General features: G+C 45.6%; 7 protein-coding genes, 1 long non-coding RNA gene and 1 other non-coding gene across 10 annotated transcripts; 5 read left to right on the top strand and 4 right to left on the bottom strand.

The window, feature by feature from the left end:
• Nucleotides 1-15,190: 15,190 nt before the first annotated feature.
• On the top strand, nt 15,191-18,606 carry LOC118076285 (uncharacterized). The gene is made up of 3 exons (XR_009556896.1): nt 15,191-15,758; nt 15,999-17,010; nt 17,971-18,606. It is a non-coding gene; the product is annotated as an uncharacterized LOC118076285 (long non-coding RNA).
• A 1,842-nt stretch (nt 18,607-20,448) lies between these two features.
• On the bottom strand, nt 20,449-25,416 carry POLR2G (RNA polymerase II subunit G). The gene is made up of 8 exons (XM_035098957.2): nt 25,366-25,416; nt 23,723-23,832; nt 22,596-22,755; nt 22,103-22,153; nt 21,865-21,930; nt 21,566-21,637; nt 21,079-21,112; nt 20,449-20,624 (listed from the first exon to the last, which is right to left on the bottom strand). The coding sequence occupies exons 1-8, from the start codon at nt 25,375-25,377 to the stop codon at nt 20,611-20,613; spliced, it is 519 nt and encodes a 172-aa protein (XP_034954848.1). The 5' UTR covers nt 25,378-25,416; the 3' UTR covers nt 20,449-20,610.
• Nucleotides 25,417-27,555: 2,139 nt separating this feature from the next.
• On the bottom strand, nt 27,556-57,458 carry LOC118076301 (5'-3' exonuclease PLD3). Its single transcript, XM_035098955.2, has 13 exons — nt 57,200-57,458; nt 51,979-52,173; nt 51,072-51,149; nt 49,988-50,254; nt 47,055-47,239; nt 46,281-46,464; nt 39,041-39,155; nt 36,678-36,805; nt 35,307-35,507; nt 34,018-34,157; nt 33,110-33,275; nt 32,147-32,246; nt 27,556-30,236 (listed from the first exon to the last, which is right to left on the bottom strand). The coding sequence occupies exons 1-13, from the start codon at nt 57,287-57,289 to the stop codon at nt 30,043-30,045; spliced, it is 2,043 nt and encodes a 680-aa protein (XP_034954846.1). The 5' UTR covers nt 57,290-57,458; the 3' UTR covers nt 27,556-30,042.
• Nucleotides 45,131-45,321, top strand: LOC118076609 (U2 spliceosomal RNA). Its single transcript, XR_004691517.1, has one exon. It is a non-coding gene; the product is annotated as a U2 spliceosomal RNA (small nuclear RNA).
• Nucleotides 57,459-59,980: 2,522 nt separating the features above from the next.
• ZBTB3 (zinc finger and BTB domain containing 3) lies at nt 59,981-64,971 on the top strand. The gene is made up of 2 exons (XM_035099429.2): nt 59,981-60,014; nt 61,628-64,971. The coding sequence occupies exon 2, from the start codon at nt 61,681-61,683 to the stop codon at nt 63,052-63,054; it is 1,374 nt and encodes a 457-aa protein (XP_034955320.1). The 5' UTR covers nt 59,981-60,014; nt 61,628-61,680; the 3' UTR covers nt 63,055-64,971.
• A 218-nt stretch (nt 64,972-65,189) lies between these two features.
• On the bottom strand, nt 65,190-69,623 carry LOC118075911 (microtubule-associated proteins 1A/1B light chain 3C-like). 2 transcript variants are annotated; one of them, XR_004691452.2, is made up of 5 exons: nt 69,304-69,623; nt 68,969-69,024; nt 66,799-66,905; nt 65,884-66,327; nt 65,190-65,775 (listed from the first exon to the last, which is right to left on the bottom strand). XR_004691452.2 is itself a non-coding variant. In XM_035098305.2 (4 exons), exons 1-4 carry the CDS (start codon nt 69,341-69,343, stop codon nt 66,165-66,167), a joined length of 366 nt encoding a protein of 121 aa, XP_034954196.1. In that variant the 5' UTR covers nt 69,344-69,623; the 3' UTR covers nt 65,190-66,164. The 2 variants fall into 2 exon arrangements, 1 of the variants encoding a protein (XP_034954196.1); XM_035098305.2 differs by having other exon boundaries at nt 65,190-66,327.
• Nucleotides 69,624-75,719: 6,096 nt separating this feature from the next.
• Nucleotides 75,720-101,014, top strand: LOC118076072 (dapper 1-A). Its single transcript, XM_035098598.2, has 4 exons — nt 75,720-76,563; nt 92,328-92,613; nt 93,998-94,240; nt 95,816-101,014. Exons 1-4 carry the CDS (start codon nt 76,384-76,386, stop codon nt 97,261-97,263), a joined length of 2,157 nt encoding a protein of 718 aa, XP_034954489.2. The 5' UTR covers nt 75,720-76,383; the 3' UTR covers nt 97,264-101,014.
• A 5,468-nt stretch (nt 101,015-106,482) lies between these two features.
• TTC9C (tetratricopeptide repeat domain 9C) lies at nt 106,483-109,872 on the bottom strand. Its single transcript, XM_035099241.2, has 4 exons — nt 109,759-109,872; nt 108,449-108,704; nt 107,935-108,117; nt 106,483-106,922 (listed from the first exon to the last, which is right to left on the bottom strand). The coding sequence occupies exons 1-4, from the start codon at nt 109,777-109,779 to the stop codon at nt 106,828-106,830; spliced, it is 555 nt and encodes a 184-aa protein (XP_034955132.1). The 5' UTR covers nt 109,780-109,872; the 3' UTR covers nt 106,483-106,827.
• A 3,001-nt stretch (nt 109,873-112,873) lies between these two features.
• Nucleotides 112,874-135,887, top strand: HNRNPUL2 (heterogeneous nuclear ribonucleoprotein U like 2). Its single transcript, XM_035097939.2, has 14 exons — nt 112,874-113,489; nt 117,368-117,500; nt 117,991-118,064; nt 118,876-119,015; nt 124,663-124,753; nt 124,869-124,981; nt 125,382-125,645; nt 126,335-126,457; nt 126,868-126,999; nt 128,015-128,183; nt 128,325-128,525; nt 131,201-131,295; nt 131,836-131,943; nt 132,898-135,887. Exons 1-14 carry the CDS (start codon nt 112,973-112,975, stop codon nt 132,967-132,969), a joined length of 2,232 nt encoding a protein of 743 aa, XP_034953830.2. The 5' UTR covers nt 112,874-112,972; the 3' UTR covers nt 132,970-135,887.
• The last annotated feature ends 826 nt before the right edge of the window (nt 135,888-136,713 follow it).

The following is a 136,713-nucleotide window of genomic DNA, read 5'->3' as shown; positions in this document are numbered from 1 at the left end:
TTATTATGTAATAACTGGATAATAATTTATTATTATGTAATAACTGGATAATAATAATTATTATTATGTAATACAAGGGACCCAGGTGGCGCTGTGAGTTAAACCACTGAGCCTAGGGTTTGCTGATCAGAAGGTCGGCGGTTCGAATCCCTGCAACGGGGTGAGCTCCCGTTGCTCGGTCCCAGCTCCTGCCAACCTAGCAGTTCGAAAGCACATCAAAGTGCAAGTAGATAAATAGGTACCACTACAGCGGGAAGGTAAACGTTGTTTCCGTGTGCTGCTCTGGTTCGCCAGAAGTGGCTTTGTCATGCCGGCCACATGACCTGGAAGCTATACGCCGGCTCTCTCGGCCAATAATGCGAGATGAGCGCGCAACCCCAGAGTCGGTCACGACTGGACCTAATGGTCCAGGACTGGACCTAATAACTGGAAACATCAACAAATGAATTGATTTGCAACAGCGTTTATTTGATAAATTGAATAAAGATCATGTTAAAAAAAAGAGAGAAATTGGGAAGGTGGGCAGCACCCACAATTCTGGAGAATAAACTGTGCATCAAAAGGCTGGTTAGCTGGACAACAAAAGCAGAAACGGTACCAGAGTGCATTTTGAAGGATTTGAAACGGTGCTCATTCCAAAGGGGCCGTGAACATTTTGCAGCATCCATGTGCTCTCCAACAGCTCAAACTTTATCCAAATTCTGCGCGGGGAGAAGCAGATGTGCAAAGATTTTTATTTTTTTCCCTGAAGCGGCGCAGCAGAGACCCTCGGTTGCCGCTTGGGGTTATTCCACACACGTACCATTTACAAGAACAGTGACGTTTGATTTGAAAACCGAAAACTCAGAAACGAAAGTCACACCGCAGGCAGTACTAAATATAAAAGCCAAGTTTACAGCGAAAACCGAAGGATTTCGTCGAGGGAGACGCAGAGAGTACCACTGTATTGTGCCTCCGTCGTTTTGGTAAGCAGCTGTTTTACTTGTCTCTGATACATCCTCTTTTCCCTGCAATGTTAGTATTTTATGTTGCTCTGATGTTCTCTATTATTGTAATATCTGGTTCACCACATAATGGGATGCCAGCAGAACCTTGCAATGGGAGGTCGGAGGGTGCCTAGCTGCTACGAACAAGGGGAGGCAAGGTCTCCCTCCCGGATGCCAGCACCCTAACCCTAACCCTTACCCCCTATCCGTAAACATAAACCTTAATCTAACTCTAACCCACTGGAGGAGGAAGGTGGTGGTGGGAGCCACACCGCTCCGGGTGTCATCCCTGAGCGAGCGGCGGTGACATTCGGTGCGCCGCCCACCCGCGACTCGGACTCCCACGCCTACCGCGAGCCGTCGGGGGAAGGGGGGAGCTGCTGCGCTGCTTTGCCGGTTCGGTTCCTTCCTCTCGCCTCGCCTCCCTCCTTCCCGTAGGGTGCATTGGTTGCCAGATGTGAAATACCTTGGCATAATTTTCAGCACTCTTTATTTGTGTCTGGTTATTTCAGAGAAGAAGCCAGGCCAAAAAGGTTTGCTTAACAGAGAAGTATATTTATTGCAAAAGAACAGTCGAGAACAGCAGCTTGAGTCACTTCCTCAGTTGGGCACAGGGCCATCGATAGTGGAAACATATCATTACTACTTAAAATTTTCTTTTCCTTAGTTATTTGTACATCATTTTCATGTAATTGTCTTTCAACAAAGTACGTGCTGTAAATTTCAGATGTGTCTCTCAAAGTCTTTCCGAGACTATCATTTATTATGAGGCTTCCGAGGTGGTTGCAGGAGGAAGATTTTTGTTGTGTGCCTCCGCTTTCAGCTGAGCTCCAGAGCGCGCGCTGGCAGGCTGAATGAGTCTTCCGAGGTGGTTGCAGGAGAGAAATACGGTATCTTTTGTGCCTCCGCTTTCTCCAACTTCTTCAAACTCTTTTAATTTTTATGATATTTTGCTGTTAGGCCACCGGGTACTGATGAATTTCCCATCTTTGTTTAATTGCGTCCGAAACTTGCAGAGCTTATCTTCTTGGCTTCCTTTTGGGCTGTTTTTCTGTGGTCAAAGAAAATACTGAAGTCTGCCATTAGGATTTCCTTATGTTGAGAATGCGTGTAGGTTTAAGTTGTTAGGTTTAGAGTTAGAGTTAGATTAAAGTTTAAGTTTAAAGTTAGGATTATAGCTAGGTCTAGGTTGGGGGTGAGGGTGAGGGTTAGGTTGCCGGTTAGGGGGAGGGTTAGGTTGGGGGTTAGCGGGAGGAGGAGGGTTAGGATGCTGGCAACCAGCTAGGAGACCTTGCCTCCCCAAGTTCGTAGCAGCAATGCCCACTCCGACGTCCCCTCGCAAGGTTCTGCTGGCATCCCATTCCGTGGTGCATCGGATACTACAAAAATAGAGAACAGCAGCGCAACATAAAAAAGCAACATTGCCGGTAAAAGAGGGTGTATCGGAGACAAGTAGAACAGCTGCAAAATGAGGGAGGCACAATACAGTGGAAGTGTCTGCGTCTCCGTCCGTCGACGAAATGCTTGGGTTTTTCATTGTAAACGCTTTTATATTGAGTGGTGTGACTCACCGGTGTGTGGTGTGACTCACCGGAAACGCGGCTTTCATTTTCAGTTTTCTGCTTTCGGACCTCACTGTTCTTGTAAATGGTAGGCAAGGGTTGGCGGTAGGCAAGGGAGGCACGGGCGGTGCGCAGTTGCCCCGTGCTCCCGGCTGGAGGAGGCAGGCAGGCATGCAGGGGAGAGGACGGGAAGGAGGCAGGCGAGTGGGGAGAGGAAGGAAGCGGGATCGGTGGGTACGCGCGCGGCTGAGGTGGTGGTGGGAGCCACACCGCTCCGCGTGTCATCCCTGAGCGGCGGTGACATTCGGTGCGCCGCCCACCCGCGACTCGGACTCCCACGCCTACCGCGAGCCGTCGGGGGAAGGGGGGAGCTGCTGCGCTGCTTTGCCGGTTCGGTTCCTTCCTTCCTCTCGCCTCGCTCGCCTGCCTCCTTCCCGTCCTCCTCCAGCCGGGAGCGCAGCGCATCAGCTCCCCGCTTCTCCTGGCGACTGGCGGTAAGCGAGGGAGTCACGGGCGGTGCGCAGTTGCCCCGTGCTCCCGGCTGGAGCAGGCAGGCAGGCAGGCAGGCAGGCAGGCAGGCAGGCAGGCAGGCAGGCAGGGGAGATGACGGGAAGGAGGCAGGCGAGCGGGGAGAGGAAGGAAGCGGGATCGGTGGGTACGCGCGCGGCTATCCCGCGGCTGGGACGGCACCTTCAGCGCCGCTCGGGAACTCGCGCCCGTGCCCCTCGGGAACGCGCCCGCATTGGGCAGCGCATGCTCCGCCACTGCTCTAACCCTAACCTTTACCCTAAACTTAGCCCCAGCCCTAACTTAACACCAACCTTAATCTAACTCTCAGCATTCTTCCTCTTCTTCTTCTTCTTCTTCTTCTTCTTGGCGATCACTCGTAGCTGATTGTGGGGAGTTTCCCTTCGACAAAGTGTAGGATCATGGCAATGAAAATAATGAATAGAATTGGGGCAATAACACAACCCTGTTTAACACCTGATCCCGCTGTGAATGGTTCACTTTGAGAGCCATTGTTATCTGCGATTGTTGCTGTCATATTATCATGGAGGAGCCAAATGATGTTCACAAATTTATCTGGGCAGTCAATTTTCAGAAGGACAGTCCATAGGGCATTATGATTTACAGTGTCGAAAGCCTTAGTCAGGTCAATAAATGCCATAAACAGGGGTTGGTCTTGCTCTCTGCATTTTTCTCTGCACTGCTGTTGAGCAGGGGAAATCATGTCCACTGTCTCCCTAGAAGGCTGAAAACCATTTTGGGATTCAGGAAGGGACACCTTGGATATTGTTAAGAGACAGTTTGCTAAGATCCTTGCAATAATTTTGCCTGCAGCAGCTAATAGAGAGGTGCCTTGATAGTTTCCGCAATCAGTTCTGTCACCTTTTTTAAAAAAAAATTAATAATTTTGGCATCCCTAAAGTTTGCTGGGATCTCTTCTCTCTCTCAGATTTTTTGATGAGCTTGTGAAGTTGTTGTGTAAGTTCAATTCCACCCACTTTGAAGACTTCGGCAGGTATCCCATCAGGTCTGCTGGCTTTGTTGTTTTTCGTTTGATTAATAGCTGTAGACAACTCTCCCATATCTAGAGATACTGCAAGCTCATCTCTAACTTGTTTTTGTGGAATTTGTGAGAGGACCTCAGTAACTATGGGGGAGTTGCAGTTAAGGAGATGTTGGTAATGTTCTTTCCAGTGCAGTGCAATAGCTTCTATTGAGGTTGAATTCTGACAAGACAGAAATACTGTTTTCGGTGGGACAGGAGGTGGGCAGGTGTGGAGGACTCCCTGGTCCTGAATGGGGTAACTGTGCCCCTGAAGGACCAGGTGCGCAGCCTGGGGGTCATGTTGAACTCGCAGCTGTCTATGGAGGCGCAGGTCAATTCTGTGTCCAGGGCAGCTGTTTATTAGCTCCATCTGGTACGCAGGCTGAGACCCTCCCTCCCCGCAGATTGTCTTGCTTGGACTACTGCAATGCACTCTACGTGGGGCTACCTTTGAAGGTGACCCGGAAACTTTAACTAATCCAGGATGTGGCAGCTAGACTGGTGACTGGGAGCGGCCACCGAGACCACATAACACCAGTCTTTAAAGATCTACATTGGCTCCCAGTACGTTTCTGAGCAAAATTCAAAGTGTTGGTGCTGACCTTTAAAGGCCTAAATGGCCTCGGTCCAGTATACCAGAAGGAGCGTCTCCACCCCCATCATTCTGCCTGAGATCCAGCACCAAGGGCCTTCTGGTGGTTCCCTCCCTGCGAGAAACCAAGTTACAGGGAACCAGGCAGAGGGCCTTCTTGGCAGTGGTGCCTGCCCTGTGGAACGCCCTCCCATCAGATGTCAAAGAGAACAACAACTACCAGACTTTTAGAAGACATCTGAAGGCAGCCCTGTTTAGGGAAGCTTTTAATGCTTGATGGACTACTGTATTTTAATATTTTGTTGGAAGCCGCCCAGAGTGGCTGGTATAAATAATAAATACAGTCATACCTTGGGTTACAGACGCTTCAGGTTGCGTCTTTTCGGGTTGCGCACCGCATGAACCCGGAAGTACCCGAATGGGTTACTTATTTGAAGGGCTGAGAGTCGCTCATTAATGCCAATAGGGACTTCTGACAGGAGCTTCACAAGATTGTTTTTTATAGTGAAGCTTACCCCATGTATTTGATGTTATTCTTCAGATAGACCTTTCCAGGAGAATGTGTAGTCTCCTTTTTCTTCCTTCAGTTGTCCCTTGCCTGCTCTTTGAGTCTCTTGAAGGGCTGCAATATCAATATTAAAACGACGCAGGTCCCTTACAATGATGGCAATTTTGCGCTCAGGACGCTCATTATCTGTGTTATCCAACAAAGTCGGTATATCTCACATTCCAAAGTTCAAGTGTCTTTTACGACCGCTAGGTGGTGACCCTACTGGGCAGGGGAAAAGGGAGGCATACTATGTTTAGGGCACCTTTTCTAGCCCCTCCCTATTTTGGGGGTGAGTCGAGGGGAACTTAAAAAGGGCTGTTGTGCTCAGGCAAGGATACAGCTGCCAAGCTGCTCAACTGCCTTGTTCCTAGAACCAAAACAGAACAGAATAGAAATTAAATAGAATAGAATAGATTAAAATAAAATAGTACAATAAGAGAGAACAAAAGAGAATAGAATAGAATAATTGAATAAAGTGGAATAGAATAGTATAAAATAAAATAACTGAATAAACTAAACTAAAATAGAATAGAATAGATTAAACTAAAATAGAATAGAATAGAACAGAACAGAACAAAATAGTACAATAAGAAAGAATAAAAGAACAAAAGAGAATAGAATAGAATAATTGAATAAACTAAAATAGAGTAGAATAGAATAATTGAATAAACTAGAATAGAATAAGATAAAATAGGATAAAATAAATTAAAAATTAAATAAAATAGTATAGAATAGAATTAAATAGAAGAATAGAATAGAATAGATTAAAGTTAAATAGTATAGAATAAAAGATAAAACATAGGATAGAATAGAATAGAATAGAATAGAAAAATTGAATAAACTAAAATAAAATAGAATAGCACATAATTAAATATATTAAAATAAAATAGATAAGGACAAAATAGGACAAAATAGAGAAAATAGGATAGAACAGAACAGAACAGAACAACAAAAATAAAATAAAATAGAATTAAATGAAATGAATTTATACAATAGAATAGAAAAAAGAGAATAGGATAGAATAGGATATATAAAGAACAGAAAGCGAAATTAATTATTAAAAATGAAATTTCAGAAGCTTTCACTATCTTATTCCTTTCTTTTTTTTCATGAAAATTGATGCATGACTATTTTGAATAGTTTTGACTATTTTGTTTACCGGTATGATATAATTTACCAGCATGTTTTTTCTTTTCTTTATTTGATTATGTATGTTTCAATTGAACATACGGTATGTATATTTTTATTTGAATTTATTAATAAAGGATTTTTAACTTTAAAAAAGAAGAAGAATAGGATAGAATAGGATAGAATAGATTAAAATTAAGTAGAATAGAATAGAACAAAAGAGAATAGAATAGTATAGAATAGAATAGATCAAAATTATAACAGGAAAAAAGAGAATAAAATTAAAAGAATAAAATAGAACAGAACAGAATAGAATATATTAAAATTAAATAGAATTAAAAAAGAGAACAAAATAGAATGAAAAGGAACTGAATGAAAAGAATAGAATAGCTTAAAATTACAATAGAATAAAAGAGAACAAAATAGAAAATCGAATAAAATAGATAAGGAATAGGATAAAATAGAATAGAATAAAAGAACAGAATAGATTTAAATTATAAGGAGAAAAGAGAATAGAGTAGATTAAAATTAAATAGAATTGAATAAAAGAGAATAGATAAAATTATAGAATAGAATAGAATAGAATAGAAGAAAAAACAGAAAGAAAATGAATAAAATAGAATTAAATTAAATTAAATTAACTAATAGAATAGAATAAATTTAAGTAGAATAGAATAAAAGAGAATAAACTAGATAGAATATAATACAATTAAATTAAATTAAATGAAGAGAACAGAACAGAATAAAAGAGGGGAAAAGAGGGAAAAAAGAAAGAATAGAATAGATTAAAATGAAATACAATTGAATAAAAGAGAATAAAACAAAATAGATTAAAATTAAATATGGAATAGAATAGAAGATAAAATAGAAGGAAAATGAATAAAATAGAATTAATTTAAATTAAATAATAGGATAGAAAAAAATTAAGTAGAATAGAATAAAAAATAAACTAGAATTGAATAGAATTTATATCAATTCAAATCAAATCAATAATAGAATTGATTAAAATTCGATAGAATAGAATAACAGAGAATAAAAGAGAACCAAATAAAATAGAAAAAAAGAATAGAATAAGATAAAATAGAATATAATTGATTAAAATTAAATAGAATATAACAGATAAAATTAAATAGAATAGAATAGAATAAAAGAGAATGGAATAGGCCAAAACAGAATAGAAAAGAAAAGAAAAGAAAAGAATTCAATCCAATCAATTCAATTCAATTATTAAATTAAATAATATAATAGACTAGATTAAAATTAAATAGAATAAACAGGGAAAAAGAGAACAGAATAGAATAGTAGGAATAGGATGAAATAGATTAAAATAGAAAATTAAATAGAATAAAAAAGTATAAACTACAAAAAACTAGGATATAATAGGATAAAATAGAATAGATTAAAATTAAATTGAATAATTAGATAAAGAGAAGAGAATAAACATGCAAAGAATAGAACAGAATAGAGTATAATAGAATGGAATGGAATGGAATAAAAGAAAAGAATAGATTTAAATTATAAGGATAAAAGAGAATAGAATAGAATAGATTAAAATTAAATTTGTTTAGTCGTTTAGTCGTGTCCGACTCTTCGTGACCCCATGGACCATAGCACGCCAGGCACTCCTGTCTTGCACTGCCTCCCGCAATTTGGTCAAACTCATGTTCGTAGCTTCGAGAACACTGTCCAACCATCTTGTCCTCTGTCGTCCCCTTCTCCTAGTGCCCTCAATCTTTCCCAACATCAGGGTCTTTTCCAAGGATTCTTCTCTTCTCATGAGGTGGCCAAAGTATTGGAGCCTGAGCTTCACGATCTGTCCTTCCAGGGAGCACTCAGGGCTGATTTCCTTAAGAATGGATAGGTTTGATCTTCTTGCAGTCCATGGGACTCTCAAGAGTCTCCTCCAGCACCATAATTCAAAAGCATCAATTCTTCGGCGATCAGCCTTCTTTATGGTCCAGCTCTCACTTCCATACATCACTACTGGGAAAACCATAGCTTTAACTATACGGACCTTTGTCGGCAAGGTGATGTCTCTGCTTTTTAAGATGCTGTCTAGGTTTGTCATTGCTTTTCTCCCAAGAAGCAGGCGTCTTTTAATTTCGTGACTGCTGTCACCATCTGCAGTGATCAAGGAGCCCAAGAAAGTAAAATCTCTCACTGCCTCCATTTCTTCCCCTTCTATTTGCCAGGAGGTGATGGGACCGGTGGCCATGATCTTGGTTTTTTTGATGTTGAGCTTCAGACCATATTTTGCGCTCTCCTCTTTCACCCTCATTAAAAGGTTCTTTAATTCCTCCTCGCTTTCTGCCATCAAGGTTGTGTCATCTGCATATCTGAGGTTGTTGATATTTCTTCCGGCAATCTTAATTCCGGCTTGGGATTCATCTAGTCCAGCCTTTCGCATGATGAATTCTGCATATAAGTTAAATAAGCAGGGAGACAATATACAACCTTGTCGTACTCCTTTCCCAATTTTGAACCAATCAGTTATTCCATATCCAGTTCTAACTGTAGCTTCTTGTCCCACATAGAGATTTCTCAGGAGACAGATGAGGTGATCAGGCACTCCCATTTCTTTAAGAACTTGCCATAGTTTGCTGTGGTCGACACAGTCAAAGGCTTTTGCATAGTCAATGAAGCAGAAGTAGACGTTTTTCTGGAACTCTCTAGCTTTCTCCATAATCCAGCGCATGTTTGCTATTTGGTCTCTGGTTCCTCTGCCCTTTCGAAATCCAGCTTGCACTTCTGGGAGTTCTCGGTCCACATACTGCCTAAGCCTGCCTTGTAGAATTTTAAGCATAACCTTGCTAGCGTGTGAAATGAGCGCAATTGTGCGGTAGTTGGAGCATTCTTTGGCACTGCCCTTCTTTGGGATTGGGATGTAGACTGATCTTCTCCAATCCTCTGGCCATTGCTGAGTTTTCCAAACTTGCTGGCATATTGGGTGTAGCACCTTAACAGCATCATCTTTTAAAATTTTAAATAGTTCAGCTGGAATATCATCACTTCCACTGGCCTTGTTATTAGCAGTGCTTTCTAAGGCCCATTTAAAATTAAATAGAATAGAATAAAAGAGAATAGATTAAATTTATAAAATAGAATAGAACTGAAGAAGATATAATAGAAAGAAAATGAATAAAATAGAATTAATTTAAATTAATTTAAATAATAGAATAGAATAAATGTAAGTAGAATAGAATAAAAGAGAATAAACTAGAATAGAACAGAATTTAATAGAATAGAATATAAAATTGAATTGAATTAAATTGAATGAAGAGAAGAGGAAAAAACAGAAAAAACAGAATAGATTAAAATGAAATAGAAATGAATTAAAGAGAATAAAATAGAATAGATTAAAATTATAGAATAGAATAAAAGAAGATAAAATAAAAATAAAATGAATAAAATAGAATTAATTTAATTTAATTTAAATACAGTGGTACCTCGGTTTATGAACACAATTGGTTCCGGAAGTCTGTTCATAAACTGAAGCGTTCATAAACTGAAGTGAACTTTTCCATTGAAAGTAATGGAAAGTGAATTAATCCGTTCCAGACGGTCCGCGGAGTAAGCGTTCATAAACTGAAGCAAACTTTCCCATTGAAAGTAATGGAAAGTGGATTAATCCGTTCCAGACGGGTCCGCAGAGTACTTAAACTGAAGCGTTCATAAACTGAAGCATGGGTGTAATTGGTTCCGGAAGTCTGTTCATAAACTGAAGCGTTCATAAACTGAAGCAAACTTTCCCATTGAAAGTAATGGAAAATGAATTAATCCGTTCCAGATGGGTCCATGGCGTTCATAAACCGAAAATTCATAAACCGAGGTGTTCATAAACCGAGGTTCCACTGTAATAGAATAGATTAAATAGGGTAAAACAGAATAGAATAGAATAGGAGTAGTAGGATAAAATAGAATAGATTAAAATTAAATAGAATAGAATAGAAGAAAATAGAATAGAATAAAAAGAGAATAAACATGGATAAAATTGAACAGAATAGAATTGGAGAGGATAAAATAGATTAATTAAATTGAAATAGAATAGAATAAAGGATAATAAAATAGGATAGAATAGAATAATTGTATAAGCTAGAATAAAATAGAATAAAATAAAATAACTGAATAAACTAAAATAGAATAGAAAAGAATAGAATAGAATAAACTTAAATAGAATAAAATAAAATAGAACAAAATGGTACAATAAGTGAGAATAAAATAGAACAAAACAGAAGAGAAGAGAATAAACTAGAATAAACTAGGATACAATAGAATAGATTAAAATTAACTTCAATAATTAGATAAGGAGAAGAGAATAAACATGGAAAAAATAGAACAGAATAGAGTAGAATAGAAAAAATAGAATGAAATTTAATAAAAGAACAGAATATATTTAAATTATAAGGATAAAAGATAATAGAATGGAATAGATTAAAATTAAATAGAATAGAATAAAAGAGAATAAATTAAAATTAAAGAATAGAATAGAACTGAAGAAGATATAATAGAAAGAAAATGAATAAAATAGAATTAATTTAATTTCAATTAAATAATAGAATAGAATAAATGTAAGTAGAATAGAATAAAAGAGAATAAACTAGAATAGAATTAAGAGAAGATAAAAAATAGAAAGAATAGAATAGATTAAAATGAAATAGAAATGAATTAAAGAGAATAAAATAGAATAGATAAAATTATAGAATAGAGTAGAATAGAAGAAGATAAAATAAAAAGAAAATGAATAAAATAGAATTCATTTAAATTAAATTAAATAATAGAATAGATTAAAGAGGGTAAAACAGAATAAAATAGAATAGTAGGAATAGGCTAAAATAGAATATATTAAATAGGGTAAAAGAATAGAATAGAAGAAAATAGAATAGAATAAAAAGAGAATAAACATAGATAAAATAGAACAGAATAGAATTGGATAGGATAAAATAGAATAATTAAGTTTAAATAGAATAGAATAAAAGGGATTAAAGTAGGATAGAATAGAATAGAATAATTGTATAAACTAGAATATAATAAAATAAAATAAAATAAATGAATAAACTATAATAGAATAGAATAGAATAAACTTAAATAGAATAAAATAAAATAGAACAAAATAGTACAATAAGAGAGAATAAAATAGGACAAAACAGAAGAGAAGAGAAGAGAATAAACTAGAATAAACTAGGATACAACAGAATAGATTAAAATTAAATTCAATAATTAGATAAGGAGAAGAGAATAAACATGGAAAAAAATAAAACAGAATAGAGTAGAATAGAAAAAATAGAATGAAATGGAATAAAAGAACAGAATATATTTAAATTATAAGGATAAAAGATAATAGAATAGAATAGATTAAAATTAAATAGAATAGAATAGATGAAAATAAAATAAAAGAGAACAAAATAGAATAGAATAGATGAAAATTAAATAGAATATAATAAAAGAGAATAGATTAAAATTATAGAATAGAATAGAACTGAAGAAGATATAATAGAAAGAAAATGAATGAAATAGAATAAAAGAAAATAAACTAGAACAGAATTGAATTGAATTAAATTAAATTAAGAGAAGAGAAAAAATAGAGAAAAAATAGAAAGAATAGAATAGATTAAAATGAAATAGAAATGAATAAAATAGAATAGATTAAAATTATAGAGTAGAATAGAAGAAGATAAAATGAAAAGAAAATGAATAAAATAGAATTAATTTAAATTAAATTAAATAATAGAATAGATTAAATAGGGTAAAACAGAATAGGAGTAGGAATAGGATAAAATAGAATAGATTAAAATTAAATAGAATAGAATAGAAGAAAATAGAATAGAATAAAAAGAGAATAATTAGATGAGGAGAAGAGAATAAACAGGGAATAAATAGAACAGAATAGAGTAGAATAGAAAAAATAGAATAAAATTGAACAGAATGGAATAAAATAACAGAATAGATTTAAATTATATGGGAAAAATAGAACAGAATAGAGTAGAATAGAAAAAATAGAATAAAACTGAACAGAATGGAATAAAAGAACAGAATAGATTTAAATTATATGGGAAAAATAGAACAGAATAGAGTAGAATATAATAAAATATTGGGGTTACCATTTACAAGAACGCGTACCATTTACAAAAACAGTGAGGTCTGAAAGCAGAAACCGCAAAACGAAAGCCGTGTTTCCGGTGAGTCACACCACAGGCGGTACTCAATATAAAGCCGCGTTTACAATGAAAAACCCAAGCATTTCGTTGAGGGACGGAGACTCAGACAGTTCCACTGTATTGTGCCTTCCTCATTTTGCAGCTGTTCTACTTGTCTCTGATACATCCTCTTTTACCGGCAATGTTGCTTTTTTATGTTGCGCTGATGTTCTCTATTTTTGTAATATCCGATGCACCACCTAATGAGATGCCAGCAGAACCTTGCGATGGGACGTCGGAGTGGGCATTGCTGCTACGAACATGGGGAGGCAAGGTCTCCCAGCTGATTGCCAGCATCCTAACCCTCCTCCTCCCCCTAACCCCCAACCTAACCCTCACCCTCACCCTCACCCCCAACCTAGACCTAGCTATAATCCTAACTTTAAAGTTAAACTTTAATCTAACTCTAAACCTAATTCTAAACCTAAACCTAAACCTACACGTATTCTTAACATACGGAAATCCTAATGGCAGACTTCAGTATTTTCTTTGACAACAGAAAAACAGCCCAAAAGGAAGCCAAGAAGATAAGCTCTGCAAGTTTCGGACGCAATTAAACAAACAAAGATAGGAAATTCATCAGGACCCGGTGGCCTAACTGCAAAATGTTATAAAAATTAAAAGACAAGAAGTTGCAGAAAGCGGAGGCACAAAAGATACCGTATTTCTCTCGTGCAACCACCTCGGAAGCTCCGTTTAGCCTGCCAGCCCACGATCTGGAGCTCAGCTGAAAACACAGAAGATACGGTATTTCTCTCCTGCAACCACCTCGGAAGCCTCGTTCAGCCTGCCAGCCCACGATCTGGAGCTCAGCTGAAAGCGGAGGCACAACAAATCTCTCCCTCCTGCAACCGCCTCGGAAGCCCCATTATAAATGATAGGCTGGGAAAGGCTTTGAGAGACAGATCTGAAATTTACAGCACTACTTTGTTGAAAGATAATTACATGAAAATGATGTACCAGTGGTACTTGACTGTGGTTTAATTAGCAAAAATGTACAGAACAAGAACAAATATGTGTTGAAAATGTAAAGAAACTTTTTGTCATATGTGGTGGTTATGTGAGGTGGTAACAAAACTTCTGGGAAATGATTTAAAAGGAAATAAAAAAATGTTTAAAGCAACTTTTACTAAAAGAAACACCAGAGGCTTTTTTACTAGGAATTTTAGGTACAGAGATATCGAAATATCAGAGTAATTTGTTTATGTATGCTATGACGGCCGCCCGGATATTGTTAGCCCAAAAATGGAAAGAAGAAAGAGTCCCAACCAAAGAAGAATGGCAGACCAAGTGAATGGACTATCCTGAAATGGTGCAATCAACTGGGAAGCTCAGAAGTCAAGATGACAAGATATTTAAAAAAGAATGAAAAATGTTCATTATGTACTTAGAAAAGTATTGTAAGCAGATTGAAACACTGGCAGCATTTTAAGAACACTTGTAATTTTTGAGATTGTACAAATAACTAAGGAAAAGAAATTTTTGAGTAGTAATGATATGTTTCCGCTACTGTTCTCGACTGTTCTTTTGCAATAAAGCTACTTCTCTGTTAAGCAACCTTTTTTGAGTGGCTTCTTTTCTGAAATAACCGGACACTAATAAAGAGTGCTGAAAATAATGCCAAGGTATCTCACATCTGGCAACCAATGCACCCCTTGGGTTTCAGATAGTACATGGGTAGGTAAAAGGTAAAGGGACCCCTGACCATTAGGTCCAGTCGTGACCGACTCTGGGGTTGCGCGCTCATCTCGCATTATTGGCCGAGGGAGCCGGCGTATAGCTTCCAGGTCATGTGGCCAGCATGACAAAGCCGCTTCTGGCAAACCAGAGCAGCACATGGAAACGCCATTTACCTTCCCGCTGTAGCGGTTCCTATTTATCTACTTGCATTTTGACATGCTTTTGAACTGCTAGGTTGGCAGGAGCTGGGACCAAGCAACGGGAGCTCACCCCCTCACAGGGATTCGAACCGCAGACCTTCTGATCAGCAAGCCCTAGGCTCAGTGGTTTAACCACAGCGCCACCTGGGTCCCATGGGTACATGGGTAGGCGAGTCTAAAAAGCCTGGGGCACCCATTTTCACAGCCCTCTAGCGACTACGGTGGCTCCTTTACCAGAAGTAACGCATTTCACATAAACTCTGGAAGTGTGGACTCAATTGTGACCAAACTTACTAAAGTAAAAAGTGTGTATCAGGCTGAGTTTGGTCAGAATCAAGCATACAGGTCCAGAGTTAATGCTAAATACATTACTTCTGGTAAACGATCTGCCATAGCTGCTAGAGGGTCGTGGAAATTGTGCCCCTGGCTTTTTAGACAAATATACCCGTGTACTATCTGAAAACAAATAGGTGCATTAGTTGCCAGATGTTCGTCGTCGTCGTCCCAGCTCTCCTGCCCCACTAGGGAGCTTGTGGTGTGTGCAAATCGTAGACCAAACCACACCACACATCGGCCTGGGGGTGCAGTGTCTCCAGGGATGGTGCTGCTTTTTCCTCTTGGGGAAAATATTGCTGGGACCAAAAGACAGATGAAAGCGAGGCAGTGGTGTTGGGAAGCCCCAGAAATTGTCCCTCCCCAACCACATCCCGCGTAACCAAAATGCGATGTTTTCTCTCCACTGGCTTTCATGTAAATACAAGAACAACAACATATAACTACAGGAGGAATACTGCATTTTGGAGAGAGCTTGCAATCCAATCCTCTGGCGACTTTCCAGCTTTCCTGGGCCAAAGGGAAGGGCGCTGAGTTCCTGCAGAGAGAACGGAGGAAAGAGATCTGCGCGGGGAGAGGCTGATGGGCAAGGCTTGGTTTCTGAAGCAGCGCTACCCTGACCCCCGGTGGCCACTTGGGGTTACCATTTACAGTACAAGAACAGTGACATTGGAAAACTAGAAAACGCCAAAGGAAAGCTGTGTTTCCGATGAGTCAACGGAGACCGTGTATTCGTACTACAACTGCATTTTAAAAGTACAAACTGAATGACGTCTTCAAAGGAGACAGTGTATTCGTACGACAACTGCATTTTAAAAGTACGACGTCTTCAAAGGAGACCGTGTAGGCTACTCGTTCAGAAACCGCATTTTAAAAGTAAAAACTGAACGATGACTTCAAAGGAGACCGTACTCGATGTAAAAGCCGAAGGATTTCGTCCAGAGGCAGACAGTATCACTGTATTGTGCCTCCGTCGTTTTGGTAAGCAGCTGTTGTACTCTCTGATAGTGATACATCCTCTTTTACCAGCAGCAATGTTATTGTTTTATGTTGCTCTGATGTTCTGATTTACAATGTTGCTCTGATGTTCTGATTTACAATGAAATGAAAAAAAAATGTTTAAAGCAACTTATACTAAAAATCAGAAGCTTTTTTTATTGGGAATTGTAGGTAAAGAGATATTGAAAGATCTAATTAATTTGTTTGTGTATGTTTCAACAGCCACCCGGATATTGTTAGCCCAAAGGTGGAAAGAATAAAGAAGGATGGCAGACCAAGTGCATGGACTATCCTGAAATGGTGTAATTAACTGGGAAGCTCAGAAGTCAAGATGAAAAATGTTTTAAAAAGAATGGGGAATGTTCATTATCTATTATAAAAGTATTGTAAGGAGATTGAAACATTGGCAGGGTTTTAAGAACACTTGTCATTTTAGAGATTGTACAAATAACTTAGGAAAAGAAATTTTGGAGTAGTAATGATATGCAGCTGAAAAGAAAATGAATGGAACCCAGGGAGGCTGCGGAAGGAAGTCCAGGCATTCTGAGAATCCCATTTTAAGGATTTTATAATGGTGTGTGTGTGTGTGTGTGTGTGTGTGTGTGTTGCGTATTGTGTGTATTGCTTTTATTTTTGTTACGTTTGTTGAAAATCAAAGAAAAATATATCATAAGAAAGAAAAGAAAACAGAAGACCAGCTCTGCAAAAGTCTTTTACCAGGAGATGCACTCAGGGAAAGGAGGCTGGGACCCCAACTGTGAGTTCCACATTGCCGATATGCTGCCGTTTCCACTATAGATGGCCTTGTGCCCAGCTTACGAAGTGACTCAGGCTGCTGTTCTCAACTGTTCTTTTACAATAAAGCTACTTCTCTGTTAAGCAATCCTTTTTGGCCTGGCCTCTTCTCTGAAATAACCACATCCTGTGTAACCAAATTGTGATGTTTTCTCTCTACTTTAAACATTGCATGTAACCTTGCGCTGTTCCCCTTTGCCTTGCAGTTTTAAAAATAAAAACTGAACGACGTCTTCAAAGGAGACAGTGTATTCGTACGACAACTGCATTTTAAAAGTACAATGTCTTCAAAGGAGACCGTGTTGGCTACTTGTTCAGAAACCACATTTTAAAAGTAAAAACTGAACGATGACTTCAAAGGAGACCGTACTCGATGTAAAAGCCGAAGGATTTCGTCGAGAGGCAGACAGTATCACTGTATTGTGCCTCTGTCGTTTTGGTAAGCAGCTGTTGTACTTCTCTCTGATAGTGATACATCCTCTTTTACTCTTTTACCAGTAGCAACGTTATTGTTTTATGTTGCTCTGATGTTCTCTGCTTTTATAATATCTGATACGCCAGCCCAAGGAAGCCAAGAAGATAAGGTCTGCAGGTTTCGGACGCAATTAAAGAAGCAAAGACAGGAAAATCACCAGGAGCAGGTGGCCTAACAGCAGAATATTATAAAAATTAAAGGAGCTTGAATAAATTAGAGAAAAGGTTACAGATTGGTTGCAATATTTTCAGCTAAAGGAAACTTTTAAAAATGGCAAAAGAAAGGATTTAGTCATGAAGTATCAAGATTTCAGAGAGAGATATTAGAAGATAATACTAAATTATTGTAAAAAATGTATTATCTGCTCCTGGAATGGGACACCAAAGAGGGACAGGTCAAATCTGTTATGATAAAATGGGCAAAAGATGTGGGACACAATATCAGACATGTCCACCTGGCAAGCTCCGTTCAGCCTGCCAGGGTCCGCTCTAAAACTCAGGTGAAACCGAGGGCACAAAAAAAATCTCTCCCTTACACAACCACATGGCAAGCCCCATTACAAATGATAGACTGGGAAAGGCTTTTGAAAGCAGATCTGACATTTACAGCATGTACTGTACTTTATTGAAATAAAATTACATGAAAATGATGTACAGTACAGTGGTACTTAACCCCAGTTAAATTAGCAAAAATGTACAGAACAACAACAATTATGTGTTGGAAATGTAAAGAAACAGAAGGTACTTTTTATCCGATGTGGTGGAAATGTAAGGTGGTAAAAAAGATATGGGAAATGATTTACAATGAAATGAAAAAAAAATGTTTAAAGCAACTTTTACTAAAAATCAGAAGCTTTTTTATTGGGAATTGTAGGTAAAGAGATATTGAAAGATCTAATTAATTTGTTCGTGTATGCTTCAACAGTCGCCCGGATATTGTTAGCCCAAAGATGGAAAGAAGAAAGAAGAATGGCAGACCAAGTGAATGGACTATCCTGAAATGGTGTAATCAACTGGGAAGCTCAGAAGTCAAGATGACAAGATATTTAAAAAAGAATGGGGAATGTTCATTATGTACTTATAAAGGTATTTTAAGCAGATTGAAACACTGGCAGCATTTTAAGAACACTTGTAGTTTTAGAGATTGTACAAATAACTAAGGAAAATAGATTTTGTAGTACTGTAGTAATGATATACAGCTGAAAAAAAATGGATGGAACCCACGGAGGCTGTGGAGGGAACAGGCATTCAGAGAATCCCATTTTACGGATTTGATATTGTGGGGTTTTTTTGTGTGTGTGTGTATATATATTTATTGCTTTTATTAGTTTTGTTACGTTTGTTGAAAATCAAATAAAAAATATATTATAAAGAAAAGAAAAAAGACCAGCTCTGCAAAAGTCATTTGCTGGCAGATGGACTCAGGGAAAGGAGGCTGGGGCCCCGACTGCGAGTTCCACATTGCCGATATGCTGCCGTTTCCACTATAGATGGCCCTGTGGCCAACTGAGGCAGTGACTCGGGCTACTGTTCTCGACTGTTCTTTTGCAATAAAGCTACTTCTCTGTTAAGCAACCCTTTTTGGCCTGGCTTCTTCTCTGAAATAACCAGACACTAATAAAGAGTGCTGAAAATATGGCAAGATATTTCATGTCTGGCAAGCAATGCACCCCTTGGGTTTCAGATAGTACATGGCTAGGCAAATCACTCTAAAAATCCCGGGACACCAATGTTCACAGCCCTCTAGCAACTACGGTGGCTCTTTTACCAGAAGTAATGTATTTCACATTAACTCTGTAAGTGTAGACTCAATTGTGACCAAACTAAGCCTCCTAGAGCAAGATGTGAACATCAGGCCGAGTTTGGTCAGAATCAAGCATACAGGTCCAGAGTTAATGCTAAATACATTACTTCTGATAAATGATCTGCAATAGCTGCTAGAACAGGGGTCAGCAAACTTTTTCTTTAGTGGGCTGGTCCACCGTCCCTCAGACCATGTGGTGGGCCAGACTATATTTTGGAAAAATATATATGAACGAATTCCTATGCCCTACAAATAACCCAGAGATGCAATTTAAATAAAAGGAGACATTCTACTCATTTAATAACACTCCGAATCCCGGACCGTCCGCAGGCAGGATTTAGAAGGTGATTGGGCCGGATCCGTCCCCCAGACCTTAGTCTGCCTAGCCATGTTCTAGAGGGTTTTGGAAATTGTTTCCCTGGCTTTTTAGACAAATATACCCGTGTACTATCTGAAAGCAAAGAGGTGGATTAGTTGCCAGATGTTCATCCCCCCCCCAGCTCTCCCACCCCACTAGGGAGCTTGTGCTGTGGGCAAATTGTATGCCAAACTCATGACCTTTCCACACCACACATCGGCCTGGGGTTGTCGTGTCTCCAGGGATAGTTCTGCTTTTCCCCCTTGGGGGAAATATTGCTGGTATCAAAAGACAGATGAAAGCGACTGAACCCTGCCACCAGGTGATGTTTAGAGGCATTTCGAAACACAGCCGCTCTTAAATATTCTCACTGGTTCAAAATGTGCCATGCAGATTCTCCAACCAGCCAATGTTTGTGCATTTGAGGCGAAAATGTGTGTGGAAATTAACATAGTAGTGAAAATGACAAACAAAAAGTGCATTGTGTTAGGACAAAATTCTTGCCAATGTGCATACAAAGACGGGTTCCTTACCAGCGGCTGGCAAAGTGCTGGTGAATGTTCTTCCTAAAGTATAAATTCTAATCACAGGCTGCGGCAGAAATGCAGAGAACCAAATTTAATACCAGAAAAATGGGAAAGAGACTGAAAATGGACGGCTCCTTCCATTCCTACTCACAAATGAAGGGGCCAGGTAGGTAAAAGCAACTGGCTTGGCTCCGATCTCCCTTTCTAGACATCCCATAGCCTTGGCTTGCCACTCATCTGTCCCCAAAAGGCCTTGCTTCACCTACTCCAAGCCACAATGGTGCCTGTCCACTGCTGGATATCCTGGAGCACCACTGCCGGTCAGGGAAGACAAATTTGGACCCACATTTCTGATCAGGATAAGGAGGCAGCTGCCTGTTGAAACCAGCCCTTCCCTGAGATCCATGAGGACAGAAATATCTATTTTTAGAGGATTTTTAGCAGCTAGAAGACCATCTGCTTCACATGCAGAAAGTCCCTGGTTCAATGACAGTCAGGGCTGAGAAAAACTTCCTGTCTGAAACCCTAGAGACCGGCTGCCGGTCAGTGTAGGCAATATGGAGCTAGGTGGCCCCAATGGTCTGGCTCAGTGTGAAGCAGTTTCCTGTGTTCCTAATTCTGCCCCACCCCATGTGTAAAGGATGGGAGCAAAAGGAGGCTGGATATGGGGGCAGGGAAGAGGGAGGGGGAAAACACGGAGGAGGCAGACTTGAACACAGAACAAGAAACCCTTTAATGAAGGGAGGGGGTCATATCCGTTCAGCTTCATCACCCAGCTGCTGACTGTCCAGGATAAAAGGGGTTCGTGGGTTATAAATACAACTTCTAGAAGCCACAGGTCAGGATCTTCCACACAAAGCCAAGGGACGGGTTACTTCAGCTGACAAGGCCTGTGGGGAAAAGCAGGAAGGGAGACGTCAGCCCACCGACCCCAAAGAGGCAACTGCAATGAACTCCCATTGTGGTTTGAAACTGCATCATGTCCAAAAAAGGCACAAGTCACCCGAGGTTGCGGATGGGCATGCGTTCAGAAACTAGCCTACCATAAAGTAAAATTCAAACCCATTGCTCCACCCACTTTCGCCTCCCACCCCACCCACTGCTGGCAATGCAGCCCCCAGAAAATTACGCAGAGGGAATGTGGCCCCTCCCCCAAGCTGAAATAGGCCCCACCCACTTCTGTAGTGGGAAGATAATCCCATCACACGGCCTGGCTATACTTTAACCCTTAGTGATCTTTCAAGCTCCCCCTTCCCCTTTTAAAGTCCCCCCCTTCAATAATTCAATTATTTTAAAAACGGGATCTTTTGGAATCCGATATGCTGGGAAAAGATGGAAGCTTACCAAGGTAATCATCCATGAGGGACCCAATAGCAAACTGCGAAAGAGAGAGAATGTTTTTTTAAAAAATTAGTCTTCATTTACTTATAGCTCACACTTTCATCAAAATATACCAAGGTGGTATAGAACATATAAGAATAAAATGAACAAAAAGCATCCATTAAAAATATCAATTGATGTGGAGTACACTCTTTCCCTCCCCTTCATGTTCTCCTCACAACAGCCCTGAGATGTAGGCAAGGCTAGGGTGAGAGACGGTGACTGGCCCAAGGGGAGCTCCATGGCCCAGTGAGGATTTGAACCCTGGTCCCCCAGGTCCCAGTCCAGCACTCTAACCGCTACTCCACACTGCCTCTGAGCCAGGAGGGTGGTGGGTGTCTGTGTGTGAACTGCTGTTGCTGTTTTGTATCATTATGACCTGCTGCTTGTAAGCTGCCTTCAAAAATCATTTGGTTGAAAAAGTCAGGGTGCAAATACTCTTACAACTCACAATATCGTTCTTGTCCACGCGGGTCCCCACAATCTTCAGCCTGATCTCATCATCTTGCTGGATGACAATGTCCTGTGTTGGGGGGAAAGCAGACAGCGAAGGGCTGTGCTCAACGACTGGCTGGTGCCCACTGGGGAATGCTAGGGCAGAGGGCAGGGAGCCAGTCACTAGGTGGCGCCAGAGCCAACAACAGAGCCAATAAATTCTAGTTTTGTCCCCATCCTCAACACAGAGACTGTGGAAGAGGAAGATGGTAGGCAAAGCCACTCTGAACTGGTTCTAAGGAGAGGATCACTTACCTCATCTACTGTTTTGTAGCATGGAGGATTCGAGTTGGGGTCAAATTCCATTTCAGAGGGAATGGACTGCAAAGAGAATTAAGAGGGGATATGAGCAGCTGAAGGGGAGGCAAAAGGGAAGATGGGCTGATAGTTCTGTGGTAGAGGACATACAGCATTCTCTGACACCCTCTGGAAGCCCTTCTGGAAGCCGCTGAGACATTGCCCCTCATCCTCCTGCCAAGCCTAGCGCACTTACATGTCGCGAAATGAAGCAAGACATGGGCCCAATTTCAGTGAAGAGTCCGACCTAGTGAGAGAACAAAAAACATCACTCTCAGGCAACCCCCATCTTGAAAGTATGTCGACATTCGCACAAGGAACGGCAGGCCAGGACTTTGGGGTAGACGTCGGCAAAGTGAGTCAGAGGGGCCCTCCAGTGCAACAGGACTTCCTCTTAACAGGGCCTTAACCGGCATGGCTTCCCCCCCCAAAGAATCCTGGGAGTTGTGGTTGTTAGACGGCCATTTTCCCCTCGCAGAGATACAGTTCCCAGAATTCTCTGGGAAGGAGAATTGATTGTTAAACTACTCTGGAATCTCTGGGAGGGAAATAAAGGCCTCCTAGAAACTCTCAGCACCTTTAACAAATTCCCGTTCCGGGTTTGTGTGGGGAAAGCCACGACTTTATAAAGCGAGGTTGTAGCACTTTAAATGTATGGTGCGGATATGGCCCAAGACGTTTCACCTCACCTTGTTCACCTGAGTCACAACAGCATCCACCACTTCGCCCTTGAAAGGCCGGAAGACGATGGCCTTGTATTTGACCGGGTAAAGGACGAAGCCGCGCCCAGGCTGGATCACACCTGCACCAATGTTGTCAATGGTAGTGACAGCGATTACAAAACCGTATCTGGGAAGGAGGAGAAATAATTCACAATCTTCACAATCATTTTATTATTTATATGCCACCCACCTGACTGGGTTGCCCCAGCCACTCTAGGCAGCTTCCAGCTCAATATAAAAAACACCATAAAATATCAAACATTAGGAACTTGCCAATACAGGGCTAACTTCAGATGTCTTCTAAAAGTCAGATAGTTGTTTATCTCCTTGACATTGGATGGGAGGGCGTTCCACAGGGTGGGTGCCACTACTGAGAAGGCCCCAAGGCCGGCCCTACAGCAAGGCTGGGTGGCGCAGGGTGCCGGGCCGCCAGATAGCCGCGCTGAGAAACGGGACGGGGGGGGGCCACCGGAGGGATTTTCGCACCACGGCGCCAGGGCGCCAGATAAGCTTAAGGCGGCCCTGGAAGGCCCTCTGCCTGGTACCCTCTAACTTCCCCTTCCCGCAAACTGCCAGAGGGCCCTCGGAGCAGGACTTCAGTGACTAAGTGATGGGAGTGGAGTAAGTAAGTTAACTTTTTCCATCCCTTTGCTTTTAGGCATCTGGCTTGGTTTTTTTTTTAAGCTGTTGGTCACAGTTTCACAAGTTAATCCTGGCTCAGGCTGCTATAATAAACAAACAAACAAACAATATAATAATAATAAATTATTATTTATACCCCACCCAGACACTCTGGGTGCCTCCCAACAGAATATTAAAAACACGATAAAAGGTCAAACATTAAAAACTTCCCTAAACAGGGTTTCCTTCAGATGTTCTCTAAAAGTCAGATAGTTGTTTATTTCCTTGACATCTGATGTTGTTCCACATAAAGATCTGATTTAAACTACAGTTTCCAGGATTCATTGGAGGGAAAATCAGGGATGACACTGGTTTAAATGTGCAGTGCTTTATTGGCTTTCATCCAGGCCATTGCTGATCTACACTGCCAAACATAACAGAGACAGAGGATCCCGATCTGTTCTTCCACTTACTTGCCCGTGCAGGTCCCCTCCACCTCGGTAAAGAGCTTCTGCTTAACAGTGTTGAGAAGGTTGGGCCCAAAGTAACGAGGGTGCAACAGGATTTCGTGTTCCAATGAGATCTGGAGGCAAAACCAGTGAGGAGCAGCAGAGACATTAGTTCAACAGCCACTAAGCAAATAGCAACATTAGATCTGATTCCCACTGCACTGTGACAGCTGGTCTACACAGCCAAAGGAAGGCAATTTAATATTCACAACAGCCCTGCTGCAAAGTAGGCAGAGAAACACTGGCTGGCCCAAGGTCACACGGTGAGTGTCATGGCTGAGTGGGGAGATTCAAACCCAGGTCTCCCAGGTCCAACAATTAACCACTGCACTACACTGGCTCCTAAAGGAAGCTCCATCACCTGGGATGCTAGGGTTTGAGCCTGGGAGCTTCTGCATGCAATGCTCTTAGCTGTGACCCTTCCCCAGTCTTTTCAATGAGGTCTACTCCCAGGTAAGCAGGTTTAGGATTGCAGTAGAGAACTGCTGGGCCACCCAAAGATCTGAATCTAGCCCAGCCTCCAGATGTCAACAGGGAGCCAGTCAGATGCAGCTGCCACCTGATGTGTGTCCACAGCAACTACTTCAGAGGTATAATGTCTGTGGACAAGGGAGGCTCCACTTGCTATCACAGTCAATAGCGTGACAGAGCCTTTTCTGATTATTCAGGCTGATTTGAGAGCTAGAGTGGTGTCGTGGTTAGACTGTCGGGTCACACTACCTGGGAGACCAGGGGTTAAATCCCCACTTGGGCAGTGACTCCATTGCTTCTCAGCTTAAGGGAATTAAATGAGATGGGGGAGAGCCATGTATGCCACCTTGTTCTGGAGGGGATAACAACAACAACAACAACAACAACCTCACCCATCTAGCTGGGTTTCCCCAGCCCCTCTGGGCAGCTCCCAACAGAATATTAATTTTAATATTAGTAATAATAAAACATCAAAACATCAAACATTAAAAACTTCTCTAAACAGGACTTCCTACAGATAAAACATCAAACATTAAAAACTTCTCTAAACAGGACTGCCTTCAGATGTCTTCTAAAAGTTGTTTATTTTCTGCAGTAAGACAACCACTAAAAAGCCCTTGGAGCTGGACCTCAGTGTCCGGGCAGAACGATGGGAATGGAATATAACTGCAATAAATAAATAAAATCCTATACATTCCCCTCCCAATCCTCGGCTGCATACAACCTGATGAGGGCGGCAAGTAGCAGCGCTGCGTCTGATCTCCCTTGTCCGAGACGCCACTCCTCTTCCACCAACACTTGAGAGAACTCCCCAGAATGGCAATAGAAACACAAAATGCTAGAACTGTAAAGTTGGAAGGGACCACGGGGGTCATCTAGTCCAACCCCCTGCGATGCAGGAATCTTTTGCCCAAGTGGGGCTCACACCTACAGCCCTGAGATTAAGAGTCTCATGCTCTGAGTTATTCCAAGACTACATAAGGACGGAAGGGCCAGAATGTCTCCTTGGCGTTACACGTCATTCAATTGCCCCCGCGACCACATCTTTCACGTCCCACGTGGGGTGCCTGAATAGCACTCAGGCAGGAAAGGAGCTAAAACCTAAGACTCCCCAGTAATAATAACAAAATACTCACATGGTAAAACATCTTGCCGCCCGCCTGCGCGCACGCGCGCGTACGCACCTCTCTTTTCTTTTCGAGACCGGAAGGAACGCAAATGTTGCAAGGCAGCTTCGTCCTGATTGGCTGAGCAGCGATAGGGTTCCATTGCCGCCTACAAAGCAAACAGGAAGCAGCCGGGACAGGGGAGGGGAACGTTGCTAGCCTGCGCGTGCGCCTCGGAGGTCGATGCCAGTGCCTATAGTGTCATGGCGGGTGCACAGGGCTCTCCTGTTAGGGATGTGTATAGGTGTACAGGGAGCGGGGCGGCTCTTTCCATAGACGTTTGCTAGACATCAGAACGAGGGGTGGCGGGCTATGGCTCAGCGACAGAGCACCTGCTTTTCATGCAGAGGGTCCTAGGTTCAAATCCTGGCATCTCTAGGCAGGGCTGGGATAGATTCCTTGTCTGAAACCCTGGAAGGCTGCTGCCAAACAGTGCTGACAATACTGAGCAGTTAGGTGGACTAATCATCTGACTCAGCAGCGTCCTATGGGAGCTACCTGCAATTTCCCTGTGCTTTGAGGGAGGCGCTTTCCGCACGTTACCAGAAGCTGTGTATTCAAGGGTTTTTATTTACTTTTTAAATGGATTGTTTTTAGCTTGCTGGAAACAATGAGCAACGAATTGATTTTAGCAGCTGCTTTTACTCACTTTTTGTGTGCGTGCTTTTATTAGTCATAGAATTGTAGAGCTGGAAAGGATTACGAGGGTCATCTAATCCAACCCCTTGTAATGAAAAAATCTTTTGCCCAACATGGGACTCAAACCCACAACCCTGAGATTTATAGTCTCTTGCTCTACTAGGGTAAGGTAAAGGTAAAGGGACCATTAGATCCTGTCGTGACCGACTCGGGGGTTGCGGTGCTCATCTCGCTCTATTTGTGTGAGGAGCAACAATTTGATAACTTGGAGACTGATTTGGACAAAAAAAATATGTGTTGGATGAGGAAAAACAAAGATTTGAACAAGGAGACGAGGCCGACAAGGAGAAGCAAAGTGAAGAGAAGATTGATGGAAATGAAAATCCTGGAGGGACTGAAATGTGGAGTGGAGTTAGTGAGGGGGGGGGATAGGCAGGAAGAGGGGGGAGCAAAGGACTGGAAGTGGAAGTGGGAAAGAACTGGTGTGGGGTGAAAACTTTAGTTTGTTACTTTTTTGGTTGATGAATGACGGTTTCTGAATCTTGGCCTGTTAAAGGATATGCTGATCCAATTGGGGGAAGGGACATTGGGAGGGGGGAAGGAGAGAGTTTTAAAAGTTTAGGGTTAAGAGTTTTCTGGAGGGAGCAGAAGAATGGCTGAGGAAATATGTTAGAGTTTATTTTTAATATTTTTAGTGATCAGACAGGTGTTTGGGTAGAGAACTGCCTGTCTCCCTCTCTTTACTCTTTGCATCCAGTGGCATCCACATTTGTGAAAAAGGCAGAAGCATTTCTACTTGGTATTGTAGCTACAGAAACAGACAGGATAAAAAATTATTTTTATATGCAAGAAGAAGAAGAAGAAGAAGAAGAAGAAGAAGAGGAGGAGGAGTTTGGATTTGATATCCCGCTTTATCACTACCCAAAGGAGTCTCAAAGCAGCTAACATTCTCCTTTCCCTTCCTCTCCCACAACAAACACTCTATGAGGTGAGTGGGGCTGAGAGACTTCAGAGAAGTGTGACTAGCCCAAGGTCACCCAGCAGCTGCATGTGGAGGAGCGGAGACGCAAACCCAGTTCCCCAGTCTACCGCTCTTAACCACTACACCACACTGGCTCTCTGTTACAACTGCTGCTAGAGTACTATTAGCACAACGATGGAAACAAGAAGAATTACCAACGAAAGAAGAGTGGCAAATGAAGTTGATGGCCTACGCAGAGCTGGCTAAGATGACAGGGAGAATTCAAAACCAGCAGGAGCAGAGCTTCCTGGAAGATTGGAAGAAATTTATGAGCTATTTGAAAGACAATTGTAAACAACCGATTACATATGTAGGACTACAAGAAGTTTTGTAAGGAGAACTGTAAGAAATATTGCAGAAAAGACTAATGAGAGTATTTAGGATAATAATGTTTAAAAGCAATAGTTATAAATGCATGTTTAGATAGGATGTTGGAAAATCATTAGATGTGGTTGATGGAAGTCTCAGGCTAAAATAACCAAAAAGATGTAGAAGATGAGATGAGATGTTTTGTTTGGAAATTTTATGCAGAAACTAATAAATATTAATTTTTTAAAAAGGATAAATGCTCAATAAACAGGTCACTGCATATTATTTATTACATTTATGTCCTGCCCTTCCTCCCAAAAGCAGTCCAGGGCAGCAGGTATTCAGAAACCCTGGCCCTCCAGATGTTGCTAGACTACAACTCCTATCATCCTGGCCATTGGCCATGCTTGTTGGGGCTGATGGGAGCTGTACTTCAGCAATGCCTGGAGGGCCAAATGTTCTCCACACCCAGCATACTGCTTCCCTATTTTTTCCTGCCTCACTTCCGTCTCTTACCTCTGCCTCACCTTTTATACTGTAAGCTCCTCAGGGCAGAGACCTGTCTTCTTGTACTCAATAAAGAACCAGAAGCATGGCTTGCACTCTTTAGATTATATTGAGAATTTAAAAACTGGTTGGGTGTGCAGTCAATGAAAAGACACAAACAAAATTTGGCTTCTTTATTAAAAACACTTGTAATATCAAAAATAAATTCTGCTAAGAATGCAACTCCAGCCCCAACCCAATCCAGACCCAAGCATTTCCCAATCCCCAAAGAGGGTGAACTGTCTCACTCACTGCTTAAAGCTCATATACATTTAGGCTGCAATTCCACAGCTATTTTCATGGGAGTTCTATTGAACTCAGTGGGACTTACTTCTGAGTAGACATACACAGGATTGCAGCATACGGCACATAACTCCCCAACTCAAACATGCTCCCTGAGTTAATTTCCCCCCCAAAAAACCTACCTAAAGACCCTTTCCCTGTCATACTGATTTTTAATTTCCAGCTGATTTCCCTGCCTCATCATTTATTTCCAGCTGATACCTGATCTCCAGCTGATATCTGACTGATTTACCCATTTTCTGATTTTCAGTTGATTTCCCTGCATCATTGATTCCCTGCTGATCCTCTTCCCTTACAGGGGATATACAATGTAAAAAAAAAAGCAACATCACCATCCCTTTAGCAAACCTGTACAGATAGCTGCACTGCTAAGATATATCTTTAAAAGATGCACACACACACAGCGCCATGCCCCTAAAAACACCTGCAGGAAGGCAGCTACGCTTTTCCACTGAAGCACCACCTGCAGAAAAGGCACCTCATCTTACTGGAGTTCCACCAGCTCCCTCCCTTCAGAGCTTATCCACACCCATTTCAAATACTCCAGTACATTTCCAGGGTACTCTCATACTGTTTTAACAGGCATGCCTCCCGCAAAGAATCTTGGGAAGTGTAGTTCGTCAAGTGTTCTAAGATAAGTGAAACCTAATAAACCACAGTTCCCAGGATTCTGTGGGGGCAGCCACAACTAAGAGAATGCTTTAGACCAGGCATAGGCAAACTCGGTCCTCCAGATGTTTTGAGACTACAACTCCCATCATCCCTAGCTAACAGGACCAGTGGTCGGGGATGATGGGAATTGTAGTCCCAAAACATCTGGAGGGCTGAGTTTACCTATGCCTGCTTTAGACATAGGTGTGACCTTGTTCAGGTCAAGCAGCCAGGGGAGAGCGAGGCAGAAGGCAGCGCCATTCTCTTGCCAACTGGGCAGCTGAAAAACTTTGGCAAGCTAGCAAGCAAATGAAAAGAAATATTGGAATGTAAACACCCGTCTCTGTAAAGCAAGGCTGGTGGGGCAGCATTTACACACTGCCTTCTGGGGGCCACAGGCCGGTGGTAAACGGGGGAGGGGCTGTAAAAAATGTGGTGGGAGCGACAGATGTGGCTCTTAGCTTTGTCCACAGCTGTGGCTGGTGCCCATTGGGACGGTGGAGGTGGAAGGCAAAGGAGCCTAACAGTGAAGCCAGAACCAATGTCACAGTTTGAACCCACCATTCTAGTTTAGTCACATCCTCATCTTCCTCCCTGCTGAGTTCTACAAGGGGCAACACTGAGGCTACACAGGAGGAAGGTGATAGGCAGGGCCGTTCCCTGGACTGGCTGTAAGGAAGACGGCAGGCAGGTAGGTGAGGGCAAGCTGAGGTTGGCCCATTTGCCCTAATGGGCCAGCCTCTGATATTCGTAGCTAGGCTGTGATCCAGGCACAAGCCTCTCCATCCTCCACCCAGGACGGCAAGACGCATTATCACCGTGGAGCCACAATCCCTGGGGGAAAGGGCCGAGAGCAGGGCCAAGGAGGGATGCCACGTGGGGAGCAGGTGGGCCCAACAGAGATGTCCAGAGGGTCGCATTTGGCCCCCAGGACAAAGGTCCACCCCCCACTCTGGGTCGGACTGATGACCCAAAGAGTCCAACATCCTTTCCCCCCACCCCCAACAATGCCTGCTGGCCAGATTCCTCCGGGATGCAAGCGCAGGAGCAGGGGCACCAAGGCAAGAGCTTCTAAACTGCAGGATGCTGAAAGGAGTGCTTCCAGGTCCAGGGGTCAGAGCGAGGCTGAGCCCTGAACCTGTTTCCAGGCAGGGAGTGGAGTGGGCCACCCTCCGCCCTCACTTCCTCTTCGAACATTCCCAGTGTTTGCTGAGCGGTTGAACGTAGGGAGAGTCCCAGTCCCGGATAAACACTTTCTCCAGCTGCTGGCGCAGGGTTTGTCCCGGGGTTCCTGCTGAGGCCTCGCTCTGGTTGACGACCAGACCCACACCTGCAGTGCGGGTGAAGTAATCTTCAGACCAGTTAGAGGTACCTGGCGAAGAGGGAAACACACACACAAATGCACAGCAGATTAGGGACTTCCTGGGTGCTTGGGTGGCTGAAAAATCCAAAGGGGAGGAAGCAGGCTAGGAGGTGGCTTTGGGGACATTCATGGGCTGGGTCAAGTTGCCTCTGGCTGATTGACATCTAATGTCCTTTTAAAAAGGGGGGATTATTGGGTTGTTTGTAACAAAATAAAAAAAATTCCTTCATTAGCACCATAAAGACCAACTAAGTTTTTATTTTGGTATTTTGGTATTTATTTTGGTATTTTGGTATTTATTTGGGTTGTTTGTGTTAGTGTTTTTGCTTTTGTTTTTGTTATTGTTATGTATTTTGTGATTTTATATTGCGATTTTATGTTGTAACCACCCTGAGACCTGCGGTGGTAGCAGTCCTCCAAGGAGCAGGTTAACAGGGAAAACCACAGTAATGTACGCAGGAACAGCAGCGAGAATTTTAATTGGTTCAAATTGGAAAAGCAATAAGATACCGACCAAAGAGGATTGGCAAAATAAATTGTTTATATATTATAACTCAGCAACAAAAAATGCTGAAGTTAAAGGAATAAATGAGGAAGTTAGAAATAAAGATTGGGGGAAATACAGAAACTATCTAAGAACAATGGTGGAAAATCCCTCGTTAGCAGAAGCCATATGAGGGCTCAGATACAAAAAGGTTCAGTAACAGTACCACAATAAGTAATCAGGTATACAATTGCACGCAAGAACATGAAAGGCGCAGAACAGAATAAGGCTGGAAGTATCTAATCACGCACGGTGGGTGGCGGGTAGGGTGGAGGGATATAGGAAACAGGAGTATAAGAAAATATGTACAACTTGGAAAAAATGTATTATTTTTGTTTTGTTTCTGTTCGATGTTTCATATTTTGTTATTTATCAATGTCTGTTTTGTCCATTTCTATTCTCCTTGTTTGTACAAATAATGTATTTTAATAAATACTTAAAAAAAAACAGGGAAAACCACAGATTCTACATATATATATATATACAGTATATACATATACAATCAGTCTATGTAGCCAACTGCTGCCTTTTTTATATATATTTCAAGGCTATTTTATGTGATTTTCTCTTTTATGGTTTTATTTGTAAAGTGCCTAATAAAGGTTTGATAAGTAGTGGTATACAAATGTAATAAACAATAATAATAGTAATGATTGGAGACTCTTGGGAAGAACAAATAAATCTAATGCATAATAACAGTGGACATTGGGGCCCACAGGTCTCAGCTTCCACAGCCTTGAAGTACAGCAACAGTTTGCCACCAAAGGCACCTTTAAACTCTCGGACATGGAAGGGGACCTTCTAAAACTGCCCCTTTGACTTCCTCCTACTCAGGGAAGCAGAGAAGGGCAAAAGACAGGCAAGGATGGGGGTCCAGAGAGGCAGAACAGCAGAGCAACCCAGTCTGTGCCACAGAAGGAGGATCAAACTTCACATTATGCCAAATGCATCTTTGCATTTTGTGGCGCTAAGGTGAGAGTCTCCATCCCATCCCTGTCCTGCCCCCAGAGCAAAATAGATACAGTGGTACCTTGGTTCTCGAACGTAATCCGTTCTGGAACGTTCGAGCTCTGAAACGTTCGAAAACCGAGGCGCAAAGGGCAGTCTGCAAATTTCATGGAGAAATTTGAGAAATACGCAGTGGAAGCCGTTTGATTTCCGAGGCGCGTTCAAGAACGGAAGCATTTACTTCCGGGTTTTCGCCGTTCCGAAACGTTCATCAATGGAGACATTCGAAAACCGAGGTACCACTGTACTAGCTTAGAATCATCACAGTCGGAAGGGACTTCAAAGGACATCTAAGCGGAAGCCCTGGCTAACCCCATCACGGAACTGTTAGGGACAGAGCCATAAAACGCAGACAAGGTCTACATACCAATGTAGGCGATTCTGTCGGTCACCATGTACTTGTTGTGATTGACATGCGCATAAGGGATCGGTGGCTGCTCTCCCTCCGAGGGAACGACAAAGAGTTTCTGAAAGGAGAAAAATGTTGCCTACTACTACTACTAGTGGGAGATGCCTCCTCTGATTCTGCACCCTCCCTAGAGCCAAAGGTAAGGCCTGTTAGCTTCTTTGCAAACTGGCCTAATTGGGTAGGTACTGTTTGGTGCAGGGCAAGTGCAGGGAGCCTTTTGAGCCTTTAGATGCTGCTGAACTACAATGCCCATCAGTTCCAGCAAACAAGGCCAATTTGCCAGGAATGATGGGAGTTGTAGTTCAGCAGCATCTGGAGGGCTAAAGGTTCCTACGCCTAGTGTAGAGGTTAGAACATTGGGCTAAGCCCAAGAGACTTGAGTTCAAACCTTCACTTCCCAAGTTCTACATTCCTATAATTCTGACACTCCAGATTCTGAATTGGAAACCTGCAGCTTTCTGATCCTGATTAACACCATTAACAGAGTGGAGCCCATTGCGGTGTAGCGGTTAGAACAGAATTTCAACAAACTTGGGGCTCCTGCTGTTGCTAGACTACAACTCCCATCATCTCTAGCTAGCAGGACCAGTGGTCAGGGATGATGGGAACTGTAGTCCAAAAACAGCTGGAAACCCAGCTGTTTGGGAAACTCTGGGTTAGAGCTTTGGACTAGGACCTTCCCCAGGGCTCCTCCAGGCAACCTTTTTATTGCACGCTAGTTCTCACAGCGGCTGACCAGATGCCTGTAGGAAGCTCACAAGCAAGAGCTGAGTCCAACATCAACTCTCCGCTCTTGCATTCCCAGCCACTGTCATTTGCAAGCTTGCCAGCTCTGACAGTGGAGGGAGCACCTTAGGGTGCCAAACAGCATGCCTCCAAGCAGGCATGTCTGCTTGTTCTCTCTCTGGTTCCGAGACTCACCACTTCAATGGGGCAATGCAGAGGTTCGTAGCTGAGGACTCTCAGTGATTCCAGGAAGATGAACATGGCGGGATGCGAGTGTTTCCAGCAGCTGATGAGGAGACGCACCTTCACCCGTCTTTCGCAGGCCGCAGTGCGCAGAGCGTCATCAATCACCGGCCAGAACCTGGGAGTGCCGGGCCAAGCACAACAGCGTTATTATATAGGGAACGGGGAGTCCTTTAGTCCCCGTAAACTCAAAGCTGGTGGTGTCCCTACAAAGTGGCTAAGGCTGCATACGCACCATACATTGAAAGCCCATGATCCCCCCCCCCAAAGAATACCTTGTAAACTGTAGTTTACTCCATAGAGAGCTACAATTTCCAGAACCTTTAACAATCTACAGTTCCCAGGATTTTTGGAGGACAGAGAATGGGCTTTAGATGAATGATGTGTGAACACAGTCCTGACAATTCACCATTGACATCTGAATTCCAGAGCAGATATACGCCACTCTAAAGCTTGTGTCCAGTGCAAGTTCCACTCGGAGTAGATCCATTGAAGTGAATGGGCACGGCCAACTTTAGCTTTAGGAAAACAGGAAGATGCCTTATAAGGGGTCAGACCAAACTGGTCCATCTAGCTCAGTATTGTCTACACTGACTGGTAGCAGCTCTGCAGGTTTTCAGGCAGGGGGGTGCTCCCAGCCTCCCTGGAGATATTATCAACTGGATAGCTCATTTCATCACAGAAATATGGGACAGCTGCGTATTCCTGCATTGCAGGGGGTTGGACTAGATGATCCTCAGGGTCCCTTCCATCTCTACAGTTCTATGAATCTGTGGCATTCTGCATTAAAAGCAGATGCTCCGCCACTGAGCTATGGCCCCTTCCCCTTTTATCACTTGTTTGGTCCCTCTTTGTCCTACCTCTTTGGTTTGCAGAATGTGCACTCGGGCTCATAGTCCATCACAGCAATGTAGACAAAGTCTTCTGCATCCTCGATGGTGCTCAAAATGGCGGTGAGATCAGAGGTTCTGCCTGAGGAGCAGAGGGCCGGTGGAGAACTCTGGAACCACAAAATCAGAGAGCTCGGAAGGGGGCAAAAGAGGAGGAGAGGGCAAATCAAGGGGGTTGAGCAACATACAGCACTTGAGGCTATTTAGTTCAGGGAAAATCAAGTAAGGGACAGCAGAACATGGCAGAAGTGTTAAAATGATACGTGGTGTGGAGAAAATGGACAGGGAGTTGTTATTCTCGTAATACTCTCACCTGGTGGTGTGGTGTAATGGTTAGAGTTGTCCAAATAAGACCCGGGAGACATGGGTTCAAATCCAACCCTCAGCCATGAAATTCACTGGAATAACTTGAGCCAGTCAGTGCCTCTCGGCCTAACCTTACCTCTCAGAGGGAAATTGTGAGGATAAAACCATGCACGCTGCCTCCGGCTCCTTGGTGGAGAGGTGGAGTGTAAATGCAATAATGTAAGTAATTCTAACCTCTGACTGACTTTTAACTGTAAAAAGAGGCAGTTGGAAAGGGGAGGTGTGGAAGTAATTGGCTGGCGTGGAGGATCAGGAAATTTTGCTTGAGGGGAAAAGCTTCCTGGAGGTTTGTGTTAGAAGCAGAGGCTTCCAACTGAATAAACCCAGTTCAGGTTCATCCTGTCTCTGACAGCCAATGGCGAAGTTGCATGCTCCGGGACCGGGGGCAGACAGCAGGCGGGGGAATGGCTGGCGCGCATTCTGGGGGGTGTGGCACACCGCCCCACAGGGGCATGGTGCCTGGCGTGGTGGGGGGCTGCGCGCCGCATGTCCGGGGGAAGGCAGTGGCGATGGTACCCCCCTCCCCGATGGTGCCGGGGGCGGTACGCTCCCCCTGCCCCCCTTCCTCTGCCAGTGCTAACAGTTCCAAGGCTAACTTACTAGGAGTAAGTAAGCAAGTAAGTAAGTAAGTAAACTTTAATACGGTCAAAGACCAGCAAATAACTTACTAGGAAGTTTCCAAGCATTTGGGGATAATTGGTAGCAGAAAAAGAAGAAAGAAACAGAGACACAGCTACTTTGTGGGTGTATGCCAGTAAGACTGAGGGACCTGGCATCCCCGATAGGCCGGAATGTAGCCTACTGTGCAAAGGGAAGCGTCACACCTGTCATCCAACCAGTGTGGAAATGCCGCCCGTGGGCCAAAAAATATTCCCCACCCCGGCCCAACTTACGGACAGATACAGCTGACCGCTGGTGCCATTCAACTGCAGCTTCAGGGGATCAGTCAGGCCAGACTCGGCAGCCAGGTCCGCTGGCCACTTGGGCGGGATGGAGGCCCCGTCTTTCCCCAGAATGCGGTATATGGCAAAGATTCGGTGTAGGTCCCTAGCTAGGCAGCTGCAGTTGTACAGCACGGCACCCAGCTCTTTAACCTGTAAGATAGAAGGAACAAGGTGAGCAGGGCCTTGGGAGATTTGACTGACTGTCTCAGCCCTGAGGTATGGGGAGACTTGGGCTTAAGGACAAAACATGGCCCCTCTGTCTGGCCCTCAGGGTACACCCCTCACCAGCCCCGCGTCGCACCTTGAACATTTCTGATTTTCTCAAGTTGTATCGACCTGCACCTGTTTGGCAAAAATGCTCTATGAACTGCTGAGCCAGCATCAGCACTAGAAATCAGGCGGGGCTCTTCACAGACAGCTGCCTCTTTAAATTGCCCCTCCGTGGACTGATGCTCTGTGAAGTACCACGCAGCTGATTCCAGTGGCCATTTTAATTACCCACAATGCCCCTGGCACAGTATTGCTCTGGGGCATTGTATCAATTTAAAATGTTGTATCATTATAATCATGGTTGTTATATTTCAATGATTGATGTACTATATGACACCGCAGTCTCTCAAATTAATTAACAAACCATACAACAAAGAATCAGTTAAACCTAACTATAAGGCAGACACCTTCACTGTCCCCTTTTCGGCACTTGCTAAAATATATTTTGGTTTAGGCAAGTCTATCCAGACATTTAGAAAGTTAATTTTCATTTTCTAAATGTTTTTTAATTGTTGTTATTAGCTGTTTTGTACTGATGATTTTATTCTTTTCTTATTTTTGTTAACGGCTTTGAGGTTTTATGACAATCGAGTGGTACAGTATATAAATTTGTGAAACTGATACAATAAAAAATGAAATCAGAATATGTATTTCTAATGCCTGCGGAGAGTTGTTTTTTGTTTTGTTTTTGTTTAAAAAGTCTTTTCACCAAGCGCCTGAAGTTCAACAGGGAGAAAGGACCTGCCTGATCTCAGCTAGGAGAGAGTTGCACAGAACTGGGTCCATATCTCCTGGGGGTCTTGAAGCACCCCCAGCGTTGCCAGGAACTGCTGATGGCTGCCACTGCTACCAAGAAAGCCCTCCCCCCCCAGGTCCGACGGACAAAAGCGTGGGCCCAACAGAGTGCTTGACTCTGACAACTGTTTTGTGGGTTGTGAGAGTCTCCACCCCGTTGACAATCCCCAGAGCACATCCTCAGATGTTTCTAATGCGCAGCCGTCCCCTTGCCCATGCTCTTGAACCTGTTCCACCCATGACGCCCAGAGGTACCTGAGTGAGGGAGCGCCAGTCCATGTTGGCACTGCCCACAAAGATGTGCTTCCGATCCACCACCCATATCTTGGTGTGCAGTATGCCTCCGGTCAGGTTCTTCATGTCCACGTACCGCACATCTGCACCTGCGGGAGGAAGGGGCAAGAATTTAATGCTGACCCACCTTCTATTTCCTCATTGGAATGATCCTAATGATGTTAAGAGGCCTTTGTGTTGTCATCGCTTATATGGTGTGTAACGTGCATTCAGCTTTTTGTAATCCTTATGACAGCCCTACAAGGTTGCATTAGAAGAAGAAGAAGAAGAAGAAGAAGAAGAAGAAGAAGAAGAAGAAGAAGAAGAAGAAGAAGAAGAAGAGGAGGAGGAGGAGGAGGAGGAGGAGGAGGAGGAGGAGGAGGAGTTGGGACTTGATATCCCACCTTTCACTCCCCTTAAGGAGTATCAAAGTGGCTAACAATCTCCTTTCCCTTCTTCCCCCACAACAAACACTGTGAGGTGAGTGAGGCTGAGAGACTTCAGAGAAGTGTGACTAGCCCAAGGTCACCCAGCAGCTGCATGTGGAGGAGCGGGGAAGCGAACCCGGTTCACCAGATTACGAGTCCACCGCTCTTAACCACTACACTAAGGAGCGTCTCCACCTCCATCGTTCTGCCCGGACACTAAGGTCCAGTACCGAGAGCCTTCTGGTGGTTCCCTCGTTGCGAGAAGTCAAGTTATAGGGAACCAGGCAGAGGGCCTTCTCGGTAGTGGTGCCAGCCCTGTGGAACGCCCTCCCATCAGATGTCAAAGAGAAAAACAGCTACCAGAATTTTAGAAGACATCTGAAGGCAGCCCTGTTTAGGGATGCTTTTAATGTCTAATTGATTATTTTATTTATTTTTCTGTTGGAAGCTGCCCAGAGTGGCTGGGGAAACCCAGCCAGATGAGCAGGGTATAAATAATACATTATTATTATTATTATTATTATTATTATTATTATTATTATTATTATTATTACACCACACTGGTGTATAGGAATGGTGCATTATACCATATCATGACACTGGTCCACCTAACTCAGCAGTGTGTACACTAACCAGCAGCAGCTTACTGGGATTTTAGGCAAGGTGACTCTCCCAGGCATCTCGATACCTGGAGACGCTGGGGATTGAACCTAGGACCTTCTGCATGCAAAGCAGATGCTCTACCACTGAGCCTTTGGAATTATCTCGCCCTGGATTTGCCTCTGCCCCCTTCATTGCAACCCCATATTACTCCCATACTGAAGATACAAGGCTGAAGACGAGGGAGACAGGTGCAGAGGTGAGATTCGAACAATGGACTATTTCATGTGTAGCTCAGTCCCTATGTTACTCCAGTTCCCAAAAGCAAACCCACTGAGCCAATGCCATTACAGACCACATGGATCCTAAGTCTATGTATATTCTGCCACCAAGGGCAGAACTGAGTGTTCAGAATTCAGCAAGCTTCTAGTCTTCACGCTTGTGAATCTAGCTTCTCTCCCTTTCAGATTTAGCAAAGCATTAAAATACAGGCCCCACCAGCTTCCCGTGTTCAGGAAATCACCTGGGAGATCAGCCATTAACCAAAGACAAAGGGAAGTCAGCGCTTTTTTCTGTGGGTACTCAAGGGTATGAAGTACCGGCACCTTCCCCCCCAGAAGAAAAGCACTGGGGAAGCTAATGGGCTATCAGGAAGGCCAGAGAGAGAGGGGACTCTGCCAGATGGCCCTTGGGAGGGACCCTTCTTCCAGGTCTGTATATATACACTATATGCACACGTACACCCCAAACTGCAACATAAAACATATTCAAAGTACAGTAAGCCCACAATTTACATGGGGGCTCTGGGGATCGCGCCGAAAGCCAAAATCGCATATAGTAAAAAGACACTTGGTTCAATGGTGGGTGGGATTGCCAAAGTCCTTTCTCCTGGATGCCTGTCCCCTTTCTGCCTTCTGATCTAAGGTACACAAATAATAACAGCTTAAGGGTCCCATGTCCTAAAGAAGCCAGATTATCCTCCACAAGTGCCAGGGCCTTTTCGGTGATGGCACCGACCTGGTAGAATGCTCTCTCCCATGAGACTAGGGCCCTGCGGTACCTGATCTCCTTCCACAGGGCCTGTAAGACAGAGTTATTCCGCCTGGCCTTCAATTTAGTCTGATTCCCCATTCCTTTTTCCCTTCCTTTTTTTATGAATAAACCCTTCATAAAACCCTTAACAACTTGCCCAGAATTCTTTAAGGGAAAGAATGTGCTTTATTGGTATAACACATACAACAGCCTTAGTTGGCTAACAGTTGGATGTTGAAAGGCTTCCAGGTAGTACAAAAAACCCTGCTCTACATGACACCTTACCGTGGTGGGCCAATTCATCCGTGTCATATGTGGAAAGCTGGGGGCTGTTCACAGCGATGCTGAGCTTCACCCCGCGAGAAGGCAAGGCCCGCAGCGACTCAAACACCGCCTTGCCCTGCAAGAAAGACAAGCACAACCAGACGCTTACTATTGCTATGCATGGAACCTAGAGATGCTCACATCTCCATCTCAAATAGATTTGCGGGTTCATTTCTATGTGCGTGAAGCAAAGGGAGTTAATTTGGGGACCAGAGATACCTGCAAATTAATTACCAGTAATTAAGGAAAGACAGTAAAAGGATGGTATTAAACACTCATGACAAAGTTGTACGTACATTTCATGCTCAAATCAAAGCTGAAAGGGCAGAAGCAAGTAAATCTTCAGGTAAACTTAAAAGGATCTGGCTCTGCTAGGAAATAGCTTCAAAGGGTCTGCAGAACCAGATAGATGTTCTGCAGTTATTACATGCCAAGAATTCCTTTTACAGCATTTCAATATTTTAAGGGGGAAATTTATTCTGCAGCACTGCTTTGCTCAGCTTGCACAGTTGTTTTTGCAGGATGCTCTCTCGAATGAACAGCAAGCTATCAAAGGGAAACCTTTGCAACCTCTGCTGGTGTGCAGCGAGTTAACAGTTACGCAGCACCTAACAGGTAAATGGGCAGGTTTATGTAGATTGCACACCAATGGCCATCTAGCAAACGGGCAGACGGCTGAGAAATTAGCAAGGTCAACAGAATTCACTGTTGTTGTTTAGTCGTGTCCGACTCTTCGTGACCCCATGGACCATAGCACACCAGGCACTCCTGTCTTCCACTGCCTCCCGCAGTTTGGTCAAACTCATGTTCGTAGCTTCGAGAACACTGTCCAACCATCTCGTCCTCTGTCGTCCCCTTCTCCTAGTGCCCTCAATCTTTCCCAACATCAAGGTCTTTTCCAAGGATTCTTCTCTTCTCATGAGGTGGCCAAAGTATTGGAGCCTCAGCTTCACGATCTGTCCTTCCAGTGAGCACTCAGGGCTGATTTCCTTCAGAATGGATAGGTTTGATCTTCTTGCAGTCCATGGGACTCTCAAGAGTCTCCTCCAGCACCATAATTCAAAAGCATCAATTCTTCGGCGATCAGCCTTCTTTATGGACCAGCTCTCACTTCCATACATCACTACTGGGAAAACCATAGCTTTAACTATACGCACCTTGTAGGCAAGGTGATGTCTCTGCTTTTTAAGATGCTGTCTAGGTTTGTCATTGCTTTTCTCCCAAGAAGCAGGCGTCTTTTAATTTCGTGACTGCTGTCACCATCTGCAGTGATCAAGGAGCCCAAGAAAGTAAAATCTCTCACTGCCTCCATTTCTTCCCCTTCTATTTGCCAGGAGGTGATGGGACCAGTGGCCATGATCTTGGTTTTTTTGATGTTGAGCTTCAGACCATATTTTGTGCTCTCCTCTTTCACCCTCATTAAAAGGTTCTTTAATTCCTCCTCACTTTCTGCCATCAAGGTTGTGTCATCTGCATATCTGAGGTTGTTGATATTTCTTCCGGCAATCTTAATTCCGGCTTGGGATTCATCTAGTCCAGCCTTTCGCATGATGAATTCTGCATATAAGTTAAATAAGCAGGGAGACAATATACAACCTTGCCGTACTCCTTTCCCAATTTTGAACCAATCAGTTGTTCCATATCCAGTTCTAACTGTAGCTTCTTGTCCCACATAGAGATTTCTCAGGAGACAGATGAGGTGATCAGGCACTCCCATTTCTTTAAGAACTTGCCATAGTTTGCTGTGGTCGACACAGTCAAAGGCTTTTGCATAGTCAATGAAGCAGAAGTAGACGTTTTTCTGGAACTCTCTAGCTTTCTCCATAATCCAGCGCATGTTTGCTATTTGGTCTCTGGTTCCTATGCCCCTTTGAAATCCAGCTTCACTTCTGGGAGTTCTCGGTCCACATACTGCCTAAGCCTGCCTTGTAGAATTTTAAGCATAACCTTGCTAGCGTGTGAAATGAGCGCAATTGTGCGGTAAGGTAAAGGTAAAGGGACCCCTGACCATTAGGTCCAGTCGTGACCGACTCTGGGGTTGCGCGCTCATCTCGCATTATTGGCCGAGGGAGCCGGTGTATAGCTTCCAGGTCATGTGGCCAGCATGACAAAGCCGCTTCTGGCGAACCAGAGCAGCGCATGGAAACACCGTTTACCTTCCCGCTGTAGCGGTTCCTATTTATCTACTTGCATTTTGACGTGCTTTCGAACTGCTAGGTTGGCAGGAGCTGGGACCGAGCAACGGGAGCTCACCCCCTCACAGGGATTCGAACCGCCGACCTTCTGATCAGCAAGCCCTAGGCTCAGTGGTTTAACCACAGTGCCACCTGGGTCCCTTGCTAGCGTGTGAAATGAGCGCAATTGTGCGGTAGTTGGAGCATTCTTTGGCACTGCCCTTCTTTGGAATTGGGATGTAGACTGATCTTCTCCAATCCTCTGGCCATTGCTGAGTTTTCCAAACTTGCTGGCATATTGGGTGTAGCACCTTAACAGCATCATCTTTTAAAATTTTAAATAGTTCAGCTGGAATATCATCACTTCCACTGGCCTTGTTATTAGCAATGCTTTCTAAGGCCCATTTGACTTCACTCTCCAAGATGTCTGGCTCAAGGTCAGCAACCACACTACCTGAGGTGTACGAGACCTCCATATCTTTCTGGTATAATTCCTCTGTGTATTCCTGCCACCTCTTCTTGATGTCTTCTGCTTCTGTTAAGTCCTTACCACTTTTGTCCTTGATTATGGTAATCTTTGTACGAAATGTTCCTTTCATATCTCCAATTTTCTGGAACAGATCTCTGGTTTTCCCCATTCTATTGTTTTCCTCTATTTCTTTGCATTGCTCATTTAAGAAGACCCTCTTGTCTCTCCTTGCTATTTTTTGGAAATCTGCATTCAGTTTCCTGTATCTTTCCCTATCTCCCTTGCATTTTGCTTGCCTCCTCTCCTCCGCTATTTGTAAGGCCTCGTTGGACAGCCATTTTGCTTTCTTGCATTTCCTTTTCCTTGGGATGGTTTTCGTTGCTGCCTCCTGTATAATGTTACGAGCCTCCATCCATAGTTCTTCAGGCATTCTGTCCACCAAATCTAAATCCTTAAACCTGTTCCTCACTTCCACTGTGTATTCATAAGGGATTTGATTTAGATTGTATCTTACTGGCCCAGTGGTTTTTCCTACTTTCTTCAGTTTAAGCTGGAATTTTGCTATAAGAAGCTGATGATCTGAGTTACAGTCAGCTCCAGGTCTTGTTTTTGCTGACTGTATAGAGCTTCTCCATCTTTGGCTGCAGAGAATATAATCAATCTGATTTCGATGCTGCCCATTTGGTGATATCCATGTGTAGAGTCGTCTCTTGTGTTGTTGGAAAAGAGTGTTTGTGATGACCAGCTTGTTCTCTTGACAGAACTCTATTAGCCTTTGCCCTGCTTCATTTTGAACTCCAAGGCCAAACTTGCCAGTTGTTCCTTTTATCTCTTGATTCCCTACTTTAGCATTCCAATCCCCTGTAATGAGAAGAACATCCTTCTTTGGTGTCATTTCTAGAAGGTGTTGTAAGTCTTCATAGAACTGGTCAATTTCACTTTCTTCAGCACCGGTAGTTGGCGCATAAACTTGGATTACTGTGATGTTAAAAGGTCTGCCTTGGATTCGTATCGAGATCATTCTGTCATTTTTGAGATTGCATCCCATTACAGCTTTTGCCACTCTTTTTTTGACTATGAGGGCCACTCCATTTCTTCTACAGCACGGGTGTCAAACACAAGGCCCGGGGGTCTAATCCGGCCCGCCAGACCTCGTCATGTGGCCCGCGTAGCCGCCGCCGACAATAACCGCTGACAGTAGTTCTGGAGCCTGCGATTGGCCGAGGGTCAAAACCGGGGGCAGGGCTGCAGGCGGAGGCCGGGGCGCTGGAGCCGCACTGACGGCCAGGCGGGGAAGTGAGATGCAGGAGGAGGAGGAAGCCCGCTGAGGAGGTAGGAAAGCCCTACAGGCGCCGCCGGCAAAGTTGGTGCCGGGACGGAGCAGCGCTGGATTTTTTTTTGGCGGGCTTTGCTGTTGTCTCCGAGAGCGAGTGAGGCGGCACTGGGGAGCCACCGCCCGCCGCTTCCCTTCCTCTCCTCGGCTGCATCCGGGAGGTGGGCGAGCGAGCGGGCGAAAGGGACGCGGAGTGAGCCTGAGGCGGAAGTAGGCGAAGCGCAATAGTCGCTCTCTTGATGGAGCCGGGTTTCTCTTTCCTCTTCCCCCGTTTTCTCCTCATAGACACTCGGGAGGGTGCCTGGCTTTTGCTCTGCCCCCCACCCCCGAGCCACCCTTTGGCTTCTCAGTTCCGGCGGAGCTGCTCCCCGGGGGGCGGCCGGGGGTGAGGAGGCGACGATGGCACGGGTTCCTGCTCTTCCCGCTCTGCCACCGCCTCCTCTCAGCCCCTCGCGATGTAGGGCTCTAGATGGAGTCGCCTCACGATTTGAGTAGGTGGGAGGGGAAATTTTTTTGGGGGGCGGGGAGGTTTTCAAGCCTCCTCTGCCTGCAGTCCCGGTAGGGAGAGGTGGCGGCGAAGACGACAACAGCACGGGTGGGGGGAAGAGCAGCTCAGAGGCGAAGATGCACGTCCGCTGGGGCTGCCGCCGCCTTCCTCCTCGGGAAATCCGCTGCCCTCCCTCAGCGCGAGGGGAAGGGACTCTGGCGCTGAGGAGGGAGGATGCAAAAGCAAAGCAGGGAGTTGGCGCTGCACCGCATGTTCCTGCCCCTCTCCAAAGCATGGGGTGGGTTGCAGCGTGTGGCATCCTGCCTAGCGGGGTTTGGGTGTGCGCAGGGCGGGAGAGGGAAGCCCTCTTTCCATCTGCAGGTTTTTAATCCCAGCAGTGGCTTTCTCCTTCCTGCCGAAGGTTTAGTTGAGCCCCCCCCCCCCCGGAAGCCGTCGATCCCCTCCTTTTGTTCAAATTTCCCTCGTTTACATCCCCTCCCACACACGCGCCACGACGCAGGAATGTGATCCGCATGGGGGCGGGAATGAGCTTACATTATTACAAAAAACAGTAATAATTGAATGCAGTGACAATAATTTATGATAATAAAGAGTGGACACATAGTCCTACAGACACAACCGGCCCTTTGAGGGTGACCAAACTGCTGATGCGGCCCCCGATGAATTTGAGTTTGACACCCCTGTTCTACGGGATTCTTGCCCACAGTAGTAGATATGATAGTCACCCGAACTGAATTCACCCATTCCCTTCCATTTTAGTTCACTGATGCCCAGGATGTCAATATTTATTCTTGCCATCTCATTTTTCACCACATCCAGCTTACCATTATTCATGGTTCTTACATTCCAGGTTCCTATGCAATATTTTTCTTTACAGCATCGGACTTTCCTTTCGCTTCCAGGCATATCCGCAACTGAGCGACCTTTCGGCTTTGGCCCAGCCGCTTCATCAGCTCTGAATCTACTTGTACTTGTCCTCCGCTCTTCCTCAGTAGCATGTTGGACGCCTTCCGACCTGAGGGGCTCATCTTCCAGCGTCATAACTTTTATATGCCTGTTGTCTTTGTCCATAGAGTTTTCTTGGCAGGGATACTGGAGTGGCTTGCCAATTCCTTCTCCAGGTGGATCACGTTTGGTCAAAACATAACTTCTCTAAGTTATTTAAGCCCCTTCGCCACGACAAGGCTGTTCACTCGAATGAACAGCAAGCTATCAAAGGGAAACCTTTGCGACCTCTGCTGGTGTGCAGCGAGTTAACAGTTACGCAGCACCTAACAGGTAAATGGGCGGGTTTATGTAGATTGCACACCAATGGCCATCTAGCAAACGGGCAGACAGCTGAGAAATTAGCAAGGTCAACAGAATTCACTATTTTTGAGATTAAACTGCCCATCAAGAGGCTGCTTAGCTGGACAACAGAAGCAGAAACATTATCAGAGCATATTTTGTGGAATTGGAAACGGTGCTGATTCTGATGGGGTGGTGAGAGCTTTGCAGCGCCAAGTACCCACCGACACTTCAAAAGGTATTGGGAAAGGAGACCCATGCAATTTTTGTCCAGGTTGGTATCGCTTCTCGGCCTTTTGGCTAAGATCAAGTGTAGTATCTGTTCTTATCAGTTTAATATCTGATATGTCCTCTATTTGAGGACTATATATTAAATGGATTTTTGGAGCTGGGAGATGGAATAGGGGCTTGCTCCATCCACTCCATGCATCGACCTGGTATTGCAGTACCTCCAGGAACGGTGCACCTCCCTTTGGGGGGAATATTACTGGTACAAAAAATAGATTAAAACTTCAACCTCTCTGTAAGGTTATGTGTTGAGACAATACTTTTCAATTACGGAACCCCAGGAGTGCCTGTGTCTGCCTCCCAAAGGTTTGCACAGCTGTCTATTGCAGCAGTCCTGCCTATAAGCTCTGCAGGTCAATGGTGTCAAGGGAACTGTGGACTCAAAAAAAGGTTGAAAATCTCTGCCCTACCTAATTTAGTAAAGATGCATAATTTTCTCTCTAAAGATTGCATGCATCCTTTGCACAGTTCTACCTCTCAAGCACTAGCTCCAAAGACTAACAATATGAGGGATAAATTGGATTCACCTTGCTTTTAAAGGCATATCTAGCTATATCACACAACAACGCCCTGTGGAACGCCCTCCCAACAGATGTCAAAGAGGAAAACAACTACCGGACTTTTAGAAGACATCTGAAGGCAGCCCTGTTCAGGGAGGCTTTTAATGTTTAATAGATTACTGTGTTTTATTTTTCTGTTGGAAGCCGCCCAGGGTGGCTGGGGAAGCCCAGCCAGATGGGCGGGGTATAAATAATTTATTATTATTATTATTATTATTATTATTATTATTATTATTATTATTATTACGACACAAACTGCATTACAAAAACACATAGTTCTCCAAATTTTGCCATGCAGTTTTCAAATCAAGTAATATGTGCAAAAAATACTGTATGTGTTCTGGGGTAAAGGGTGCATAACAATGGATCTATAAGAGAAAATAACATACAAAATGCATTCTGTTGGGAGAAACTGTTTGCAAAAATGTGTGCATTAGGCAAAATCTCACACAGTAAAATGCTGATTGATTTTCACGTGGCTTAAAAAAAAAGCAAACAGATGTGGAAATGTACAGAACTGAAGCTTGGGAAAATGAGAAACAGAAAAACTGGAACCGAGATTGTCCCATCCTAGCGACTGACCTGCTTCGAAGAGGGATCCTCCACGTGAACATCGGAGTCTCGTAGGGTGAAGTAGAAAGCTGCTATCTCCACACTGCTGTTGGCGCCATCCAGGAGGTCCACCCAAGACTGGTAGATGCTTGGATGGTGAGGAGTCAGCGTTTCATAATCCAAAGTGGACGGGATGCTCTCCACCAACACCAGGCTAAAGCCAAGAAGAAGAGAGTGGAGCAGGTGAAGGCTAAATAACTGCTCTTCCATCCCACATGCCATGCTATGGTGAGAGGGGTGCGGCCTGGGAAAAGTGCCAAGGGCCAGACCGAGAGGCTTGGAGGGCAAGGCTCTGCCCTGGTTCCCTCCCCCCCGGACTATAACCTCCCCAGCTGAAAGCCCTTTCCCCCTTTTTTCAATGTTTCCTTTTTAAATATAGTTTTATTGATTTCTAATACATAACAGTTACAAAAGAGAAAGAGAGAAGGATACAAAAAAACCCCTGCCCCTCTCCTCCCTTCAGGACAGATCAATCTAGTTAAGTTTGCCAAAGTCCAGCCTGTTATTTCGGTAGTTGTCGTTCTTCAGGATTATCAGTAAAGTGTTTCATAAAAGGCTGCCATATGTCAACAAAATTGTCTACAACATTTGTGTTATGAAATGCGTGTAATCTCCTTGTTAATTGTTCTGCTTTTAATGCTGTACACCGCACCCTGGGATCTTCGGATTAAAGGTGGTACCTAAATTGAATTAATAATAAAAAGAATAGCTGGTAGCCCTTACATGCGCATGCCCCTTACTTGCCTGCACTGACTACTGCACTCTTCCACTGCATTCCACAGTTTCGGGAAGCTGCTCCATCTCCATGCTTTGTACCCCACCAGCCCCAGGAAGGAGCCAGGGTTTCCGTGTTCCCATGCGAACCAGCAAGCAAAGCCCAGGAGAAGCAAGAGGAGAAGGAAACAGAGAACAGACCGATACGGGAGACGCTGAGAAGACAAAAGGGGTTGAGAGGAAGAAGGACATTATTTAGTGCCTTCTCCAAACTAAGCCCAATGTACATTTTGCTCTAGGAGGCTTAGTTTGGTCAGAATCGAGTATACACTTTTAGAGTTAACGCTAAATAAATTACTTTTGGTAAATGAGATGCTAAAGCTGCTGGAGGACCATGGAAATTTGTGTCCTGGGCTTTTTAGACCCCGTCTCCCTATGCACTATCTGAAACCGAAGGGCGCATGGGTTGCCAGATGTGAAATAAATATATTGGCATTTTTTCCAGCTCTCCTACCCCACTATCAGTGTTTCAGACAGGTAATGTCTCCCAGCTCTACATGGATCTACTGGGGACTGAAAATAATAATAATAATAATAATAATAATAATAATAATAATAATAATTTATTTATACCCTGCCCATCTGGATGAGTTTCCCCAGCCACTCTGGGCGGCTCCCTACAGAATTATTATTATTATTATTATTATTATTATTATTATTATTATTAATACCCCGCCCATCTGGCTGGGTTTCCCCCGCCACTCTGGGCGGCTTCCAACAAATACCAAAATACATTAAAATATCACAGATTAAAAACTTCCCTAAACAGGGCTGCCTTTAGGTGTTTTCCAGGTGGCGCTGTGGTTAAACCACTGAGCCTAGGGCTTGCTGATCAGAAGGTCGGCGGTTCGAATCCCTGTGACGGGGTGAGCTCCCGTTGCTTGGTCCCAGCTCCTGCCAACCTAGCAGTTTGAAAGCACGTCAAAAATGCAAGTAGATAAATAGGAACCGCTACAGCGGGAAGGGGGACCCAGGTGGCGCTGTGGGTTAAACCATAGAGTCTAGGGCTTGCTGATCAGAAGGTCAGCGGTTCGAATCCCTGCGACGGGGTGAGCTCCTGTTACTCGGTCCCAGCTCCTGCCAACCTAGCAGTTTGAAAGCACATCAAAAGTGCAAGTAGATAAATAGGGACCGCTCCGGCGGGAAGGTAAACGGCGTTTCCGTGCGCTGCTCTGGTTCGCCAGAAGCGGCTTTGTCATGCTGGCCACATGACCCGGAAGCTGTCTGCAGACAAACACCGGCTCCCTCGGCCTGTAGAGCGAGACGAGCGCCGCAACCCCAGAGTCGGACACGACTGGACCTGATGGTCAGGGGCCCCTTTACCTTTACCTTTACAGCGGGAAGGTAAACGGCGTTTCCATGTGCTGCTCTGGTTTGCCAGAAGCTGCTTTGTCATGCTGGCCACATGACCTGGAAGCTATACGCCGGCTCCCTTGGCCAATAATGCGAGATGAGCGCGCAACCCCAGAGTCGGTCACGACTGGACCTAATGGTCAGGGGTCCCTTTACCTTTAAATGTCAGGTAGTTGTTTATTTCCTTGACCTCCGATGGGAGGGCATTCCACAGGGCAGGCGCCACTACTGAAAAGGCCCTCTGCCTGGTTCACTGTAGCTTTGCTTCTCGCAGTGAGGGAACCGCCATATTAAAAACATGATAAAACATCAAATATTAAAAACTTCCCTAAATAGGGCTGCCTTGAGATGTCTTCTAAAAGAAGTGTAGTTGTTTATTTCCTTGACCTCCGATGGGAGGGCATTCCACAGGGCGGGTGCCACTACCAAGAAGGCCCTCTGCCTGGTTCCCTGTAGCATCACTTCTCGCAGTGAGGGAACTGCCAGAAGGCCCTTGGAGCTGGACCTCAGTGTCCAGGCTGAACGATGGGGGTGGAGACGCTTCTTTAGATATACTGGGCTGAGGCTCTACCACTGAGTTATTTATGCACCTTCATTGAATGAGCATTCATTCTGATTTGTTTGCAGAGAGGTTTGATAGTGCGTCAAAGCAAATGTAATCCCACACATTTCCCACTGCATTTTCACTATTGCTTTCCTTGTTGCCAAAAGTCAGATCTTTTGAGGAAGTGGGTTTGTTGCACAAGCGCTCCAAAACAACTAGAATTACACAGCCAGAATTTGCTGGTAGGTGACTGAATTTCACCCAAAAATAGTGAGTCTGGGGGTGCCCTCTGTCACCCCACTGAGAAAGCAACTATCTCATACATTTCAAACTTTGTGTGTTTTTGCCTCCATGTTAATTTTTTTTTATTTAACTGGATTTGTATACTGCTTAATCAGCAAGAAACCCTAAGTGGTTTGCATAAAACAATATGAAATATTCAGAAGAAAACATCAACACAATCAAACTTTAAAAAGAAGTAGACTTAAAATTTACCAAAATATAGATAAAACCCCTAAGTTTCAAAACAAATGTGCATAACAGTTTCTGGCAACCTTGAAATTATCAACTGTGGGAGCCTGCGACTGTTCTGCACATTTTTAGATTTTGCTAAAGACTGCTTTGTAGATGTTTCTAAATCTGTTTCAGTTTTATTTTTAATTGCATTGCCTCGCCATTGTGTCAGTTCTTGCCCTGGGGTCCTTTGTGTGGAACGGTGGGCTTGTCTTTGTGCGGAATGTTTAGATGTGCCCAAAAAAAACAATAAAAAGTTTTAAGCAGGCACCGAATACAATACGACAAAGGTGCTTGCCAACTATCAATCAGCAGGAAGTTCGGGAGAGTAGGCACTGCCACACTAAAAGGATTGTTTCCTTGCCAGGGCAGAATGACCATTATATGGAACTTGTGAAGTGCCTGTTCCGCAGATTAAAGCAGTTTAGTGGGAATATATGGGGTATGTTGGAGCATCTGGAGGCAAACCATGCTTTGGGATTCTCTAATATACCTTGGCCCACTTTTGGAGGGCTCCTGCTTGTGAATTAGAAGAGTTGGCCTTCTTCATGGTTGGTGCCTTGGACCTGGTGGCGATTCCTGCCCTGCTCTGCTGCCCAAAGGCAAGCGTCTCGTTTTCTTCCCTGCCTTGTGAGCTGGCCGTTGTCCTCCTCTGCATCTGGGGCCTGGCCTTGGTGCTTCGCGGCTGAGAGGTCTCCAGAACCTGTAGCCGGGCCCTCTTGTCTTTCACCACTTCCCACTCAATGTTTGGTTGAGGCAGCTGGCAAGAGAGGAAAAACATTTATGAAATGTTTTTCTCATGTTGTGAAAATCGTATCTCAGCTTCATGTGCCGAGATCCGAATGAGTCTTTTGATCACACACACACTGTCCCTCTGAGCAAGCGAGCTACCAAACAAGGAAGTCTTCCATTTTTCAGACCAAGGGCCAATTTCCTTTCTAAGTAACTTTCCGGAGGCCACATGCCAGGGGTAGGTGGGGCCAGAAGCAGAAGTGGGTGGGGCTACAAATGTAAATGTTAACTTTAAATTCTCAAGGAGAGTGTGGCGCATAGCCACTAAGACCCACAGCATGGAGAGAGGGTGTGTGTGGCTGGGGAGAGTTCCAAGGGCCTGACAGAGGGGCCTGGAGGGCCGCATCTGGTCCCGAGGTTCTCCACTCAACCTGTAGTTTCACATTTCATCCAAATGGGCAAACAAGAAGTAACAGGCTGGAAACAAGCCAGGACATTAAGCCATGGTTGTAAGCTGGTTTAACATCCCCCCCCCCCTGGTTCGGACAAAATTGGAAACACAGTTAAATGGAAGAGTTTCTGATTTGCTTGCTCCTACGGTACAAGATGCTGATAGCCCCATGTCCAGTCCTCCAGGTATGACTGGGAGAGATTCCCTGCCTCAAATCCTGGAGAGCTGCTGCCGGTCAGTGCAGACGATACTGAGCTACGGTAAATGGATCAGTGGTCTCAGTATAAGGCAGCTTCCAATGTCCCTAATGGGATATGGGGGAAGATGGCAGCCATTTCCTCAGGTGGCTCTGCTTAAAAGAAGACCCCTGATCTTGTTACGCAGCCCTTGTTACCTCCTTTGCCCCGTTTTGGGGTGGGGAAGGCTCCTCTTCCTGTGGCACATCCAGTCTCCTCAGCCTGACAAAGGGGGACTGAAAAGGAAAATGGAGGGGTGTCTTTTTATGTTCAGTGAGCCCAGCTGCGGCAGCCATCTTGGTTGTCTTTGTCCTCTTACTATTAACGGACTCTGCCTGTGAACCAAATCCTGACTGACGGAAACAAGGCAGCTGACTTTTTGAACGGTACTTTCCCCATTTATTGATTTATTTAAGCAGTGAATGCCCCCACCCCACCCTGGACTCCAGCTCCCATCATCTCTGACTGTTGGCAATGCTGGCTGAGGCTGATGGGAGCTGGAGTCCAACAACAGCTTAAGGGTCTGACAATGAGTTCCTGTATCCCTGCGCCTATTATTCCAGCCCTTTCAACACTCCCGGTTTCACATTGTCACCTGACTCAGCAATCTTGCACCTGCTTACACAGAAGTGGGTCCCCCCGGGTTCAAGGAAGGCCACATCCCCACCAGACATTTAATTCACATGACTTTCCCCAAAGACTCCTGGGAACTGTAGTTCATCCCTCAAAGAGCTACAATGCCCAATTGCCTTTAACAAACCACATTTGCCAAGGTTATTTGGGGAAAGCAATGTGCTACAAATAAATGATGCGCCTGTGTGACCTAGGTAGGCTTTGGCGTGTGGCCCTCGGAATGTTGCCTAGAAAGAAAAACAGGCCTCGGACCGGAAAATTTTCCCCACTCCTGCAATAGATAAGTAAGTATATCTCCCTGTGGTACAGTTAGTTTGGTCCTGAATTTGGAGAGGAGAGAAAAGGGTTTGGATTGTACACCCCCAGCCCTGAGAGTGACCCTGTCTGTGTTGCACAGCTACGGCCAAAGTCCAGCTGCTGAAATAGACTCACCAAGAGGGTGTCTCTTTCCAACACGGTTTGCCCGCTGTCTTCAGGAGCTTCTGCTTCTTCCGACAATTGCAAAGGACCTCTGGGGGGACTGGGCGATGGGTCCTTGGCTGGCTCAGCCTGCTTCCTGTGAGCTCTGATGCTCTCCCTGGGTGAAAGGATGTCGGTGACTCTGAAGCTTTGCGGTTCCCTTGAAACCTGCGTTTGAGAAACAGTGCAGAGTCGCGTCGAATGGCAGCTAGTGCCTTACAGGAAATTGGGGCACTTCCTCTTAGCAGTGGGTTTTTGTTTTGTTATTGTACAGAAAGAGGGTTGATGAGGACTACACTACACACCTAAAGCATTTTTAAAGCACATCCTCTCTGCCCCCAACAATCCTGGGTGCCTTCCGAAATTGAAAAGATGCTTCAAGGAGCCCTCAGAACGGATCACCCTTGGTGTTTTTAATCAGAGGAAAAACCATTGTCAACATTTACTAAAGGTTGCAAAGCCGTTATAGACTTTTTGTGTGAAAGAGAAAATGAACATGATACAGCGTTCAAACGACTTGGCTCCCGAACAAATCAGCTCCCAAACACCGCAAACCTGGAAGTAAGTGTTCTGGTTTGCAAACGCTTTTCAGAAGCCGAGCATCCGACGCATCTTCCGCTTGAATGCAGGAAGCTCCAGCAGCCAATCGGAAGCCACGCCTTGGCTTTCGAACGGTTTCGGGAGTCAAACGGATTAAGTTCGAGAACCAAGGTACCACTGTATCTGGGTTTGGGGACTGAAGATAATATTAGTTTATAGAAAGTGGATGTGTTGGGTGTTATCTCGGAGTGTCTGTGTTGAATAATTTTCTACATATAGCTGACAGATGAGGAATTGGAATTTTTTCTTTCTTAGTTTTTCCCCCCTTGATTAAAAGCTCTCTGATATTAACCTTTAAATTATTTCTCAAACTTTAATAAAAATCTATTTAAAAAATAAAAGAACCCATCACCCTGTCATCATCCAAAAGCGACTTGAGGGAATATTGGTGCTCTGGCGGATTGTGCGAGAGAAAGCACACGTGTGGGCAAAGGCTCTGACCAAATTAGCGCAAGGCAGCTCCCCTGGGAGTTTCCTCTTGCTGCACAGATGTTTTTACAGTCACAAAGAGATAGGCGCTCTCTGCCCGCCTCCTCTGCCCGCCACTCACACATGAAACTTCCTGCCCTTTGAAAGGAACCTGCGCTGCAAGAGCTGCCTTTGCCCAAGTCAGGCCTCTGAGTGATCTAACCCCAGCATTGCCGTCAACGCTGCCACCTGGCTTTCTGGTTTCTCAGCTGGAGAGTCTTTCACAGCCCAGCAGCCTGTGATCTTTTGTAAGGTGAGGTGCCACAAATTGCACCTTTAATCTTCTGCATGCTCTGCCACTGACTTATGGGCCTTCCTAATGGACCAGCCGCCACTGCTGGGTAAACCTGCAGCCATACAAAAGTTACTGGACTCCAGCTCCCATAGCCAGTATGGCCAGTGCCCGTTACAGTTTGTGGGGGCAGGATGGGCTTCGGGCATGATGCCCGTGTGTGCCCAACCTCTCTGAGATCTCCCCTTCTCCTCCTCACCAAGACACCAAAGCCCAGTTGTCTGCATGGGTGATTGCATGGTTGGTGGAGGGTGCTGCTGTAAACTCTCATTTGTAATAATAATAATAAAAATAATAAATTTTTATTTAAACCTTGCTCTCCCCAGTCAAAAACGGGCTCAGGGCGGCTAACACCAATAAAATTACAATAAGACATAAAAGAAAAGAAAAGAATTAATTAAAATACAGATTAAAATACAATATTAAAATTTAAAATTTAAAATGCAGCCTCATTTTAAGTAGCCCATAAATCCAAACCATGAGGGAGGAAAACACAGGGGTCAGACTGAATCCAAACCAAAGGCCAGGCGGAACAGCTCTGTCTTGCAGGCCCTGCAAAAAGATGACAAATCCCGCAGGGCCCTGGTTTCCTGTGAAAGAGCGTTCCACCAAGTTGGGGCCAATACTGAAAAGGCCCTGGTCCTAGTTGAGGCCAATCTAGCCACCTTATGGCTTGGGATCTCCAGAATATTTTTGTTTGTGGACCTTAAAGTCCTCCATGGGGCATACCAGGAGAGGCGGTCCCGTAAGTACGAGGGTCCCAAGCCGCAAAGGGTTTAAAGGTCAAAACCAGCACCTTAAACCTGATCCTGTACTCCACCGAGAGCCAGTGCAGCTGGTAAAGCACTGGATGAATGTGATCCCGCGGCCAGGACCCCGTAAGGATCCTCGCCGTGGCATTCTGCACCCGCTGGAGTTTCTGGGTCAGCTTCAAGGGCAGCCCCGCGTAGAACGAGTTACAATAATCACTCCTTGCAAGTTCAGAAGCTTTAGAAGACATCTGAAGGTAGCCCTCTATAGGGAAGTTCAATATTTAATGCTTTGTTGTGTTTTTATATATGCTGGAAGCTTCCCAGTGGGGCTGGGGCAACACAGTCAGATGATAGGGTACAAATAAAATCATCATCATCATCATCATCATCATCATCATCATCATCATCATCCAAGAGTTCCTTTTAAACTGGAGGTGCCAAGATGTGAAGCAGGAACCTTCTACAGAGCAAAGTCTATGCTCTGCTACTGAACTGTGGCTCCCCTTCCAAAAGTGGTCTTCAAAATCCAGTTATTGATTCAATATTCACTCCTCCATCAAATATGAAGTTTGAAGGCCAGTATAGGGAACCTGTGGCCTTCCAGATGTTGCCAGGCTCCGGCTTCCATCATTCCCAGCCAATGGTCATATGCTAGCTGATGGGGGCTATAGTCCAACAACATGTGGAGGGGCAGATATTTCCCATTCCTGGTTCAAGCATTTAACACATTTGTGTGGCACAGAGGCAATTTCCTTCAGCACCAGAGGGAGGGAGGCTGACCCCTCAGGAATATTTCAGGCCCCTTTCCCGAATTATCAGCTTTTTAAGAGGATCTAAGGGGAAATGTTGTTCCTGCCCTGCAAGTATTCTGGCCAAAGAGAGCAAATACCCTGAAACCACTTAGGAACCTGCCTGGTAATTAGATATAGAGATACAGATCTAGATATAGACATATTTTTTAAAAATAAGATTTACCTTAATTAAAATGTATGAATTGACTATAAAGGCCGTGAAATGAGACATATTAGACATCTTACCGTACATAGACACTTTTGCTGTGGAACAGGCATCCCCAAACTCGGCCCTCCAGATGTTTTGGGACTACAACTCCCATCATCCCTAGCTAACAGGACCAGTGGCCAGGGATGATAGGAATTGTAGTCCCAAAACAAGGGCCGAGTTTGCGGATGTCTGGCTTAGAATCATAAACAGACATATACTGAATATATCATTTTAAGTCCATCACCACTAACAGCAATTTTTTGCTGCTGGGGATGATTGCTCACCTGTTCAATCAATTCACACCACACCAAAGGATACATATTTATGCATGATTTCAGCTTTTACTGTGGTGGGTACCTTTTAGTTTTTATTTAATCGTCTTGCAAAGTCACCTTGAGACTTTTGGTATAATGCAACCAAGTAATGCTACTAAAAAAGCAATAGGATTCCCTATTGCTGTGGGCTGACAAAATCCATCAGCGTTATTGCCAGTTTGGGGATGGAGTCGGGCTAAACGTTGTCAATTGCACCCAGAAATCTGAATTTTGCTTCATTAGCAATCTGCAATAATAATTGTTTTTCTGGTAACTAGAAATCAGGAGAACCCGGGGATTCCAAAATTGTGTCTGTGAGTCATCTGTGAGTTTCGTCTAGGTGGTTTGTGGTAGGTCTGTGGATTAGTTGCTGAAGATCAGAAACAGCACATCCATCACATGTGTATCCGAAGAAGTGTGCATGCACACGAAAGCTCATACCAATGACAAACTTAGTTGGTCTCTAAGGTGCTGCTGGAAGGAATTTTTTTATTTTGATCCATCACATTAACCATTCATATTGATTTTTAATTGTATTTTTATTGCTTAACATAAGGACATAAGAAGAGAATGCTGGATCAAGGCAATGGCTCATCTAGTCCAGCATCCTGTTCTCACAGTGGCCAAGCATGGCATGAGTGCGAGAGCAACTCTTTCCACTTGTGATTCCCAGAAATTGGTATTCACAGAGTCATAGAGCTGGAAGGGACCAAAGGGTCATCTAGTCCAACCTCCTGCAATGCAGGAATCTCAGCTAAAGCATCCCTGACAAATGGCAATCCAACCTCTGCATAAAAACCTCCAAGGAAGGAGAGTCTACAATCTCTCATGGAAGTCAGTTTCACGGTCGAACGTTTTTCCTGATGTTTAGTTGGAATCCCCTTTCTTGCAGCTTGAAGCCATTGGTTCGAGTCCTACCCTCCAAAGCAGGAGGAAACAAGCTTGCTCCACCTTCCATGTGGCAGCCCTTTAGATATTTGAAGATGGCTATTCAGATGCATACTACCTCTGAGAAGGGAGGTTGAGCATCTTCCATTATATTATATTGTGTTTTACTGCATTACAATTTGCATTCTGTGCTCTTGAAACGGTAATACAGTCATACCCTGGAAGTTGAACGGAATCCATTTTGGAAGTCGGTTCGACTTCCAAGACGTTCGGAAACCAAAGCATGGCTTCTGATTGCCTGCAGGAAGCTCCTGCAGCCAATCAGAAGCTGCGGAAGCCGCGCTGGACGTTCAGCCTCCAAAAATCATTCGAAAACCGGAACACTCACTTCCGGGTTTCGATCGTTCGGGAGCCAATTTGTCCGGGAGCCAAGATGTTCGAGATCCAAGGTACGACTGTACAATTAAATACAATATATAAGAAATAAAAGCAGCAACAAGAATACAATTAGAAATTAGGCAGCGCCTAGCACAGCACCGCAAAACTTTTCTGCCTGTTACAGCAGGCAGAAAAAAACAATTCAGTGGTGCGCCGGGACCCTCAGCAATTTCCAAGTGGTCTGTGGTGCGAGAAGCGGTGAAAGTTAGGGGAACACTATTCTAGATTTATTCACTGCTGGAAAGGCAGGTTGTTCCCACTGAGGTTGTTCCTGTCCAGCTGGTACAGGAAGGAGCTTGGAACTCAGAGTGACTGGTCCATCTAGCTGCCTAACTCTGGCAGCGCAAGGGGCTTCCCCAGCACTGGAACCTGACTCTCTTTCAATGGGTATGCTGGGTTCTGAGCATGCACCCCTCCCTGCGATCTTTACCCCGCCTCACCTGTTCTTCAACTTTCTCCGGTTGCAAGCGACTTGACCTTCTCACTGGGGGGTCCCTGGACCTGCCCGACGTGGGTTCTTTCCTCCTCATGTCGTGTCAGGTCGGAGAAGGAAAGGATCTTCAGCTGGTAGGAAGGATCTCCCACCACCAGCAGCCTCCTCCGAAGATTTCCACCGCTGGGTGCCCTGTCCGAAAGCGCAAGCGATCTGTCGGGAAGGCTCCGACTCACAGAGACGTTAACAATTCAAAAAGAAACCCACTGGATGGATTTGAAATGACAGGAGGCAGCAATTGGCTGGCGGTTGTTTACATATACAGGCTTGGCTTCAGACAGCTGACTCCTAGCGGCCAGCTGTGGAAAGGAGAGAAAGAGGAACATCAGCCGGTGCAACAGCAGGAAGGCGAGCAGTCAAGGACACAATAACAAAGCAGAAGACCTTGTTGTATCTGTTTTTCCCGCCTAGGCGAAGGACATTTGATTGGCCTTCTAAGCCTTCTGGTGCCACCAGGTGTAGGGCTTCGGCAAAGATGTTCGGGGCAAAGCAAGTTTATCATGGATTACCATGCTTTGACGTGAATTAATATACACAGTGAAGGATCATCCATTAGGGAAAAGGAGACACTGCCCCAACAGCCTCAGTCTGCCCTCAGCCAGCACTCACCTCTCTGGCAGATTGAGCGGATGAGACCAATAGTGGGTCCAACGGTCAAGAAGGCGGTTATTGTAAGTGCCATAGAGGGAAATGATGGGCAGATGGGGCTTGTCTACCTGGGAAGGTAGCCCATCCACTATACTCTTTCATGAGAATGTCTTCAGGAGTAAACCCTCAGGCAGGCATGTCCAAAGTCCATTTTGGGGGCCTAATACAGCCCGCTTGTTGGTTTAATCCGGCCCCTGTGGCAGTTTTTTTCATGGGGTAAAATCCTTTAAAAAGCTCAACAACTTTGGTCGGCCCTTCATCACTTCATCAAATCTGGCCCTCTTTGAAAAAAGTTTGGACACCCCTGCTAAGGAAAAACCCATGTACGCACTACCTTGAAGAACATCTTCGGGAGAACAAAAGACTAAGGAGTAAACCCTAAACCAGAGTGGAGTCCTTAAAGTGGTGTCTTGTGTGCCCTCCTTCCGGCAATTCCTGCAGCCAAGCTGGTGTCATATGTACCGTGTTTCTCCTAAAATAAGACGTGCCTCTAAAATAAGCCATGGAACGATCTTTTAAAGGCAAAAAAATATAAGACATCCCCCCAAAATAAGACATGGTGGGGGTACCGGTACCTACCCGACCCAGCGGGACCCGGCAGCAGCCCCAGCCGCGCCGCACCGCACCCAGCAGGAGCCTGCAGCAGCCCCAGCCGCGCCGCACCGCACCGCGTCAAGCCCAGGGACCCAGCAGTGGGCTCAGCGGGCGGCGCGCGAAGCCACAGCAGCCAGCAGGAGCCGGCAGCAGCCCCAGCCGCGCCGCACCGCGCCGCACCGCGTCAAGCCCAGGGACCCAGCAGTGGGCTCAGCGGGCGGCGCGCAAAGCTGCAGCAGCCGGCAGGAGCCGGCAGCAGCCCCAGCCGCGCCGCGCCGCGTCAAGCCCAGGGACCCAGCAGTGGGCTCAGCGGGCGGCGCGCGAAGTCGCAGCGGCCGGCAGGAGCCGGCAGCAGCCCCAGCCGCGCCGCGCCGCGTCGCGTCAAGCCCAGGGACCCAGCAGTGGGCTCAGCGGGCGGCGCGCGAAGCCGCAGCAGCCCCAGCCGCGCCGCACTGCACCGCGTCAAGCCCAGGGACCCAGCAGTGGGCTCAGCGGGCGGCGCAAGAAAGCCCCGTACCATACTTACGGTAACAATGCTGTACCATGCTTAATAAAAAATAAGACATCCCCCGAAAATAAGCCGCGATGTGTTTTTTTTATAGGAAAAATAAATATAAGACGTGTCTTATTTTAGGAGAAACACGGTATTGCTCTGCTTTCCTTTGGACGACATCAGTGAGGCTGAGAGAAGGGTCTTGTCTTCCAGGCAGCTCAGGACCTCCATATACTCTGCCCAGCCTTACGCCCCAGAGAAGTCACTTCAGTGCTGCAAACACAGCAAAACAACATAGTTTTTAATTTTTTTGCTGCAAAGCACCTGAAATATGTAAAACACTTTACTCATACTAATTATTAATAATAAATATAACAATATAGTTACTCTTGTTATAATTATTATGATTATTGTGAAAATAATAAAAGTTTGTTTTTTATTTAGTATTTGTGAGCAATGAATAATTATGTAACCTGCATATATTAGCAAAATGTATGCAAAACAATATTTCCATAGGCAACAACAGCGACACAGTCCCCTTCCATCGCCTCGGAACTGCCTAGTAACTATGGAAACCAAAGCTCTCCCTCCTCCGGTTAAATTCTAGGACGATCCCACCAATCGGCGATAAGGGCCAAGGGTGGGGTGACCACTTGGGCTCGAGAAAGCGCGGCGGCTCCTCGCTTCCTCCAATCACCGGGCCGAAAGCGGACCGCGGTCCGTCGCGGTTGACGGAGCTGGGCTGAGCCAATCGGAAGAAAGAGCAGGCGGAGAAAGGCCCGCCCTTGCCATCCCCCTCAGCTCCCTTCGGCGCAACGCACTCAAAGACAGTTGGCCGAGAACGGCGACGGGCGAGGAGGAGCCCCAATGAGCGCTCCTGGGGAGGCGGGCGGAGCGGGAGCCACTCAGGAGGCCAGGAGGCAAGAGAGTGACGAGAGGGGCCGCCGGGCAGAGCCCCGCCTCCCTAGCGAGCGCAGCCAATCAGGCAGAAGGGGGCGGGTCGCTCGAGGCCTCCGCTTTGTGGTGGGTAAGTGGGGGAAAGAAGGCGCTCTTCCACCACCCAACGCACCCCCTGTTGGGGGGGAGGAAGAAGGGCGCTTTCCCTTATAGATATATGTTTGTAGTGCATTGTGTGAGAGAGGAGGCACGTTATCTCCCCCTGAGGGTGGGACCTGTGGAGGAGGGGCAACTTGGGGAGGGGGTCACGCAGTGGGGGAGGGGCAAATGGAGGAGTATTTGTGGGGTTCCCCTGCTTTTATTATGGCGGGGTCACAGGGGCCAAGGCGGGGCAGAAGGAAATAAAGGGGGTATTCATTATAAGGGGGTCCCCATCCTATTTGCAGGCTTCATTGGGGAGGGCAGGGGGGTGGAAATGCGGAGGTCAGTTGAGGGGGAGCCATAAATGATCCTTCCACCTTCGACCTTATGGGAAAGGAGATTATATAATTATTTGGGGTGGGGGGTGGGATCACATAACGGAGAGAAGTCCCAAGAGTTGGGATACAGGGTAAGGAGGGTGCAGGGGTGGGGAACACGGACTTTGCTCTCCATTTATGGACAGTGTGTGCTGCCATCATAGGAGTATATCAATGGGCACACAGTTGACATAGGGAATTTGTGGCCCTCCCATCTTCCACCGCCCACCCCCCTTCAGTCAGCGTGGTCGGGGGTGCTGGGAGTTGTAGTTCAGTGACATTTGGAGGGCCGCACCTCTGGTTTAGGGAATTAGAAAGTGAACTGAAAGAGGGTGCAAAGTAAGGTATTTGATGGTGGGGTTGTGGGTTCAGAACAGGGGAAATTGGGAAATTCTGGTTTGGCATTAGTAGTCTGGGCAGGGAGCTGGTTGGCAGCTGGTGAAATATTTGCAAACAGTGGGGCACAATAACGGGGGCAGGGGGAGGGGTCTGTAGAACAGGAGTTGGTTTGGTGGTTGTAGGAGACCTTAGGTCAACATGCCGTTGCTTTGCAGCCTCCAGATGGCAAAGGCTGGACGCTTGGGAGATAGTGGAGTTTTAAGCGGCAGAGTTGGCAGTGCCCTCTCGGTATACATCTGGCAGTTCCCATGTTTAGTCTGCAGCCTCTCCAGTTTAGAAGGCTGTTAGCCATTCTACCTAAGAAAAACATCCACCTGAGACCTTGAGGAGTCTTTCCCAGGCAAAACAGGCAATACAGATCTAGATTGAGATCAGTGGTCCAGCCAGCATAAGGCACCTTTTAATGTTCATTATTCATTACTATTTACTCAGATTAATATCCTGCATTACCTAGGGCACATATCATTAATATTTTTAAGCATTCTGAGAACAGGCAGAAACATTCAATCTAAAATTACAGTCAACAACTGATTTCAAGGTTGATCTTGCAGTCAGCACTTAAATGTCACATTCCTCTTGAAAGTCCATAATGAAGGAGGCAGAATCTGAGATAGTTGATCTTGGGTTTGGTGCCCTTTTGGGTACTTTGCTCCCAAGTCATTTAGGGCTAGTACTAACCCCTTGAATGTATTTCTAGCAAAATGTTTTCTGCATAAATAAAGGGGGAAGGGGTCAACCTCCTAAAAGCCATTTCTTACAAGTTACCAAGTTTCCGCCCCCCTCTCTTTCTCGTTCCCTCTCCCCCCCCCTGCTCTGCTGTCTCAAGGAGTCTGGACTATGCTGTTGGTCAACCCCTCATCGTGAAAGAGCTGTCCCAGCATGGAGTTCCCCAACCACAGCAAGAACTTGCTGCAGAGCCTCTGGGAGCAGCAACACGAGGGCTTCCTTTGTGACTGCACGGTCCTCGTGGGCAGCACCCAGTTCTTGGCCCATCGAGCAGTGCTGGCCTCCTGCAGTGCCTTTTTCCACATGTTCTATAAGGAGCGGCTGGACAAGAGAGACTTGGTCTCCATTAACAATGAGATCGTCACGGCGCCCGCCTTCGGGCTGCTGCTGGAATTCATGTACAAAGGCAGCCTCTCTTTCAACGACATGCCGGTGGAAGACATCCTGGCGGCCGCCAGCTACTTGCACATGAACGACATCGTCAAGGTGTGCAAGAAGAAGCTGCAGGCCCGTGCCTTGGCAGAAGCTGACAGCACCAAGAAGGAGGAGGATCCCCTGGGCAGCTCGGAGCTTCTGCCTAGCACCTCCAAGTGCCAACTTCAAACATCGTCCGGAGCCCAGCCACTGCCGCCCCTTCAGCCAAGCGACGCAGGGAAGAGCAAGAAACAGGAGTGGAAAGGTGGAGAGAAAATGGTTTCCGAGGAGCCATTGGCCTCCACTTTGGACATGGCGGACACCACACAGCCAGGGATGGAAGCTCCTCTTCCTCCTGTGAGGCCTCTTCCACCCCCCGTCATTGACATCTCCCTCTCCAGCCCTAGCAGCTCCACCGAAACCATTTCACACAGCTGCTCGCCACTGAGGAACGTAGCTGAGCGTCATGCTGGCCCTCCGGAGAGGTATGTGGAACAACAGGCAGGTGGTCTTGGTGTGTTTTGCCAGAAGGAGCCAAGCAGGTCCTCCGTCAAGGTCAAGGTGGAAGCCATCGTGATCTCCGACGAGGAGCCGGACATGATGGATCAACTAGAGGGGCAGAACGCAGATTTGAGGCTGGAGACGATATTCCAGAGGTCCGCTGTAGAGGCAGGGTCTGCCGGAGGCTGCGGGCGCCACGCCGACAGCTTTGAAGAGCCAGGTGGGATGGAAGAGGTGTCTTCCGAGAGTGGCTTCCTGCCTCAAGAGCACGTCCCCTACCACATGATCCCTGTGCCTGCCGGACAAAGCTTCTCCAACATGGTGACTCCGACCTTGCACGAACAGATGTACTTGCAGGACTACGAGTCCCACTCCAACTTTGGCATCTTCACGGAGGACGTCCCTACCTGCAAGACGTGCGGGAAGACCTTCTCGTGCTCCTACACCCTGCGGCGCCACGCCACCGTCCACACGCGGGAACGCCCCTACGAGTGCCGCTACTGCATGCGGAGTTACACGCAGTCCGGAGACCTTTACCGGCACATCCGCAAGGCCCACAATGAGGACCTGGCAGCCAAGCGTTGCAAACAGGATGTTGAGAACCCTTCGTAGGGGGCCTGTACACCCCGCCCCCCCAGTTTGGGCCATAGGGCAAGTGGTTCACAACTGAGCAGACGGACAGTTCTCAACATACGAGGAGGAAAAAAAACCCCTCCCATTTGTAAAACTTTGTACAGAAGCTAGGAGGCAGAGGGAGAGAGAGCCCTAACTATCCATGCCAGTGATGGGGGCTCATCCTATCAGGTTCAACCTTCCCTCCTGGCTTCCTAAACATTTCCCCATCTTGCCCTTGATAATTTCTTGTTTGTTTGTTTTTCCACGAGGTTAATTGTTGGGAAATGCAGCTTTGCACCCCTGTGCATCATTTGGAAGAAGCCACACCAAATGTAAAAAGAACTGGGGAAGGGGTTTGTCCTCCCACTCCAGTATTTATTTATGTATATGGCTGCAGGTTTAATATGAAGCTGGAGCAGTATTTAAGCTTGAGCTCCCCTGGAGATCAGTATTGCTGCCTAGAGGGCATTCTGTTTTGTGGAAGGAAAGGTCTGAAAGCCTTTTGTTCCTGACAGTTGTTGCAAATCAGAATTTCACTTGAGATGACAGCCGGGGGGGGGGGGGGGGAGAGGGCTCTAGCCCTCCTGGATGCACAGAAAAAGATTGCATAGGGGGAGAAGCGCCTGTGAGGAAGACTATGTTGAAAGGCATGGTTCTGACTCTATCCCATCATGCAGTGCAGGTGGGACTCATTGGGAGAAGCAGGCCGATTATTCTTTTTCAAAACAGCCCCCCTGCCCCACCCTTTGTGACATGTTCAGTGTCATGACCAGGGGTCAGCAAACTTTTTCAGCAGGGGGCCGGTCTACTGTCCCTCAGACCTTGTGGGGGGGCCAGACCATATTTTGAAGAAAAAAAATGAACGAATTCCTATGCCCCACAAATAACCCAGAGATGCATTTAAAATAAAAGGACACATTCTACTCATGTAAAAACATGTTGATTCCTGATCCGTCCGTGGGCCAGATTTAGAAGGCAGTTGGGCCACATCCGGCCCCCGGGCCTTAGTTTGGGGACCCCTGGTCATGACAGTCTAAAACAGTGGAGACTAATGCGAGGGAAAGGGGGCCACTGCCCCGCCAACCTCATGCCTGTCTTTAGCCAGCCTCCATAGCTCTGCCTTCTGCTTACCATCAGACCAGGTAAGACCAGGGTGGCTCTGCCTGTCATCGGCTCTGGCGCCACCTACTGTTGGTCTCCCTGCCTTCCATCCTACTAGTCAGCCTACAAGGCAGCCCTGTATCGGGAAGTTTACAATGTTTGACATTTTTCTGTGCGTTTATTTTTCTGGAAGCTGCCCAGAGCGGCTGCCAAGTCACTTCCGGCCCTCTTTCCCCTTTTCAACCCTGCTCACTTCAGAGCACCCACTGCCAGCCTCAACCTTCCTCCCAGGACTTGCCAACCCGCCCACTGTGAAATGTGTTTCTCCAACCTGTTTGTTCTTATAAGCAGCTACAAAAGCAGCCTCACTGCCAAGGATACCTATTTAACAGTAAAAAAAAACCCAGGCATCAAGTGCTCCAGTACTCTCTCTTCTGTGATTGGGGTGTGTGTGTGTCTGTCTGTCTGTTTCTCTCCTCTAAGGCTAGGGGTTCCCAAATTGTGGTCCGTGGCATAGCTACATTAAATACTAACATTCATTTTAAATAGTATTTTTATTACTTCTTTAACTTCTTACATTGCATTTTACTGAAGTGCAGTTTGACGTCTACAGAATGCAAACTGTAATACAATGTAAGAAATAAAAGACGCAATAACCGTACAATTAAAAATCACACGGTATCTAGATTGACACATTACCAGTGCTACAATAGGCAGAAAAATCATGCAAGGAGTCCACCAAGACTAACCAGCAATTTCTAAAATTCCTTCCGTAGCACCTTAAAGACCAACTAAGTTTTTATTTTGGTATGAGCTTTCGCATGCACACGAAAGCTCATACCAAAATAAAAACTTAGTTGGTCTTTAAGGTGCTACTGAAGGAATTTTTTTATTTTGCTGCGACTCAGACCAACACGGCTACCTACCTGTAACAGCAATTTCTAGTTGGATGGCAGGGAAGGGGGCAAGGGTCAGGGGTTCTGCAGAGCTGATCTTAAGCAAAGACTCCTTTGCTTTGATCCATCTGAAGAGTCTGAATCAGGCCTCAAGCAGAATACCTAGATGCCAATTATGTCATTTAGGAAACCGAGGTGCATGGGGAAGAGAAGAGTGCCACCCCCCACAAAAGCAGATTTTGGCATACGACATGTTTTTAAACTGTATTTTCTACTCAAGAGTGGTAGATTTAACACATGCAAGGTACAAAGTAATTGAAGTGTTGAACAAAGTGACACCCCCCCCCCCCGTTACAGTAAACCATAATTTTATATTTTAAACCTAGCTGTTCCAATGTTCCCTTTTTCAGAAGTCTTAATGCTTGCAATTAAATGGAAAAACCAGATCCCCTTCACCTCTGCACATGAAACCTTGTGGTTGGGCCTGGAAAAAGAAGGTTGCACTGGCCTATCTGCCACAGGAGATCCAAGAGATGATCTCATTCCAGCGGGCAAAACCCTCACCACACTAACCCCTGGAACCATCATCCTCGGATGTCAAAAGAAAGAGTATTGGAGGCAGGCAATCTCCGTTTATGGACTTGGTAATGGGGAGTATTGGGGGGGGAGCAATGACATAACCAGCCACCGCCCCCCCATTGAAGGATAGGGAACCAGTGACCTTCCTGTTGTTGAACTATATCCGCCACCATCCCTGACCATTGGGCCAGGCTGGTGAGAGTTGGGAGCCCAACACTGGGAAGGTCACTGGTTCATGCCCATCCCTGACCATCAAAGCAGGACCCCGACGTAGTGCGTGCTAAGGAAGGCCATGTCTTGGCGATACTAAGAAAAGGTGTGGTTTGGGGTACCTCTTTCTCAAGGAGGCAAGACATACCCCCGCCTCCTTGCAGTTGCCCCAGTGAGTTTCACCTCGGTAGATCAAAAAACCACAATCTAGTGGGGTGGGGAGATAGAGAAGAGGTAGTTGGGTGTCCAAAATGCAGGTGATCACATCGCCCAGACAAAATAAACGAGGAACTCGGGATCCAAAGGCGAACCCACTTGCCATCAGCCGAACATCTCCTGAGAGGCATAGGTCATATAGAGGAATCCATCTTCATCTTTATATGTCATGTACACTTCAGACATGGTGGAAGACATGCTGACAAGGCTGCGGTTGCCGTCGACCAGGAAGTAGAATGCCTGAGTGGACCCAATGCACATTCGGTTGCTGAGGGAGGAAATGGGCACGAGTCAAAACACGGTTTCCGGGAGGCCTAAACAAATTCTGCATCCTCACCCGCCCCAAAACACTGGAGTCTGGTCCATTAGGGTGCATGGCGTGCTGCCCTGAGTTTGCCCACACCTGCCCGACTTCTGACTTCCAACCAATTGGGAGCTGGCTCCACCTGCGATTGGCTATAGCTCCACCTACAGCCAGCCTCCATGCCTTCCGCCCCACCAGCCCCCAAAAGCACCAGCTACCACTGCCCCTCCAAGCCTGTTTCTGTGTGTGCCAATATAACAGTATTTTTCCCCCCCGCTCTCACACACAAAGCCAGAGCATTAAAAACCCAATTAACATAGTCGCCGCTTAAATCCAGCCCAACATATGGTTGTAGAAGGACGAGCGACCCAGCCAGATGCTTGGGTAAGCCTCCCATTTTTACAGGCTGCCAAGATTCCTTGGAGTCTCATTCACCGGATGATTGTGATGAACTGGCCCATGGTGAGGTCTTCAGGAACCAGGAACTTGGTCTTGTCCAAGGCTGGCAACATTTTCTCTTTGGGGTAGCGCTCCAGGATTATCTACAAAGGAAGAAGAGCCACGCCTGAGATTGGTCTTCAATAGCAGACAGCCAGATTCCTCTGGCAAGCTTAAGCAACATGGTTACAGTGAAGATAGCCATTTCCAATTTGTCAAAGGACTCAGATAGACTGTCTTTGTACAAGGCGGCTCTACTTGTCGCCATTATGACTAATAGCCACCTGTTTATCAGCCTGCTGCTGATTTGCCCAACTCATTTTTTCACTGCTGTACCAGTGTCTCGCCTCGGGAATGAACTGGATGAGAGCCAACAGACTGAGACTCAGTCCAGATAAGGCAGAGGCCCTGCTTGTGGGTGGTTCCCTAGACCAGATGGGTGGGAGATCGATGGGGTTACGCTTCCTCTGAAGGAGCAGATTCGTAGCCTGGGGGTACTCCTGAATCTTTTGCTGTCACTCGAGGCTCAGGTGGCCTCAGTGGCCCGGAGTGCCTTCCATTAGCTTCAGCTGGTGGCCCAGCTACGCCCCTATCTGGACATGGATAGCCTAACTACTGTGGTCTATGCTCTGGCAATCTCAAGGTTAGATTACTGCAATGCGTTATACGTAGGGCTACCTCTGAAGACAATTTGGAAACTGGTGCAGAATTCAGCGGCCAGGTTGCTCACCGGAGCAAGATAATTTGAGCATATTACACCAATCCTGGTCCGACTGCACTGGCTACCAATTAGTTTCTGGGCCCAATTCAAAGTGCTGGTTTTGACCTATAAAGCCTTAAATGGCTCAAGACCGCAATACCTCTTTCTATATGGACCCTGAGATCATCCTCTGAGGCCCTTCTTCGTGTGCCTCCTCGAAAGGTCCAGAGGGTGGCAACACGAGAATGGGGCCTTCTCTGGCACCTTCATTATATATCCTTTGGCACCAGGCAAAAATGTTCCTTTTTAACCAGGCCTTTGGTTGATCCGATTTACATCCTATGCCCTTTTAAAATGTGTTTTTTTGGGGGGGTATTGGGTGGTTATTATTATTATTATTATTATTATTATTATTATTATTATTAATTATTATGTATTTTGTATTTTGTGGTTTTATATGTTGATTTTAATCTGTGGACAAAATTCAATAAATAATAAATTCAATTAATCACCATCATTTGCAGGGGTGCAACATCTTATTTTAGGAGCAAGGATGTGATTTTATTGGTGTGGGTTTTTTGGTTGCAATATGGGGCTAAATAATTGTTTTACGATTTCCTGATAACCATCTATTTCTGGGGAAACTGCATCAGCTGGGAGTCAGGAATGTCTCACTTAAGCTCAGTTACAATCTTATAAAGAAAAAAATATTTGTTGCGTAGACAAGAAGGTTGAGGGAGGGTTATATATGGAGAAAATAAACGAAATGAGAATTGAATTTCTCTCAGTTACATTGATATATTACTTGACTTAATTGATTTAGCAATGGCAAGCAAGCGTGCAGGCAGCCAAACCACCAATTACAGCTGCTTTGGTCCTCCCACGCTACTAGGTAAACCATGGTTTGGTTTAGTACTATGTGTGAACCCAAGGGTTCATGGTTTGTCTTCCCCGAACAAAATGGTGAACCAAGAACAACAAATCATGATTACAATTACTGGTTGTTGGGAGCAAAACGAACTACAAACCTAGGAACACATAAGGAACCTTAATTATTTTTAAATTAACTAAGCATAAATGTAAGAGCACAATGGGCTAGGTACCAAGCACAGAACCAGGAGCAAAACAGCCCCCATTTTACTCTAAACACAGATACAGTGCTTTTTTTATGGAGGTACGCATACCCCTAAACATTTTGTGAATCTCTGTACTTTTTTCCATCTACTGTATTTATTTCCCCCCATTTGAACCATAAAATGGTGATTTTCTTGAGTCAAAATGAGAGTACCCCTAAACATTTTTTAGGGGAAAAAAGCACAGCCCATAACTGCCTTGCTTAATCTCACTGAACCATGGTTTGTTTAGCATATGCAAAACAGTCCAGTACTACTGTGTACAACAAAGGAAGCCCAAATAAACATGCCCCCATACCTATTAACTCAACAATATAAGGAGAAGCCTACATACCGGTAGTTTGCCAGGAAACTTCATCCGGATTGTGGCCACTTCACTTTTCCTGGAGGCTAGAGTGGAAAATTACAGAACTGGGTCAATTAAGGTAATTGGGGGGGGGGACCTCTCCCTCGGCCTTCCGTCCCGAAGTTAGATCTCCCCAAAGCAGGGCAGCCCAAAGTATAGCCCCCCACCCCAGATTACCGAATTAAGCTCAGCCCGTTGGGCCAGCAGGGGGCGCTAGCAGCCAAACAAGATCAACTCCCTACTAAAGTAAGTCCGAAACGCGAAAACGAGCGTTTACACGCAAAAGGGGGGGAATAAGTCGGGAGAAAGAAAATAAGTCTTACCGAAGGTTTTTCGGTGCTTGAATGGGGGGAAAGAATCCATCTTGGAAGAAACCACACCTTTTTCTTAAAAAGGGAAGGAGGAAATAAAGCTGGGGGAAGGGTAATTGAAGAATAATCGCCCCCAGCGGTAGCTCTGACTTGGCTCCTTTGGAGCCGCTTAAATAGTGCGAGGGTCACGCCCTCAAATTTCCCCAAATTGCTTCCAGGATCAGGACCTCCAAGGTCCGGGGAAGGACGTGGAGAGGTGGAGGGTGCGGAGAGCCCACCCTGAGACTCGCCCACATTCAGATTCAGGGGCGGGTCTCCATAGGAAGCGCATTTGGCCACAATGGTGGAACTGACCGGCGGAACGCACCGCCACGTGACGCAGTTATGACTACTCGCGTGGAAGGTAGGTAGGTAGGAAGGAAAAGTTTGTAGCGGAGGTGTCGTCTACCAATGCAATTTCCCAACACTGAGGAAGGATTTCTCTGTATAATACTGTAGATGGGTAGGTATTGGTTTAGGGTTGAGCTGTGAACTCGGGAGATCTCAATTACTAGATGGCATTAGGTCAAGCTAGCTACTTTATTAAGCTCCCCCTCCTCGAACCATCTGAAATATTTTCTTTTTTGTCTTTCTAACCCACTTTTCCTCCAAGCAGCTCAAGGTGAGGTATATACTGAGTTAAAGAAAATATTTTAAAATGTTTTCGTTAAAAAACCAGAAGCCTTTTTATTGAGTATAGTGGGTGAAGAGATACAAAAAAGATAAGAGACTGTTTATGTATGCCACAGCTAAGGCAAGAATTCTTTTAGACCAAAAACGGTCTCACAAAAAGAAGTACCAACAAAAGAAGAGTGGCAGATGAAGATGATGGACTGGAGAAGCTGACAGGAAAAATCCGAAACCGGCACGATCAAGTATTCCAAAAGGACTGGAGTAAAATTTATATGATATCTAAAAGATTAATGTAAGCAATTAACATCACTAGCAGGGTTATCTTAAGACTTGTAAAGAGAAGTTTTCTACCTTTCTATATTTATTTAAATTTTGAGTTATTTTGTAATGGGTGTAATTAGAATTGGAAAACGAACAGAATGCAATGATATAAATGTTAATTTTGAAAGACATGAGCCAGGAGGGAAGGAAGTTGATAGGCTCTAAAGAGCCAGGGAGGTAAAGTGGATAATAATGATGTGAATGTATATTATTAAATGGAAAATAAATAAAAAGTATTTTTTAAAAAGTGAGGTATATACATTAGTCAGGTTGGTGAGAGTGTGTGTCTGGTCTAAAGTAACTTTGTGGCAGAGTGGAGATTTGAACCCTGGTCTCCCAGGCTGTACTCTAACTGCTGCACTGTGCTACCTCTAAAGCCCATTTGCACTACACACTCAAAGTGGCGCCATGCCACTTTAAATAGCACCCCCCAAAAAAATTATGGGAACTGTAGTTTCTCAAGGGTGTTGAGAGTTATTAGGTGACTCCATGTTCCCCTCACAGAGCTACCATTCTCCCAGGGAACTTTTCGAAGTGCAGCTCATACCAACCCTGGTGTGTATCTGTTTTCATAATTGCTGTTTTCATAATTTCTATTTTAGATCATCATATCAACAAGAAGGGGACGCGGGTGGCGCTGTGGTCTAAACCACTGAGCCTAGGGCTTGCCGATCAGAAGGTTGGTGGTTTGAACCCCCACGACAGCGTGAGTTCCCGTTGCTCTCTGCTCCTGCCCACCTAGCAGTTCGAAAGCATGTCAAAGTACAAGTAGATAAATAGGTAAGTAGGTAGATAAATACCTTCCAGCGGGAAGGTAAACGGCGTTTCCATGCGCTGCTCTGGTTTGCCAGAGGCAGCTAGCTTACTCATGCTGGCCACATGACCCGGAAGCTGTACTCCGGCTCCCTTGGCCAGTAAAGCGAGATGAGCGCCACAACCCCCAGAGTCGTCTGACTGGACCTAACGGTCAGGGGTCCCTTTACCTTTATCAACAAGAAAGAGCCAAGAAGAGAAAAGCTAACTACGTACCATAATAACATTAAAATAGGCTGATGACATTACAATAAATTAAAGACTTACAGGGTTGTATGTTGTCACTGAATTTATTATTTCAGCCTCAGGACATTGGAGGAGGGGAATCTCTCCATAAACCTACCCAGTTGATTTAAATGTAGGTTGTTTTACTGTAGATTCACAGTAGGTTATTTGATCACCATCACAATGAACCCGATCTTTTCCATCCATTCACACTCAGTAGGAGGTATGTTGTTTTTCTAATTCTTTACAATCATTACCTTTGCATCCCCATAAGGTTAATTAACACTTCTTGATCACTTTCTGAGATGGTTACAGGTAGGTAGCCGTGTTGGTCTGGATCGAAGTAAAATAAAAAAAATTCCTTCAGTAGCACCTTAAAGACCAACTAAGTTTTTATTTTGGTATGAGCTTTCGTGTGCATCTGAAGAAGTGTGCATGCACACGAAAGCTCATACCAAAATAAAAACTTAGTTGGTCTTTAAGGTGCTACTGAAGGAATTTTTTTTATTTTACTTTCTGAGATAACATCTTTGAAATAGCCTTAGTTGGTTCCAAAGGTATATGGCTTCCTAGCGTATCCAATATAATACTACCGGTATGTACCATTTGTTTTTGCTTTAATTATTTGGGAGCAATTCCAGATGTTAGGTATAAAGTCTCCTTTAGCTGCACCACATCTACAACAACCATAAAATCCAAGCCTATATATAAAATTCAATCTTTCAGGGGGTTACATACCACTGGTAAAGAATCTTATTATTTCCCTTCAGATCTGCTGATATAAATTTAGATGGGGCATTTTTGTTTAAACTTGGGAGCCCTTTTGTAGCTTATGCTCAGAGGCACAGCTAATATCCTCTATTGCTGAGCCAGATCAATATGGGGAATGAGGTCAGGCCATCAAACCCAGTTCAAGTTAAGCCCTATTTCCTGGACCCAAATATGAATGGGGACGACGACGACGAATGCAGTCCTTCTCTCTGATCCTGGGTCTTTTTTATTTTCGCAATTTATTTTATTCCAATACAGTATAAGCCACTATTGGCAGTTCCCCTCCACTTTCAGTCACAGGTAGGAATTCAGGAATCACTTTGTTCTTGTTCTAGGAACCCCTCTTGTGGGTCAGATGAATGTGTCCTTTGGACAAGGGATGGGAAGGAATTTCTGCAATCCTAGCAGCTGACTTCACTCTCAGTAAATAGCTCCAGGCTGTTACTATTATTCAGCACAGTCCCATTGTTCCTGTGCATGTTCTTGCTTAACAAAGAATTCGCAGCCATCGGAGGATACCAGCTTCACATTTAATGCATAAAGCTCCAACTATCTGTATTATCCAGAAATGGGGGGTGGGAGGTGAGAGAAAGGCTGCCTTTTTTAAACCCTATTTTTGCCCTTTATGGATGCTTTGTTGAAATTTGGGGAAGAGCCATAGTTTAGTGATAGAACATCTGTTTTGCATCCAGAAGGTCACAAGCCCAGTCTTCACATAGGGCTGTCTGAAATCCTGCAGAGCTGCTCCCAGTCAGTGTAGACCAGGCATCCCCAAATTGCGGCCCTCCAGATGTTTTGGCCTACAACTCCCATGATCCCTAGCTAAGAGGACCAGTGGTCAGGTATGATGGGAATTGTAGTCCAAAACATCTGGAGGGCTGAAGTTTGGGGATGCCTGGTGTAGACTGTACCAAGCTAAGTGGAGAGACAGTTTGAGTTGGTGCAGGACAGCTTCTTGTTTTCCTCTTCGGGAGGATCTGTAGCTCAGTTGTGGAACATTTGCTTTGCGTGCAGAAGATCTCAAGTCGGGTCTCCCATCTCCAAGTAGGACAAGGAGAAAGCCCTCTAAGTGGTGCTGTGTGGGGTACAGCTGCTCCAGAAAAGTGGGGGGCGGGAGTTCTGTGCTAGGGTCATCAGCACCTGTTGTATAGCAGGTGAATGCAACGCAAAGTGTTGGGGTTTTGGGGTAAAGGCAACAAAAGCAACTGTGCATCAAGTGAACATGCTGTGTGTTTATGTTATCGTTTGTTTATTTATTGCAGGCACAGGCAAACTCTGCCCTCCAGATATTTCAGGACTACAATTCCCATCATCCCTGACCACTGGTCCTGTTAGCTAGAGATGATGGGAGTTGTAGTCCTAAAACATCTGGAGGGCCGAGTTTGTCTATGCCTGATTTATTGCAATTATTTCCTACTTTCTCTCCCCCCATCCCCCACCAAGGTGGCATACATGGTTCTTCTGCTCAACTAATCCCTGTAACAACCAGTCGGTTAGGGCTGAGAGGCAGTGACTGGCCCGAAGTCACCCAGCGAACTTCATGGCCCAGTGGGGATTCAAACCCTTGTCTCCCAGGTCCTAGTCTGATACTCTAACCACTATACCACAGTGACGTTGCACAAGCCAGTGATGGGCACAAGGATCCAGGAATGTGTGGTGACAATAGTTCCAAAGTGTGGGCACAGCAACCAAGCATACGGTAGTTTTTAAGTCAACGGTGCATGCTCCTTTTTTGCTATTATGCTAGTGGGGTCAGTGGCAAGTATGACTTCCACTTGCCACGCTGCCCATGAGTGGGCAGATGGAGTTCTGGTGGAAGGTGTTTTCACTGGCGTGAGAAACCGTGCTTCAGTCTTTCCAAATAGTCAGCCCTGATTTTGGATTCATATCTTTCCAGCCTCTTCCTTTAAACTTCAAAAACAAGGCTTCTCATGTTGGCTTATCACTGAAGCCCATTTCTTTAGTTTCTTGGGTCAGCGTCGTCCTCATCTGAGCAGGATGTTGTGTTCTCCTGAGCTTAAGCAGACAAAAGCTGAGCTTTGTTTGCTCCTTGGGTTAACAATGGCAGGTTAACAGGCCGGAGGTGAGTACCGGGGACATCGGATGAAGCTGAACTGATGGAGGATTCAGGCGGACAAAAACAAGTCCTGCTTCACACAGCATGCAGCTAAATGGTAGAATTTGCTCCCCTAAGAGGTAGTGATGGCCACCGACTGAGATGGCTTTAAAAGAGGATTAGACAAATTAATGGAGGTGAAGGCTATCAAATGGCTACTGGCCAGGATGGCTATGTTCTCCCTCTGCTGTCAGAGGCAATATGTCTCTGAATACATGTTGCTTGGAATCGCAAGTGGGGAGAGTGGTTTTGCATTTGGTTCCTGCTTGGACAGGATACTGGACTAAATGGTGCCATTGGCCTGATCCTGCTGGGCTCTTAAGTTCTTCCAGTAAAAGCATGAGTCAAGCAGTGAAGTCATCTGGTAGGATCAAAACAATTTCAGATTATGTTTTCATTCATTTATGACATTAGCAGGAAATGCAGCACTTCACTATTCAGCTAGCCTTTTATTGAAGTCCTTATCTGGACCATGCAATTTTTGCCCTTGGGTTTAGGAATGCGCTACAAGGCCAAGGTTTTATGACTCTCAAACTCTAAAACTGTGACTTAGCAGAAATAACTCCTAGCTAAATACAAAGTGACAAGTGTGTGTGTGGGGGGGGGGGTCATGAGACTGAATCTAGTTTAAGGGAGACTAAATCTTATCACATCTTAAGTATGCAAAGTATTTTTTTGCAGGAAGAGGCTGTTTTAAAGGGTCTTACAAGATTTAGGAAATCACATGATATGATTTCAATGAGCAACCACCCAAAGCTATTGGTATGTTTATAGCTCTTATAGCTTTTCTCCTTATAGCAATTGCAACAAGTTATTGCAAAAAACTGGAAATCTCATTCAACAAACCTTTTTTTCATTAAGAGACAGCATTGATGGAGAAACTGACACACCAACTTGCATTATTACAAAATGGAACAGGAGCAGATGAATTTAAAAACACCTGCTGTACTTCCATCTCTTTTGCAGTTAAAGAAAATGACACTTGCACTCTTCCAGCCACACATGGGCAGCTATGGCTCAGCACTCTAGGCTGATCCATGTATGAACTTAAATGAACTTATTTTCATTTCATTTTTAAATGTATTGAACCTGATCACAACCTATAATGAAGTGGCTGGTCCCCATTGCTGTTGATCTCCATTGCTATTGTTACAAAAAGGCTACCCAGCAAGAGTGGAGAGGCTGTTGGGACGAAAATAAACATACTGGTACAGTATTTATCTGTAATATCCACTCCAGTTTTCCCTGTCTCCCCTACCCTGCTGTTGATTTTGTAGGAATTGTTTTAAGTTCCTGTGGGCAGGGACCTCTTTGTATTCTGCAAAGCACCAGGCACAGTGAAGGAATGATAATAATGACCATTTAGTTGTTAACTAATGACACCGATTAATAATTATTGCAAAAAATAAAACCAATAATTAATATTTATTACCAACAGGTAATATAGATAAGCATATATTATCGGTATGTACTATGAATAAATTACTTTTGGGGAGGGGGAGAGGCGGTAAAACCACCCCCGCATGCGGGACTCCTTTTTCCTCCTCGTGCCTTCTAAGAAGCAAACGCTACTGAATTCAATGGGCCTCCTGCTTCCGGGCTGAAGCGTGCATAGCATTGCAGCTAAGTTGGGGGCCATCTGGCGTTCCGTTCAAATGCAAGCGAGAAACTTTCCGAACTTATCGCTCTTTGAAAATGTTGGCGTTCGGCGTGGGCGCGCCCGGGTCCCCTCCCCTTCTGCCTCTCGCTCGGGCCAATCGGAAGCCGGCAAGTTGATTGGGAGGGAAAGGGGGAGGAGAGAGAGAGAAGGCAACCTGTCTCCACGTGACACTTTCAAAACCTTCCCCTTTGTCTGAACTGCGGGTTGCTTCTTTGCGAGCGTCCGAGTCCGGCGTCGTCTTGTGCGCCCTGGAGTTGGTGGCGCGTTCCGGCGCGTGCGAAGCCGGTGCTTCCCTCCCCCCACGACACGCTTCTGGCGCTGCTTTGCGATCCCCCCCCTCCTCGACCACCCCAAATTGCGGTGACCCCTCCGATCCTTGCCTCTAGTAGGGATCTACCGCTCCTCTCTCCCCCCACCCCCCAAAGGCCGATCCCCAGCTGCGGGCGCATGAGAGGCGATCTCTCCAAAAGGGACAGGAGCCCGTGGATTTAGAAAGGCGCGTCTCGGAGGGGCCATGGCCGGCCGCAGAGCAGTGCCCCCGTCGCTGTGGTCCGGGAACGAGCGGCTGCGGATCGGGGAGCGCCTCCAAGCCAGCCTGGCCGGGATCTTCGAGCTGGATCTCCTGCGGGAGACACAAAGGGAGACGGTGGAACGCGCTCTGGAAGGGAACCGGAGAGATGGCGAGCCGCAACAGGTGTGTGTGTATGTGTGTGTGTGTGAAAGAGAGAGATCTGAGAGAAGTCTGAGGGGAGGGGGGAGAAAATCGTGGGGGAAGTTTGCTTAAAATGTCCTTTAACTGCCTTTTGCACCAAAGAGTTCAGGGCAGTCAACAAAACTGACAATCCACTAATTCACATAACTGCGATTCAAAGCCAGCCGATTGGTACAACAAAGTGTAACATTTTTTGGGGAAAAAATATACAGTACCGTAATATCCCAAAACTTTAAAAAAGGAAGAAAGAATAGGGCGCATATCTTAGAACCAAAGGAATGCTATGCCAAACTCTTAAAATGCTCGCTCCTAGGCATGCTTACTCAGGAGTAAACTTACAGGCTGTCGTAGGTAAGGCCAGGAGGGGCTTAGCTTGCTAGGTTTCCAGTGCAGCTACTCTAAGCCAGTGTGCAAAGGATTGCAATCAGATAGCCCCATCCCAGGCTATCCATTATATATAATTATACTGTATGCATTATATATAATTATACTGCATGTGCCCCAAGGTATGTAATCTGTTGTAGTTGGACTCCTTGCAGAGCTACAATTCCCAGCCCAGCACCCTTAAACTACAGTTCCAAGTATTCTGGGGGAAGACTGCTGTAAAGGTGTGACGTGTATGCAGCCAGAGTCCCACTCGGTTCAAAGGCGTTTCTCTATCTGATTGCAATTCTGCAGTCCTGCGCACACTTAACTTAGGGGGAAGTGGCACAGAGGAAGGTGCCATTGTACCAAGTCGGAGCATTAGTCCACATTGTAAACACTGTCGGGCAGCGGTTTGGGGGGGTGTTCAAGTGGGGAGTGACAGAGCAGGATAGCTCAGCCAGTAAAGCTTGAGACTCCTAGTCTGAGGGTTGTGGGTTTGAGCCTCATGTTGGGCAAAAGATTCGTGCATTGCAGGGGGTTTGACTGGATGACCCTCGCGGTCCCTTCCATCTAGGATTCTACATACAAGGCAAGATGCTCTTATTGCCGAGCGACGACATTTCCCCCCACTAAATAGCGCTTTACAGGGTTTGTTTTCAAAGGCTGTTGACGACAATCTCATTGCCAGACTTGCTTTTTTATTATATTTTTCTGTTTTGACACACGTGGTAAGGCAATTTAGGTATTTTCTAGAAAGGCAAAGTGTAAATCCGCACATAATGAATTGCACACTGTGAGACTTGTGTCTGAGTAGACAAAATGTGGGCCTTTGGTGTAATCCAAGGAGGCACTTCTGTGATGGGTTATGCCTTAACTCTTCAGCGATTCACAGCAGGTGCCGCTGGCTTTTCTACTGGTAAAATGCATTTGAGTAAAGTTGGCTTTCTAGTTTTTGAGGTGGGGGGAGTAGCTTGGTTGTTGGGAAGTGATATCTTTGGGGCAGGATTTTGGGGTGGGGTGAGCAGGAGGGGCCCCAAACAAAGTAGAGCACCCCCATTTTAAAAATTAGCTTTTATATAACAACAACAACCAATAACAGAATGAACACACACACACACACACACACACACACACACACACGTACAGAATCTGAAGTACTCCACACAATTTCAAACACTATACCAGGGAAAATACACTACTGAGATTATTCTCTCTCCTTGCTTGATTGGAACATATTGAATATAGGGAAACCAATCGATAAATTGGGAAAGGATCCTTCTCTGATTGTCCTTGAGGCTTCTCAACCACACTGGTAAATTTTTCAGAAATGTAGCCCATTTTGAAGAAAGTGAAATAATCAGACCTAAAGAAGCCCTGTATCCATTATGTTTAGAGTCTAAAGCTGCTTGGCTGCACCACTGTTGTAAGGATTTTTAGAAAGAGCTTTGGGCCTAAGTGGGTCTGATACAGAAATGCACTTCTGCGTGTTGCAAGTACTCTATTCCACACTTAAAAATGGAAAGCGTAATGCTGGTGGTCAGCAAAAGAGGTTTAAAGACTGTCTCAAGGCAAATTTAAAAAATGTAGTATAAACACTGACAACTGGGAAACACTGGCCTGCGAGCGCTCCAGTTGGAGAACAGCCTTTACCAACGGTGTCATGGGCTTTGAGGACACTCGAACTCAGGACACAAGGGAGAAACGTGCTAAGAAGAAGGCACACTTGGCAAATCCACACCCTGATCAACTCCCTCCCGGAAACCAAAGTCCCCACTGTGGAAGGACGTGTGGATCCAGAATTGGCCTCCACAGTCACTTACGGACTCATTGTTAAAACCGTGTTTATGGAAGACAATCTTACTTGGCTACGAGTGATCGCCAAAGAAAGGACATACTTGAGATCACTTCAGGAAAAGTAACTTATGCCTTAATTTGGGGGTGGGTCGGCAACCTGCTGGGGGTTACGTGTGAGGTGTGGGTGGGGCTACAGGAAAGCCAGAGGTTTCTGCATCCAGCTCCTTTTCATAATGCAAGAGGCATTATGGCAGTTGCGAAACCCATTCCAGTCAGGCAAAGACGCTCAAGGAGCATCCAGCATAGGGCTGTTGAAGGACATGGGGCCAGACAGGGCCAGACAGAGAGGCCTAGAGGGCCGGCCCCCCCATGCATCAAGTTCCCAACCCCTACCTTAGCTGAAAGAGATCCAAAGTGTGCCTTGCTGGTTTCATTTGAAAGCCTGTCAGTTGACTACAAGAAATCTAGTTTTTTAAAAAAAGTTGGCCTATTTAAGAACCCTGGGATAGCTCAGCTGATAGAGCATGAGACCCTTAATCTCAGCGTCATGGGTTTGAGCCTCATGTTGGGCAAAAGATTCCTGCATTGCAGGGGGTTGGACGAGGTGACTCTCACGGTCTGCAATTCTATGATGGGCATAGAGATGTGGCTGTTGTTTTTAAAGAAAAGAACAGTCTAACTTCAGCTGGGAACACCTGTTCATTACTTGGAGCTTTTTGCAGGGAAACATATTCCAAATAATGATTTAGAGAGTTAAAAAACAAATCCTGAGGAAGAGTGGTCCCTGCCCCGAGGAGCTTCCAATTTAAAACCTGAGAAGGATAGGTGCAGAGTTGTGAAGTCAGCAGTTGGGGTAGGGTGTATGTCTTGGGGGATAATGGGAGTGGGGTTGATTTGGAGACAGAAAGATTTGCTTTGTACAGTCCAGGTGCCCTGACCTTAGGGAAGGCTGGATTCAGAAGGGCTGTGGCAGAAACTAGGAAGATCAGGCAGGTGTGTGAGCTTGGGGAAGTCCATAAGTAAGGCTTGCCGACGTGGCAGATGTTTAATGAACGTAGGAGAGGAGCTCTTCAATAGAGGAAAAAGAAGAGAGGGTGGTAGTCTGGGAAGGTTGAAGGAATGGGAACTATAGAAGGGAGCAATGTATTCAAATGATGAAAAGGGGAGAGCCTGTGGCGACGTTTTGGTGGAATGGCGTGATTCTGGCAGGACCCCATGTCGTGTGTGCTGGATCTTGCACAGGGCAGAATGTTTACACCAAATATGTGCAAGGTCACACTCTTGCATGTTTGTCTGGAATAGCGCCCAGGTTCTGTTGTTGCAACCACACATGTGTTTTGGAATCCGCCCATCGGCATCCACCTGAAATGGTGGCGTGGGCAGCAAGTAATCCACTGTTTGGATCCTGAATGGCTAAGCAGGTGGTGTGGGGGGGTTGTTTTTGCTTTTCTGCTATTCATCCTTCCTTGTGCTGAAAGAATTTGCTAGCAGGGGGTGTTGCTGCATCGAAACTCGGACAGCTGGGCCACTGAGGAAACAGTTGTTATTAACTGCCCAACAAAGGCTGGTGTGTTGCTTGAAAGCTTGCATGCTCCTCTTCTGGATTCTCCCTGTACAGAGTTGCCCTACCAGTTTCGCATCAAAGACGTACCCAGTACGTAGCTTCCCGTTTTATATTGCGTACAAAAAAGGTTTCTGTCAAATTGTTAGCTCTGCTTTCCTCTCTGTGGTCTGAGCAAGGTGTTTCGGGAAGCTTTTGGCAAATCAATGAATTTTGGTAAATTAGCAGCTGGGCTAGTTGCAGAGAAGAATACCAGCACAGAACACCTTGACGTTGGTTTGATGAAGCGTTCTGCCTCTCCTGAAAGCTTGCACAAGCTGAGACTACGGCCTGTTAATGATTGCCAGTTGGATGTTGATGAGGCATCTGTATCTATAAATATACCAGGAAATGTCACTTTCATTTTCTGACTGTTCTCTCTCTCTCTTAAATGATCCTTGCTATTCATCCGTGGCCACATTTTACATCATGTTTTGGTGAACTGGGATCCTTGATCAGCATTGCCAATTGTAAGTGCAGAATTAGGAAGCTGGTGCTCCTCCTGGGATGAATTAAATTGGATAACACAGGAAGCTGTGATAGACCAAGACATAGTTTTCCCCCTCTAGTCCAGTGTTTCCCAAACTTGGGTCTGCAGCTGTTTTTGGACTGCAACTCCCATCATCCCTAGCTAGCAGGACCGGTGGTCAGGGATGATGGGAATTGTAGTTCAAAACCAGATGGAGACCCAAGTTTGGGAAACACTGATCTAGTTATTTTATTTTATTTATTTATTATTTTATAAACCGTCCTTCATCGTAAGACCTTGGTGTGGTTCACAAGATAAAAACATAGGATAAAGGCACAAATAAGTACTTAAGAAAAAAGCAAATCAAAGCAATAAAACCCTCTCTCCCACAATAGACTACACTTGCCCGCTCTGACTCATGGCAGCTCAAGAGTGTCATCTTGCAGACAGAGCAGGAGACTGTTGGTACCGAGGTCACATCCCCACCATGAATTCAAAGCAGCCTTATATCACTTGTAACAGCTATGGTTTCCACAAAGAGAGGAATGTAATTTAAGGGTGCTGGGAAATGTAGTTCTGCAGGGGATCTCCTAATGCAGGCATGGCCAAACTTGGCCCTCCAGATGTTTTGAGACTACAACTCCCATAATGCCTAGCTGACAGGACCAGTGGTCAGGGATGATAGGAATTGTAGTCCCAACAACAGCTGGAGGGCCAAGTTTGGCCATGCCTTGCCCTAATGACTCTCAGCATCCTTAACAAACTACACTTCCCAGAATTCTTGGAGTGGGAGGGGGGGGGACAATGACTGTTAAAGTGGTACTGTATTAGAATTTGTCTGGTGTGGATTTGCCCCTACAATAGTGCATCTTGCAAGTCTCACCAAGAGGGTGATTTGTTATTAACATTTAAAAACAAGCTGACTTCTGGGTGTTAGGATGTGGTCAGAGCCTGCCTGTGTCTGGAGTGGAGCGCCTCCTTTGGAAATGAGATCTTCTCTTTTCCTGCAGTCTTGGAATCAAATCAAATAATGCAGGGGATCCGGGCTAAAAATGGCACTAGCGAACCCTCTTGGTTTTCCAGGCCCCTCTTTGTCTCATGCAGGTAGCAGCTGTTGCTGCAGAGGTCCTCCCCATGCTGGGAGTCCTGGCAGGTGGGGTTTGCCTTGTGGTTTGGCTTGCCAGCTGTGGGCGTAGGCCGGCCATTCCCCCTGCATGCGTAGGGTGGGGTGAGAGAGCAGAGCAAAACAAAGCACCTGCTGTTCACCACGGTGACTTCCTGCTTGGCACATCTGCTACCTGGAGGGAACAGTGTCTGTCCCTCTCCTCCAGCTTCCTTGTTTTTGCTCAGATTTGTAGACCTGAACTACGGTACCTGACAAGCGTCTCACTGATGCACAGTTCGTCGCTCTGTGTTTCCATTCTTTTCCTGCATTCAGGAAGACCCTTAACATGCGTTGTTGTCTCGTCCGCTGCAGAACCCCTGTGTGTTTTGCAGGGGATTCTGGGAAGAGCATGCGAAATGCATTCTGGGAAGGGCGCACACGGTTCAAGCACGGTACTTGTGGCGCTGTCCCACGCGGAGAATGAGCTTGCACTAAAGCAATACCACTTGATCGCTGAAAAATTGATGCTTTTGAGTTATGGTGCTGGAGAGTCCCATGGACTGTAAGAAGATCAAACCTATCCATTCTTAAGGAAATCAGCCCTGAGTGCTCACTGGAAGGACAGATCCTGAAGCTAAGGCTCCAATACTTTGGCCACCTCATGAGAAGAGAAGAATCCTTGGAAAAGACCCTGATGTTGGGAAAGATGGAGGGCACTAGGAGAAGGGGACGACAGAGGACGAGATGGTTGGACAGTGTTCTCGAAGCTACAAACATGAGTCTGACCAAACTGCGGGAGGCAGTGCAAGACAGGAGTGCCTGGTGTGCTATGGTCCATGGGGTCACGAAGAGTCAGAAACGACTAAACAACAACAGCAATACCACTTTATAGAAAATCTAATTGTCAGGAGTGAGCACTGCCTCCGCTGAGGGACAGCAGCTCTTTCCCAATCCTGCTTCCTGGGACCCTTCTAAGTGGAGAAGCCGGGAATTGAACCTGGGAACTTCCGGATGCAAAGCAGGCACCCTCTTCATTGAGCTATGGCTCCTCCTAAGCAGCCCATGTAGAGCTGATTCATGTGAGAAACAAAATCGCACACTGACTGCACAGCTTTTAGACTATAGGTGGAGATTGTTGCCTGTTTAAATCGGCCCCTATTAATACTATTTTTTAATTTCTTAAACTAAAATCTGGCATATCAGGACTGAGGCTGTTTCTTCCTGACACACTATTTTGTTTATCTTTTAATATTGGAGTCAGTTGTTTAATATCGAGGACTTATTAATAATAATAATAATAATTTCATTTCTATATTAAGAAAAATTCACAAAGCAGTTTACAACCTACATTAAAACGTCAAATGAAACAATCCAGGATTAAGTATTAGTGAAGAAAGTAAAGTATACAATCAAAGCAACACAATTTGCAGGAAACTGAAATATTAAAGATTTCAAAATAAAACGTTGCAAAAAAGGTCAACTACAGAATGCACATTTAACACAGCAAAGTCAACTTTTTAAATGTTGTTATTATCAGGAGTTGTTCGTACCCCCCAGGAGCTGTTTGCTCAGTGTCGTGGGCCCAGCTTTATGGAACTCCACTGCACTTGAAGTCAACAAGGGCCCCTTCCCTGTTGATGAACTTCTGGCTGCTGCTGAAGACTTTAAAAAAATAATAATCAGCAGGCTGAATTCTGATTTTATAGCTCAAACCGATTTTTATCTTTATCCTGTTGTTCAGATACTTTTTACTAAGAGACATTTGAAATTCAGCGGTGTATAAATAATCAACAGCAAGTAATTGCTTTCCACATAGGTTCCAAGGCAGGGTAGAAAATAAGGGTAAAAGCAGTTCCAAAACAGCAGGGGAAGAAATAACAGATGAGTTTAAAAGCGGTACAAAATGGGATGCCCATGGCAGAGACCTCTTCATCCAGCTGGTAAAGCTGCAGACGTGTGTACACACATTGCTGCTTTTTTATACTGACATAACCTCCAACGTTTCTCCGATGAAAATAGAGACATACTAAGGAAAAGCAGGACGTTCTGGGATCAAATCAGAAAACGGGACGGTGTCTGTAAATCCATGACTGTCCCTAGAAAATAGGGAACGTGGGACCTTCTGCATGCAAAGCAGATGCTCTATGCACTTAGCCACAGCTCCTTCTATAGACGCAGCTTCTATCTTTGCTCAATGGTGTTGTAAGAAAGAAAGCCTTCTGTTTTTGTTTTATTGGGGGGGGGGGAGAGAAATGCTAATGGATTGGCAGTTGATTTGTCTTTCGAGCCCTCTTCTTTCTCCCTGCTCTGTGCCGACACACCCCTCTTAAACAGCTTGCTTTATTTTATGGGAGAACGAGCTCTTGGGCAAATGGGCAGATGGCAGCCGCCGGCGGGGAGCTCCACCCGTGGCAGGGAGAGGCTTTCACGTACACCCAGTGACCTAATCGTGGGCAAACAGTGTTATCTTCCAGGCTAGGCGAGGAAGGGTGGCATGTCAGCCGAGGGTGGCGTGAGATCGGGCCTTTAGGCCGTCTAGCTCAGGAATGTCTGCATTGGTTGGCAGAGGCTCTCCCCAGGGTTTGAGGCTGGGAGTCCGTCCCCCCCCCCATCCTACCTGGGGGTAACTAGGGATTGAGCCTGGGCCTGCCGTGTTTCACAAACTTGGGCCTCCATCATCCCTGCCCAGAACGGAGGGCTGTAGTGAAGATTGATCAGAGCTTTGCATTCATTCCTTTATTTATTGCATGTCTACCCCACATTTTTCTCCATCTCATTTAATCCTCACAACAACCCTGCGAGGTAGGTTTTGAACCCTGGTCTCTTATCTCCAAAGCCCTGACACTCTAACCAGTATGCCACACAGTAGCTCTTAAAATACTGTTCTGGCTCTCATCTGTCGGCCTCGGCTCTCCTTATCTTTAAAGTGAGAACAACATCGATCCAGTTCACAAAGTTCTCATGAAGGTAAACAAAGGACTTTTTAAAAAAACAAAAAAACAGTATAAGGCGGGTTTGCCTGTTTTAAGTCATGCACAAAAAAAGGCTGACATTTGCTCAATGTGCAAAGAAGCATTTTGTCCGCACAGCATGTCCTTAATTTATGGAATGTGTTGCCGGAACATGTGGCGGTAGATACTGGCTCAGCTGGCTTTAAAATCAAAATAAAAGGATTAGAAAATCAGCGAAGGCTCCGTTTGCCTTTGTCCATTAGCCGGCAAAGACTGGAACCTCCAAGTACAGGGGTAATATATCTCAGATTACCTAATGGCAGGGAGAGGCAGCAGGGGAATGTATTGGCCTTCTTGCCTTGTTTCTGAGCTTCCCATGGAAGCATATGGCTGGCCACTATAGGATTAGTAGGGTATTTGCTGGATTAGATGAACCTCAGGTCTGACTGAACACTTTTTCTTACTATGTTTATTTTTTATATTTTTTTTTGCATTTATATCCCGTCGCCTTCTCCAAGGAGCACAAAGTGGTCTACATGGTTCTCTCCCTTCTTGCTAAATCCCCACAACAACCCTGTGAGGTAGGTTGGGATGAGAGGCAGACCCCAAGCTCACCCAGTGAGCTTTGTTGAGGAGTGGGGGGCCAAGTCCTAGTCTGACACTCTAACCACTATGCAACACTGCTATGTGGGGGATAGAGAGAACATGCGGCCCTCCAGATGTTTGTGGGCTGCAACTCCCACAAGCCCCAGACTGCATGGCTGAAGTTCATGGGAGTTATAGTCCAACAGCACCAGGCATGCCACAGGTTTCTCCTCATCCCTGCGCTACGTGTAATGATAACAGTGTGGCATTGGTGTTAATGTTGTTGTTGTTGTTGTTTAGTCGTTTAGTCGTGTCCAACTCTTCGTGACCCCATGGACCAGAGCACGCCAAGCACTCCTGTCTTCCACTGCCTCCCGCAGTTTGGTCAGACTCATGTTGGTGGCTTCAAGAACACTGTCCAACCATCTCGTCCTCTGTCGTCCCCTTCTCCTAGTGCCCTCAATCTTTCCCAACATCAGGGTCCTTTCCAGGGAGTCTTCTCTTCTCATGAGGTGGCCAAAGTATTGGAGCCTCAGCTTCACGATCTGTCCTTCCAGGGAGCACTCGGGGCTGATTTCCTTCAGAATGGATACCGTAGGTTTGATCTTTTTGTAGTCCATGGAAATCTCAAAAGAGTCTCCTCCAGCACCATAATTCAAAAGCATCAATTCTTCGGCGATCAGCCTTCTTGATGGTCCAGCTCTCACTTCCATACATCACTACTGGGAAAACCATAGCTTTAACTATACGGACCTTTGTCGGCAAGGTGATGTCTCTGCTTTTTAAGATGCTGTCTAGGTTTGTCATCGCTTTTCTCCCAAGAAGCAGGCGTCTTTTAATTTTGTGACTGCTGTCACAATCTGCAGTGATCATGGAATCCAAGAAAGTAAAATATCTCACTGCCTCCATTTCTTCCCCTTCTATTTGCCAGGAGGTGGTGGGACCAGTGGCCATGATCTTAGTTTTTTTGATGTTGAGCTTCAGACCATATTTTGCGCTCTCCTCTTTCACCCTCATTAAAAGGTTCTTTAATTCCTCCTCACTTTCTGCCATCAAGGTTGTGTCATCAGCATATCAGAGGTTGTTGATATTTCTTCCAGCAATTTTAATTCCGGCTTGGGATTCATCCAGTCCAGCCTTTCACATGATGAATTCTGCATACAAGTTAAATAAGCAGGGAGACAATATACAGCCTTGTCGTACTCATAATTTCACAAAATTTTATGCTTTGGGGAAAAAACGTTTTTATGGGCAGCTGTAGCCCTGACTGTTTTTGGGGGCTGCTAAATTCTTAGAGAGACATTTCTTTTTAAAGAGCGGATAATCTTCTCCAGCACTTGAAATTCGCCAGGAGCATTTTGCACCTGGCTACCAAGTGAAGGTGCCTGGTGCAAGGATAGCACCTGATGGCTCTACCATTTGGAGATTCTTGCCTGGGGATCCTTGGATCTGGACTGTTTTCACACACTAATACCCCATCCTGTAGAATTCTATCCATTATATTTTATCTGCACGAATTTCAGGAACCAAAAAGTTGTATTGAAAAATATGGTTTTTGAGCTGTCTGGTTCAAAAATAGCAGCTAGACCAGGCACCCCCAAACTTCAGCCCTCCAGATGTTTTCAACTACAATTCCCATCTTTCCCGACCACTGGTCCTGTTAGCTAGGGATCATGGGAGTTGTAGGCCAAAACATCTGGAGGGCCGCAGTTTGGGGATGCCTGAGCTAGACATTATGTTTTGTTGGCTGTAACCCTGGTTTAAGGAACCATTTGATGCCTGGTCTATATATCTGAGTTTCTAACGCTGATCTCATCTCCCCCACCACCACCACTACTCCATCTGAGCCCATCTTCTCAGCAGCCTTTTTGGAATAATAAATACAATTCTATAATTGGTTATTATTCCCGGCTGAACTATATAATCAAAGTAGTTTTTTGCAACAGCAGCAGTCTCGAAACAAGCATTTGGGTTGTTTCTTTATTAGTGAATGTTAAATTTCAATTTAAAAATGACGTAAACACACCGTTGTCTTTGCAACGGTTTCCTTCTTAAGAATTACGAGTGTGTCTGGCCTTCACAGAGGCCTCAAGGCTGTCATCATCTGAGGTCTTTGTCTGTGTGCCTACTCCAAGGGAGGTCCAGACGGTGGCAAAATCGAGACGGGCCTTTTCAGTGGTGACTCCCCACTTGTGGAATGTTCACCCTGGGGAGACTCACCTGGCACCATCTTTGCATGTCTTTTTCGCCAGGCTTTTTCGCTTCTAATCATTTGCAGCCTCCTTGAGCTGGTGGGGTGTTTTATACCCACCTTCTCAAAGCAGGACCATCGTTCGGATTTTTGCCTTTGTTTTCTCTTACACTGGTTTCAATGTGCGCATTCGTATAATGTCACTCACATTGAGTTAACTTGATTTTTGGAAGAAGAAAAAATGCAACCAATAGATTTGATGCAGAAAACAAAACATTGCGTCTCGCTCCACCGACGGGGCGGATTTGGGGGTGGTAATGAATTAATGTGGACAAAATGGCAGCCCCAACCTGGGCCCTGTTAAGTTTTAGGGGCCCAAGCCCAGAGGAATGGCTGCTTCCCAGTCTGCCAGCCACACACGCCATGCACCCGCCACATGACACGTGCGTCCGGCTGTCTCGCTTGCTATTTCAATAGGTAGCCAGGAGGCCCCAAGACAATGGCGACAGCTGCTTGGCTTTAGGAGGAGGAGGAGGAGGAGGATAAACCTCCCCCCTTCTCCTGTTCATGTTTCATTCCTGCTGGCTCAGCAAATGGGACTCTTCCCCGCTCCCCCTTTCCTTGCGTGAAGCAGCTGTCTTAACTGTTGTGGGGGGGAAACTCCGCAGGCATGTTGCAACTTTTACCCCTCCAACGCCCCACGGAGATCAATAAATCTTGGAATCCGGCCCAGGTGCAGTCTTGAGGGACAGGCAGGGTGGGTTAGGAGATAAGCCGCAGCATGTTTGCTTCCTCTTGGATTTCTGCACCGGTTAATACCTTTGGTTTTGGAGTCATGCCTTGCTATCAACCTGCCTTTGGAACGCAAGAGTTGGAAGGGACCCCCCCCCCCGGGACATCTCATCCAATTCCCTGCAGCGCAGGAGTTGCAGATGAAGAATCCATGACAGGTGACCATCCAAATGTGCACACTGTCAATAAGACATATTAAAGGTTTAGAGAACTGTGTAGGGAGCCAGCCAGCCAGCCAGCCATGCCCTGTTTCAGGATACTCCATTCCATTGTTCACCCTGCCCAGGTCCACCCACTGGGCTTTGTTGTAGAGCGGAGACTCTGTGTCCATCTGAGCATTCTCAGCTGCCTTTTGAGCTGCTTTGAGGTCCCCCCCTTTTTAATCTAAATATTTGTTTGTACTTCTAGAAACCTTGGGGTTTCCCCAAGCCTGCTGCTATCTGCCTCTATTTTTTTTTGGGATAAGTCACACTCTTCTGACTACATAAGGATTAGCGTATAGCGAATGAGTTCACTCTTAGTGTAGGGTTCAATCCCTGACATAGTCTGATTTGCTGTGGGACAACGTCTTATACGGGTGGCAGCCATTTTGTGTGTGGGTTCTGTTCCTGGCCCCTGTACATGTAGATGGAGCGCACATAAGCCTGCCACATTCTGCCCCTGTTCCCTTTTCCAGGTCCAAAACGAGCCATTTGTCGGCAGTCACGCATCCATCGGACACACACAAAATGGTTGCTGCCTGTATTCCTGTGAGACCGCTACAAACAGTCATGGCTTCTCTCCCCAAAGAATCCTGGGAACTGGAGCTGTTTTGAGTGCGCTAAGAGTTGTTAAGAGCCCCCAATTCTCCTCACTGAGCTCTGATTTGATCCTGGGAAGAGTGCGAGAGGAACAGGGGCTTCCTACCAACTCTCAGCACCCTTAACAAACGGCACTTCCCAGAATTATTTGGGGGGAAGCCATGATTCTCTCAAATGGTAGCATAGAGGGTGACGGGCAAGGAAGATTGGCCTCTGTTATCGCAGGCCAGGTGGTGGGAGGAGACGTTCCAGAATGGGGCTTAGCGAGGGCCCCCGAAAAGCCTGAGGGTGGTTAGCTGGCTTTTGCAAAATGGGATTAGACAAATCCAATGAAGGGACACATCTGTCAGTCACAAGATAAAAGCATCAGAAACCTCTGTGTACAGAGCGTGGGGCTCCTTCCTTCTATTTCCGCTCTCTGGGAGAAGCGTTCCATTCCTTCCATAGCGAAAAATTACCCCCGCACAAAAGAGAAGGATCAACCTTGAGGTTTACAAATGCTTAAAAATATTTAAGGGAGAAAACCCAGGTGGACAGGAGAATGGAATGGCGTGACTGAAGGAAGTGGCGCGAAGAATGAGGTTCCATTCTGTATTTTTCGTATTTATCTGGATAGGTCGTTTCCTGCCTCACACCTGCAGACAGAAGTGGGTGTTGCTCATAGACATCGGTGCACAAATCCAAGAGCCCAGTGTGGCCAATAATAATAATAATAATAATAATAATAATAATAATAATAATAATAATATATTTATTTATACCCCACCCATCTGGCTGGGCTTCCCCAGCCACTCTGGGCGGCTTCCAACAGAAAAATAAAACACAGTAATCTATTAAACATTAAAAGCCTCCCTGAACAGGGCCGCCTTCAGATGTCTTCTAAAAGTCTGGTAGTTGTTTTCCTCTTTGACATCTGTTGGGAGGGCGTTCCACAGGGCAGGCGCCACCACCGAGAAGGCCCTCTGCCTAGTTCCCTGCAACTTGGCTTCTCGCAATGAGGGAACCGCCAGAAGGCCCTCGGTGCTGGACCTCAGTGTCCGGGCAGAATGATGGAGGTGGAGACGCTCCTTCAGGTATACTGGACCGAGGCCATTTAGGGCTTTAAAGGTCAGCACCAACACTTTGAATTGTGCTCGGAAACGTACTGGTTAGACTGGTTAGAGTGTCGGACTAGGACTTTGGAGAGAGACCAGAGTTTGACTCCCCAGTCAGCCATGAAGCTCACCTTGGGCCAGGGCCTAACCCGACCTCACAGGGTTGTTGTGAGGATAAAATGTGGAGGAGTGTATGCTGCTTTGAACTCCTTGGAGGAAAGGTGGGGCTTAAATGTAATCAATAAATAAAATAGATAAGTTTTTGATGCAGGTGTGTCCATTCATCGTCGCCTCCACCATTTGAAAGAAAAAAAATGGGGTTGGAGAAATGGAAACAGGCAAATGAGGACTGCCTGTTTGGAGGAGGAGACGGTCACAGGTTGGGGAAATGGAGCAATGTGGTAGGTGCCAAAGGGCTAAAGACCCAATTCCTCTACTGTCAGGAACAGACCTCCTAATAGGATGGCATCTGCAGGAGGCCCTCATCTGCAAAGTGCGGGAATCAATTGGGTATATAAGGGATGAGACAATCTTCCGTATACATACATAAAATGAAATAAAATTGCATATTAAAATATCTGTCAGTGTCACATATCTGGGTAAAAAAAGAGGTAAAGGTAAAGGACCCCTGACAGTTAAGTCCAGTCGCAGGCGACTCTGGGGTTGCGGCGTTCATCTCACTTTACAGGCCAAAGGAGCTGGTGTTTGTCCGCAGACAGTTTTTCCGGGTCATGTGGCCAGCATGACTAAGCCGCTTCTGGCACAACAGAACACCAAAACCAGTGCAGCACACGGAAACGCCGTTTACCTTCCCATTGGAGCGGTACCTATTTATCTACCGTGTTTCTCATATTTTAAGGCATCCCTACAAAATAAGGCACGGCAGGATTTTCCTGAGGTGGAAAAATATAAGGCATACCTTGAAAATAAGCCGTACCGGGTGGTGGAAGAAGGTCTGTGGCAAAGAAGGGTTGCTGCTGCCGCGTTAACCCCCAAGACTTGGCTGCAGCCTCAGCGCGCAGCGCGTGCAGCCCCAGAACCCGGCTGTAGCCTTTGCGCACCGCGCGCAGACACCCGGGACCTGGCTGTAGCCTCAGCGCGCAGCCCCAGGACCCGGCTGCAGCCTTTGCGCGCAGACAACCGGGACCCGGCTGCAGCTTCTGCCTTCCGCGCGCGCAGCCCCAGGACCCGGCTGCAGCCTCTGCCTGCCGCGCGCGCAGCCCCAGGACCCGGCTGCAGCCTTTGCCTGCCGCGCGCGCAGCCCCAGGACCCGGCTGCAGCCTCTGCCTGCCACGCGCGCAGCCCCAGGACCCGGCTGCAGCCTTTGCCTGCTGCGCGCGCAGCCCCAGGACCCGGCTGCAGCCTCTGCCTGCCGCGCGCGAAGACCCGGTGGGAGCAGGTCTGTGGTCTGTACAGGTACCGGTACTTAATTAAAAAATAAGACATCCCTTGAAAATAAACCATGCTGTGTTTTTTTCAGGAAAAAAATAATATAAGACATGTCTTATAATATGAGAAACACGGTACTTGCACCGGTGTGCTTTTGAACCGCTAGGTTGGCAGGAGCTGGGACAGAGCAACGGGAACTCATCCCATTGCGGGGATTCGAACCGCCGACCTTCTGATCGGCAAGCCCAAGAGGCTCTGTGGTTTAGACCACAGCGCCACCCGCATCCCTCACATATCTGGGTAGGCCTGCCTAAATAAAAAAAATACAGTACAGTACAACAAAGATGTCTGCCTAATGTCAATGGGCCGGGTGGTTCCAGGTTGCAGGTGCTGCCATGCTGGAAGATTGATACCCTATGAGTGTGGAATGGAGATTATGTGGCACTTTCGAAAGAGCCGACTGCGCAAATCGAAGTGGTCAAGTGGGCATATATGATAATAGCAAAACTTTGAATTTGTCTGATAATAAAATCAGCAGCCGTTTCCTTTTTCCTCTGCTGTTCTGTCTCACAAAACCCATGCTTGTCCCCCCCCCCCTTGCAAAAAACAGGAGGACCAAAGCAGCCTGGGCGATAACCGACTACCCACCACCACTAAGCTGGACCGGAGCAAATCTGAGGACCTGCTGGGGACCCCAAAGGGACCTCGCACCTACAGCTCATCAGAGAACATTGAGGCAGACCCCGGGGTGCTCCATGCTCCCATGGGGGATGGATCAGAGAAGGGATGCCTTGGGTTGCGGATGGTCAGCGAGCAACTCCTTTCCTCCAAGAAAGCTGGAGTCAATGGGGGAGATACCCAAGAAATCTTGGAGGCAGACTCCAGGCCCAGCTCAGGTATGCCTGCTCCAGGTTCAGGGGGGAGGAATCTACCTGCCTGGTGGGTTGTTTGATTTATTTGTATTGTAAATTTAACAGAAAAAAGAAAGAAAATGCAGGCAGCTGGCTCACATCAGCAATAAGAATCATCCATCAGTTCTGATTTACAGGGCAGTCTCGAGCAGGTCGGCCGCCCTGGTGCTGAGGGGCGGAGATCGCTCCGGCGCCCCCACCCTCGTAGGGTGCAGCAGGTTTTCCACACAGCTTTGCCGCCCGGCACCCTGCCTACCAGCCTGGCGCACCGTGCCACCGGGGGTCTACCTAGAGCCGGCCCTGCTGATTTAAATGTTTATATTAATATAGGCAGTTCATGTGTCCAAATAGATATCCAAACAAGACTGATGATTATAATATCAAATGTTCAAATATAGAAAGGGCAGTTGATTAGAGCATGGTGCTTATAATAATGATCTATGAACCTTTTAGTCTTGAGGTATAAAGGTTATATTCAATTAGTAGGCCCATTGAATTTAATGAACATGTTAATCACGTCTGTTAACTTCTGTAGTTCTGCTCTGAGTACAAATAGTATTTGGTCTCTACAACCAGAAGGGTTTTGTAGGATCCACTTCCATTGTCCATCTGTTAATTCCTTGCACCAGAGCAATGGAATGGAAAAGGGGGTGAATGTCCGAAAATATCAAGGATTTTTCCGAAACAAAGCTAATGTGAACAATGTTTTCTGACCAAAAAGAAGACCCCCTCCACTAGACACTAGGCAGTCCCTACGACACACACCGGTCCTTCTCCCAGAAAACATCTGATCCCTTTTCTTTAAATCCAGTTAAACCTCCGTCCAGAGTGCTTCACTAATTTTTATTGAAAATGTAAAAGACAAGGCTGCAAACAATAAATAACAAACACTTAAGAGAACTGTCCAGAATTAAATTGTTTAATTTAATTTCACTGCACACAGGTGGTGTAGTGACAATAAAGGTTTATTTATTTTATTAATGGCAGCAAAGGTAAGGAAAAATAAATAAAATATACAAATAAACAAAAATCAGGGGTGAGTTTGATTTATTCTGCCTCTCTTCCCAAGTTTCATAGTGTGCAGCATAGAGTTCCCAAAATACCAGTCACTGATCTTGAGTGCCAAATCTTTTAGCTATTAAGAGATCCATAAATGTGTATTTCTGGCTGGCGTATTTGAGGCCTCTGCTCCCACATGTATATATTTAATAACATCAAAACTAGACTAGATAAACACTGCCTTTTCTTGATTTTCCCTCTGTGTAAACAAGACTCTTTGTATTTGCTTTTTTTACATGTGGCCAGACTTTACCACCTCAAATTTCCACCATGGCCAGAGCACTGCATCTTCTTTCATTGTGTTTTCCAGGGTTTTACGAGACGAGCGAGATGGGCTCCCTGTCTGATTCCTGCGCCTCCGTCCACAGCGATGGGCCTGGGGGTTCCCGCTGCAGCACTGGCTCCCTCTCCCACTTGCCGGGCCTGCGGGAGGCCACCTTCTCCCGCCCACGATCTACCGATGAGGCTGCTGTCCGCCTCCTAGATCTCCAGCTGCAGCGTCTCACCTTGGCAAACGCCTCTGGCGCGGACAGCAGGAGGCCTGTGTCGACAGGTGAGACGCACTTGCATGAACAGGTCCGCTGTGTGCTTGAGCCTCTCTCCTCTGCTCCAGCCAAGAGAGGAGTTAAAAAGGGAGGAATGAGGGTAGAGTACAACAAAGAACACAGACTGGGCTGCACATGTCCAAAAATAAGACACCGTCTTATATTTATTTTTCCTAAAAAAAAAAAACACGGTGGCTTATTTTCAGGGGATGTCTTTTATTATTATTATTAAGTATGGTACAGTTTAACCTGCAAGGTTAAACTGCCTATCACTTTGGCTTATTTTCGGGGTATGGCTTATTTTTGAAGAAACACGGTAGCTCAGTTGTAGGGCACCTGTTTTGCATGCAGAAGGTCCCAGGTTCAATCCCTGGCATCTCCAGGTAGGGCTAGGATAAACTGAGACCATGTTTACGCTGTACAGATAGAGCAATTTGATACACAGTCCTTTGGGGGAATAACTTGGCTTTTCCCCAAAGAATTCTGGGAGCTGAAGTTTGTGAAGGGTGTAGAGCAAGCAACCCCAAACTGCGGCCCTCCAGATGTATTAGCCTACAACTCCCATGATCCCTAGCTAACAGGACTAGTGGTCAGGGAAGATGGGAATTGTAGTCCAAAACATCTGGAGGGCCGAAGTTTGGGGATGCCTGGTGTAGAGAGTTGTTAGGAGGCCTCTGTTCCCCACACAGAGCTCCCTTGGAAGATTGTTAAACCATTCTGGGGTTTGTGGCTCTGTGAAGGGAATAGGAGTCTCCTAACAACTCTCAGTACCCTTAAAAAAAGACACCTCCTTGGATTCTTTGGGAGAAGCCATGACTGTTAAAGTGGTATAACGGTGCTTAAAATGTATAGTGTGGATGTTGCCCATAGGACAGCTTTCCTATGACCCCAAATTCTATGAGGTGATCCTGACTTCTAAGTTCAGCTTCCTGAGAACCTCCCTCCTCCCTTTCAGTTTGAACTAACAAACAGGAAGTTTTTCTCTTTATTATTATTTCTTTTTTGAAGCATCCTTTTAGCGGTTTATGAAGATCAGTAATAAGGCAGACCCTGTTCTTGGGCTTACCGTATACTAACTGAAAAGACATGACACACAAGGAAAAAGGGGGAGGAGGAAAAAGCAAACTCAACTCAGGTGTTATGTTTTAGTTACGAGATGGCACCCGTTCCCCCAGGGCAACTGGACTCTGCTGCCATGGGCTGCATAAACAGTTTTGTACCGCCCCAAAATATATTTTGGATTTGTTTTACTCCATCGGCCCCGGCCAGCAATTCAGATGTTGCTGAATGACTACAGATGACCCACCCCTGTTTTATGCCCATGTGAGTTCAAGGAATGATTGAACATGGGCAATACCCAATACTAGGTCTTCTGAAAATAGACTCATTGAAATTGATAGGTATGACTACGCTAAGAACATTAATAGCAATGGGTCTGCAGTGAGTCTAACTTAGCTGGCTACAACCAGGTAGCTTCTGCCTCCCTTGAATCCCTGTTAAAGAGACAGTCCATCTTCTATGTTGCCCGGCCTATGGTCGTTGGTTCCTGTTACCCATAAGTCCCTTGTGTTCCCTTGCTGCAGGTGACCTTGAATTCCTCCTGGGCCTTGGAGACTTGTCCCTCCCACTCCCAAAGAACCCGAGTCTCCAGCTGCTGCAGTACAAGTCGGACCTCGTCTCCCGGAACACCAACGAGATCTACCACTACCCGAGCCCCTTGCATGCCGTGGCTCTGCAGAGCCCCCTCTTCACCAGCAGCCTCTCCCAGAGCTCGTCTCAGGAGGATCTGGATGAGGGACCCCTGGAGCAGCCTGGCACCAGCTCCCCAAAGAGAGTGGCCGCGTGCTCCAAGGAGCAGCAGAGAGCCCGATTGGACCAGTACGTGGCCAAATTGGTGCTACGTTACAAGTGCCGCTCGGCAGCCAGCAGGCCGGAGTCCGGATACCTGGCGGGGAATCAGAAGAGCTTGTCAATGTCCTCCGTCTGCAGTTCTGTCCTGGGTGCCAGCCAGCTCCTGGCGCCGGCGCCCGGGTGGAAGATCCGGCGGCGCATCTCCACCTGCTCGCACCTGCGCTCTCCAGAAGGTTCTGAAGGGGCACGAGACTCCCGGGTTTTAGACAGCCAAGGGGATTTCACTCCATTTCTGGAGCTCAGCTTGGTCCAGTCCAGCACCACCAACCTCGTGAAGACTACCGAGCCGTCGGTGGTGTCCCTGCCTGATTCTCTCCCACCATTTCCAGAACCTTCCGTCATCCCCTACCCAAAAAAGCAACATGGCGGATCGGAGGTCCTGGGCTGGGTCAATGGGGCCCGTTGTCATGTTGTCCAGGCCGAGGCTCCCTTCAGAAAGGAGGCCTCGTTGCCGCAGGCCACTATAAACTTTGACAGGCTGTACAAAGGCAAACATGCCTCGCGGGAGTTGGTGAAAGCAGCTGAGAGGCAGGAGAAGCCGGCCGAGAGGAGCTGGCTGAGCCCCCGGGAACTGCTACGCAGGCTGAGCCTTCGCCGTAGGCCGCCCGCCCGCGTGGGGAGCAGGGCCCGCGCCAGCTCGGAAATCAATGTCCACGCGGCGGCGGGGCTGGGTTGCCACAGCGACTCACAAGCCAGCAGAGGCAAAGCGGTCAAGCCGAAGTGGACATCGGTCTTGGAGATTTCCAGCAAAGCCCCCGGACGGCAGCGGCTGAAAGCCGGCACCTTCCACCCGCCCCAAGTGCTGAACCGCCACCTTGCCTTTTCCTCTGACTCGCCAACATCGTTTTGCTTCCTGGGTGGCAGCCATCTTGACCTGCCGCCTCGGCAGCGGGCTGGACTTGCCGGCAGCAGCCTTGGAGAGGTGGACGCCACAAGCGCCGTCAGCCTGAACGGGGACTGGATCCTCCATCAGCTCGGGGACAGGTGGCCCCGCACTGCGGCCACGTTGGACTCTGCTGACTTGCCAGTCCGCAGCTTCAAGCTCCGGCGCAGCCGCTCCTTCAAGGAGCTCAAGAAAATGATGTCACGCTCCTTCAAGGGCTCCAGGACCACCAAGTGACTCCTTCCTCCCCCCCCCCCCCAAAGGGCTGTAAGATGTGTTGGGTGGGTGAGTGGAGGAGAAGAAGCTTCTTAACCGTTTTTGAGGCTTCTTGATTGACCTTCCTAGACAAGTTTCCCCATCCCCTTGGACAATGGGGGTTGTCTCCCGAGTTTTTCCCGCACCCTTATTGTTACGTACATCCTTGAATTTGGACATGATCTCTTTATGCCTCAGGATTTCTCACTGGCCTAAACAAGAACCAAAGATGGACATGGAACTCCAGCGCTTCTTCAATAATCTTTTCCTAAGAATGGATTGAGGGGCCTTGAAGCCACCACACCTAACCCTGGTGGTGGCTGGTGGGGTGGCAGGCTGGAAGCCCCACAGTAGGTGGCACCGGAGAGCCAATGGCAGGCAGAACCAACACATTCTAGTTTTGTCCCCATGCCCCCCCCCATGAGTTGTACAAGGGGCAGTGCAGAGACTGAGGGAAATGGCAGGTAGTGCCACCCCCTGGACTGGATGTAACAAGGCAGGCGGGTGGGGGCTGGCTAGGGGCAGACTGAGGTTAGTGGGGCAGCCTTGCCTCCGCCCTCATGTACCGGCTTCCACTGAAACCCTTGAATTATGGTAGTCCTGCAGCCTAGCCAATATGAGGGTCAGAGACACCCCCCCAACATCCTTTAAAAGTGTTGCCTTGCCTTGGGTTACCCACCCACCCCAAATATGGTAGGGAAAGCATGCAGATCTCTATAAGTATTTTTTAATTATTATTATTTTTAGGATCCCCGGCCCAATTACAGTACTGAGGTATTTGAGGAGGAGGACGCTTTTCATGGCTCCCCATGGCTCAGACACACGGTTTGTATTGTGTTCGACCACCCTCTCTCTCTCTCTCTTGAACTCCCAGCGCTTGGTGACAACTTTTTTCTATTTCAGCGCACATTTTGCGAGGGGGTTCCCCAGCCCCATGATTTCTGTGGTTCATTTTAACTTGCTCTATGTTCTTCTCTCTCTTGTACAACGCTTAGAAAAGGTAGCATGTAAATTATTTAAATGAATAAAGTGTGCAGCCTGTCCTGAGGAACACACAGCCTGCCCAAACAAAGTCATTCCCTAGACCACCATCTGCCACCATCCTGGATTTTTCTTTTTGGCAGTTCGAAGCAGGTGGTGAAAACCAAAGAAGGGTTTGGCAGGGGTCCATTGTGTGGGGAGGGAGCTGTGTTAACAGGTTGCAAATCGTGCAGGCCTAACACTGATTTTGAAGTGGTATTAATTTGCCTTTTTCTTCAAGGTTTTATATTGCCTTCCCTTTCCAGTAAGGGTATAATGCAGAGTTGTGGCACTTTGGATGCCAATGGAATACAGTTCTCATATCACTACCCAATGTGGTGTCGTGGTTAGAGTGTCGGATTAAGACCCGGGAGAGCAGGATTCGAATTCCCACTCAGCCATGGAACTCACTGGGTGACCTTGGGTCAGTCACTGCCTCAATCAGTCCAACCTACCTCACAGGGTTGTTGTGGGGATTCAGTGAGGAGCGGGGGGACGACTTGTACTTGAGCTCCTTGGAGGAAAAAGTGGTATAATGAAATAGATGAAATAAGTACTGTAATCCTTGGGTAGCCGGGCCTAGTGGTCAGGGATGATGGGACCTGAAGTTCAACATCAGGCAGGCCACAGCCACCCCCCCTTCCTAGTGCAAGCTAACCCTGCACAGGGAAGGCCTTCATCACCCCCCCCCCCCAATTTCTTCATTTTGGCCCCCAAAGGCTTCCAAAAGTCTTCCTAGATATTTCTGTCTGGTACCGCTGCCACCTTTAAAGGCTGTGCTCCCATCTGCCTTCCTCCCCCCCCCCAACTGTAATTAAAATGGATGAGTAGCCTTTAGCCATCTGGATGTTTCTGAACTACAGCTCCCATCTGCCCTAGCAAGAATGGCCAACGAAGATGGGAATTGTAGTTCAGCAACATCTGGAGGCCCAAGTCTCCCCACAGCAGACTCAAAACGAGGTAGCTTTTTTAAACCGTCGTTTTGTTTTTATCCGCCTTGCTCTTTGAAACTGTGAACCTTACTTCCCCCACTACATGTAAATGTTAAGATCAAGATAGAAAATAAAAATGAGCAGTTTGAAATTGGGCGTCTTGCTTGGTCTTGGGAACATGGGATGATCAGAGTGTGAAGAGATTTAAGGATGTTTTTTCTACTGAAGCATTATTACAAAGTCTTGCAGCAGCTAAGTATATATTCCAGTATGTTTTCTGTCCGTATATATCTATAACTCTTTACTGACTGTGACTGTCATGAAGAAACCCTGTAGACGGGATAAAAAGCTCCCCTTTATCCTCCTAGGGTGGTTGTAGGTCACTGGGGAAAGGACTCTCCTGCAGAAATAGTAGACTTTGACACTCTTCTGCACCATTGGAACATTGCCCCACTGATCTCGAGAATAACGTGCCCTTCAGACGGTGAAAGTCCTCCACCCCTGGTATCTATGATCATACCTCACTGCGTTTTCATATTTGCGATGCAACACTTTGCAATGCACACTGGAGAGAGGTGTGTTCCCACCAAGCCATGGGTTTATAAAATGGTGTGGGGGAAAGAGAGGCGGGATGACGGATTATTCCCTCCTATAATTAATCCCTCCCTGCTCAGTGCCTAGAAGCAGGTAGGATATAGCAAGCTGGTTTCTCCTGCCTTCCAGGCACACATTTTTGCCTCCTCGACGCCGGTGCTCCTGGTTATGCCTTGAAAAGGCTGAGCGAATTGCTGTTTACGGCATGCCTCCTGGCACCGCACAGCTAATAATAGTAATTAAGGAGGCTGCAAGACGGTGGGGGATGGGGTTCGGCAAGCCGGAGCTTGTTGTCTGGTCCTGCCACAGCCTTCCAGCCCAGAACGTGCATTTTCCAGCAACAGAAAACCCCCGTTAAATGGCTTGAGTGGCTCAAAGCAGTTTGCATACATTGTCTCAGTAATCCTTAACCAACACCCTGGAAGTAATATCATTCCCCCCCATAATGCAGATCCGGAAGACCGAGACTGAGAGTGAGTCTATGGACACGTAGTGAGTCGGTGGCAGAGGTGAAATTTGAACTGGGGCCTTTCTAAAGTGTTATTCCCCACCCTCGGAGAACTCTGGGAGCTGTAGTTTTTGATAAGGGGGCTGGGAGTTATAGAAAGCTGCAGTCCCCGGGGTTCTTTTGTTGGGAAGGGGGGTTACTTTAAAAGTAAGGTTGAGTATGAAGCCTTAGCCATTATATTGCATCAGGAAAGCTTCACCAGGTAGAAACTTGCTTCCTATCAGGTGGGTATTATGAGGCAGAGAAGCAGTATAAGGTGAGAGTGCCTTTTCAGCCAGAACAGGCTGCACCATTAGGAACAGAGAGGCAGCCCACAAACCCTTCAAGGACAGCAAATAATAAACTACAGTGGCACCTTGGTTCTCAAACGCCTTTGTTCTCTCAAACTCCAAAAATCTGGAAGTTAGTGTTCCGGTTTTTCAACGATTTTTGGAAGCTGAACGTGCAATGCAGTTGTCTGCTATTGTTTCCAGGGCGCCTGCACCAATCAGAAGCTGCACCTTGGGTTTTTGAACATTTCGGAAGTCGAACAGACTTCCGGAACAGATTAAGTTTGGCGCTTTTGTTTTTGCCATTTTTTTTTTGTTTATGAGGGGTTTTTTGGTTAATTTGTTTTTGTGACTGTGTGGAACCCAGTTTAGCTACTGATTTATTGACCGCGTGACTGCGGAAATGGATACCCACCCACCCACCCAAACAATGACTATCGTCAGTGCAGCAAAGAAAAAAGTATCTACAATACTGTCTTATTTATTTTATAGTAGGGTACATTGATAATTGCTTTAATTTTATGGATCAATGGTCTCGTTAGATAGTAAAATTCATGTCAAACTGCTGTTTTATGGGGTTTTTAAAGTCTGGAACGGATTAATTCGTTTTGCATTACTTTTCTATGGAGCGGACTTCCAGAACGGATTAAGTTTGAGAACCAAGGTACCACTGTACTTAGTTCAGGCACATGGGTTCTTGTTTGGTCTCTTGCCAACTAACCCTTTTACCCCCACCAAACATTACCAGATCCACAATTGTGGCTGGGTGGGTCAGCTAAAACAGGGTGGCTGAGGGGCAGAGCTGATTACTCCCTGCTGTATAAGCCACAAGCCATACACCTCGTGATCCCCAAACAAAGAAAAGTCTACATCTGAGCGACTGATTTATTGCACCTTTTCCTCCCACTTCGGGGTGGTGTACACGGTTCTTCTCATGCTCATTTAATCCCTGCACAACAACCCTGTGAGGTAGGTTAGGCTAAAAGACAGTGACTGGCCCAAGGCTGCCCCATGAGCATCCTAGCCAAGTGGGGTTTGAAACCCTCTTCTGGTCTCAGCCCGACACTAACCACTACACCACACTGCCTTTTGACTACTCACTGACTGGTGGTTCTAACAAGCCCAGTTTAGAAAACATGCTTTTTGCTATTGCAATTTACGCTGCATACACACATTTAAATCGCACACACCCAAAGAATCCTGGGAACTATTTTGCTAAGGCTTCTGGGAATTGTAGCTCTGTGAGGGATAAACTAGTTCCCAGATTTTTTTTGGGGGGGGGGAGAGATGTATGGTGTGTGTACAGCCATAGTTAAATGTTTAGGAAGCAGAAACCTCTGACCAATAATCTATTAAACTCCCAGGAAATCCTGCTCAGTCTTCTGCTTGCCTTTGATTTAGTTTTCCGCCCCCCTGGCCTAAAATGTCATACAGGCCTCCTTAAGACAGCTATTTTAATCAATGGAATTTGTTAATAATAAGCCCGTATCTGCTTAGGAATGTCTTCAGTCATTATTCAGGGTCTTAGGCAGTGTTTAATCCCCCAGGAAAAGGGATTGATTGTTAAACCACTGTGAGAATTATAGCTCTGTAAAAGAAGCAGGGGTCTTCTAACAACTCTCAGTACCCTTAACAAACTACACCTCCCAGGTTTCATTGCAGTGTGTGTGCGTGTGTGTGCGTGTGCGTGCGATAGGGTTACCATATTTCAAAAAGTGAAAATCAGGACATGAAAGTTGTTGAGCTTTTCCTACTATTCTCCCCAGTTGCCTTAATAAAATTTTATTTTATTTTAATAAAATTTTAATTGTGGAGGTCTGTGCATAACAAGTTTATCTGCTGCATCTTGGCAAAACAGCCAAATACTGCTGAGCAGTACACACCCTGAACCGATCACATACATACATAAATACATACATACATAATTTTATTTATATGCCGCCTTTCAAACAATGCTGAAGGCGGCTTTCAACATGAAAAAATGCAGAACAATGACATAGCAAAGTAGTCATAATCCATACCTTCCTGCTGACCACAATCGGTCATGTTTTTAAATAGGTTACATGTTTTTAAATATGTTTTAATCACTTGGTCGCTTTTGTGTTTGCTAACCTGGGTTTTAAAGAGGGGGTTAAATAAACAAACTTTGGACCCTCTTCAATTACCATATTTTTCTGTCTATAAGACATCCCCATGTACAAGACGACCCCTATTTTGGGGGACTCTGATTTAAGAAAATTGGGGGAGATTGCCCCCGTATATAAGATGCCCCCAAATTCTGGACATTATTTTTTAGGGGGAAAACCCTAGTCTTATACATGGAAAAATACGGTACCTCTCTGGGGGCACACTCAGGACTGTGTCTGGCAAGTTTCCTTCCTTTTAGGAGTTAATTTCCTCTCACTTGTTTACCTCTGACCAGGCCTTCTGTGGTTGCTGACCTGTCAGCAAATATTGCCACCCTGTGGACTAGGAGCTTTCTTTGGTGATTAAAACAACAACTCCGGGAAACAGTTATCTTCTAGAAGCCAAATTTCTGTTTGGTTCAATGCTACCACACCCACAATGTACACATGCGCCGCACACACATTCCACTGCGGTTGCTACCAAGTCACAAAGGTACTATGGACACAGAGGCCCATGGGCACCCCCCCACCCGCAGCGACCCCCACCCACAAAAAGAAAAACTTGCTGATGTCTTGCTTGTTTGCAAGAGGCAAGGTCACAAACGGCAGCTGAGAAAAGCAAACAGCCCCTTTTCCCAGCTGTGTGCACACACGCACACACAAGTATTTGTTTAAGAGACGGGAGGAGACATGCATGGCAGCAATGAAGGATGTTTGCTGGGATGTCACAGCTGGAGAACTGGGAAGAAAGCAGAAATGACAAAATCGATAAAGGCAGGAGTTCTGACTTTGTACAACTGCCAATATGGCTCAGAATTAGAAGCCTCTCCGATTATGTCCCCACCATTTTCCTTCCCCAACCTTACTATGAACCTGCAGAGTGGAGCTGGCGTTAACCCTCACTTTTTATCCTGCATTCACAATCATTTTGGCATATTGTGTTGTCAGGGCAGCTACACGTGACCCCACTTTCAAAAGTTTCAGGGTGGACAAACAGCTTTATTTTCCCAGTTGGTGCGGGTCCTGTAACTTCCTTCTGAAATCCTGTAACTTGCTCTACCACACATATTCCTGTTTATTCCCCCCCCTCCCTCTTTTCTTGCTCTGTGGCACAAGAGTGCCCCCTCCAGACGGCAATAATGTGGTAAGCGTTGAGGAAGCCTCGCAGAACTACTAATAAAACAGAAGGTGTGGCTCGTCCGGTGCAAATCCAACAGTAATCCTCGGTTTATGAACACCTCGGTTTACGAATTTTCGGTTTACGAACGCCGCGGACCCATCTGGAACGGATTAATTCACTTTCCATTACTTTCAATGGGAAAGTTCGCTTCAGTTTATGAACAGACTTCCGGAACCAATTACACCCATGCTTCGGGTTAAGTACGCTTCAGGTTGAGTACTCCGCGGACCCGTCTGGAATGGATTAATCCACTTTCCATTACTTTCAATGGGAAAGTTCGCTTCAGTTTATGAACGCTTCAGTTTAAGTATTCCGTGGACCCGTCTGGAACAGATTAATCCACTTTCCATTACTTTCGATGGGAAAGTTCGCTTCAGTTTATGAACGCTTCAGTTTAAGTACTCCGCAGACCCGTCTGGAACAGATTAATCCACTTTCCATTACTTTCAATGGGAAAGTTCGCTTCAGTTTATGAACGCTTCAGTTTAAGTACTCCGCGGACTGTCTGGAATGGATTAATCCACTTTCCATTACTTTCAATGGGAAAGTTCGCTTCAGTTTATGAACGCTTCAGTTTATGAACAGACTTCTGGAACCAATTGTGTTCATAAACTGAGGTACCACTGTATACTGAATCAGTCACATATTTAGGGCTGCCAACTTGAATAAAACAGGGAAGTCCAGGTAAGAAATACCCATCAACTTTGCGGGGGCCCAGTCCCTTAAAATATTTTATTGGGGGTGTGTGTGAAGGGACCTAAGCCCCTTGCAGAATAAATTGGCAAACTCACAGCAGCCTGGAGGGAGGGGTCCTTAGTTACTGGGTGGGATTTTGAGCATGGATCTCCCCTCACAGCACTCTGAAAGTGCATTCGCCCCCCCCCCAAAAAAAAAATTCTGGGAGCTATAGTTTGTTATGGGTGCAGAGAGCTGTTAGGATACTCCATTATTCTCACAGGGTTATAATGCCCAATAAGCAACCGATCCCTCTTCCCAGGGAACTCTGAGAATTGTAGCACTGTAATGGGGATAACCTAACAACTCTCAACAGCCATAACTACAGCTCCCAGAATTATTGGGGGTAACCATGACAGTTTAAAGTTTCCGGGCACAATTCAAAGTGTTGGTGCTGACCTTTAAAGCCCTAAATGTCATCGGCCCAATATACCTGAAGGAGCGTCTCCACCCCCATCGTTCAGCCCAGACACTGAGGTCCAGCTCTGCTCTGAGGGCCTTCTGGTGGTTCCCTCACTGCGAGAAGTGAGGTTACATGGAGCCACTGAGAGGGCCTTCTTGGTAGTGGCGCCCGCCCTGTGGAACGCCCTCCCATCAGATGTCAAGGAGATACAGAACTACATGACTTTTAGAAGACATCTGAAGGCAGGGAAGTTTTTAATGTTTGATGTTGTATCTATGATGATGATGATGATGTTGGGAGCCGCCCAGAGTGGCTGGGGAAACCCAGCCAGATGGGTGGGGTATTGATAATAAATTATTGTTGTTATATGGTATCGCAGAGCTTTAAATGTATGGTGGGAATGTGGCCTTGATCTTCCTCCCAGCGCCACGATGCTCCCTTTGTGCCTGTAATTGCTTGTGCCTTGCAGGATTCAGACCCAGGTGAAACCCCAGGCATCTTTCTCTCTTTGAAGGGTTGGCCTCTTCTGGCATGCAACCAAGGATCACCAATAACCCACCCCAACTGCAATTTTATGTTAGAAGAAATATGAAGAAAGGGAAGCAAACCCATTTTCTTAAACACTGGATGAACTACCACCTCTTGAGAGCGGGAGCAGCAAAAGCTCCAACGCAGGCATGTGGTAGGTGGAACATGCAGACCTCTGGCCTTCCTTTTGTATGGGCAGAGGTGTCTGGGCCATGGGTGGGGTGAGGGCGAGGTCACACGGAGATGCCAAGCATAGCTGACACAACACGACGCCGTTGCCATAGGAGCAAGCCACGGGAGAGGTCTAGTGACGGTTGCTATGGCACTGAAGGGCACCGAAAAAATAACGATAACAAAGCACTCTTGAGTCACCTGCTAGATATGTGCAATGGAAGAGTGGGAGGAGAGAAAGACTCACAGCCAAAACTCAGCAGTTTCCCCCAAAGCCAATACAGTACAGTCATACCTCGGTTTAAGTACGTCTCGGTTTGAGTATTTTCAGTTTAAGTACTCCTCGGACCTGTCTGGAATGGATTAATCCACTTTCCATTTCTTTCAAAGGGAAAGTTCGCTTCAGGTTAAGTACGCTTCAGGTTAAGTACGGACTTCCGGAACCAATTACACTCATACCTCGGGTTAAGTACGCTTCAGGTTGAGTACTCTGCGGACCCGTCTGGAACAGATTAATCCACTTTCCATTACTTTCAATGGGAAAGTTCGCTTCAGGTTAAGTACGCTTCAGTTTAAGTACAGACTTCCGGAACCAATTGTGTTTGTAAACCGAGGTACCACTGTACAGTATATGAATAAGGAGCTCAGCCTTTCTGAAGTCGTTTCAGTTTCAGTTTCTCCCTCTGCAGAATCAAAACGGAAAACAAGCACCACACATACACACGCAGTCAAAAGTTACATTTCCCAAAATACTTTTATGAAACAGCGAGGTGGAAGGGGAAAAACGAAACAGAGGGCAAATCTAGCCGGTAGTTCCTATTTTAGCTGCAAAGGAAGGTAGGGAATCGTTTAGGGGTTGGGCAGTGCATCCCCAGGCCCCAAGCAACATTGGGCATGGAAGAAAATGTTGAAGGAGGTCTCTGTCGCTCACACTTTTCCAGGCTCAATTGGTAATGAAACACGTTTCCCAAGGCACTGCGTCACCTGATGCTTCTGAAGCCAATAGCCACATATGGCCCACAAAACCAGGAGCCAACACTAGGCCGCATCCAGGTGTTTTCAGGGAGGGACCTACCGCCTCTAGCCAAACATCCCCATGTACAACTGCTTTTCCTTTTCGTGGTAGCTATTCAGCTGAGATTCCGTCAGCTGCAAGTAACGCTTCACGTTGGCATCTTCGATGGAGAGATTGGAAAAGAAAAACAGGGAGGGAAAGGGTTGCAAAAACCAAAGTTAAAACCAATTGTTTTTAAAAATGTCGCAATGAAAATTTGGAAGAAGTTGTTTTGTGAGCTGAATCCAGCCCACAAACTGTCAGGAAGGTGCTGTAAGTCAGTAGATGAATCTGCTTTGCATGCAGAAGGTCCCAGGCTCCACTCCTCAGTAACTCTGAGGTAGGACTGGGAATGTCCGCTGCCAGAGAACCGGAAGATTTGCTGCTGCTCTGTGCAGACAATATTGAAGATGATGGACCAATGGTCTGACTCAGTATACGCAACATGGGGTCTCTTGCATTGGGGACCACCTTTGCTAAAATGTTCTTCTCTACTGTTTGTATTTTGATGATGATCAATGGTCTCTAACAAATAAATAATTTGACTGACTGACTAGGGATATGTATTGTACAGTCGTACCTTGAATCCCGAATGCCTTGGTACCCGGATGTTTTGGCTCCTGAACGCCACAAATCCATGAGTGAGTGTTGCGAACGTTCTTTGGAACCCAAACGTCTAACAGGGCTTCCTGCAGCCAATCGGAAGCCATGCTTTGATTTCTGAATGTTTGGAAGTCGAACAGACTTCGGGAACGGATTCCGTTCAAATTCCAAGGTACGACTGTATTATAATAATTATTATTTTAGTTATTAAATGTGTATACTGCCCTATACCTGTAAATCTCAAGGCAATCCACAACATAACATCGCAATATAAAAAACACAAAATACATAATAAAAACAAAGAGAATAAAAACAAAAACACACTACACCTTTAAGGAACATTCAAAGCACATTCTTTCCCTCAAAGAATTCTGGACACTGTAGTTTATTCCAAGCAAAGGTATAGTGCATATACAGCCTCAGTATAGGCCAGCTTCATATGTCGCAGATGCCCACACTTGCTCTAGAGATCACCAAAGTCAAAGTGACCTGTATTACAATCCTTCCAGCACCATGTTAGCACCTCTCACCTTTGGGCTGCTTGCTGGTTGCTGCCAGTAGATGGTGCCGGGCTCTGTCGTAATCTCGCAGGTGGTAGAAAGCCACTCCAGCTCGGTATAGTGCCTTAGTGTTCTCAGGCCGCCTCTCTAGGACTTTTAGACTGTACTCTTTCACCCGATCATAGTTCACAGGTTCCATTTGTAGGAGGCACGCTGTGGAAGAGGCACACAGCACAACATTGTTACTAGGAGGTCAGCGACAGCCTGGGATTAGGTTCGGGTAGGCACTCTGTGCACACTCAAAGGTGCTCTCACCATTAGCCAGCCTACAGCTAACAGAAGAAAAATAAATTTATGAAATCACCTTTCATTGTGAGACAATCCAATAATACTGGCTGGAGGTCTTGGACAAGACAGACAAATGGGAGAACTTTATCACCCAGCCAAAGGATGGGATAGCTATCGTGGGATAGCCCAGTCAGTCGCTGTCATGCCATGCTTGCGGACTTCATCAGAGACATGTAATAGACTCTCCCAGGCTTACCAGCAAGGTTGTTGTAGCAGTCGCTTTGGGTGCTGTGAAGTGCCTTTTCCTGTTCCGGTGTCACAGGAGGCCTCTCCGCACCAAACTCCTGCAAAGGCGAAGGCACGCTGGGATCCAGCCCTTTCACCTGCAGCAAGGCCCAGTGATAGCGGCTCACGGCAGCCCGCAAACGCCCCTCTTTGTAACAGCGGTTCCCTTCCTCCTTGAATGCTTGGGCCTGCTGCAGCCGCTGGTCCATGGTTGCTTCCGAAGAAGCCTGGAAGGGACAGGGGGCAGAATAATTTAAATGATTTAAAAGATTATTAAAAGACTCCAACTCCTGTCAGCCTCAGCCAGCGATCAGGCATGATGGCAGTTTTAGTCCATCAACAACTCCACTCTCCAAGGGAATGCAGCCATCATGTTCAACAACGGAATGCAGTCGACACCATGTTGTTGGTCTTAATGTCTGGAGTGATTTGACCCTCTTGACTCTGTCTTTCAACTTCCCTTTTACCAATCTCTCAGTTTCGGGGAAGTCTGGCAACCGGCCATTTATTTAATTTAATGGCATTATGGTCACTGATCCCAATTGGTTCAACAACAGCATCACGCACAGGGGCACCACTCAATACAGTATTAAGTCCAGGGTCACCGCCCCTCTGGCCATTTCCATGACCAACAGTTCTGGAGCACAATCATTCAGAGTATCTAGAAATTTTGTCTCTTTGTCATCCTGAGTGGAACACATGTAGCCAGTCTATTTGAGGGTAGTTTAAGTCACCCACCACTGCAACATTTTGTCTTTTGGACGTTTCCTTGAGTTGGTTATTCATTGCAAGATCTCTCTAAGCATTTTGATCTGGGGAATGAGAGCATGTTCCCCACTACTAATTTACTCTTGGGACCTAGCATCGCCACCCACATTTGGGGGGGGGGGAAGAGTGAAGCCGACTGAGGCTGTTGGTCCATCTAGCTCAACACTATGCAACACTGACTGTGAGTGGTGCTCCAAAGTGTCAGGCAGAGGTAGTTTCCCCCAGCCCTACCAGGAGATGCTGGAGATTGAACCTAGGACACTTCTTCATGCAAAACCACATTGAGTGATGGCCCATCCTCTCTAAATGTAAAGATTCCAATCCTCGAGATTCTGCTTTAAGCAGGAACAGGCGATGCTTCCTTACCGTCAGGCTCCAGAGTTTCAGGCAGGGGGGCATTCCCAGCCCTACCTGGGAATGCCACGGATTGAACTTGGCACCTTTTCTATGTGCATGCAAAGCAGATGCTGTACCATTGAGCTACAACCCACCCACCCCACCCCACCCCCGTACCTTTGCTGTTGCGGTGGCCATTGGGATCAAGAGGAGCGGCGGCAGCAGCTTCTGGAGCCGGCCATCACCACTTGCTGCTCTGCATGGGCTGCCACGCCCCCTCCGTGACCTGGAAGCAGAGTTTAAACTGCAAAAAAAATGGGAAGGAGCTTCGGACAGCGAAATCACGTGACCGGAGTCAGCTGATTTCGGAGGAGGCGAGCGGGAGAGCCGGGAAACAACCAGCCCCCAGGAATGCTGGTAATACAGTACTGTAGCGCAAATTGCTGGCTTTACACTGTATATATACTCTTACCTGGGAGTAAGACCCATTGAACTCAGTGGTGTTTCCTTCTGAGTGGATGCGGACATGTGTGCGTCCTGGAAAGCACGCAAGTCTCCTGTGTGCGTAGGGAATGCAGCAAAGGTTTTGGGTCACAGAATTGTAAATTGTAGAGTTGGAAGAGACCCTGTGGGTCATCTAGGCCAACCCCCTGCAATGCAGGAATATTAGCTAGATTATCCATGGCAAATGGCCATCCAACCTCTGCTTAAAAAACCTCCAAGGAAGGAAAGTCCACCACCTCTCCTGGGAGTCTGTTCCATTGTTAAACAGCACTTACTGCCACAAAGTTCTTCCTGATGTTTAGTCGGAATCTCATTTATTGCAACTTGAAGCCATTGGTTTGGGTCTAGAGCAGGAGAAAAGCTTGCTCCATCTTCTATGTGACAGCCCAACCCTTATTATATATTGGAAGATGGCTATCATATCTCCTCTCAGTCTCCTGTTTTCCAGGCTAAGCATACCCAGTTTCTTCAACTGTTCCTCATAAAACGTGGTTTCCAAACCCTTTACAGTAACATTTTGGTCACCCTCCTTTGCACACATCTAGTGTGGCATCATGGACCAGTTTCAGTTGATGTGGCTTTATGAGCATCCCCCTTATAAGGGACAAACGGTTATAACATTTGGGACCTTTTAGTATTTTTTGGGGGGGGGATGTGAGCAAGTTGGAGGAGGGACATGAGAGAGGGGGATAAAATTATGCATGGTGTAGAGAAATAGGATAGATAGAAGTTTTTCTCCCTCATAAGGTAACTCATTCAATGAAGGCAAATGTTAAGATGATTTAGGACAGCCAAAAGAAAGTACTTCTCTTCTTGCAGCACATACAATATGGAATTTGCTTCCAGAAGATGCAGTGATGGCTACCAACTTCAATGGCTTTAAAAAAAGGGTTAGATGAATAATTGGAGACTAAGGCTATCTTCTAATGCAGGCATCCCCAAACTGCGGCCCTCCAGATGTTTTGGCCTACAACTCCCATGATCCCTAGCTAACAGGACCAGTGGTCGGGGAAGATGGGAATTGTAGTCCAAAACATCTGGAGGGCCAAAGTTTGGGGATGCCTGTTCTAATGTATGGAACATTGCTTCAAAAATGTTTGCGTATATGAACAATAACAACAAACATTATATTCCCTTCCACCCTCCCTGGACAAGAATATACTTATAGCAATGTTCATACCAAAGGGTACCGGTATTTCATAAATTGCCATGAACTGAAAGATTTATCCGAATGTCTGGTCAGACATAGATGTGTAATCTGAGGTGAAGCCAAATCAGATAGTTTTGATGTAAAATGATCTGCATTTCCTGATTATATAAACAGTAAGTATCATATAGATGTCCTGTTTTTCCTTAGGATGTCCTTATTTTCATCAGAGAAATGTTGGAGGGTATAGAGTTATTTGACCTTTAGTTTTTAAAATGTTTAATTTTTATTTTTATTTATTGTTGGAAGCAGCCCAGAGTTGGTTGGGTAATAATAATAATAATAATAATAATAATAATAATAGGATGTCCCTACTTTCATTGGAGAAATGTTGAAGGGTATGGGATTGTGCTGCCAGTCATGCCCATTTTCTGCCACTGACATGGCTGGAACATTTGAAGACGGTGTATGGTGTCCTGCCGCCAACCTGTGTAGATTGGGCCTAATCAGTCTATTTTTTAATGATATTACCAAATCGACCCAAGACACTGTTTTGTTTCACATATTTCTTGATGCACTACAGGCACATCCACAAAGCATGAAACTTCCCAGCATACGTGGTAGATACCTTCAGAAATAAAGAAGCAAATGCTTGCAGGTGATGAAGTGAGGGGGGGGGGAAAGGGAGAGTCCCCGTGTTACTGTACAGAACTGTGTGTTTTTGGTCGCACTTTGGGGGATCAAGCGAGGTGGAATGTAAAAGATTCAATAAATAAACCTTGTTACTGGCAAGGGCTCTGTGTCTTTTAAGAGTTGCCAACACGTAGTAATTCAACTGGTGCAGCACCTCCAATTTGCACGCTGCATCTGTATGCAACTTTTGAAAACGTAAGAGTCGCTGTCAGGGGCAACAAGATAAAACAACTGTTCTCTTCTTAATGTGAGGCTTTTAAGGGCAAGATGGCGGCGCCCTCGATTTGAGGTAAAAAGTATAAGAAGCTTCGCGAGAAGCCGCCCAATTAAAAAGCAGCTTGGACTGTTCATAGGCAGAGTAACTCTGCGAGCTCTTTATTCTGATTGGTGAATTTCAGCCAATCTGAAAAATTCATATTCCCCTCTTGTAATACGCCCGCCCCAACGGGCGTTAGCTGCCCGCCCAAAATCTATCACTGTGCACGTAGGCGCGGAAAAACGCATGCACAGTTCAAAGCAAAAGGGGTGCTTAACAGATCGTTTCAGTAAATAAAAAAATCAACCGAGGCCGCGCGGACTAAAGGAACCTTTTAAAACTATACATAGTGGGATCGAAAGAGGAAAGGGCGGGGACGCGAAGGGGCAGCAAGCGCGCATGCGCCGCAACGAAGCGCATGCGTGGTTCTGCCGCTTGCCCTAATCGATGGACTGCTGGCTATCCACGCCTGCGCGATGTGCCTCGCTGCCTAGCCTGTCGTCCACCGAGCCTGCGCAGCAGCCATTTTCGCCAGGCTGCGCTTGCGCGTTAGAAGTTGTCGAGGGCGGGGGAGCCGTGCTTGCGGGGTGGTCGAGGGGGAGCGCTCCTGGACGGCGCAGGCGCGGGCGCGCGCGCCGAACTCGGACTGCAGGGGTGTAGGCCTCCGCTGAGGGAAGAACGAGCGAGCGTGAGAGCACCGCGCAGGCGCAGTCCCTCCGGAGCGCCTTTCGTTCGATTAATTCCTCCTCCCCCCTCCCTCCGCCCCCCCTCATCCGCGGAGCGCGCGCGCCATGGACGTGAAGCGGCTGAAGGTGACGGAGCTGCGGGCCGAGCTCGGGCGGCGAGGCCTGGATTCGCGCGGCTTGAAAGTGGAGCTGGCCCAGCGGCTCCAGGAGGCTTTGGACGCCGAGATGTTGGCGGCCGGGCCTGAGGAGGCCGGGGCGGAGTCGGCAGCCGCGGCGGCGGCCGGGCAGAGCCTCGGCAGGGCCCGCTTGGGAGGCGGCGGCGGCGAAAACAACGAGGGCGGCGCCGACGACGAAGAAGACGAGGAGGACGAGGAGGAGGACGAGGACGAAGAAGCGCTGCTGGCGGACGAGGAGGAGCAGCAGCGGGAGGCGGCGAGCGGCGGCCAGGCCCAGCCCCAGCAGGCCGGCGAGCAGGACGAAGGCCAGGCCCAGGCTCAGCCAGGCGGCAGCGGCGGCGGGGTTAACGGCGCCCAGCCGCCTTCGAAGGAGGAAGGAGGCGGCGGCGGGGTTGGCGAGGAGGCGGCGGGAGAGGCCGCGGCCAAGGAGGGAGCCGAGCAAGAGGGTAAGGCGGGAATTGTGGCTGGGCTGGGGGGGGGGGGAATGTAACGGTCGCTTCGCATCGCGGCTGTTGGCCGCCAGGCAAAGCTCCTGCTTACGTTGTTGGTGGGCTGCCTCTGGTTAAGGGGCCGAAGTTCGCTCAGGAGCCTCCCCGAGCTGAAACGGGCGGACCCAGATTCAGGTCGTGTCGACGAACTCCAGTGGGGCTACTCTTGAGTAGGGTGAGCGTGGGATGCAACCCCCCAGTCCGTTGATTTCATGGGCGAAAGCCGTTCCTGAAGTGCACCATTCGGATCAATGAACTTAGCAGAAGTTTCAATGGGCCTTCTCAGAGCATGGCTGACGTCGGATACGGATACACACAGTAAAGCCCCGTGTCTTTACTGTATTTGTTTCTCATCAGCATCCTCATTGTCATTGTTACTTATACGTTGTAATATTAGGGTTGCATGCAACCGTGTTCTGCAAACTAAGGTCATTGAAATTAATGGCCCCGAGTTAGTAACGTCTATTAATTCCACTGGGTCTACCCTATGTATCACTAAAGTTGGATACCACTTTGTGTTTATTCTACCTACGTATTGCCGTCATTATTACTACCTATTTGTCGAGAGGTGGTTAACTATGGCATCCTCAATATCTTACCTATTCTCTATGTTACCACTAATGCTGTGTTTATTTGTTGTTACCCTGTGTTGTCATTCTTATCGTTGTGAGGCATTCTGAAGGGCAGCTATGCTACAGCACAGCCTAGGCATCTTTTATTTGCAATTAACTTGTGTTGGATTGGTGTTGTTGTTGTTTAGTCGTGTCTGACTTTGACTCTTTGTGACCCCATGGACCAGAGCACGCCAGGCACTCCTGTCTTCCGAATTGATGGTGCTAACCTGCAAATCAATGTGAATAGTGATGGGATGCACAGGGTTGCAGCTTTAGTGGTGGATAAGCCCTCTTTAAATCAGTGAATCTTGCTTCTGTGGGGGAAATGTATAGGATTTTGGCCGTTGAATTGTATTTTTGTGTGCAGTTTACCCAGAAGTAAGCTCTCAATTAACACAATAGGATTAGCTTTTGAGTTAAAGTGTATTCTGGTAGGTAGATCTCTAATGGCCCAGTTGTAGAGGAAAAGTAAAATACTTGTCAGGTTTATTGTGGGCCAACAGGTAAATTCATAACTGCAGAAGATGGTGTAATCACCAATTAACTGCTGTTGTGAATAGCCAGTGTGCAATTTATATGTAGCTGACCTAGTATAGAAATGTCACAATTCTACTGTCTCACCAGATTTTCTGTGTTACAGCTCTGTTAGTCATGGTAGGCCTACTTTTTAGCCATTCCTGTATATATATCACTGTAATAGTAACTGAACTCCTATTTCTCCTCTGTTGATGCTTGTTTCCATCTTGTTTCTCATCTTTCCTCCCCCTGAATTGAATATTAAATTGGAAGCTCCTCAGGGCAGGGACCTCTTTTTTTATACAGTAAAAATATAGTAGAAGTCGATAGAACTTAATTGTGTGTAAAAAAATTTTTTTTGCAAGAATCCCAGTCAGTGGCAGGCAGGCAGTGGTCCAGAAGAAATTAGCTCCTGCAAAGAGGAGTGCACATTAATGGCTAGTATAAATAAATAATCTATGTAGTGGCTAAATTGTGTGAGTCAGGACATATCTAATTTAAATTATGGCTGTAGTACTAATATATTTACTGCCCTGCCTCTTTTTCCATTCCAGGATATGGGTTTTATACTACGGTATACCTTGTCAGGGTTGGTGTAAATAAGGTTATTAAGATATGAGAGATAGTCTTGGAGTAGAGGAGTGTGAGATTGAATTAGGACAAGGGGTTCTTATTCTGTGGCCCATGGACCCCCAAGGGGGCCATGGATAGGCTTCAGGGGGCCCCTGTGAACTAGGCACATAAAGAGAATATTTTAATTTTTTTTACTTCCTGTTACTTTGAGAATTGTCTTTCGGGAAAAAATTCTGGGGAAGGGGTCAATAGTTAGCAGATTCTTAAAGAGGTCTGTGACCCCAAAAAGGCTAAGAACCACTGGACTAGGGGGTCCATCATTTGAATCTCCACTCAGCCATGAAGTTCAGTGCTGCCCTTTAGCTGTTCACTCTCCCAATCTATCCTACTTAACAGGGCTATTGTAAGAAAAAAATGTTGGTAATGTACTCTACCTTGAGCTTCTTAGAGGAGGAGTGGGATGAAAAAATATGTGTGTGTGTGTGAAACACTTGTGAGGAGTCTAAATTACTAGATTAAATTCTTAAGGGCTAGTTCCCTATGGACAGGGATCGTTTTGTTTTGCTGGTAAGATTCTTTTTAAAGTTTCATCTATGATGGACTGTGTGTATAAATGTTAGTAATGTTGCAATTATAATTATTACTCAATTTTCTACAGTTGGTAGACAGGAGAGAGAGGGTTGTTTATACTATTTATCAATTTCTGAATGTTTGCCACAAGAAAGTAATTTTGCATAATAAATGCATAATAAATATATTATGCATTTTACGTGTTCAAATAACTGAACATTAGCATTTTGTTGTGGTGATGTGAAGCTTGTATAAGAATGTATAAAAGTTCACAGCAAAGGTGTGATTTGAATTTAGTACCTGTAAATTGTATTCTCACTACTGTGGGCCATCAGTTTGCTAAGAAGATCTATTAAGTACACTGATGTAGTGCAGTGCCATGGTCTTGGGCCTAGAGGTTGCTGAAAGTGTTTTATTCAGTACTGCTGCCAAATGTGTGTTTAGGGGAAAGCACATCAGACTTCTCAGCCTCTGATGCTTTCACTTTCTTTTTTTTCTGCAATAAACTGTCCTTGATTATTATTATTTTTAAAAAAACCTGCTGGTATCCTAGCAAAGCTATAAACAGTATTCTCAGTTTGTAAGCAGCTGCAATCTTAAACACTTGCTAGGAAATAAACCTCATTGACTATAGCTGGGCTTACTTCCTAGAAGAACATGCATAGACTTATGTTATAGCCGTTCCATGTGTGGCTCCTCAGTTGTATGGTTGTTTATTGCTGTTTGCTAGCACTACTTTTGCTACCTGTCTATGGTTGCAAATTGAAATAGTGTATGCTTTTTAAAAAAGGCATGTTATGGTGCATTATTGAAATAGGCTATTCTGAGGTAAATGGTCTTTCTTTCTATTTAGCTCTATGCTGTTCCTTGACAAAGCAATTAACGTATTGGAAATAATGCTGATATTTATCATATGCTTCATTCTCCTTAGAAATAGGAAATACGTTGGACCCTGTTTTTGATGAGAAAATTGTGGGGGCGTGGGCCACGTTGAGTAGCAGTTAACATGAAAGGAAGAAATAGGAATTTATCCTTAGGCACACATTACTTAATACCCTCAAGATCTACATATGGGCTCAGGGTGTGTCACATCTTTGCCATAAGTTTGATTTGCAGTACTTAACACATGCCTACATCAGTCTTACAGATGTGGAGGCTTTGTTCCTATCTTCTGCATCAGGCACAATGCTACTGAAAGCCTGCAGACCTTATTGATGTAGATGTAAAATAAAAGGTACGCTAAAGAACTGGAGGCTTGAGAGAATCAGAAAATGTAAGACTTCTGCCTACAGGCCAAAATGGAAAAATGAAGCATATCACTTTGACTTCCAGGAGCCTCACTAAATCTATGGTTAACTGTTAGCGAAAAAGGAGGCACAAGGCTTGTTTATAAAGATTTCCCTTAGGTTGATCACAGGGGATTTAGGCTACCCTAGGAGTCCTAGATAAACACCTTATGTGTGCTTCATTCCAAGGTAAGAGAGGCCAGAAGGGGCTTATACATGCAAGTGTGTTTGTGTTCAACAAAATCTCTTTTGTTTTTGTGCTTGTGTTTTCTTACAGCAAATGAGGATGATGAGAAAGCAAAGCAGGCTGGACCAGATGGAGAACGCCACGGACTAAAAAGACAGCGGGATGAGAAGGATGAGCATGGCCGTGCTTACTATGAGTTCCGAGAGGAAGCATATAATAGCCGGTGAGATGTGGGTCATTTTGTCCAGGAATTCATGTTAGGTGGCCAATGAAGGTCATACAGAACACCAAACTGTGGGTTTAGTGCTTTGTGAATGAACGCAAGCAAAGCATCAGTTTCACACACAAACACTCTCTCATCCCACATGGCTGGGAGGAGGACTTGGGCAGAATTTAGTTTCACTTTTGCAGAAGCCACTTTTTGTGGCTTAGTGTTGTGTTTGAACCAGAGGGTGGTGGCTTTGAAACAAACTCTTGTAAGTATCAAAGTCAAATAACATAGGAACATGGATCGTGAACCTGACTTGTTCTGATTACCTAGAGATTGTTTTAATATCTGGTTTGAAAATAATGCTAAATCAGGAAGAAGGGCAAGCAGATGTGAGAGTGTATCATGGTGTTTGCGGTATTGCTTTGTTTTCTCCAGATACCAGTTTTTTACTGGATGCATTTTTAACGTGACCTTGTTGGTTGTTCCTTTATATTCAATATAGATCCAAGTCTCCGCCACCACCAGAGGAGGAGGCTAGAGAAGAGGATGATGAGAATGCTGTGATCCTGGACACTTGTATGTGCTTATTTTGTATGCTGTGTGAACTGTGTAATGACAAATTTAAGTATCATTTCATAGAAAAGTCAGGACTGCTGTAAGGCTGCAACTGAAAGTTTTTGTGTTTTTTGTTTTGTTCATTTTTTAAAAAAATATTAAAAGCAAGATAGCAAGCCCTGGTATAACTGTGATCAGTTTGCCAACCGTAAATAGTATAGAAACCTAAAAGACTTGGGGTTGTATTAAATGTTAGTCAAACTCTGAGTAGACTCCTTGAATTGAATGGACATAACTAACCTAGATTCATTATTTCAAATTCTTGTAAGTCTTTATCCCATTTCTTCCTTCACTGTATAAGGCAAGGGTTGGGAGAAGCAAAAATGGGAGCAGTGGAAGGTGTGAAAGAAAGCCCTTTACAAGTGATGAATTTAGTCCTCTTACAAGAGTGTTCCTCCTCCAGTGAGGTGTCAATCCTGGCCTCCTACTTGTTCAGATTGCTCCCCAACATCAGCATGTGATTCTTAATTATCCCTGGAGGGAACATGTCCTTCCCAACAGGAAAAAAAATCCCTTCTACCGGTATTTTCACTACAATGTATGCCTTTTTTGTAACTTAACCTGAGAGGATTTGGGCACTTCAGCAAGAGTGGGGGAACAAGGGGTGATATGTTTAGGAGTTTAGAAGTCATTATGAACAAAAGGATTACAGAAAGCCTCAAAATCTGATTACTGATCCACATCCCAGGTTTCTCTTTTGAAATTATTTTGCAATGGCAGACATCACACACATGCTGGCTTTAAATGCAACCTGCTTTCCTTTTGTGCCCAGATACATCCGATCTCCACTTCAGAGCTACCAAGGACCGCTATGGAGGCCAGCCTCTCTTCTCTGAGAAGTTCCCTAATCTGTGGTCTGGGGCAAGAAGCACACATGGAGTGAAAAAGGGGAAGGTCTGCTTTGAAGCAAAGGTAAGGATGTTTCCTCAGGGGAACACATAATCCACATTGAGCCTTCTTGGAGTTTTCAGCAACAAGTGTAGTCTGAGCTAGAGTGATCATTTCAACAGACTGCAGCTGGAGTTGTTCTTCATTGTGAATGGCATAGTGTAGCTGCTTGGACCCCTCCACATTGGTATGAAGTGGACATTTAAGTCAAGAATTTAAGATTCATTCATTTTTTTAATTTATTTTTATTTTATTATATATTTTTTACTTTTGTTTACTTTATTATGAAAAAAAGGAATGAATCTTAAATTCTTGACTTGGAATGTGAACGGACTAAATGAAAAGACAAAACGAAATAAGGTAGAACATGAGCTAATTAGGCAAAGAATTGATGTGATCTGTCTTCAGCAAACCCACGTAACGCGGAAACATATAAGAGTGCTTTCTAATAAAAAATTAGGGCAGGAATTTATTTCGGCTGACAAAACTAAGAAAAAGAGGGGTGTGGTAATTTATGCCAAAAATTATTTGGAACCCAAACTGTTATTTAAAGATTCGGAAGGGAGAATAGTTATCATTGAAATTATGTCACAAGGAGAAAAGATTGTAATAATAGGAATATATGCGCCAAATAAGAGACAAAAGAAATTTTATCAAAAATTGGAGAAAAAATTATTAGAATACGTGGAAGAGAAGACAATTCTGTTAGGAGATTTAAATGGGGTCACCGTACCTGATATAGACAGATCACATAAAAAGAACGGTAAGAGCTCTAAACAAAACAAATTACCGGTAATATTTTCCCAAGCGATGGAAATAATGCACATGAAGGATGCATGGAGAACAAAACATCCAATGAAAAGAGAATACACACACTTTTCCGAGCCGAATAAAACCTCAGGCAGGATCGATGCTATTTGGATTCCTAATGAATTGACTGTAAATATAGCTAAAGCCGAAATTCAGCCCAGAACTCTATCGGATCATAACCCTGTTTTCGTTTGGATAAATAAAGAAGTGACTGGATTAAAAAGATGGAAAGTAAATGAATCCCTAATGTATGACGAAGTAATAATTGAAAAGGCTAAAAAGACTCTTCAAGAATTCTTTAAATTTAATTTAAATAAGGAAACCCCTATCACGACGGTATGGGATGCCGGAAAGGCAGTGATTAGAGGATTCTTTATTAATCAGAGTGTAATCCAAAAACCCAAGCCGGAATTAAGATTGCCGGAAGAAATATCAACAACCTCAGATATGCAGATGACACAACCTTGATGGCAGAAAGCGAGGAGGAATTAAAGAACCTTTTAATGAGGGTGAAAGAGGAGAGCGCAAAATATGGTCTGAAGCTCAACATCAAAAAAACCAAGATCATGGCCACCGGTCCCATCACCTCCTGGCAAATAGAAGGGGAAGAAATGGAGGCAGTGAGAGATTTTACTTTCTTGGGCTCCTTGATCACTGCAGATGGTGACAGCAGTCACGAAACTAAAAGACGCCTGCTTCTTGGGAGAAAAGCAGTGACAAACCTAGACAGCATCTTAAAAAGCAGAGACATCACCTTGCCGACAAAGGTCCGTATAGTTAAAGCTATGGTTTTCCCAGTAGTGATGTATGGAAGTGAGAGCTGGACCATAAAGAAGGCTGATCGCCGAAGAATTGATGCTTTTGAATTATGGTGCTGGAGGAGACTCTTGAGAGTCCCATGGACTGCTAGAAGATCAAACCTATCCATTCTTAAGGAAATCAGCCCTGAGTGCTCCCTGGAAGGACAGATCGTGAAGCTGAGGCTCCAATACTTTGGCCACCTCATGAGAAGAGAAGAATCCTTGGAAAAGACCCTGATGTTGGGAAAGATTGAGGGCACTAGGAGAAGGGGACGACAGAGGACAAGATGGTTGGACAGTGTTCTCGAAGCTACGAACATGAGTTTGACCAAACTGCGGGAGGCAGTGCAAGACAGGAGTGCCTGGCGTGCTATGGTCCATGGGGTCACGAAGAGTCGGACACGACTAAACGACTAAACAACAACAACAATCCAAAAGAAAGAAAAGGAAAAAAAGATACAAAAACTTAGGGAGGAAATAAGGAGAAATGAAGTGGATCTCGATAAAAACCCAAAGAATGAAAAAATTAAACAAAACATAAAAATATTACAAACACAGTATTCAATGATTTTAGAAGAAGACATCCAGTGGAAATTAAAAATGTTGAGGCAAAAGAATTTCGAGCAAGCCAATAAGCCAGGCAAGTTACTTGCCTGGCAATTGAAAAATAGACAAAACGAGAGAATTATTAATAAAATGAAACTTGGTGATAATTACACTTCTAACCCAAAAGAGATTGAAAAAATATTTTTGGATTTTTATCGGGAACTATATAGTGAAGGTAAAGAAACTGATGAAGAAGTAAAAAGATACTTGGAAAAAAACAATTTGGGGACAATCCCCAAGGAGTATGTTAAAGACTTAAATGCACGGATCACCACATTCGAAATCAGCCAAGCTATAAAGAAAGCCAAATTAGGGAAAAGCCCAGGTCCCGATGGGCTATCGGCAATATATTACAAAAAGCTTGAGGAAATCGTTACAGACCCACTAAAGGAGATAATGAATAACGCACTAGAAAAGGGCGAAATGCCCCAAACATGGGGAGAAAGCTATTTAACTTTAATTCCAAAACAGGGAACAGACTTGTCTTTGCCATCAAACTTCAGACCCATTTCGTTATTGAATAACGATTACAAGCTGTTTGCCTCTATCTTAGGATCGTCTTAAGAATGTATTGACAACAATAATCCATGAGGACCAGGTGGGCTTTCTTCCAAAACGATTAATGCAGAGTAACATCAGAAATATTATTAATATTATTGAATATCTAGACATGAGAATTGATAAGCCAGGAGCCCTAATAGCGGTCGACGCTGAAAAGGCGTTTGACCAAATTTCTTGGAAATTTATGAGAGCCACCATGGAACAAATGGAGTTTGGGAAGTCCTTTTGTAACGGAATCCAAGCAATATATACCAAGCAAAGGACAAGACTGTTGGTAAACAATAATATCTCTAACGAGTGTGAAATACATAAAGGGACCAGACAGGGGTGTCCCCTGTCCCCCTTAATTTTTATTTTAGTGATGGAAATACTAAATAATAAAATTAGAGATGAAAAGGAAATAACAGGAGTAACACTCGGTAGGAGGACGTACAAATTACGCGCCTATGCGGATGACCTAATAGTTACCACGGAGAACCCAAAGGAAAGCATAAGTAAGATGTTAGAAATAATAGAGGAATTTGGTAAGGTGGCGGGGTACAAATTGAACAACTCAAAAACTAAAATGCTGGCTAAGAACCTATCAACGGAAGAGAAAATTGAAATTGAACGATTAACTCAATTAAAATTTTGTGGCAAAATCAAATATTTAGGAATCTGGATATCTCCCAAAAACATCAATTTATACCAGGATAATTACATCAAAGTATGGGAAGAAATTAAAAGAAATTTGGCTAATTGGAGCAAATTGAGACTTTCATTTCTGGGACGGATTTCGGTAATAAAAATGAGCATATTACCAAAATTGATTTTTTTGTTTCAAAACATCCCAATAATACGAAATACAGGATGTATAAAAGAGTGGCAGAAGGAAATCTCTAAATTTATTTGGCACGGAGCAAGGCCGAGAATTAAGCACAAGCTGCTTATAGATAGTAAAGAGAGGGGAGGATTTGGTCTCCCCGATCTGAACCTATATTATGAAGCGGCCTGCTTCACGTGGTTAAGAGACTGGTTTCTGCTCCAGAGAACCAGTCTGTTGGATTTAGAAGGTTTTGATCTAAGGTTCGGCTGGCACGCATATGTATACTATGACAAGACCAAGGTACATAGAGGGTTTAGTAATCACATAATAAGGGGCTCTCTTTATAAAGTGTGGGCGAAATATAAAAATCTTTTGGAGCCCAAAACTCCATTATGGATTTCGCCGGTGGAAGCCAAAGCTGTAAGGAAAAAAACTACCAAGGATAAATGGGCTACATACAGATCACTGCTGATCAAGGATGACGAACAATTCAAATTAAAAGGATATGATGAGCTAAAAAACGAATTAGTAAGCTGGTTAGATTACCATCAATTGAATGAAGTCTTTAAGGAGGATAAAAAAATAGGATTTAACTCAGAAACATCCAGATTAGAAAAAGATTTGATGAACAGTAATAATAAGATAATATCTAAAATGTACCACCTCCTTCTTGAGTGGGAAGTAATGGATGAAGCAGTGAAAGAGGTCATCATAAAATGGGCCCAGGACTTTGGCCATGCAATTATGATGGAGGAATGGGAGAAGCTGTGGAAATGCAATATGAACTTCACGGTATCATATACGATCAAAGAAAATATGTATAAAATGATGTACCGGTGGTACCTCACGCCCTCCAGGCTGTCTAGAATGTATAGAAGCATAGCTAATGTCTGTTGGAGATGTGGAGAGGCAAGAGGAGATATGATACATATGTGGTGGACTTGCCGTAAAGTTAAAGTGTTTTGGAATCAGATACACGAGGAGTTGAAAAAAATGCTTAAGCTCAATTTTACTAAAAAACCAGAGGCTTTCCTCCTCGGAATTCTGAATACTGATTTGCCAGTAAAATATAGAGAGCATTTCCTGTATGCTACGGCGGCAGCCCGCCGGTTGATAGCTGCCAACTGGAAAGGAGATAAAATCCCTACAGTTGGCGAGTGGCAAGTCAAGTTATTGGGTTTTATGGAAATGGCTCAATTAACAGATAATCTAAAGGGAAAATCCAAACAGGCATTTACGGAAAAGTGGGAAAAGTTCAGGAATTATATGCAAGAAACCGACAACAGGGAAGGAATCTTCATGGCAGTGCTGCATTGATGGGCATACAATAATTACTCAGACAATCTGGTAGGATAAGCTTTATTATGTACAAAAAAGAATAACTAGATTTTGATGAGGAATGTCAGTACATGAAGAATATAAAGGAGACAAGTTGCAGATGGTGACGGGAAGTCAAGGGCAGTATTTTGATGTATATAATTGCCTAGGTGGTGAAATGATAATGTTTTTTCCTTCTTCTTTTTTTCCTTTTCTGTAAACTTTTTGTAAAACATTACTTTTCAAGAAAGATCTATTAAAGCAAAAAAAAAGAGGACATTTAAGAGTCAATGTTAGTCATATTCAGAGTATGCTCATTGATATTAATAGACATCACTAACCTGGGTCTATTGATTTTTATTGTTGGATACAACTCTTACTCCACAGTTCTGTTTTTAAAGGAAGTGGAGTCTCATTTCTGTGAAGGTTGTTGAGGTGCAAGTTAACAAAGTATATGTTGCCATTCCTTCACTTCCTATTGCTAGTTGGGCCTGCACAACAGCTTATAACGATGACAAAAGTGTTTTGTCCAACTCTTCAGGGCCAATAAATGTATATGTGTATACACAACACGTGTGTGTGAGAGAGAGGGAGAGAGAGAGAGGGAGTGTTGCATGTTGGATAGATGAATTTCATCTGCCAAGGAATTGAGGCTTGAGCTATTGTTGCTAAGTTTATTTTACTTTTACGTTGCATAATAACAAATGTTGCCTAGGTGATCCACAGTGTAGAACAAAAAATTATTAATGCATCGCCCCTTGATCTGCCTTAGGTGACACAAAACCTCCCGCTGAAGGAAGGGTCCACAGAGAACCAGTTGCTTCGCGTTGGATGGTCTGTTGATCTCTCTCGTTCACAGCTAGGTAAGCAGTACCTCCTTTCCTGCAGCAATGCAGCGCAACTAAGCTGGCGCCGCCTGGGGGAAGAAATCGTAGTTCTCAAGGTGAAGTCACCATAGTAAGTGTTGCTCTCTTCTAGGTGAGGATGAGTTTTCTTATGGCTACGATGGACGAGGGTTGAAGGCTGAAAATGGGCAATTCGAAGACTTTGGTCAGCCCTTTGGGGAGAATGATGTGATCGGTTGCTTTGCTGTAAGTGCAGTGAGCGAGGCCTCGGGCCGGCTCTTGAGGGGCCGCTTCGGTATCTTCGGAGTAGGCCGGGGTAGGGGAAAATGAGGTTCTGTACAGCCAAGGTGTAACTAACAACACAAAGTTAACTCCTGCTCCTTTCCTTGATGCAGTGCCGTTCAGGGGACAACCGTGCACTGCATGTGCCGTCACGAGGTTTGCCTTAATGCTTCTTACTAGAACGTTCCCATAACTGGCTGTGGTGTTCAACCAGGGCAGCTAAAAGCCAGCTTTGCCTTCCATTGCTTTGTCTTCAGGAGGCTATTAGAACATGGCTTTGAAAGCATGTGACAGTGTGAGGAAGGTGTGTGTGCCCGTTCCACAGGGACTTGCCGGTCACATGCTTGCGTATCCTGTGTTACAGAACTTTGACAGTGAAGAGGTGGAGCTGTCCTTCTCCAAGAATGGGGAGGACCTAGGTGTGGCCTTCCAGATCAACAAGGAGTTGCTCGGAGACCGAGCTCTTCTGCCGCATGTGCTGTGTAAAAACTGTGTCGTGGAGCTGAACTTCGGCCAGAAAGAGGAGCCTTTTTGCCCGGTTCCTGAGGACTTCATCTTCATCCATGCCGTCCCTGTTGAGGATCGAGTGCGCACTCCCCTGCCACCCAAAACCCCTGGAGAGTGTGAGGTAATTAAACAGACTTCCATGTTTCAGTTCCTAGAGGGGCTTCGCTTGCGTCCCAATAGTACAGTGTTCTGATGCTGCTGCTTAATCTTTCAACTCTAATGGTTAATCTAGTGGTGAAGACTCTGTCTTTTACCTAATTCTGGTGAATTAGGTCACATCCACACATTCCATTTAAATCCAAATTAGCCCACATCCCCCAAAGAATCCTGGGAACTGTAGTTTGTTGAAGGGGGCAAGAATTGGAATTTTAAATGTATGTTGTGGATGTGACCTTAGATAGCTTGTGGTCAAGGTGGGGGGAATAATGTGCCTCCAAACCCAGGTAGATAAACCACCTCTTTTTTCTTTTCCCTAGCCCTAGTCTTTTTTATGTGTTCTATTCCATCCTGTGTTTTCATCAGCCTGGGGGCAGGGCATCTCCCAGGAAGGGGATATGTATTGAAAGCGTCCAGAAAATTGTGTCTTATAATTGCAGGGCAGGGAGGGGCAGTGGTAAGGGAGGGCCTCCTCTGTGGTTAACCCCCTTGCGTTGAAAGGCATTTCAGAGTAAAGATGAAATCTTAATGGAGCTTTGGAAACGGCTATCTTAACAGGCACTTGCATGGCCCAACAGCACAGTTAGCACCAGTGCCCCTTTAACTTTTCTAAATTTGTGGGCTTGCTTACTCTCTTCCTGCACCCCATTCTAGGTGCTGCTTATGGTTGGGCTGCCAGGATGCGGGAAAACCCACTGGGCACGGAAGCACATCCAGGAGAATCAAGATAAGCGCTACAACATCTTGGGGACAGGCACTGTTCTCTGCCAAATGAGGGTAAGAAGTCAGAGGTCACTTCCACTTTTCAGTCTGTGTATACTCGAGGGTTAATCTGAGGTCTGAGCAAATTGGAGTGGGGTAATTGCAGATTAAACCTTGACTTGGCCATCTCGCCTTCATAATCATCTATGCAAGCAAAAGCAAGAGTTTTTTGAACTCACTTCTCCGTAGAAGACAGACAGAGTTTTAGAGAAGACTAAGAGAGAACCCATAAACAACCCAAGAATGTCAGCAGGGCAGTATAGTGGAGACACCCTGGAATACGGAATTGCCCTGGAATAACATCCCTATTGTCAGTTCCTGAACTCTTAACTGTGTAAAGTAGTGGCTTGTGGTGTGTGTGTGTGTGTGACATATTTCTCCTTGATTTGTTCTGTCTCCTTCATAACCCCCACCCCTTTTATCAGACAAAGGGTGCTGAAGTTGAAGAGGTACTGGACACTGCAGCTAAAGACCAACTGCTTCAGCAAGCTGCCCGTTGTGTTAGTAAACTGGTCCAGATTGCCCCCAGGACAAAGCGAAACTTCATTCTCGATCAGGTATTTTTACATAAGTGCTGAGGGGGTTTAGTTCCAAGGAGGTAGGCAATGAAGTTAGAAAATCCAAAGTATTCATACAGTCCCCACGCAAGTTGACAAACAGGATTTCTCTGATGACTGGATACATGACAAAGGGTATTTATCACAACATTTTAGTGGGCCTGTTCTTCTCCATGTTGTTAGAGGAGAAGGCTTAGCATATGGTGATGGCGGTGACATCCAGAAAAGAGTATCAGACCAGAAGAAGCTACTGGAAAGGGCAAATAAAAGCCTTCCGTTAAATACATGCTTAAGACACAGATGGAGAACATGGGGCCCTTGAGGTGTAGTTGGGACTCCCAGCTCCTACCAGCCTCAGCCAACATGGTCAGAGTGATGAGAGTTGTGCTGGCATCATTCATTCCCCACCACTGGTTATGAGGAGGGTGCTTTTACAAAAAATAAGTCCAAAACAAAACAAGCAGCACGCAAAGGCACCAGATTCAATCAAGTTTCAATCAAGTATTATTAATCCAAAGAGAAAACAATAAGAGAACCATATACAAGTGCTGACACAGGAGCCAAAATCAAACGTTAAACAGATAGCATGTACAAATTAAAGGCAAACCAGTCTTTATAGTCTTTGAGGCTATATAATACTTGATTGAAACTTGATTGAATCTGGTGCCTTTGCGTGCTGCTTGTTTTGTTTTGGACTTTTGAAGAAATTGGCAGCATTAGCCCATTATCTCTGTTTTTGTTTTACAAAAAATAAGACAGGGCAAGGCGGGAGATGAGTTCTTAACATTTGGAACAATGTGGAGAGATGAATTAAACTATCACCATACAATTCCTGCCTCTGAGCCTAAAGGTTGGGTTGACCACTAGAAGTCTGATTATCATTAACGACCATAATGTTTGGTTCATTTTCATTCCTGCTTTGCTGTGGTGTCAGGGAGTCCCTTAATGACTTTTGCCATTGCTGAGAGGAGGTGCTCTAGCCATCTCTAAGACACACATGTTTTCTCCCTTTTAGTGTAATGTGTACAATTCTGGGCAACGGCGGAAGCTGCTCCCTTTCAAGGGTTTTGTGCGCAAGGTGATTGTGTTGGTTCCCACTGAAGAAAACTGGGAAGACAGGTTGGAGCAGAGGGAGGAAGCTGAAGGAGAAGATGTGCCTGAGTCTGTGATGCTGGAAATGAAAGGTAGCCTCTGCAGAAAGGGTCTATGGGAACACGAGCGAAGTGGTGGTGGTGGTGGGGCTTGAGGTTTGTTTTCCCTGTTGAAAAGAACTTTCCTCTAATGATTCTGCACTACCTCTTCTTCCTCCTTCCCTGTGATCTCAGCCAACTTCTCTCTTCCGGAGAAATGTGATTTCATAGATGAAGTCCTGTACCAAGAGCTTGCAAAGGAGGAGGCCCAGCCTCTTGTCACCAAATACAAGGAAGAGGCCAAGAAACTGCTCCCACCCTCCGAAAAGCGAACGAACCGACGCAACAACCGCAACAAACGCAACCGCCAGAACCGCAACCGCGGCCAGGGATATGGTGAGGGTTTGCAAGTAGCAAGGGCTGCTCTCTGGAGGTACTCCTGACACACTACATTCGTCTTTTTGCTGAGGACAGCTGTGGGCTTCCTGTTCCCCAGGTCCCAAAGGAAATCCCATGGCTCTCTCAGAGTAGCACTTGCTTCACTCTTGCCCAAATGACTCCCCTAATCCTGTTCAGCTCATTCTTGGCTCCTTGTGGGTTTAGCTTTCTCCCTTTGGAGTTTAGGGTACTTGTGATAATTTCTGACCACGCAAGATAATTGTATGCACACTTAGAGGACTTGGCTGCAGCAGTTTTTTACTAAGATTTTTACTAAGATTTATTATTCCCCTGTTTTTCATATTTTAAGACATACCCATAAAATAAGCCATAGCAGGATTTTAAAGCATTCAAGGAATATAAGCCATACCCTGAAAATAAGACATAGTGATAGGCGCAGCAGCAATGCCGGCCGCGGCAGGAGGAGGAAAAAAATAAGACACCCCCTGAAAATAAGCCATAGTGTGTTTCTTTGAGGAAAAATAAATATAAGACGGTGTCTTATTTTTGGAGAAACACAGTATTACTAGTATCTTGAAGCCCATTAAAATAACGGGTGCTAGAGCGCGTCTCTCGGCAGCGGCAAGGCCAGATCGCAACCCCGGCGCTCGGCTATAGGAGAAGCCAGGGCCGTGGCCGCCGCTTCAGCCGCGCCACCCGGAGAGGCAGGAACAACGGGCGGGTGGGCGGGAACGGAGGGAAAACCCTGGGGCCCTTGGCGCACATCTCCGCCGGTGGAGGGGGCTTTGTGTGACTGGCGGGAAGGAAGGACAACGTTCACAGGGAGGCGGGAGGCGGGAGGCGGCTGAGGGGAGGAGCGGCGGGGCAGCGGCCTTCCCTCCCTTTCTGCGCTCGGCCGCGGGGCGCGCCAGAAACGCAATTAAACAAAGTGCTCTCCCGTCGTGTCCCGCGGCCGAGCGCAGAGAGGGAGGGAAGGCCGCGGCCCCGCCGCTCCTCCCACGGGCCAGGTAGGCTTGTCAGGAGGAGGAGGAGGAGGCGGACCAAGATGGCGGCATCGGGTTCTGGGGCTGCGGCCCGCAGCGGGAGCTGGACCCGCCGTGGCCCCGGAGCCCGATGCCGCCATCTTGGTCCGCCGCTGCAGGGGGACAGGAGGCAGAGGGTTGAGGGGGGGAGAGAACGCACGTGTGTGTACATCCTGCCTCTTCGTCCAGTCCCTGTGTCCGTGGCGCACATGCGCATTAGTGCGGACAAAGGGACACAGGGAATCTGGATGCAGAGACACAGGGACTTTATTATATAGGATTAGTAGAAGTAGCAGTACACCACCCTATACCTACCAGTCTCAGAGCAGTTCACAACATAAAAGATTTGTGCTCATTTGATCCATTAAGTCACATCTGTGGGCTTGATGTCTGTTTTAGGGGTCACATTCAGACTAACCTCATGGTGCTTCCTTTGCTCGGCTGTCCAGTGACCATTTTTACCAAATGATGTTGGCTGGGGAGGATGGAGGTGTTGGGAGCCCAGCAACATCTGAAGGGCCACAGATTTTTCCACCCCTGTCCTAAGCTTTCATCACCTCCCCCTCCCCATTATGTAGCAGTCTCATTTCCCCCTCCCCCTTGATTATAAGCCTTGTTTCCACCTTCTGGAGCAACAGCCTGGGGCATCTGCTCCCTCAGTTAATTTATAATGTATTATCTCCCACCTTTCTTTTCCAAAAGACAGCTACCAGCAGAAAAAGAGCCAGAGGCAAGATTTCTCATTTGGATCACATAGCCACAAGCAATTTTGAAATACCCCAAATCCTTATTCCCTGTCAAGCGTGGTTCATCTTGAGTTACCCCCCCCCCCCGTCCTTTTGCATAGCTGCTTTCTGGGGGCCCCACCTGTCTAGCTTCTTTCTGTCTCCCACCTCTGGCTCTATACCAGCTGATCTGTCAGATCTTGCTACTTAACCCTCTACTTTGCGCTTCCACTGCTTCTCCATAGCTTCTTCTCAAGCGCATAACAAAAATGTAGCTTCCACAATAGAGCAGGCGTTCATTTGTAGTCATTTTGGGGAAAGCTGGAAATCTTCAAAACTCTCAGAGAGTGGTGGTGGTGTTGTTGTTGTTTTTGGCAGCTCAGCCCAGGCATCCAAGTATGCAGCACCCTCCCGGGCTGCTGTGTGAGTAGACTAATGCTCTGTGGGAGGTGGGTCAACGCATGGGGAGGTGGGGAGGTCACAGTTTACCTTGCTTTGGAGTAGAGGACTGGGAGGAGTTGGATTGGGGCAGTGGGTGGTGATTCAAACACCATTTGCGGAGACATAGGCACAGTTAGCATAAGATGGGTCGTATTAGTTGTCAGCTTTCTGTCCTTCTCCCCACACCATGCCCCTTGTGAATTTAGGAAAGTGGGGCGAGGTTTGGTTGCCCAGCAAGCTGCAGGAAAAAGCTTTGGCTGATCCTAATGTGTTCGTAGGTGGCAAATGTTCTCTTGCATCTTTGGTCTATGTTTCCTTAAAAAAATGAATGCACCTGAGCTACCCTGCCCCCCTGGACTCAAGTACTGCTTCTCCACACAAAAAAGAGAGAGATGCCAGATTGACTGTTCAGCACTTAATATTTTCACTTAAGCTGGCACTACTGTCTTGACACATCTTTGTTTTGTTACATCCCCCCCCCCAGTTGGTGGCCAACGCCGAGGAGGCTACAACAATCGGGCTTATGGGCAGCAGCAACAGCAGCAGCAGCAGTACTGGGGGCAGCCTGGAAACAGAGGTGTAAGTATATCCCCTTGGATTGTCTTTGCCCAAGTTTGATAAGTTAGGTTTGATACTCTTAATCAGGAAGGCACTTTCCCCCCTTCCATATTGTGAAATCTCAAGTGAGTTCCTTTTAGTGACCTTTGAGCATAGGAAGCTGCCTTAGACGAGAGTCAGGCCACTGATCCATCTAGCTCAATATTGTGCTTCCCAGACTGGCAGTGTATGGGGTTTCAGAGTCCAGCCTTATTCCAAAGATGTAGGATCAAACATGGGACCTTTTGCATGCAAAGAAAATCCTCTTCCAGTTGCCCTCTAAAGCCACGCTGGGCTCCTGTGGGAGGAAGGGCAAGATATAAACAGAATAATAAAATAATAGTGGCTGACCCAGCACCCATCAGCCCTGGCCAGTGTGTCCAGTAGCTAGGAATGATGGGAGTTGAAGTCTAGCAACTCCAGGAAGGCCAGAGGTTAGCCACTTTTCCTTGAACAGGTTATATGTTAAGGGGCAGTGCCAGGTATATGTCTCTGCATCTTATCTGCTCCTTCAATCTACAGGGATATCGTAACTTCTACGATCGATACAGGGGGGACTACAATCGGTTCTACGGGCGTGATTATGAGTACAACAGATACAGAGACTACTACAGGGACTACAACCGAGAGGTAAGAGGCTGCATACCATGAGTTGTATCCAATGTTAGTCCTACGCAGAGTAGACCTATTGAAATGAATGGACACGGCTAACTTAGGTCAGAGGACCTGCTCTGACAGAAGCTAGTTGGACACAGTCCCATGCTTTCAGAATAGTGGTTTTCGCACTTCACTGTCTCTGCTCCTGGAGACAACTACTGCTGGAACTCTCGTCTGCTTTGGTTCCAGCAGTGTTGCATCCAAACGTATCCTCTCTTCAGCTGCTCGCCAGTGATATCTGTGCCCCCTTCATGGTGGGAGGAGATTGGCTGACTTTCAGGCATTCCAGACCACAAAAGCTCCGCGTACAAGAAGTCTTGGTTCCAGGATTTCTTAAGAGAAACTTTTCACTTTGACTGGAGTAAGAAAGGAGGTGGAGGGTGAGAAATAGGTGATTGATGTAGGGAGCCTCGGTTCCTAATCCACCTCTGCTTTCAAAGCAACAACATGGCATTATTCAAAATCACCACTTCAGTTCCTCACCTCTACGATAGGACTGTTTATCTTAGATCAGGGCTGGCCAACTCCCAAGAGACTGCGATCTACTCGCAGAGTTAAAAACTGGCAGTGATCTACCCCCTTTTGGGAGGGTTTGGGTGAAAGTTGTTGAGTTTTTTCAGAGAGTAGGTAAAATGTTGAGCTTTTTTTAGGGGAGCCACCAGTGATCTACCAGTACATCATGATCTACCTGTTGGACATGCCTGTCTTAGATTATCCATTATTTCTGTACTCCAACCTTGCCCAAACCAGGTGCCCTCCAGAGTCCAAAGCCTCTGGAGGGCACCAGTGCATTCACTCTATCAGCGTGTAAATAACATGAATGGTGCCCAACCTGTTTTTCGTAGGAGATGAGAGGCCCTATGGTCTTGAGCACACCCATATCCTACGAGCAGCATAACAACTCTCATTGTCCTTTTTTTTTTTTAGTGGCAGAACTACTACCAAGACAGAGACCGATACTACAGGAACTACTATGGAGGATACCAGGGGTACCGGTGAAACCCCAACCATCTCCACCCTTCAGCCAACCAGCGAGGCTCTATTTGGGGGGCGGGGTGTCTGTCACTTCCCAAGACACAACATAATGGATGTGGGGCTGTTGGGGAAAGTGGCAGCAGGGTTGAGGGGGGCGGGGAGGGGGGAGGTTAAAAAAGAAAAAAGAAATTGTAAATTTTTTTTAAAGTTTGTTGAAAAGAATATTGTCTTATTCTATAAAAAAACAAAAAAAACATTTCAAACCTAGTTTAGACATTTGTAATCAAAACGTTTGCGCAAACAGGAGAGCAGCACTTAGCGCTGTCTGTGATTGGGCAGGAAAACATGACATCATAGAGCAGCTGGACGGGAAGGGAGGTGCAGGGCTCACATGGCAAGGGGGGAGGCGCAAATGAGGGCATGCAGGGATAAGCGGGTGGCTGTTTGGGCGGAGGGAAGGGGATGGGATACAACTTTTGGCTTCTCCTTACTCGTGCAGAAAACATCACTTCCTGAGCATTGTCACTCTGTTTTTCCAGGCCGGGGTGGTGGCGGCATGAATGTTCTTCCTTCTAGTTGAACCAAGGAAACCTTTCCCCATTCTGTAGCCACCAAGAGCGAACAAGAGAGGTCTTGATGTTCCTCTTTCCCTCCTTTTCAGAGTTCAGCCTATATTTTCAGACAGTGAATTGCCAGGAGGCTTGTTTGACCTCGTGTCGCTCAGGCCACAGAGGCTTTTCTTGAGCTTTCTCCCTATTTCTGCAGGCGCCTCACCTTGAAATCTCAGCGGCTTGCTTATTTGTGACCCATCAGATGGAAGGAAGCGCAGGAGTTTAGTTCGCCACGTTCCCAAGTTCTTCCCTGGTCAAAGCAAGCTGCCTTGGGTGCCCTTCCTGCACCCTCCTTCCTTTCCTCCCAAGGCTTAGTTGGCCCTCTCACCATCTCTATAGTATCTGTCCTCTTTTTTTCCCTTTTTCTTCTTAAGTGGAGTGGAAAGAACATTTTTCTCAGGGTTTCTGCAGGATCTTCTCATTGTTAGCACCTAACATGTATATAAGCAAAACTGCAAGCATGTAACTGTCACCTTTTGAGAAGCTTAGTGCTGAGAATACCAACTGGTTTTATACAGTCATTGTGGGGGAAGGGGGGTGTTCTGTCCTTGTGGTTTTGATAAACTGGTAGCCTGTGTAAATAGGAACATGGGGAGGGGTGAAGAGGATCTGCGCTTGTGGGGTGGGTGGGGTGACAGGTGTGTATGTGTGTGTGTGTCCTTGAAAAATGTTGGCTTCTTGATCCTGGCCCTTTGATGAAGCTTAATTATTTTTTTCAGTTCCTAGAGGCTTCTATTGATGCTTCCTCTTTTCTTTTTCTTTTTTTAAAACCACACTAGTGTGCCTAGCTATAATTCTTAAAGCATCTTCTTCCATGTTTGTCCAGTTGTGCAGATGGAAGAAAATCTTAGGCTTCTTTGGTCTAGTGGCTGTTCTTTCTGGGATGTGGGTGGGCATTTATGTGTGTGGCAGGGGGACCTATTCCCCATCCTATGGGTTGATTTATTTTGCTTCATCGTAGGCTTTCTTCCACAGAATGATGGGGGACTTTTTACAACAAGATGTTCTTCCTTGAGACACATTGTGTAAATGCTCCCTAGTTTCTTGGTACCACCTGTTTCCAGCTTGACTAAATTATGTCTGATTCCCAGACACAGGGATTGAAGATTTGCCTCTGTTCCTTGTGATTCACTGTTTGAAATTTTAACACTTTTTTTCTTTTTAGATTGTTGGGTTTAAATTTATTTTATTTGGTTTTTTTGGCTACGCAAGAATTCTCTTTCCAGCCTCTGCAAACGGTTCTTGTCTCCATCCCCATTAAGAATGCTCATTCCTGCATCCCAGCCTGACAGAACAGAAGTGGGGAGCCTGCCAAGTCATTTGAAAAGGGGGCTGATGTGGGGTGGGGAGGGAATGTGGAGGGCAATAGCCACCTCCTCGCCCCCTTGTCTTTTTTTCAAATATAGGAGTTAGAGAGAAGCAGGATTCTTCTATCTCCGTGCATGTGTGTATTCAGAATGTGTGGTTGTGTGACAACTGTTTTTATAACAAAATTAACTGGTATTTTACATGCTTCAGGCCACTAGAAAATATTCTTCTGGGGAAGAAGGGGTTGTGTGTGAGAGAGAGTGTGCATACGCAGATAGCTTCATTAACTGAACACTCGCATGGGAGCGTGATAGATTGATGCTGTGGAAAGTTGGTCTTGGGCGTGATTACCAGCATACAGAGTGCCAGCAGCCTTGATGAAAGCAAGAAGGTCCTCGGTCACGCCTCTCCGGGGGATCACTTCAAGAAGTTGCTGATGCTGTTCAGTGGAATAGCTTTTTGGAGCTATGGTCCTTTTTAAAAGTAGAATCTCAAAAGAATGACACACACTTGTCTTCCTGTGTGTGTTTTTGTGTGGGGGGAGGGAATGACTAAAACTGCCGCATCCTAGACCATCAGACTGAGAGATCTTAGCAACTTTAGTAGATGTCTTCTTTTTTCTGCACATTTTTGTAAAAAAAAGGAAAGAAAAAAAAGAAATGGTAAAAATGACAAAAAATAGAAAAAAATCAGCCTGTTTAAAATCTGTTAGTGTTTTTCATGATTGTATGTCTTAGTTGCTGTAGATGGAAAGCTCAAGCGAAACGGAGGCTGTAAATGTTTTTACGAACTGTAAAACGTTTAAATGGCCAGTAAAAAAGGGTTTTGCCATTGAACATGTAACTGTGTGGTTGTTTACATCTGTAACTTTCTTTCCTTAACAATTCTGGCATATGTAGGTTGAAAAACTTCCATTTTTAGAATAAATAATCATTCGCTTGACTCCACATCCTTCTGTTGCTACGCTGACTTCTTAGGTGTCGTTGTTTAATGCTTTTGGCTTGTCTGTTCTCTCTCCCTCCCCGAAAAATAAAAAAAACTCAAAGACCAAAGCAAATTGAGGTTCCTCTTCATTCAGGTGAAAGCATATGGATACAGTCTGTGGCAGCCTTGTGCAACCTGGTGTTCACCAGATGTTTTGGAGTACTCACAACTTCTAACCACTGACCATGCTAGTTGGGGCTGATGACAGTAAAATAACAACGGGAGTGTGCCAAGTGTGAAAGGCTGTTTCGCATATCTTTTTGTGGGTGATGCAAAATAAGCAATTTGCATCCACTGGTGAAGATACGATTTCAAAACAGCGGTTTTACACTCCAGCCCTTGGTTTAAACGAAATGAAATAGTATTTAGTGGAGCAGTTTATCAGCACAGACCGCAGTGAGGAGAGAAGCAATGTAGATTATTTAGGCTCACATAAATGGGTTGGGGCGGGGTGGGTTGGCTTAACACCAACATGGTCCATGTAAGATCCTGCTCTGCCCTTTGTGTGTTAAGTCTGAGTTTCATAATCTTTTAATAAAAGTGCTTTGTCATTTTAAAGCTGGTAACAGTACGGAATAAGGAATCTGCATGTGCTTAACTGTACACCTGTTATAGACTACTGTACAGTTCTGCTTTCTCTTACAGAGGGTGAAAGGTGACTTGCACATGTTTCGACCAGCTAGTATTCAGATCTAGTAGTTTTTTTAAAGATAGTTTCCTGTGCAAAACACCCACCCACCCCACTAATACTTTATCCATGGGCTCTTAATGTATCTGCAAAACACTTCCAATGCCAGCCTTGAAAAAATGCAAAGGACAGCAGGCACTGCATTCAAAATAGGCTGTCATTTCAAAAAACATTTAA

This window comes from Zootoca vivipara, chromosome 17 (genome assembly GCF_963506605.1).
Source record: "Zootoca vivipara chromosome 17, rZooViv1.1, whole genome shotgun sequence".
Taxonomy (NCBI): Eukaryota; Metazoa; Chordata; class Lepidosauria; order Squamata; family Lacertidae; genus Zootoca; species Zootoca vivipara.
This window is presented reverse-complemented; position numbering and strand designations above follow the sequence as displayed.

Bases quoted from the DNA above. Each gene is read 5' to 3' on its own strand.
- HNRNPUL2 (XM_035097939.2), top strand. From the start codon at position 112,973: ATGGACGTGAAGCGGCTGAAGGTGACGGAGCTGCGGGCCGAGCTCGGG. The intron at 124,982-125,381 runs GTAAGTGCAGTG...CCTGTGTTACAG, and splicing joins ATGTGATCGGTTGCTTTGCT to AACTTTGACAGTGAAGAGGT. The intron at 127,000-128,014 runs GTATTTTTACAT...TCTCCCTTTTAG, and splicing joins GAAACTTCATTCTCGATCAG to TGTAATGTGTACAATTCTGG.
- LOC118075911 (XM_035098305.2), bottom strand. From the start codon at position 69,343: ATGGATTCTTTCCCCCCATTCAAGCACCGAAAAACCTTCG. The intron at 69,025-69,303 runs GTAAGACTTATT...TTTCCACTCTAG, and splicing joins CAAGCACCGAAAAACCTTCG to CCTCCAGGAAAAGTGAAGTG. The intron at 66,328-66,798 runs GTGAATGAGACT...TTCCTCCCTCAG, and splicing joins CAGTTCATCACAATCATCCG to CAACCGAATGTGCATTGGGT.
- POLR2G (XM_035098957.2), bottom strand. The intron at 22,154-22,595 runs GTGAGGTGAAAC...TTCTCTCACTAG, and splicing joins TTGTGACTCAGGTGAACAAG to GTCGGACTCTTCACTGAAAT. The intron at 21,638-21,864 runs GTAAGTGATCCT...CCCCCAACACAG, and splicing joins GCTACAAAACAGTAGATGAG to GACATTGTCATCCAGCAAGA.
- TTC9C (XM_035099241.2), bottom strand. From the start codon at position 109,779: ATGGCCACCGCAACAGCAAAG. The intron at 108,118-108,448 runs GTAAGCCTGGGA...CCTCTTCCACAG, and splicing joins CTGCTACAACAACCTTGCTG to CGTGCCTCCTACAAATGGAA. The intron at 106,923-107,934 runs GTGAGAGGTGCT...TCTCCATCGAAG, and splicing joins AACCAGCAAGCAGCCCAAAG to ATGCCAACGTGAAGCGTTAC.
- LOC118076301 (XM_035098955.2), bottom strand. From the start codon at position 57,289: ATGAGGAGGAAAGAACCCACGTCGGGCAGGTCCAGGGACCCCCCAGTG. The intron at 51,150-51,978 runs GTGAGTCTATTT...TTTCCTTTTCAG, and splicing joins TGGAAAGAGACACCCTCTTG to TCCCCCTTTGTCAGGCTGAG. The intron at 30,237-32,146 runs GTATGTAGACCT...CCTCTTCGCCAG, and splicing joins CGACAGAATCGCCTACATTG to GTACCTCTAACTGGTCTGAA.
- ZBTB3 (XM_035099429.2), top strand. From the start codon at position 61,681: ATGGAGTTCCCCAACCACAGCAAGAACTTGCTGCAGAGCCTCTGGGAG.
- LOC118076072 (XM_035098598.2), top strand. From the start codon at position 76,384: ATGGCCGGCCGCAGAGCAGTGCCCCCGTCGCTGTGGTCCGGGAACGAG. The intron at 76,564-92,327 runs GTGTGTGTGTAT...TGCAAAAAACAG, and splicing joins GAGATGGCGAGCCGCAACAG to GAGGACCAAAGCAGCCTGGG. The intron at 92,614-93,997 runs GTATGCCTGCTC...TGTGTTTTCCAG, and splicing joins AGACTCCAGGCCCAGCTCAG to GGTTTTACGAGACGAGCGAG.